This window comes from Takifugu rubripes, chromosome 8 (genome assembly GCF_901000725.2).
Source record: "Takifugu rubripes chromosome 8, fTakRub1.2, whole genome shotgun sequence".
Classification (NCBI taxonomy): Eukaryota; Metazoa; Chordata; class Actinopteri; order Tetraodontiformes; family Tetraodontidae; genus Takifugu; species Takifugu rubripes.
The window spans coordinates 13,194,572-13,332,222 of NC_042292.1; the positions used below are offsets into that span (position 1 = coordinate 13,194,572).

The window sequence follows — 137,651 nt, forward strand, 5'->3', positions numbered from 1 at the left end:
CAGCCCATAATTGTCCCTCCCAAGGTCTTCCTGTAGGCAGCAGATTTAATGAGCCCCTGGGGTAAATGGCCGACTATTTGCCGTTCATCAGATTGAGGCACTGCTTATTATCAGAGTCGGCCACCACTATTACACACTGTTGAGCTCGACGACTGACAGATTGCCACTTTGGAGTGGAGGGGGGTGGGAGATATGACCTTTTTAATGTGCACAATAAACACTTGCATATGTTATAGATGACTGGGTTTTAATCCTCGCTCTGTTTCATGAAGAGCTTGCTAGCTTGTCGCTACCCGTCCTCCTGCACATTTGAAATGTATGATGTGCCTCTTCCTCCTGTGTCGGCCCGAGCCGAGACAGCTGACATTTATGCCCATGCCTGCGATGGCCCCTCCGTTTTAGCAAATCAATACAGAAGTAGGCTAGTGGAAGGACACGGTGTAGCATACACCAAATAGATGTGGTAGTCGTTATTCAGACGTCTGCGCGCTACTTTAGCGTATCCGTGTCGACATTGGCAAGAATTTCTGCAGCATGAAGACGGAATGGATGCATGAGTAGTCGGTGGTTTTCCTATATGTAGGTCTGTCCCAGACACGTTTCTGGCTGAACTGATGTAGCGTAAGAAATCACCATGCTAATTTAAAATGTAAGTGGGACACGATAGGTAAGTGCTGGCTATAGAGCCAAGGGCAAACAGGCTGAGCACTGGGCTCTGGGGATTTTTTCTTTCCCTTTGATAAACTTAAAGTGATTTCAATCTTTTGAAGTATTAATTGAATGACAGATACCAAAAAAACAGAAACAAAGAGCTCTAACTCGAATACCTCAATATTTACTACTTCCGAGAATTCAAAGACGCAGGCTTGTGTGAGGAATGTCTGATCCAGACTTTACTTCTAAAACCTTGAAAATACGTGCGGTGGAGGACTCGAACACGCACGCTCACACACAATGTTGATTTCTGTGAGGAAGCCCTTGATCCAAGTCCTTCCCCCAGCTTCCTCTGTGCAGGATTACATTTAGCTGCTTTAGCTTCTCTCGCTCAACCAGTTTTCCTCATCTCCCCGGTGATTTCAGACCAAACTAATCGCTCTGGGGTGAGCCGCCAGCGGATGGTCAAACATCGCCCACAAGCGTGTCTGTGGAATAGAGAGAAAGAACATTACACAGGCCACATCTAGTGGCTCCCATGTTGCCATGGTGAAAATGAAATCCAAAATGCACAGTTACAACGGAAGCTCAGATTGGCTGCGGACGCATGTATGGGATTGTGATGCGTGCTGCCAGCTGGCCAATGGGCTGCCGGCTGAGCCGGAGCTGTTGCTAAGGGGAGTAGCTTGGAATAGAGTCAGCTGGGTTTTCTCTCTGTCAGTTCCTGACTTGCTCGTTCCCTCTCTCTCTCCTGCCGCTCGCTCTACCTTTGCCCTCATTGACTCCGTCCCCCCCCCCCTCCTCCCTCTCTCCCCCATATATATCTCTACACGTGCAAAAAAAGGGGAAAGAGCACATGCTGAAAAGTTGCCTGAATGTTTCACGCAGCGTGTTGCGCTGGCGGTCGGGCCGGATCCAAAGTGGAGGTTCTCTTCGAGAACGCGCACGTTGAGAACGCGATCGCTCCTCAGCTTTTTACCAGAATACCGTTTGCGCCCGTGCGTAAAATCTCCCATCATTTCACATCAGGGGCTCCCCAGTTGGGGGGGTGGGGGGTCTGAAAATGAGCCAGGCTGTATTGTGTACGAGGCCGGCGTCACGTAGCGTTGATCTCCTGCCACATCCAGCCCCCCCCCCCTTCCCCCCGGTACCCCTCACTCAGCTGCTGGGTCAATGCCACCATTCAGTTCACACCTCTCTGTACTCTGGTCACAGCTGCTGGAACACCAGCAGGTTTGTCCCAGGTTGTGTTTTGCTCCTCGAGCGGCGTGAAAAGACCCTTTAAAGTTCAGAATAGAGCTCGTCGCACCACTGTGGTGGAGTTCTGCAGGTTTTATGCCTCGGCTGAAGCCCGTCGATCAAACCCGGAGCCTTCATGGGGTTCACGAAGTGTGTGTGTGTAACCAGGCCCGAATCTAGCAGAGCTACGAAGACTGACCTCATTGTTCCTTTCGGAAAGGCAGGAATTCACGACGTCACCTCACGAGTGGGCAGACGAAAAAAACAAAGCATCCGCTCTGTCCCCACGTTCTCATTTCCTCCTTCCACACTTCCTGTTTCCTGGCTTTAATTCTCTCTTTGTTCAGACCGGCTCTCACGGTTTAGTCCTCCTTCAGCACCCTTTTTTTACCACGTGTGTGAGTGCGTGTAATGGATCTATTGTGGCGCAGGCTGCCAGGGGAATCACTGACGTGAGCCTTCCTACTTATGAATCAAACTCCACTAATAGAGCCTGGCTTTGACATGACACACACACACACACACACACACACACACACACACACACACACACACACACACACACACACACACACACTGAGAGTACATCCCTCAATCCCCGATCATTCATTCATAATAATCCTTACAAATACTTTTGTGGGGAGTGAGGAATTGGGTGCAGATAGAACGTACTGGTCTCAGGCAAAACAAAGCAATTACAGCCATTATTAAGTGTGTGTGTGTGTGTGTGTGTGTGTGTGTGTGTGTGTGTGAGAGAGTGAGAGAGAGGGGACTCACATAACAGCATAAAGATAAGATCAGCCCCATCTGGGACTGAAGCAGGGCTTTTAGCTCATTTTTCGTGCTCCCTATATTATTGGGGTGTGTGTGTGTGTGTGTGTGTGTGTGTGTGTGTCTGTGTGTGTGTCTGTGTGTGTGTGTGTTTGATCTGTTCAACCCTGACATTTACATAAAAACTAAACTCTAAATGGGAAAACAAATCATCAGAAATGAGAACCTTTCTGTGTGTCTTTTTTTTTGTAAAATGTTTGCATGCTTTCAAGAACACACACACACACACACGTGCACATGGTTTCCAGCTCCGGAACAATGGAAAACATACACGTGCATGGGCACACACACAAAGTTTCCTAGTGCGCAGACAGTGAGACCTATTAAAGAATAAAACAGTCAGCATCTGTGTAGCGGTTTAAAAATAGCCCCACACCCTCAGCTCAGGAATAGAACCAGCACAACTCACCCAGACTATTTCCAGTTTTCCCTCGGCTTTGAACTTAATCTGCCAAATTGCGTCTTTTTGCCTTTTCCATCCATCCTCCTCGCCGTACACTCCGTCCCAGAGAGGGGGGTGGGGGCGATGGCGTAGGAGTAGGAACAGGACGGGGTAAGAGATGACACATTTGCCCCACTCCAGGGGTGTGCACCGCAGCTCGGGTCACAGGCAGATGTGTTTGATCCTCCAGCGCTGCCACATGAAGGGCTTATTTAAAACACCGGTGATGGAAGGCAACTGCTACACCAAAGAATGTGGAATCTTTTCTGTCACTCAGCCTCCCTGGCTGTAGGAAAATCTTCAGAGAACACAATATCTCTGCCAATTCTTTTAGATTTGCATAAAAATGGCTGGCGTGCCTGTTTCCATGCTAACCCTCCGCCGTCCCTGCCGACTGCCCGAGGCTGACAAATGTTATGTCAGGGAGGAAAAGGAACCAATGGAGGCGCTGAAAGATGAACGCCAGGAAGAAATAAAGATGAGTCTGCACTTATACGCTTGACTTGAGGGTGCGACGGGAGGAGAAGAGGGAAAACGGCTCTTATTCCTCAACCTCTCCGGTCTTTGCATCTTCTTCCATTTCCCCTGTTCCTGAACACACTGTGTTCCACAACAAAGGAGGAAACTGGGCCTGGATCATGGGATGTGTCCAGTCTCAGGACCTGGGCCAGGCTGTGCTGGGCCTGCTTGTGGTATTTTTAAATCCTCCTTTCACCTCCAGAGAAGCGACCGATGTTCTTGCTAATGAAAATGTTCACCCTAATGTAAACCCTCCCTTTTTATGGGATCCTCTCTTATATAATGAATGAGTGTTATAGATCCTGGGTGACCTGATCAATATTCATTGATTATGGAAATGTGGATTTCTGTAACGCAGATCAACGTCACTTGACGGCGCCCAGTCAAGTTACCATGGAGATCGAGGCAGACTTGAGAAGCCCGTGCTGCTTTCTCTGTGATGATCCGTGTCGCCGGTGTTCAACAATAATCGGTTCGTTAACATCCCAGTCGTTGGTTTCTGTCTGAAACCGCTGCTCTCGGTCTTCCCTCACTGCAGTTTGACCTCTCAGCCCGTGACCTCATCAATAAGGGCCTTGTTTGGGGGGAGGGCGGGGTCAGGGCCATGTGTGTGCGCCTGTGTGTTTGTGCTTGCATGACCCCAGCGAGGCCCCTAACAAAGTCCAATTGCGGTGGGGGGAGGGGGGGGGGGCACGCGGCGTCTTATGTTTCTGCCGATTGACCACGATGTCTGTCCGGCGTCCCCCCCCGTGCGTCTGTGTCTCCAGCCCGCTCTCCTCATCTCACAGGTGTGCGAGACAATCGCTCATTCTTCATAAAATCTCTGCCCATCAAGGTCCCCCGTCCCCCCCCCCCCCCGTCCCCCCTTTACCCCTTCCTGCCTTTTTATGCCATCCCTCTTCACTGGACAGGTGAGAGACAAGGAGGAGGACCAACAGGAGCAGAGCCTCGCTGTCTGGAGCCAGTAGTAACCTTATATTTCCACAGACAGACCCAGACAGAGGAAGGCTGGCTGGTAACCTGAGCTTTAGTGCTTGTACATTCAACACAGAGGTCATTTTTCTTGATAGCGGATATGAATGCACACACAAACACCCCCCCCCCCCACCCCACTGTCTCCTTCCTGTGCCAGATATTATGAATGCATACATCCAACAGACGTCCTAGCTGTATATATTCTCTGACTGCCATCGGTGATGTAATCCCAGTGCAACGTGTCTGCTGCCACCCTCCAGAAATGCTCGTCCAGGCAGCTGGAAAACGGACCTTAGCCGGCCCGGTGCCCTCCAGGTGCTCTGTGTCCGGACGCCCGAACGTGCACGACACAGTTGGACGAGCCGCCATCGACTTTTGCCACATCAAATGTCCCTCGAAAGCGGCGGCGAGAAAACATTTTCCGAGCATTTCTGATATCGTAATAAATCGTTGCCAAGTCAGCAGGGAGGTGTTTGGTACGGTCGGAGCCTCACCTCCAGGCTGCTTCTGCTCAGGTGAAAGTGCCCCGTGAACGAGGCTTCACATGTGTGGAGTGGCTGTGCTGGGGGGGGGAGGGGAGGGGAGGGGAGGCACGTTGTCACCCTCTCCCGGGGCCTGGTGAAGTGGCAGCAGAGGGGAGCCGGACGCCAGGTTCCCCCCTCAGACATAGTGTGTGGCCTGGCTGTGGGCCAGAACAGCAGCCTGCCTCTGCCACCCCTCCGCCCCAGCCCCACCCCTCCTCGGAGACCAAAGACAAAGCTGGGACCCAGCCAGACGCTCCACGCTCTCGTTTTATCGCTCCTTTATTTTCCTCCTCTCCTCTGTCATCTGGGTCGCTCTGTCCATTTTGGCTTTCTGCGTCTCTTTTTACTCGCGTCTTCCGTTCTGTAAAGGCTTTTATTTAAATGTTTTTTTTTTCTTTTGCATCATTTAACAAAGCACTCGTCAGGAACCCACACACAGCCGTACCACTGCAGTTCCCATATAAACACGCACATAACCCGACTCAACACGTCAGCTTCCCACACCCACGCCCCCCCCCCCTTCTCTCTGTGGTGTGCATGTCTGTCATCTTGTCGCCGTGTGTGGGCTCCACATCAAACCAGCTGCCTAACCAATAACGACTAGCGTTAGCCGGCAGAGTCAGCCCAGCTAGCATGCATCAGTCACCATGGGTGAGTGAGCCTCTACGTGCGCGCTGCCACCCATGTTGCTGCAAAATGATCACATGAACGCTCCGTCGTTCAGAGGGCCTTTTCTTCCTTCTTCTGCCACATCTTAACTGGTTTTCACTGGTTTGCGTGTCGAACTTCTGTGACGTGTGATGACCCCCACACACACCCTAATTATTGCCAGCTTTAGTCATTAACCAGGTCAGGCTTGGTAACATTTTATGGAAAGCCTGTGGTTTCCACGTTATCACACAGATCAGCAATTTTACAGTTTGTGCGTCCAACGTTATACAAGTGAATCAGATTATATGCTTGTAAAAGATCCGGTGACCCGATTTTGAAAGTGACTCCTACCACCTCTTTCAGTCTTGGGCCCAGGTCGTGTTGAAACCAAAGCACGAAACACTGGGATCCATCACCCCTCCGTCAGCTCTGCTTCTCTGTCCTTCTCTCTTCTTTTTGTCTCACTGCCTCTGAGTCTTGGGGAGGTCCTGGAAACAATGGTTAGAAATCCAGACCAGACACAGTTGGTGACAGACCGACGAAGATGGAGGGTTAATAGACCTCCCTGATTCATCAAAACAACTGTATGTTATTAATTAGGCTATTGGACATATTTTAGGACATCTTTAAAAAAAACAACTATGTATTCATCAAGATTTGGTCTGTAGGTCAATAATGAAACTAAGTGCAACATAAAAAATACTGGAAGATGAAGTAGGCAGTTATGAATATAAGGGTGAATTTGAATTGTTAGTCATCACTTTTGTGTAGAGATCTTGTGTGAGTTCAGCACAGTGGACACACGAGTCACTGCACATGTGCCACTTTGGGATTTGCACTGAGGAACACACCATGGTGAAAAAGGGCACCTTAATAACAATGATGTAGTTGCTATGGTATCTCAATTTCCTTTGTGTGTGTGTGTGTGTGTGTGTGTGTGTGTGTGTGTGTGTGTGTGTGTGTGTGTGTGTGTGTGTGTGTGTGTGAGTGTGTGTGAGAGAGAGAGAGAGAGAGACAGAGAGAGGGAGCCAGTAAGAGCCGTGCCTCTCGGGGAGATGCTGAACAGCTGCATGTGGTTTGTGTTTGTGTATCTGACAGGGGCTGGCCCCTCTCTCTCTCAGTCTGGACTCACGCTGAGCCCTCCTCCTCGTTCAACAGCTATCAAAGCAACGACACACACACGCACGCACACACAAACTGCGACACTGCTCCTTTTGTGTCTTTGTCTAAAAGGGCCCGGTTGCAAAGTTGCTGGTGAATCCCCAAAACGGTGTGTGACAGGGATATCCTGCATTTCCTTGGTTGTGTTCTGTCCAGGTTGTCTGTAACTCTGCACTTGTTTGCTAGTGTTGCTGCAGTCGTTTGTGTGAACCTCCAGGTTTCTACGGCTAAGACACACATCCCAGTCGGGCAACCTGTGTGAGTGTGTGCACGTATAGGTCTTGGCATTTGATTCCATTTTAACAGGAGCTTCTTCTTTTTTTGTTTGTAATCATCAAAAGGATTTTCCTGTATCTCTAGGACTTTCTCCCAGTGTGTGTGTGTGTGTGTGTGTGTGTGTGTGCGCGCGCAGCACGCTCAGAATAATGTATTGACCTTGTCTCTCATTGCCGGTTCCCAGAAGGTTGATGAATAAATAAAGGCGTGACGCCTCTCCAGCCAGACCCTGTTGGCTGCTAGCAAGACAGAGTGACACCAACATGCACGCACCAGCCTCCTGTTCTGTTTGCAGGGTTCTATTTACACAGGAGGATAATGTTGGTCTTCTCTGATGTGCTGACCGAGCGTTCTACTCTTTTCTGTGCCCCTGCATTGATAGGCACCTTAAAGAGCGAATGTGAGACGTGCGTGAGCATGGAATGACAAACTTTTACACCCTTTGGCTGTCTCCTCTCTGTAATTTCATTCTGCTGGTTGCCCTCATTAAAGATTCATCTGAAATTGCCCTAAAGAGACACCTTTATTCAGCTCTTAGAGCCGCTTCCTCTCTGATTAATTGTTGTTTTTTTTCCTTTGTGGTTCTTGGTTCTGATCATTTACTGACCTGGTTGCGTCTCCTTTGTCCTGTCTGCATTATTTCACTAACAAAAGACCGACGCCATGAGTACAGACACTCCCTCAGCTCTCGTTAGGGCCTCTATAAGTCATAAAAACAGTAGTCATCAACCCCAGTGAACTGTAGCTGTGTTGCTTTAAGAAACATAAATTAGTTTACACACATCCCATTTAAAAGTACTTTGTATCGATTAAAAATAATACTAATAATTAGCAGCTTCATTGATATGCAACAAGGTGCAAATTGAATCCTTCCTAATGTTGTTTTACCCAATTTCAAGACTGTCTAGAAGTGCAAGTCTTTTGCATTTAGCCAAAAATAGACGTTTGTACGTCGATCCCTCCGAGCATGTGGGATTCATATGTGTCTTTTATTAGAGAGTTTAACCACATGTACTACATAGCAACTTTGATCTGCGCTCGCGAGTTTGAGGTCACAGGGAATTAAGTCGGCAATAAATTCCTTCAGGCCGCGTCTGCGTCCCTCGCTCTCACGATGCCTCGGCCCCTTGGAGGTCAGCGTCGCCGCCAGGTCGGTAGACGGGCTCACGTTTGCACCTCAGCGTGCTGATGCGCTTTACACCAGCCTGGCCTGCGTTTTCTGATGTTAACGTAACGCTGACAGTTCAAAGCAAAACACCTTTTGGCACACACGTCTCACTTCGCTGAAGCAGCACTTTGATGGAATTAATTGTCTTTTTTGTGCACATGGCTCGTTAGAATTAAAGATGTTGGTTTTCATCGGGCTCTTCGGAAATGTCGGTCTTTAAAGGAAGATTTAGGTTTTGATTTTTCTGCCAGTGGTCTACACTTTTATACTCTACACTTTTATGGTACGTATGTGGAATTTAGCTTTATTATTGATTTCTTCCAGCATTTTGACTGTGTGGTGTGGAGTTGGAGTTTTAAGGAGATGGAGCAGAATAAATCAGAGAGACAAGAGCACATGTATTTGTGCAAGGGAGAGGGAAAACAGTAAAATAAGAAAGGGCTGGTTTTATTTGGGATCTGAATACCGTTGGCACATTAATCCCAGGTGTTGCAGGAGATGAGGGGAAATGGAGTCGATGGGAAGGAAGCTGGGTCCCCGCGCACCATATGCTCCCCATCTCTCCGGCTTTCTTCCCACTCACTTTCATCCTTTTTTATTTAAGGCTGCGCACCGGTTGGCTGAGGAAAGTTGTTGGGCTGCATTTCCTCCTGTTCTTCTTCATTGTTTGCCGACTATTGTGCTAAACTCCGGGTTAAATAAGGTGATATAAGTGGGTGTAGAGATGAACAGATTTTCATGTGTATGGCTCAACAACATCCATGATACAGAATACCTTAATGTGCATACGTTTCAACAAAGTCCTTGTTTATGTTGCTTTGTTTAGACGTTGATTTCTACTGTGTTGCTTAGCTTAGCGTGTGCATTGTAGTACGGACACTGGTGTCTAATTCCTTGCACACATACCAGAGCAGGTTGGCAATGACACATCTAAAGATAGAATCCAAACTTGCTCACCCTTCCTCCCCCAGCACCCCCCCACAGCCCCCTGAACCCTCGTGGCTTCCGTTCAACAGAATGAACCCACTCCCCTGTAATTTACAGACCAAGGGGCTGTTCATTGTAACATGTCAAACAAAGGCAGTCAGCAAACACAAGCGGAGCAGCCACCAACAACTGCTTATTTGTGTTTACGTGCCAGGGCCCCGGAGAGAAGCTGCTGCAGTGTTTCAGCGGAGCGGCGTGCCTCTAGGCTCAGTCCCGGGGCCACGCTTTGGTCTTTATTTTCCCTCTCTGGGGCGACTGATGCCTGCGTGTCCTTGTGTGGGCCCTCAGGCTGTTGTCAGACAGGGTCGGCTGTCGGTGTCCTCGTACAACATGCATCCGTTCCGTCCTAGAACAAGGAGGGGGGCTGCACGAGACAGATGAAGAAAGAAACATGTTTCCTGGAGAATACATACCCAAAACGACCCTTAAGGACCCGTTTCTCTCACGTTGATTATGCCTCAACACCTCTTCTCTCTCTTCCCATTGATCTCGCTAATTCCACAGGTTTAAAAAAGACCAAGCGCATCGTACAATATCAATATTTTTCTACAGTTGTCCCAACTGGACTCCTTTGTAAAGATGATTAAATTGCCTTTATAGAGTTGTTAAAATGTTAAAAATGGCTGCTAAAATGCCAACAATGAACACAGACAAGCGACGGTGCTGTGTTTAGATGCTTTTGCATTATCTGTGTTATTGTAAACAAGCTCAGCTCCTCCTGTCCTACTTAACTGGTCGATAAACAGGCTTTAGCTTTAATTACGGTGCCGTCTGATGTTGCACCTTCTTACATCATGCTGCTGTCTTGTTTATGTCTTTTATGCGGCTGTTTGTGTCACATATGTTATTATCGCCGCTATATTTATATATTTATTTTGTAAGAAATGACAATATGTTGACAGTGGGACATCATTAAACTGCTTCTGCTGATTGGTCGGTATTTTGGCTGTCTTGTGTCTGTGACCGTTTTCAGATACGCAAGACGCATTTCATCAGATACAATTTGCATTTTTTTTAAAGGGGGGGTGTGTGTGTGTGTGTTTTGATAGCCGTGTTTTGCTTTTTATACCAGAGAAAGTTTACAAATTTGGAGTAAAATAATCATATAATAGTCCAATCTGTACAGCAGCCAGTGTTACTGTGTATGTTTCCATGTCGGTGATCCCTTATTTCTTTGGTTTTCTTACTTTTCAGATCCAGGTAATGTCTCCCCTACCCAGAACCAGTCAGCATGCATCCAGACGGTGCTGCTCAGTAGCAGCAGGTAAGACAACAGCAATGTGCTCACAGCCTAATAGATCATCTGTGTACTGCTGGGCTGGTTCACTACAGCTGACAGGGGAACCGGGCCTGAAGTCCCCTAAAGAACCCCCACAAACACACACTAGCACAGTGTGACTTCACAGAAATAAAGCTTTTATATGGCGGACTTTAAAGCTGACAGACACACACACTCTCCTGCACATTTGTACACACCACACACACCTGCTGAGTCTTTAGATGAAGGCAGGCTTCATTCCGCCTCTATATGAGGATGAAAGCAGGAGAAGAGGACAGACAGGCAGGAGGGAGAGGAGGAAGAGGAGTTGGTGGACAAGAGGGGCAGGGGGGTAGGACAAAGAAAGAGAGCAGACAAAGAGGAAGAGGAGGAGCGGAGATGAAGAGAGCACGCTCCCACCTCTTCTTTGTGAACAGATGGGTGGAGGTATCAGATTGTGATGAAAGCCAGAGTACAACAGACACACACGCAGTACACACACGTGCACTCACTTCTAAAAGCTGGAATACTTTACATGCCTGGATGCACATTTCCCCTCACTATTACACTGCGATGGAGCGTCTGATGTGAGATCGTGCAGGTTCTCAGTCCGATTCAACGCCGGTGTTGACGTTTCCTTGGGCGTAGTGACAGTCGCTAGGTTTACGTGACACTCCAATCAGAGAATTATTGCCTCAATCTGGCCGTACGTGGACAACCAAAGTGCATGTAAACCCATTCGTCCGACTGATATCGCTGCTCTCCAAATCTGACTAATGCGCACTGATAACGCGATGATAAAATCGACGTATGTATACGCCCTAATCGGTGTTAAAAGGGGCCGCATTAACCTGCGGAAAAGACGCATATCACCACCTAGTGTTGTAGAGGACATTAAACTGGATCTGATTCCGACGAGACGCCAAAGTCCAATTCTGAGCATGTAAACGTACAGACTGGGAGAGAGGTGAAGGACGGGCTCCAGGCACCAGATGAATCAGTGGGAACAACGAGATAAGATGGGATAAGAACGGGAGGATGAGGGAGAGGGAAAAAGGAAAGGCATCAAAGTTGAAATCCCCACGGGTGTCAGAGCCCAGAAGGCGTGGTGGAGAATTCAAATGTCTGAAGTCAGCGGGTTCACCGCTAACCTGCGCTGGTTCCTTAGCGTCTACGTGAGCGTGGTGGATAAGTGTCACGCGCAGGATTTCATCACATTCTTTTCATATCCGACCACCAAAAAACACAGCAGCATCTGTCTTTCTGTCACACACACAATCGGCATTCATTCCCACATCGCTGCAGCGTTTGCCGGCGCTTAAAAGCGTCGGCTTGGTTCGGAAGTGATTGGAGCGCAGCGGGGATGGTAATTATCACATCTGTTTCCAGTGTTTTGTTGTGATGTGGGTTGAAGCTCCAGACATTGATATGTAAATACTGTAGTTCTTTTTTTAAAGCGATCCCTGTTCAAGACGTTCTGTAAAATATTCTAGTGGAGTTGATATTGAAGAGCGTCGACATCGTTGATGGCGAACACCCACACACGGAAAATAACGCCACAAACAACCCATTTTAAAGAGACTTTATGCCAGAATAAATGCAGATTATGCCACAAATAAGATCCAGTCACTAAAGGGAATACAAAGATGCTGTCTGAGCAGTTTTATGCCGTGAAGATGCATAAATAGAGGGAAGGGTCTAGTTAACATCCAAACTAGGCCAGGAAAACTCAAATTAACATTCACATCTCGTCATACATTCAACAGAGCCGCCATATATGCAAATATATTCACATTTCCTTCCCTGCCAACTCAAGTTCAAACCTAAATTTCCAGTAGTTAAAGATCAGTGTTGCTTTTCCACTGATGACATTGAATTGAGGAACAGCGGGAGGGACGGAAGAGCGCACGCGGCTGAATTTGAGCAAGGCAAAGACAACGTGGTCGGGGGTGTGGAGAGACGGCGCCGAAACCAGTGTTAATTGAACACAGCTGTAGATCATTAAACATTAAATGGCAATTAATCAGCTCGCACGTTCCCACCAGCACCCCCAAAACTCAGCCCAAATATATTTTTAAAGCAAGAGCAAAATGAACAAAGTGAATAATTCACAGTAGCACAAGGAAGCGCCTGTTCCAGCTCTGCCTCTTCTTTCTCTCGCTCTCTATCCAGTTCATTATTCTGGTTTTCTGCCTTTATCTCCGCTTCCTTTCCCTCGGCCGTCTGTAGTCCATCCAGAGATGGAAAACAAGGGAGTGAAAGAGAGATGTCACAACAAGTAGGGAGTGAGAGAGAGCACCAGATGTAGCAGGTAGGGACCCTAGCTAGTCCGTTGGCAAAAGTTGTGTATTATTGTAGCAGTAAAACGGCGGCATCACTTCTCTCTATCAGCTGCTATCAACATTATCTTGTCTCTTCCCTGTCTGGGCTCCAGTCTGCATATTGCTAATGCTATCGCTTGTTGGCTTCCAGCCAAATCAGCAAGGCGATAAATCAATACAGCCAAGAGAGTTATGTAACGTGCCACCATATTGACTGGCCTGCTCTTCCTCCCAACCCAGCCAACCCCCGGTGGTTTCCTCCTGAGCTCCTTTCATCGCCGCACCTGTTTTGCTTCCCTTTGTTTGCTCCTTTCATCCCCCTTCATTTACCAAGATCTCGTTTTACGGCTTCAGACCCAAAGGTTCTATTCCAGATTTAGGCGCAATCTCCAACCTGCCGCCATTGGGAGTTAATGAGTAACAGTGTCACTCTGCACAGTTTTATCACACTGCAAGGTGTTACCTTTACAATGTGCTTCGTTGGCGTCTTCCTTGATTTGTGTTTAAAAGGTGCTGCAACTCGGGTGTGAATTTGCCTGTCTAATCTGGAGGATATTTATAGTATTGCAGATGAGTTGCCACGGAGTTGTTGCTAAAGATGCTAATATAAAGGGTCTGTCTCAACTTTTCTTTTCTTTTTTTTTTACCACTATAGTGACATTATTTCCATAGTTTTACCAGACAAACAGCACTGGGCTGTTGACAATGCAGCACTACTCTGGGCTTGACTGGTCCAGGCCACAAATAGTGGATATTTAATCTAAACTGTTGCTAAGATGTCTGGCAGGAATGTGAGCCTGCTGTTCCCACCTATGTGGCCAGTCGGGTTCTGAGAATCCCTGATTTTCCTCAGACCTGGGTGCATAGGAGGAAGAGTTATGTTTACAGCATAACTGGTTGGCCAATGACCATCAGAAGCTCCTATAAGATACTCACACACACACAACCTTGTGAGTTACAGCAGCACCGATAAATTCAGTAACTAAAAATCCTCATGTTGCTTTTATGGAAAATCCCCCCCCCCCCCCGGCCGTTTGTGTTTACCTTGTTGTTACCTTTCTGACTCAGCTGTGCAGCAGTCTGGAGCCGCGACTCCCTGTGCCCTTACCTTTTTTGTGCAGACATGCGAGGGTGGGGGAGCAGTCTATAGGAGTCACTGAGTGCAGTAACACTACCTATATTTTCTCCAGCCTGTGCCCTGGTCAGAGAGTGCAGCCACTCCCGACTGTATTTTCCATACAGTCACCCCCTCCTCTCTCTCTCTCTCTCTCCCTCTCTCTCCCTGCTTCCCGACTGTACTTTTTCCCTTCACTCTGGAATTTCATCCTTCTGCACGTGGCCAGCACTCAAAGCAGTTTGTGTGTGTGTGTGTGTGTGTGTGTGTGTGTGTGTGTGTGTCTGTGTCTGAATGAGACCTTTAGGAAACATCTCCAAGTGGAGAAAAGGAAGCATGAGGCTGGCATCTGTGTGCACGTTTCTGAGCCACATTTCACTGTCACAGCCTGACATCTGCAAGTATATAGAAAAGGCTGCTTCCATGAAATAACAAAAACATTGTGTCAGATATTTTCATCTTCACTAGTACAACAGCTTTATCTTGGAGGAGGGGATGCAGAGATGGAGATAGTACTCGCTACTTAGCCGTTATTACGATCAATTAAGTCAAATTGAGTCGATTTGCAGGGCTAAGAGTACTCAAATGAGCCCATTTTCCTGTCATTTCATAGACAGGTATTTAACGCTCGTCATGTTTAAAGTTGAATTGTACCTAAAAGTTCAAATTCTAAAATGTAGGTTTTTAGTGTGGACATGTACAGAATATATTTCACGTAAGCATGTGTTATAAAAAAGCGAAATCTTCAGCCACTTTGCAGCAGATGGTACATTTGCTCCCACTTAAACGTAGCTGTGCTCTATTGTCTTCTTTTCCTTTGCTAAATGAAACGGTCACATCAGAGACATCAGAAGACCTCATTATGCACTGGCGTAACGCGTCTGCACTTAAAAACCCAAGCATTCTCTGGTGTATGTATGACACCGGAGGACGATAAGTCCCTTTTTATCTGAAATTTGAAACCGAGGCTCATAATGTGAAGGCAGCTTCGCGACCAGAGTTCCAGAATGGTGACATGTCATTTGGGTTATTCAGTATAAACCAAATATGAACCACTCATCCACAAAGAACACGAAACTCATACAGTTCTTTAAAGTTCTCACGGGCCAGTTTGTGCTAAATGATTCGTTTAATGCAATATATTGGCACCACTATTCACGCTAAAGCAGTTAGGCGTCATCTGGAGGAAAGATGCTGACATGGTAACGCTCGCACATCCCACCCGCACTCCTCCATCATTCCAGATGAAGGCCAGCTGCAGCTGCATCGCTTCCTTTGTCCGAAATATCGGCGTAAAAGTCACCACATCAGGTTTTTATCGCGCTTCTGAAGCGGAGAGACGGAGGTGCCGCGCGAACACAGAGGCTCCTTCTGCTCGCCAGTCCCATCTGTTTGACACAGAGGTAGGGAGGGGGAGGAGAGAGAGAGGGAGGGGCGGTAGACGAATGAGAACGAGGCCAGTGCAGGCTTGGGGGGGGGGGGGGGGAGGCAGAGAGTGAAAAAAAAAAAATCAGAGGGAGGCAGGCTGGGGGGTTGGGCTCTGAGGCTATGCATGTGTGTGGAACGAGGAGAGAGAGAAAGCTGCAAGCAAATGTGTGCGGCTGTGTTTGTGCGCGTGTGTGCTATCGCTCAGTTCGTTTCTTTGTTTGAGTACAGAGTGGAAAAAAGCAGACAGAATAAAGAAAGATAAGAGAGGGAGAGGAAGAGCACGAGCAGCAGAGGGGAAGGTTTAAACCAAGTGACTTTTTATTTTTGTGTGAGAAAAGAGCAAGACAAAGGATTTTCGTGGTTCTTTTCAGGGGCTTTTTTTCCCCCCTGTCAATTTGTAAAATAGCAAACTATATATATATAAATCCCAAGGCAGATGACAGAATGCTTTGATGACAGTGTCACATTCAGGAGCGGTGTGTATTTTCTGTGCTGGCTCCGAGCGCATGTGTTTGTGCGCTGAGGAGGTGGGGGAAGGCAGTCTGTGCAATTTAAAGGGAAAATACAAGGCGCACAAAGCTGGGAGGGCAGGCAGCAGGAAAGGCAAGCAAGGAATCTGCTGAGCTGGCTGACGCTTCAACGAACAAGCCTTGGGATTTTACTTCTACCAAGACGACCCCGAGTCTTTCCCCCCCGAGCTGAAGTAGAGCCCCGCCACGGTAAGCCAGCCTTTCGATCCACAGACTGCGCCTCAGCTGTTTGAAGGCTAGCGCTCTGCAGACAAAAGCAGCAGAAAGTTGCCGTGTATGTGCAGATGGAGGGCTAAGCTAAGGGCTGAAGCTAAGGCTAAAAGGCGTGAGGAATGCAGCACAAAGGGAGCTTGTGTGTTCCAGCTGGGGCTGTGCGTGTATGTGTGTGCCTTTGTGTTTATGTCACGGGGCTTCCCAAACTTTTGCATGTGAAGGATGCCCCCAAAATAGAAGAGCTTCGGAATGCAGAGCCCCTTTTTGGGAAAAGAATTGTCCCGTGCCGGCTGAATCCGCACCAGAGGAAGGGAGACGCCAGCTGAAGGAAGAGTCTTTATTTTAAAAAGGGATTAAGCATTGTCATTTACTGTGGAACAAACTGAAATCCAGTGAAGGAGAGTGTGAAAGGTCCCAAACTGTGCTTCATGTCGGAGCCATTTAAATCCCCCTACAGCGCTGTAGTCAGCTGGCTCACCGGCACACAAAACAAAGCACAGAAGTAGTTGGTTGCTACTTTATTTATTTTGTACCTCTTTTCTCCCATGTCAGCACTCTTTTTATCCTCTTGATGATTAAAATTAAAATTTACCATTAATTTCTCCTTCGCCTCCCCTTTTTTTCTATTTTTGAGCATTAGCTTTCCATTAGTTTCTCCAGGAAACAGACAAGTGACAGTTCGTTACACAATTTGGTCTTGTGACTTTTCCTGCTACGGCATTTATCAGCGAATGCCTATCTGTGCTGCACACACACGCACACACACACTCATGCGCGTCCACCCAAAAGCCGGCTTTTATTAGCTTCTCGGACACAAACGCATGGACAGGAAGTGCCTTGCTCGTAAGTTGTAGAATCCAGCATGTTGGTGTTTGGGATATTTTCATGTATTAGTCCAGTCTAGTTCAATGCCTGACATTTGTGTGTGTGCATGCGCACGTGCGTGCGTGTGTGTGTGTGTGTGTGTGTGTGTCTCATGTCCCTCCTCCCTCATCTGAGCTAGTACAAACGTCCCTCGAGTAAAAGCCTCACTAGAAAGACATCTCACATGTACTAGTGTAAACTGATCCCCACAGCGCTCCACACACACACGTGAGCACCCGGGACTATACCAAGAGCGGAAAAAAAAAAACTATTCCATTTTCCGCCCCCACCCTTCCTGTGTCTTCCTACCCCACCCACCCTTGGGGATTTCCTCCTTTCTTTCTTTTTATTAGTTCATTACCAGCAGAAGTAGAGCATCCTCAACTCCATGACGTATCCGTTTTTTTATGTCTTTGAGCACTTCCTGCTCAGCTGCAAATATCCAATAGCAGCTTTCCAGGGCAGTTCAGCCCGGGTCAGCTGCTGTGAGCTCGGATACAGCCAGCCGCTTCCTAAGTGACGTAGCCCCGCTCCGATAAGGAACTACTGTACGCTGGAGATGCCTTTTTCTTTCCAACGCTGCCTCCATCACAGAATGGAAATGGAGAAATTCATTTTGTTGAGTTGTAATATTGTTGTTTATGCAGTTATATAGTCAAATATTCGACTTGATGGCGCTGTAGCACACGTGCAGAGGTACTGCACCGTGTGGGTTTTATTTTTTTTAAAGTTTAGCATTAAGTCATGTGATGCTTCAATCATGCAAAGAAATGAAGTTTTTGTAGACAGTTTAGCACCATTTTGATTAATTTCTGCTGGTTGATGGAGACAAAAGTCAGCAGTTGGAGGTGGGGGGTTGCGGCCGGTGTCAACTTCCAGTTCATTTTTCATCACTGCAGATGTAATATGGGGCTGTGACCCATGATGACAGTTGATTGTGGTGCTGTCGGTGTAGCAACAAGACACTTCCTGCACAGAATGCCTTTAGGGACGCACACACATGTCGCCCATTGTGTTATTCTCATCACACGCACACACACACACACACGTACTGTAGCTAAGAGGTCGGGAGGGGGGGGGGCGTGATTGGATTTGGTATACTGATACTGCTATAGACTTCAGCCCTCCTCTGGGGCAGTGGTGTCCCCCCCAGCGAACGAGGGAGCCTGTGCGTTCATTGGAATGGAGGCTGTGATGACAGGAGGGGGAGGAGGGTGGGTGATTGAGTGTGCTGCCTGGAGAAGCCAAAAGGGAGACAGAAAAAAGGGAGTGAGGCGAGGAGAGGGAGAGGGAGAGGGAGAGGGAGAGGGGGTGGGCCGCCTTGTTTAAAAACAAGAAAAAAGGGGGGGGAGGGGAAAAAAGAGGAGCAGACAGGCAGAGGAGGTTCAGGAGTGGAGGTGAGGGGCGGCTGGCTGGCGCCGTGGCTGGGTCGTGTCTGGAGGGAGGGAGCTGAACCAGGGTGAGACCCTGAAATGCTCCACAGAAATTGGGTTTCACACCAGCTGACGCTGCGCTTTTTCCTCTGGAGTTTAGCAGATCTTTGCTAGCACGCGCCGCTGCACCGGACGCTCTTGTGATTTATGGTTGAAGTTAGTTTGAAATGAGGCTGGAAACCGTTGCCTTGCCTGCAGTGAGCATTAACAGCAGAGCAGACACCTTCACACTGCTTTGCTCCTTCTATTTTGTGTGACGTGCACGGCAGAATCAGGGGGGCTCGAAAGAGAGCCGTCACATCCCTAATTTCAACTTCACGGTGACTGTTGTGCTCAGAGTTTGTCACATTGGCAGGGAGAGAAAACAATTGCACGTTTTACTTATTAAAGGGGGAAAAGGTGTGAATATTTCAGTCATAGTGGAAAACGTGGACTCTACAATTTGGGGATTTGTGTCGGTAATTTGTGGAGATGTTCGGTAGTTTGTGAGCATTATTTAACCCTCCGGAGGTTTCCAGCTGCTCTTGCGTCATCAGTGGACTGTCCTAGTGCGCCCGCTGTAAAACACATTCATAAATGCAGCCATATTGCGTGGGGTAGTTCATTAATGCCCAGAGGCTGAGGTGGTGAATTCTTCCTGTGGGGTCAAAGGGCTCGGCTGATAAGCTTGGCCTTGGAGCTCATAAACACCATACAAACAATCCTGCGCTGGTAGCTGTGTATGATTAACGAAAAGAACAGTGAGAACGAAGAGTCCAGTCCTGGAGGTTAAATCCACATGCTGCCGCTTGACTTCCGCCGTTGCTGGAGTCGGTCCGGATCTAACCCCCAGTCAGACAGATGCACATGAAAGAGAACAGACATTTCAACACACACACAGATCCAGTGGCGGAGGAAGGGTGCTGAAAGCGCACATAGGTTCTTTGTGTGATGGAAGCGGGCAGGGGCTTCTCGTTTTGAGATAATTGTTTCCAGTTGTTGGGGTGAGGAGAGGACTGTCACCGAGGACGGAGGTGATTTCTTTTACATAATGTGTGTTGCTGGTTTGTCAATAAAGGCCGACTGCTGCTGACGTCTGTAACAGGGCTCGTCATCGTCAGGGCAGCTGCTAAATACCCAAACTGGCAACCACATCAAATCCGCGGGAGTTAAGGATACAGACGCAGATATGATTGTCAGCCGCTCCCTTGTGTTTCTACTACGGTCTTTAATTAAGCAGACAGAGCTGCAGCTCCTTTGAGGTTTCTTTGAGGTTTCTGTCATTGTCATGTGTTTGTTTATTTACAGTGTTTGTCATAAGGTAATTGCAGCTCTCTGCTCTGTCCACCAGGCTTTTTTTTTGGGTGTTTTCTCTTTAACTTGGCTGCTGATGAGCCAATACTAAGATTCCACCGCGTGGAACGTCACTAGTCTCACTGGTTTAACGGGCTGTCTGTGAACCTGCAAGGCGTTTTGCAACAAGTCGATCAAATTCTTCAAAATCAAAAACAAATTCACAGTCTCAAATAGTCACAATAGGATTTTGCAAAGCATTCTGGGAAAAAGACGCTTAGCCGATTAGAGCGATACAAATGCACACGAGCATTGGCCCATTTGCCCATGAAAACCCACACGGAGCGCCCCTTGGTGACCCTCGGTGATCAGCTGAGTGACTTACAGTCATCCATTAACCTTATTGGGTTTCTGAGTAGATGCTGCTCAAGTGTTTGTGTCAGAAAGAGTCTGACTTCTGTTTCACCTCTAAAAGACTTCAGCTGTGATGAGAACCAAACTAGAGAAGCCTCCAGGTGAGAGGTGACCTGTCTTTAAACTGGACAGACATCTAGGTGCCCTGGTTAGTTGGTTTTCACCTCTATCCCCATTTCACGTCTTCTTGTTCTACTTTATCCTCCTCACTCGCTCCTTTCTGTCTTGCTCTCCTGTGTGTTACATCACTTGACACTTTAACCCACTTCCACAATGAACCCTGAACCATTTTCCTTGTGTAACTTTTGTGATAACAGAGCTTTATTGTGTGTGTGCGCACGTGTGCGTAACCTGCTTCACTTTATTTCAGCGTGCAAATCAGTACTCACAGGTGAACCACACAGAAATTCAAATTTTTTAAAGATTAAATGAATCTGTTACTTTATTAGCATCCTCATACAGCAGATCTTTAAATGCTTTTATCAAACGGGCTGAGAGAAATCAAAGATGTCTGTCCTGGAGCGTTTACGAGGGTCTTCATTTGCAGGGCAGTGGGTGCACCGTGACCTTTTGCGGTCCGAGTGTGTGTACCCGCCCCCCAGCCCTGAAACATAATCCGTCTCGAGGAGCGGAGCCCGCCTCCCCTCCTCTGTCTGTCTGCCCCCAGCCGCTCCTCCTCGCTCTGCTATACCTTCCTTTACCCTCTCGCCGCCTTCTCTCTTTTCTGTCTGCTGCCCTTCCTGTCATCCATCCCGTCACCTGTCCCCTTCTCCTTCTTAGCAACCATAAATGTTGAATCCCAACTAATTCCTCCGACCACATCCGCCCAGACTTCCAACAAGTCTCTGGTCTCCGCCACGATGCCGCACAGAAACTGTGATCAAATGGATTTGATTGTGTTGTAAATGATGTCCGTGCCTTTGTGTGACTCCTGAGACAGCTGGAAGCTATCTGTCATAGCGGATATCTGCATATAAATAGAAGTCAGTGTATCTACATTGTGCGACGTGTTTATTCAGTCTCCTCCTTCTTTCACCACAGTGATTCAAGTCTGTGCCAAGACATTAAGAACTCCCACACTAATCAGTAGTTGGTCAAAACATTTATAGGTTTCAAAACACTACAGTCCCAAATGAACTGTTTCTACCTCCCAGCATACACTGCTCCAACAGATTCCCTCTCCTGAAGAGTAAAGTGAACTCCTCTGACTCCTCTGTTCAAACTGGCCCTGCTCTCTGTGCTGTTTGGCCAGCGTATTTGCCGTTTCCAGGATTTCTGTGTGCGTGTGTGTGTTCAGTACTCCATTGCCATATGGCACCTGTGTTAGCCTGCCGTGTAAATACAGCTGGCTGCCTCTGGTGGTCACATGCATGAACAGCAGCCTGTGCCCATTCAAAAAGGAGGATGTTTGTGCATTAGTATGTGGTTGGGTTGGATCAGCGTCATTGCACGTTAGGGCCAATAGACAGTGGGTATTAGTCTTCAATAGCTGTTAGAGGGGCTTATCTATTTTTTTAATAGTTGAGACTTTACCAAATGAAAACAAAATCTAGAATGTTGGCAGATAATACGGTATTTTACCATCGGTATCATCGGGACAAGCATTCATCAAAAAGCGATGGTTCTGGCTGCCTGAACCCGAGATAAAAAGAGGGTAATAACAAACAGGGGAGGGCAGATACGGAGCATTTTACATCATAAATAATGTCAGAAACATTAGTGCCTTCTAGCCAGTGCTCAGGGTACCGTGAAATCTGCTCTCCCCTTCCCTTTTTTATCTCCCCTCCCTAACACAGACACGCTCTTTGTCTGTGCACGTGGGTGTGTGTGTGTATGTGTGTGTGTGTGTGTGTAGGGTAATTGAGGTGTGACCTTGCTGTAGGCCTGGCAGGTGTGAACGGAGGAGCAGATGAGATGGATGGAGAGCTCTGCTGTTACATATTGGCAAACCGACAGTCCGCCTTCATGCATGCATATATGTTAATATTTGCATTCTATAGTGAAAGTGTGTGTGTGTGTGTGTGTGTGGGAGGAGAAGAAACCACTTTTTTTTTTCCTGCTGTTCGACACTCAATATGCGAGTTAGAAATGAGACCATGTGTGTAGGTGTGTGTTATTAAGCAGAAAAAATGGCTGTTATACTCCTGTGTACTGTCTGATTTATATTTCATTTTCATTTCATTTGCATTATATTGCAAATTCATTGTATTCTTACTGAGCTGCGCAGTCTCTGATAGATAAAAATGTTACTGCACATCAGCACAGATGTTGAGGTGATAGCTGTCAAAATATTCAGAATTTCAGGTATATTAATATTAATGAGATGTCTGTGAAAGGCATACATGTAGACCATGCAACAAAAACATTATTAGTATTATTATTATTAGTCCGTTTGTAAAACCTGGTGTGGCAGCAGAGTTGAAAGTCAGCATCAGGCGCTCCCTCACCCATCCCCCTCTTCTTCCTCTCCTCTGCTCCCTACCCTCCCATTGGCTCTTTGCACAGTAGCACATTGCATCTGTGTCATGTCACTGGGTTCTGGCGTCCCAGTGTAACCCCCCACCCTCCCATGCTAGTTCTCTGTCTCTCCCTGTCTTCCGCTCCCTCCCCCTCTCTTCCACTCTTTTCCTTGTCTGGCTGGTGAAGTTGTCATATTCCATCTCTTCATATGCTCCTCTCTACCCCATCCCTGGCTCCTGGCTGCTCTCTTATCTGCTCTCCTGTGTCATTTTCTGTTTTTCACATGTTTAAATCTCTTACCCACGTTTGCAGGGTCGTATTCAAACACGCCCTTGGTTTCATACCTGCTAGCATGAAGCACCGGCTCTGCACACATTAATAGATACAAGCTTCTTAGCTGGTTTTTGCATGCATAAGCTATCTATGCTATCCTGGAACGTGTGTGTGTGCATGTGCACATGCATGTGTGTGTGTAAGGCCCCAGGCTCCTCCCCCACGAGAGGGACAAACAGGTGTGGACCAGATTGAGTTCTGCCTCATTTCCTCTGCCCTGTGCAGCTGGTCAAGGACACACGTTTGAACACACAACATATCTTTGACACATGATTACAGACACACACTTCACATACATGTTTCCCACATATTGTGCACAGATGAGACGTTTGCATTAACCCTGCGTGCGAGCATGCACAGAGATGTGCACTTGAAATCCTTTGGAAAAGGATTATCGCCGTGATTACACGGGGCAGAGGATTTCCATGGTAACACTGACAGATTTGCAAATGATAGAAATCCAGCCGCGGAATTAGGTCCCGCCCACTCGCTGGTGTGTCTCTCTTCTTCATGCACACGCACATGCGCACAAGTACGCCCATGTTTCCATAAGTAGCCAACTTTGGCATGATTTTGTATTTGCTGGTGTCAAATGTGTCGACGCTAAAGGAACTTTGGGACTACAGAGAGAGAGAGAGAGAGTCTGTTTTTCCAGGACTGTGGTTCCATCTTTAAAAATGCACCGAGTGATTATAAAGGTCCGTCAGTCCGTTTGGTATGTGACACTTAAATGGCATTGCACAAGGGGGTAGCACAGTTTAGCACCTCTGTGCTGGTATGTGGGCCTGGCACGACTTGTCTGGACACTCAGAGAGTCGGAGCGCATCTCACTTCGCCCCCGGCTCCATGCGCGCTCCTCTTTAGTGTTGCACAAACCCACGGCTCTGTAAAGCCAGAGGTGCGTGCTGATGTTATGACTGTCAGCAGAATCGGACCTCCGTCTGAAAGTGCATTTCTTTATTGTCGCGCATCGTTTTGTTTACTTTTTGAGAGAAAGCCTGGGGGCACCTTTCTCAGATGGCATCTCAGTCTTGTGTGTACGAGCTCAGACACGCCGCCTCCCCGCTTTCATTCTTGTTGTCGCACTTGCAGCATTTTTGATGCACAGCAGCTTCAGGTCTGCCTGTTTGACTTCAGCAATAAATGACGGTTAGCCCATTTTTTCGTTTGACACGAGCATCCAAGCAGCCACATGTGCAGTTTTGTAGCTTCGCAGTTTCCTGTTCAAATCAGAATTTGAAATTTGAATTGAAAGTGTTGCAGGTAGACACTGACTGCTGTGAAGGACGTTGTTCCTTCAGTGTTTCTCAACAAGAGAAAGTTCAGCAGGGACATTTTCACACTTCTAATCCTGCCGTCTCAGCCAGACAGCCTTCATTAGTGTGTGTCTAGACACCCTTGGCTTCTTCCCTTTCTGTCTCACTGTCGTCCTGTTTGTTTACAGCTGGGTTTCCAGACGTCCGCAGCATCCCCGTAGCTGGTGAGCCTGTCTGTCACACTCCTCCTCCAAATCTGTCTGTTGCCACCCACCATCAAAGATGACATTTGCCTCATCTGTCACCTCATCTATCCTTCTGTTTCACGCGTGCGTAGGAGTGACGCGAGGCGCGCAGTGTGTGTGTGAGCCGAGCTTGTTTTTGACCATGACCTTTAGTGAAACCATGTGGCAGGGGTTCAGCCCGTTAGAGTCCTGACCACATCCAAGTCCTCATCGTCTGCAGCTCAGCCAGGCTCGCCCGGGTAAACACATGCCTGTTTGCTGTAAACAGACTCTGCTCTTCCATCAAGCACTCGTGTAGAAATAAAGCGGTCTTCAGTGTGAGTATGGGGATGAGTGTTGCGTTTGGTAATGAAGAACCACAAAGCCTTCTTGCTGACGCATTATTTAAGGATTCAACCTTCACCCCGTGCACCCCCGTGTGCAAGTGCGTGCATGTGAGCAGGTATGAAGCTTGCTGCCTTAACTTGAGGAGACCTACGGGATCGCTGGTGACTAAGGGCAGGAGCAGCCAGAGTATGGCTATTCTGCTCCCGTCATGCAGGCTCACGCATGTTGAGACGTCTGTTAGCCATTAGGTGAATGTGTGCAGCCTTTTTCTTCTCTCTTTACCGCACTGGTGAGTACACAGCAAGCCAGAAAGACAGGAATATGGTGAAAATGTGCACACAGGAGTCTTTTCTGTGCAAACCTACAGCATGTATGATAAACGTCAAGCAGGTGTTCAAAGATTGAGCTCGTACATCTCATGTGTTGGGGGGGGGGGCAGCGTGCAGCCTTTCTATCATGAACCACATCCTTTTAACTCCATTTTGAGTGGAAATGTCAGAGGTTAAAAAAAAATCTGCAAAGTATTCCAGCCTCTCTTCCCTCATCAGTCTCTGTCAGAACAGCACTGCCCTGGTTTCACTCTTTCCTTATCTTTCTCAACACAGCTCACATTTTCTGTTTTCTTTTGTTCGCTCAATGTCTTATTCCCATCCTCCCCTTTCTCCCGCTGCCTCTGCCTCCTCTGCTATTTCTGCCTGGGCATGGTTTCTTCAGCACCAGCCTTCAGTGTGAGCCAGAGAGGCACCTACTGGTAGACTAAATACACAAAATACGTGTTCTGTGTGTTTTTTCTTCCCAGAATTGTTTCTCTTTTCACTCCCTACTTTCTTAGAATCTCTTGTCTGTGTCTACTTCCTTGCTGTCATATTGAAAAATAAAATAATCTGATATGACTCATTTTTCAGAGGGTTTTTAGTGGGTTTAAGTTGCTTTGCATTGCCATAACGTTAACAAATACCTCGTGGCTGCAGGCACGCCTTCATCTAGTTATGCTAGCTCAACAGTTTTTTTCTACTTCAATCCTGTGCAAACACACACTCACAGTCCATCCACTTTCTTTCCTTTACAGTCTGGCCAGCTGCAGCCATTTAGGAGGGGTGACCTTTAACCTTGAGTTTAAAGAGGTTAGGACCTTAAACACCAGGCTGCAAGATCAGTCAAGGCTGAGCCAGCAATCTCTGCCTGTTATTTGCACATCTTCCCCCCTCCCCCCAACACCCCCACAGCAATAGGGCCTGTATTGTCTTGACTACTAGCATAGAAACCCATGTGGAAACTGCCATCGTGTTTCACAATAAGACTGACAACAGAGGAATTAAATTAAGAATGGAAGACAAATATAGAACAAAAACTGTTGGAGCGCAGGTATGTGTGCTCTGAAAGGCTGAGGTGTGGTTTCCTCTGAACTCCGTGTGTGCTGGGAGTTGGAGGCTACACCAGAGTGCCACCTGTTCTGAGTCATTTGGCCCCACGTCGACGGTGCGAGTGACTCAACATGGAGCACACGAACGACACACACTGCTGGTCCAGATCCTGCCGTGCATCTTGGCTGCGGCGCTCGGGAGCGGTTTCATAACCCAAAAGACGCATAAATATTGTGACGCCAACATCGTGACGGGCATGTGTGATAAAACAAGTCGAAGGACTAGCATAGTAGCCCCCACTTATTTTTTGCAGGCAGATCTGCTCTTTGAACCTTTGACTGATAAACTGGTGCCTGCTTCAGCTGACACGGGAATGTCACAGACCTAGCTTTGGTAAACGATGAATCGCGATGCTGCACACCACATTCTCACGATAGATTTGTCAGGAAACTGTCAAAAGTCTGATCAAGAAAAGTTTTTGATGAGTAGAAAGCATCCCCTGAACTTGTGTGCTGCTTGTTCCACCTTATTGTGACAGTTTGACTTCTGTATTGACCCTTTTTTTCTCTTCATGTTGTGGTTTCAGGAGGAGAGACGTGTCATGGTGGCCCACTGACAAGGAGGGACTAGAAATGCCTATGGTCAGGAGGTAAAACATGTTCAATATAATCAAATAACTTAACTTATATGGAGAGACGGTTTGGGGGTTAGTCTGGCTGAGTAACAGATGTGTGTCAAAGGAATGAGTAAGATGGTAGTCGGAGGTCAACAGACGACATCACACACCCATTCATTAGTTAAAAGTAGGTTGTGAAATCATGGGTGTGAGTTGTGTGCTGCTCCTTTAACAATCTCAGTACTCATGAAGAATGTGTTTGTGAAAGTCAGCAGTCATGAACTTCAAGGCCTCTGAGTCACTTTATCTCACTTTCAAAGTCACATTTGAGTAATAAAGAGGGAGCGTTGCTAGGTTTGGTTTTTTCTCTTAAAATAAAGCACTACATTGAGTGACTGGCTTGTTGTTACTTTCATTTTTCCATGTAGTCATGTCAGCCTGATCATTTAATGCTCGTGTGCTTGATATTTTCCATAGAAATACAACTATTTTTGTAACATGACGGTCGTTTAACAGAGTTAAAGGAAGAAGAGTCTTCAGGGGTTCTGAATTTGTTACTGTCCTTCTTGGTGTGTGTAACTTTGACCGTGCGTAAGCTAAGCTAATGTTTAGCATATTGTAGAGGCACACTCTTGATGTGTTAGAAACCCGAGGGAAAGCCTGGCTCCCTGGGTTTCAGTCAGGGCCCTAATTATCATGACTGTAGTGCCCCGTTCAGCCGTGTGGTTGATTCTGTGTGTGTGGGTGTGCTAAGCCAGTCTGTCTGCTTTGCTGCATGACTCTGTCTCCTCGCACTGTGTGAGTGTGTGCGGAGGTGATGATTATCGTGTCTGTCGGCCTCTCGGCGTAACCAAAAAGTTGACGCACGGTACGCTGCATCTGCACACGCAGTCCTACACACAGTCCCACATATCAGAGGCAGTGGAGTACTATCTGTACCAGGGACACGGTCTCCTACGACTGCACACTCATTCAGCTGTGCCCAAACGAAACTTTGGCTCTCTCAACTTCATGCCATTCTCTTGAGAGGCATGGGAAGCTTGTCATCATGTGAAGGTTGCTAAGATTTGATATCTTAGAGGAGGTTGTCCACGTGTGGGGCTGCCTGTGTGGGACACACCGCCCACCACATTAATCAGCAATCTTTTCCCTGTTGACTTTGAAGGGTAATGGCCTCCTCACACGTTTTATTGCAGTCACACACATACTTAACTTTGACGTACCTACAGCTCAACCAAGTCACACACATGGGAGGCAAAAAAAGGAAAATTCAAAACTTCTTCATACAGTAAACACACTGTTTAAAGGAGCGCGACCAGGAGGAGCAATACTATATTTAAAGCCAATAGCTGACGATGTACTTTACAGACGGGTGAATATCCAGAAAGCAGCACTGAAAAGTAATAAAGTACGGCAGAAATCCAGGGTGTAATGGCTACCAGATGATGTTATAAAAAGTCCCTGCTCAACATCACATGCAGCATATGCAGATTAAAACAGGTAATTATACCATTTAAAATATAATCAACTTTGCATTTCACTTTATTAATTTTCTTTATATAAGGAAATCTTCCACTTTGGCTCAACAAGTGTTTCCAGTCAGGCAGCCCAAGTTTGTCCAGTGACACTAAAGCTCACTGTACACTTCTGCATGAGACCAAGTGTTGTCTGCATTCTTGGACAAATGAAGACGGACGTATATAATCACGTGGCGTCTGTGGGAGAAACAGCCCCGCTGTGTTGGGACACTCGGAACACAGCACGTTATTGAACATACTCACTTAACAATAGTGTGTATCTCCCCTGGTGGTACCAGGGAAGCCACACACACCATGCAATTACTTCAACTAGTGGTTAAATATAACACACTGTGAATATATAATATAAACTGTACATCTATGACTGACAGCATCGCAGTTTGAAAAAATGGCATTCATGCTTTAGCTGTGTTTGTGTTGTTTTAAGAGTGCCGTGAGCATAAATTAAGCGTACTCTTATGTAATCACCTCACATAAATAGTGACATCACTAATTTAACCTCCCGTCTTGCTGACTAGGCGCTTTCTAAATATATCTTGGACATATGTGTCTGCTTCAGCGCCTAACACAGCTGGTTCAACCGTACCGAACGAGGGTGTAACGTCACATATTGTTTTTCAAAGCTTTGCCCAGCTCATCCGAGATTCTACCCGATGTCTTAAGAGTTATCAAGAAATGCAGGATTCACTATAGTATAGTATAGTGCAATTTTCACTATTAAATAGTGTCTTAATCACCCTATAAATAATGGGAAATGTACTTTTTTTCTGAGCATTATGATCATTTTTAGTCTCTTTATTGAGGCACATTGTATTCAGATTGTCTGAGTCTTTGTGTAAGTTTATAACACCTAAAACTCCTCATTTTGAACCGTCTGCAGAGCTGTTAAACAGCTTTAAACAGCTTTTCACTCTGAAAAAGACGGTGAGACACTATTAATCGCGTCCACGTCGATTAAAACGCAGCAACCCCCCCCAAATCAGGCAGTCGTGCATGTTTACTGTCAGGGAATTCCGGGGCAGTGCGCTGACGTCAGCCTCGTGTGCGCCTCTGTCTCGTGCGTGGCCGTGTCCCTTTAAAACACAGCCGAGCGCCGCACGAGCCCTGCCCGGCCGCCTCTGTGTGCGCGAGGCGGAGGAGAGAAGCCGAATCCCCAGCGACTACAGCCGTCAGATGGAATAAAAACCCCGGAACATCGCGGAAAATACGCGCGTTTAACCGGATTTCAGCCTGGAAGATCGAGTTTTTTTAACGTTTGTTTGACGAGGAAGCGCCGGAGAGCAGCGAGGATTACCGAGGCGCTCGCCGCTCAGCCAGCTGGTCGGAGTTTCTCTGCTAACTCGAATCCCCTAACTTGCTGGTAAAGTGAGACTGTGAGGACCTTCAAGCCCTGGACCTTTTTATTGGGAAGTAACCCTATTTCTGGAGCTCCCGCACAGATAAGGCAGATAAACGGTGAGTGTGAACAGCGTTACGGTCGGTTTAAACTCGGGTTTGTTTTGGTTTTGTGCTCCGCGGTGCCGAGTAACCCGGTTGTAATGTGTGGCTAAACCATTCACTTTACAGTCATGAAGACGGAAACTTTAATGGGTGGGTGGGGGTGCGTGTGTTGTTAGGTGAATTCATTGTTGGTCTTATTTTTCACACTGATTATATCTGCCGACTGTGTCTAATTCGCGTGTGTGCGCGTGTTCTCACGTTTCAGTCCGATTTCCCCCCGCTGTTGGGTTTTAACTGTAATCGACTTGTGCTCCATCGGTCGGTGCCGTTGGGGACACCGTTGGAGAAGTAGAGGACCGGGAGAGAAATTGCCTGTGTAAGGCGATCTCACGCCATTGTGCGTGTCTGTCTGTAGGAGTGGGGGTGGGCAGGATCACTGAGGTCGGCAGCCGTATAAACTGAATGGCCAGCCATCAAACCCCCACCCCCAGTCAACCCTTACGCACAAACAGCCGGATTGAAAGGAAGCGATTTGCATTACCTCTCGTTTTTGGGGGGGGAGGGGTGGTGTTTTGGTGCTGTCCGTCAGGTCCAGGCTCCTGGAACACTCGGTGCATGAGAGCTCACCAGAACTATTTGGGAGCCGGTATCGGGGAGGCAGACTTTTCCACCGCCAGACATTCCTGATGCGCTTATCTCCCTCCACGCTGCCGCCCCCAGCTCCGCAGAGGTCAGCCGCGGTAAGTTGCGGCCATTCCTGCACATCCGGCGCGCACCCCCGCGGTTTGGGTGCGCTTAGTGTTGCAAAACGAACGGCGTTGTGGTCAGCGGCGTGGCAGATAGTAATTAGTGTTAATTATTCGTTAGTGGTGCTTACTTCCCATATATGTAAAACTCGCGGGGGGGGGGGGGGGGTTGTTTGGCTGCTTATTGCCCGCAATAATCGGGAGTCGGGGCAGAAAGGGAGGAGTGCGCTTGCACGCCGTCGCAACACACCAAAAGTCCCTTTGAAGGTGGATCCTCGGTCAGTTTGATCGGCGCGGGCGCGGGCGCGTCCACGCGTTTACTACGAGCGATGACGAGTATGCAGGAATGCTGAGGAGGGATCCGTGCAACGTTTGAGGCTGACACAACATAATGTTTAAGTGAGACTGCTGACTCAATAGTGATGCGCGCGCATTTTCCCAACACCCCCATCTGCAGGGGGAGGCGGGTGTCCTCAACAAGTCGAGGAATTACTTTGATCTAATTAAGATCTTTCCTTGATTGGGTTGACTGTCCTGAGAAATGGGTCAGTAGGTGAGCTTTAATTGTTCACTCATCTCATTAATGGTTAACAGAAGGGGGACTGGATCTGTGTGTTTGGGCTTTAGGTGACTTTTGGGAACATATGTGGCGTCTCAACGTTTGCGTGTCGGCTTCAGCTGAAAGCTCATTTCCTAACACCTCGTTTAGGGAACATAACAAAACCCCGCTGTGCAACAGGGTTGTTTTGCAATACAAACAGATTTTGCGTGTCAGATTGTCAGTCGAGCAGCGGGAAGGGTGGGTTTGGGTCGGCGAGGTTCGGCTGGCCAGCGTGGAACTGGATCCGGGGGGGCTCCTCGACTGTTTTGTACCTTAAGCGTTATTCTATTCTGAACGTTACCGTTCGTTGGCCTGCTCGATCGGTCCAGCCCGAGTTATCTCTGGCCCTGTGCCGCTGGTGACGGCGCCACGGCCGAGCGCTGCCAGCCGGCCCACTGCGTCTGACTCATGGTTGCGCACGCTTTTGGAAACCTTGGGAGAGAAAAAACCCGTTTTACCTCCCCTCACATCCTGCGCCGGCGCTCCTCCGCCTCAACGACACCGGCCAGCGTGTTTATAGAAACGCTCAAAATAACAGCAGTGTCGGTATTTGCGGAATCCGCGAGAGTGGGGGGTCGGGATCCTCGGGAGCAACCGAACAAATGGCGGCGTCACATTTGTTCAAGAGTACCGGTGCGTAATTACACCCACTCTAAAAACATCGGTCAGGCCATCTGCACACACGCTGTCACGTACTGATGCGTTCAGGGCACAGACGGACAGGTTTGATCTGCCACACACACTCACACACTGCTGATCACACACAATATTCCACTCCAGGGAGGGAGAGGATGGCATGTGAGGTGAGCCTGTCCCACGCCTCCGTAAACATGTTGATCAGAAAGCATGTTTCTCTGTATCTCCCCGCTTTAGTTTAATAACGGAGGACGCGACTGTTGCCAAGGAAGCGGTTAGTAACAGCATTCTGTGTGTGTGTGTGTGTGTGTGTGCGTGTCCTGGATGTGGAAAAGTAGCAGTAGATGACAGGGCACGAGGGAGGGGGATTTTGAATTTCTATTCAGATGCAGTTTTCCCATTAGCGACGTTTTGGTTTAGAGGAACCCGAAACTGTTCGGGGCTTTTAAGGTCACCCAGGAAAGCAAAAGTGCCAGATACGCCGTTATCGCCTGTCAGCACGACGCCCACGCGCGCGCCGACGTTCTAGTTTGTCGGGATTTACACACCCATTCATTCTTTCCTCGCAATCCAGGTGTGGAGCGTCTCGCAGCCAGTTTTTGTACATCACATGTTTGATCCTGGCCTTTAGAAACAACAATGAGTGTGTTTTCCTGGAGTAAACGGCTTTTCACGCCATTTGACTGTCTTGTTTCTGGGGAGAGATGTGGCGTGAGTCATGAGCTGAAGCCGTGTTTGCTCAACATGACTGTGTGGGACATGTTTGAAGGAGCCGTGCCTGGAACAGACCAGCTTTCTGTCTCGTCTCCTTTCACGTCTGCGCTCGTAATCGTGCACAAGTCCCGTGTTGGCGCTCATCTGCCTGCTAACCGTCGGAAGACTTTCACTCTTAAAAACATAGTTTGTATCCCTTCGAGCGGGAAGCTCTGACTTCAAACCCCGCCCACTCGCCCCTTTGTAGTTTTCTGTGACACCCCCCCCCCCCGCCCCTTTGGGAGGCCAACTTCCTCTGGCTCTGACGACAGCTTCCTCTGCCCACCGGTCTCTGTTCCCTTTCTCTTTAACGTCACACACATCCGAACAACGCACCACATTAACCAAGTGGTGCGTCGATGCGCTGGGGTACAGGAAACAGAAACATTTCCCCCCAACAGGTGCAAACACAGGCTCTTTCTCCTCAGTGATAAGGGTCCAGAAAACAACCTTATATTCTTTAAACGTAGGAGGGCCACAAAAAAGCCACCCCTGCCCAAAGCAGCTCACCGCTGCTGCCGTGCCCTCCAGTGACCTCCACCGCACACGGCGTTCCTACCGAGGCAGCTTTTTTGGGCTTCTTGAGGGTGTGAGTAAAGCCGTGGACACAACGTTAGCCTGCGTCACCGTCTTGGAACGGCCTCTGCTTACGTCTGCATACAGGCCAGAATGAGCAACGAGGCCGGTCAGCGGGAGGGGGGGGGGGGGCGGATGCAGGATCTGACTGTTGCTCTGTGGGAGAGCGCATGAGGCAGAAATGTGCAGCATTTCCTCCAGAACACGATGTCTATCTGGCTCTGGTTACGTAACAGAAAAGAGCAGACATGGAGACGGAAGGAGGGAGGCTGGGGGAAGAGCCAATTATGAAATAATTATAAAACATTCAGCAAATGTCAACATTTTTGACTGCTGCTTTGAAACAGCATGTCATGAAATCTCCCGGAATAGATGAGTGACTCGGGTTAGCGAGTGGCGTGGCGTTCTCATGGCCTTCTCGGACGTCTGCCCACCTTTTGGCAGACGTTGTCGAGGAATTGGCAGCTCCTTGTTAGCCTCCTGCTAAACAATGATTTCCTGCTTGTCTCCTCCCTTCCTAGAGTGAGTTCCACTTCTGATTTGAAATGGGGACAGGATTTGTCATTCTGATATAACATTACTGGAATATATGATGTGTTGCAGGTAAACTTCAGCTGCTCTTTCCTGTCAACATTCTGAAGCTTAGAGTTAAAAAAAAAATGATACCAAAACTAGTCACAAAGTCATCAAAGCAGAAGGTTTTTAGAGGTAACGCCTCTGGAGTGAAGTAATTTGTCTCAAAACCCCCCTCCCACACCAAAAATTCACTCCTGCATGTCCATTTAATCAACACATGATCTCGATCGGAAGTAGAAATGAGAGAAATGACGCAACGGAATCCGAGAAATTCTGCCTGTTGTCACATCTGCGATGGTAAACACGGTCACCTGACCGTAAGCGTCGGCGTTCGGGGCAAACCCTTTTCGAATGAGTCACAAAGGCACTATAGCGTCGCTTCGTTTTCTCCTGAACACTATTTAACAGCTGCGTGAGCTATTGTCCACCGGAACCTGAGCTGGAACCCAACACAGTCTGGCGTCGGTAGAGGCTATCTGTTTTCAGCGCCGCGTATCGCTAAACTGGCGGTTTGCAACGCGATAGCAGGGCTCGTGGCTGGATAAGGTGACCGTTAGTCACAACAGGCATAAACACAGCCTCTAAAAAGGGGTAATTACCACCTCTGCGCTATCTCCCCGTTAGCACGTCGCAGCTGGGGCTGCAGGATTCCTCCGTCTCTGAGCGTCCACGTGGCTCGGCCGGGAATTCTGCTTCATCTTGTCTGCTCCTGGGAGGAGCAGAAGAAGGCGAGCCCCCACTGTGGTTCCCATTGTGGAAATTCCCCCCCCCTTGATGATGACCCCCGCGCCTCTTCACCTTCTTTCTTTCCACACTGAAGTTGTGACGCTCTGCTGTCTTGAAAGTCAAAGAAGGGACAAAAGAAGTTGCCAGTCAATATTAGAGAGACACACACACAAAGCTTGGCATGATATTGCACAAGATATGAAGGTTAAAGCTGCTGACAGTCTGGGTCACAGCTGAGAGAATTGTGTTCACTTTCATGATGTCCTGTGTTGTGTGTGCGTCAGGGTCGAGGAGAAACCAGAGTGATGAGTGGCAGCTGAAGCCGAGCATCTCCACAACTGTGAATCACTAACTTGGTGCTAGTTTAAGGGTAAGTACAGCACGGGCATTCCTTCTTTTCCTTCAGAGGGTGAGCCTGTTTTCTAATGACGGCCATGCGTAGCGTAGGGCGACCCCTGGGAGAGCAGAGTGTGCTAGAAATGCTAACGAGAGCGATAGAAAGATCCACTACTGAGCTTTAAATGGAGACAGAAAAGTCCAGAGTTGGTCTGAGGACAAAGGGAGGAGAGGAGGAGCTAGTAGGAGGAGGACTGCTGTAATACCAGAGCTAATTTTGGAAAACTTGGAAAAAGGCCCTGCTGAGCAAGAGGGGTGTGTGTGTGTGTGTGTGTGTGTGTGTGTGTGTGTGTGTGTGTGTGTGTTAATCTGCCACATACTTCGGGCTGTTATCACTGTGCTTTGAACATTTTGAACCGCGGTTCAGAGAAACGAGAATTGTGGCATTGCTGTGACGTGCGTGATGTGTTTTTCTTCCTGAAATCAGATGCTTGTCAAATTAGGGAGGGTTGAGACTCGCATCTGATTTTTATTTTTGCCCTTTAAGACACTTTTCTTTTGTGTGTTCTGTAAAGGTGTGTGGGTGTTTTCATGGCACCGCTCCTCCTCCCATCCTTCCTTCTCCATCTTTTCTTCTTATTCTATCGCTGTCTTGTTCAGACCGTCTGTTGCCATGGACCCCCCCCCATCACGCCTGCCGTAATGAGATTAAACCTCAGTGTATCCACTGGGCATGCACACACACAGTCTCATCCACTTAAGAGCGCACACTATTTTGTCCCGCATGCATGAAATCAACACAAACTTGACTTGATGCTGCAGCTTGCACACTTGGCATTGCTTCAAACAAATAAACACACACACACACACACACACACACAATTGGCACATGGCCAAGGCCTCTCCCTTGGTCTCTCCTTCTGTCTCCTGTTATCAGGAGGCCCATGGTAAGGATTACTGTATGCCCAGGTCTGTCCTCATAGGTGAGGGCCCCACTGAGCCATCTGGGTCTCAGGAATAATCCTCTGGCTCTCTGACTCCTCCTACAGACAGACCGACTCATTGCAAGATGCTACAGGCTGTTAGCACAGCTGAGGGTGTTGTCCTAGCTACAGCGCGCTCATACATACTTTCAGTAGTGAGAAATGAGTTGTAATGTGCTGCCTTTCTCTTCTCAACTTGTCTCTGCAGCCAGTAGGCTTTTGGTTCTTGGTGCTAAAAGCAGAGTAACAAAGTTCCAGATCTTCTCAGTGCTGGACTGAGGCCCTCTCTCTGCTGCAGTGGAGGGCTTCACAGACACAGCTAGTTCGGTGAGTGCATGGACCACTGGCACACCGTGATTTGATGCACATTATTTATTATAAGTAAACATAAATAGCAGTCGCATCGATGAAAGCTTTTTTAAAAGTGTTTAACATCCACAGGCTGGATGCATCACGCAGTAGAGCAGTTTGGTGGGCGTGGCACGCGGGATTCCTTCCCTCTGGATGGACTGAACCGGGGACCATGGGCTCCCGTGGGTGCCCGCGCCTGGCAACCTTCCGCCAGGTCTGTAACCACGACAACACAGGCATAATTACAAACACTTAAATCCATGAAGCGGGACCTGTATTTGGAGCAGTTTATCAGGTCGGACGATCAACGTTGTGTGTTCCTCATCAGGTGTTTGCCTGGAATGAACCAACACCAACTTCTTTCCCATCTACCTCCCGGTCCTATCGGTGGATTGAGCCATCCCAATAAATTTTTTAATAATGGGTATGTTATCACCTAAGTTTGAAGTAAATGAAGCTTCTTGCTTTGGGTTGTGATTGAAACGATTGGTTTTTGGCTGTCCAGACCCATGCGAGGAGGTGACAAGCTGGACCTCCCACAGCCAATATCAGGTCTGCAAAGGGAGCAACAGAGACAACCGCTTCCTCCGCACCATCTTCCTACTCCACCTCCCCACAGAGCATGGGAGCAACAGTGTCAGATGTACGACTCCCACCCTCCGCCTCAAGGACATCCTCTCATGCCCCTGGCTGGAGAACATTCGCTGCGTTTCCATAATGGAGGCTACGGAGGCGCCAGCGGGCCTCTTCCCAACCCCCATCACCTCGCCAACAGACCAAACCACATTCTGAAAGTAAGTCTGACTTGTGAAGGTGATTTCATGGCACCCTTATGTATCGGACAAAGAGGAGCTAAAGAGAGAATTCCTGTTTGTGTTAGTTTGGGGGTGCTCAGGAGCCACACATTCCCCGGGGCCTTCCATTGCCTGGAGATGATAGCTGGGCTCAGGTGCACCAGGTAGGAGCTTCATAATTGGCTGGTCATATTTCACCACCCTAACAGACAGACCCCGTCCCCATTTCTGCTGCTCATTGAGTTTCTCTGTAGTGTTGGATCACAACCTGACTGATCTTTCTGCACATTATAGAGAGGCTACCCAGTGAAGATGCCAGGGGGGCATCTGAAGAGACCAGGACCTCCATTGGGGGAACACTCTGTCATTCAACACACCCCAGTGCCGTCCCTGCACCCTCCTTCTCATCCAGCTGCCGAGGACACTCCCAGCCCGAGCAAGAGGAAAAAGAGTTCTGATCAGGTACGACATTGGAACGCAGCATTTTAGCTTCTAACAAGAGCAAGTTGGATCATTATCTGTCCACTTCAGTATAAATACTGTCTCTTTCTCATTTGTGTGCAGGTATTGCCTCGTGGACTCCAGCACTTTCCTGGCCAGTCTTTATCGCAGCATCACTCTTTGGGGCACCCGATGCCTCCGAAACCGGCTTTCTGGAATCCAATTCACAAGAGTGAAAGCGCTCCCTGGCAGGCTTCGGATCGCAAGAACCTTCAATCACAGGAGTTCCAGGTTCGAAAAGGCGTTATTTTTGGAAATATTAGGACTATCATTAAGTACAGTTCTTTACTCTGGTTTATACTAGTGTCATGATGGTCTGTTCTTGCTTGCCACGCAGGAAATGAATAGGCACGGAATGAGCAGCTATACCCAGAAGTCCCCGCCTGCCCCCTCCACTGTATCAAACCTCTCCCCACCACCAAACTCTTCTCCGGGAAGCTACAAGCAGGGATGTGCTCCACAGTTACAGAAGGACACATTTCAGCCTCGAGCAGTAATCCAGCAGTCCTCTCATTCCCACCCCAGCTCTAAATTGGGATTCCCTCCACATCGTCAGGCCATGGACAATCATGGTCCTTCCATTGGTGGCCAAGGTGGCAGCAAAGCTACTCCAACCAGGGGAGACGGGTGTAGACCACCACATGCCCACTCGTCACCAGCAAATCCTCTCGCTACCAGCAACAACCGCAGCAGCAGTGTGCCTTACAGCCACTTCCAGCCTCACCCGGGCCTGGGTCCCCAGCCTCCACTTCCTCCAGCCAGCAGCACATCAGTACCTCAGCAACAGCAAAGTGGGACCCAGGAAACATGGAAATACCAGGGAAGGCCCACCTGTCAGTCCGCAGGGAGTCCAGGCATCCACAGACCTCCAGGGATGCCACCCCAGCACCAGCAGAGCCACAATCGAAGCTTGGACAGTCGAGTCCCTGATCGGCCACAGCAACACCATCGCGTCAGCCCTCCTCAGCCTCCAGCCAGCTCCACTCCAACATCAGTAATTACTCCCAATCTTCCCATATCCCAGGCCTTCTGCTCCATCGGTGGTTACAGCAGCAGGGGAGCGACCGTGGCTGAGTCCTCGCGAAACACTCCTGCTGCTGGTTGCACTGGGACCAATGGCAGCAGACTGAACAGTTGGCAGAAAGCAAAAGAGCCAGTACCCCAAGTCGCTCGCCCCACCTCTCAGCTCCATGCACCCCTGCAGCCGGCCACTAGTGGCAGCCAGGGGCACCAGCCGGGGCTGCAGAGATCACAGCACGAACCCGGCAAAGGGAAGATGTCACGCTACGAGGCTGAACCGGAGCAGCGCACAGAATTTTCCTCATCTTCTTTCTCCTCAGGGCACCAGAGGGCAGGAGACAGTGTCATTACAAGTAGAATTTCACATCTTCCTCTTCGATCTGTGTCTTCCTACTGCCCCACTCCTCATTCCACCACCGCTCCTCAGCAGACCAGTCCACTTCTGTCCTCTGGGAAAAGTCTGGAGCCAGTTTCATCGCAAATGCTTGCTCGGCCACAGGTTCACCCACCGATGCCAACTCCAGTCCCTCGATCCATTAAAGAGGCTCTGGACAAGCTCGACGCAGAGTTGGAGGGTCACATGAAGGCTGAAGAGAGGAAGAAGAGGGACAGAGAGGAGAAGGAAAGAAAGAGAAGAGAAGAAGAGAGGCAGAGGAAGGAGTTGGAGATCAGACAAAAGCAGGATGAGGAAAGGAGGAAGGAGCTGGAAAAGGCCGAGGACGAAAAGAAAAGGAGGGAACTCGACAGACAGGAGAAGGAGAAAAGGCGAAAGGAATGGGAACGCCAGGAACAGGAGAAAAAAAGGAGGCAGGAGGAAGAAGAAAAGAGGAGAGAATTAGAGAGGCTGGAGAAGAAAAAGAGAGAATGGGAAAAGCAGGAGCGGGAAAGGAAGAGAAAAGAGTGGGAAAGGCAAGAAGAGGAGAGGAGAAAAAAAGAGGCCGAGCGGGAGGAGCACGAGAAAAAGAAGATGGAAGAGAAACGGAAACAAAGAGACCTGAAAAGGAAGGAGGAGAGGAGGAGGATGGAGCAACAGAAAGAGAAGCAACTATGCAGTACAAAGGGCACGGAGCAGACGACAGTGGAGAATCTGAAGTCGGGCAGCAGTCAGCCGACACCCCCACCTCCCCGTCTGTCTGCCGTCTCTGCGCCTCCCTCGGATACATCCCCACCTCGCTCGCAGGCCTCCCCTCCCTACCCCTGGCTGAGCCGTGGCGGTGTTCCCCCCTGTCCAGCAGCTCACACAACAAACGGCCTGACTCCCACGGAAAGGTTGCGGCCGCCGCCGCTCACGCCCCAAACAGAGTACGCCAGAGAGAAGCAGAGGCAGAGGGAGATGTCCAGCAGCGGGGTGACCTTCAGCCCCGCGTCCACACACAATACCTCAGGGACTAATCAGTTAATGTACCCCAACAAACCCCCAGCAATGCAACCTGCACCTGACCAACCCAAAGACGCGGTTAAGGAGAGAGACGGCAGCCAGCACTCTCTCCCCAATATGGCACTTAGGGAGCCCCCCAAACTCTACCAGGCTTTTCCAAGAGAAGCCCTTCCTCCTCCACCCCTGTCCTCCAGCACACACGCAGTCCTGAACAAGCAGATGACGGGGAGCACAGACGACGGCGCCCAGTTCGAAGAGGAGCCTTCCGAGTTGTCCACTTTGCTCCCCGACGGTCTGGCCAACATCATGGCCATGCTGGACGAATCCATCAAAAAGGAGGAGGAGTTGTACAACCGCGAAAAGTCGAGCGCCGCCGCGCTCCTTGACAACTTCCCTCCCGGCATTCAGCCCGTTAAGAGATACCTCTCTGCTCCGGACCTCATCCCAGCCACAAAGCATCAGCCCAGCCAGGAAGAACTCGGATGCAACCCGCACGCCAGTCCGCCTGTGCTCAGCCGCCAAGGTTCGCTAGCTTCCCCCTGCAGCCGCACCTCCTCCCTCACCGAAGAGGAGGAGGACTACATGAAGCCTCTGCCCAACATCGTTTTCAATCCCAAACAGTGCATGGACGCCAGAATCGCCTTGGGGAACACCAATTATCGGCACAGCGACCTGGCCAAACTTTACGGCCTCCCAGAGCAGACTAAGAGTGAGGCCGATGAGGAGTACGACGACGATTCTGAGACACCGTCGTGTTCGCCGCCGCCACAGAGGCCCCACCTCCATCAGACCGGTGTGAACAGCACGTTCAAGTCTTCAACCACTGTGCACGAGACTCAGAAGTACACGTATCGCGGCGGACCCTTCGGTAGACCACCTCCATCGGCGCTCGTCGGGGTTAAATACTCCTCTTCGTTGTCTCTGGGACCGGACATCTGCCGCCAGCAGCAGGGCAGTTCTCCCACATCGGACTCAACCAACCCGTTAGGTCCGGCCGTCCCACCACCTTCATCCCACTACCTTCTGGAGGACAAGAAGCTGAAGCTGGAGGATGACGAGTCGGCCGATTGGAAAGATGAAGAAACGGAGGAGACGTTCCGTGCTCACAAAACGGAGAGTAGTCCTTCCGTAAACTCTGTGAAAGCGATCAAAGAGGAGCAGCTGCTGATGACCATCTCTGAATCTTCTCTGGCAGAGTTGAGCCAGAGCTGTGAAGTCATGCTCAGTCGTCAGTCACTTCCCAGCAAGAATTCCCTGGTTAAATCCGAGGACCGCGACCACTCAGATGACGGTTGCAAAGCCAACAAAGTAAAGGAGCACAGAGAGAAAGATAGAAACGGGGAGAAGAAAAAGCACGGCCATGGTAGCAGCAAGAAACACGAGGAGAGAAAAGAAAAGAAGCATAAAGAAAAGCGAGAGATGGCCTCATCCTCATCTTCCACTCATTCCAGCTCCAACCACAAAAGGCATAAGGGCCACAAAGAGAAGGACCGCCGAATTCTGGGTGACCTGAACCTTCAGAGCAAAGAGAGGACGGAGAAGATCCGGAGCCATCACGGCTCGGACAAAAAGAAGCGCAGGATGGCTTCCACCTCCACCAGCGAAGGGAAGTCTGACTCCGGATCTTCGTTAGGACCCACGGACTTCCTGAAACTGAAGGCGCTGTCAGACGGACCCCCGAAGGAGCTGAAGATCCGTCTGATTAAAGTGGAGAGTGGAGACAGAGAGACGTTCATCGCCTCAGAGGTGGAGGAGAAGAGGATTCCCCTGGAGGAGATCGGCATCAAGCACACGGCCGGTGAAATCATCCGATCCTGCAAGTAAGTGGATTTGATTTCATTAAAAACTGTGCACCTGTCGTCAACAGCTGTGCTCCATTTCCCCTCTTCCTCATGTTTCTCCTGACACGTGCTATACATAACCTGTGTTCTTTTTTAGGGGAGCCAGGGTCAAAGGGAAGTTTAAAGAGTCCTACTTGCTTCCATCGTTCTCGGTGAAACCCGTCATGTCCTCGGAGGAACCGATCCCCAGAGAGAAACTCTACCCCCCCACACCCAGCATCTATGTAAGCACATGTGTCCACTTCCTGTCAAGGGAGGGGAAAGAACCCCACGCAAGAATACTTAATTATACAGAAAAACAACTTTATGTTACCACAGAGCTGATGTGTTTCTTTCCTGCAGCTGGAGAGTAAGAGGGATGCCTTCTCCCCTGTGCTGCTTCAGTTCTGTACCGACTCCAAAAACCCAGTGACGGTCATCAGAGGCCTGGCTGGATCCCTCCGACTCAGTGAGTTTGATTTTAAATGATACTAAAGTTGAAAACACTCCTGCTGCCGGCGCGTTATCATTTCAGCTGGCTGGTGTTTCAGCCTGAAAACGTCACGTAAACGTCCCGTTTATTTTCAGACCTGGGCCTGTTTTCTACAAAATCACTGGTGGAGGCCAATGCAGAGCAGGCAGTGGAGGTCAGGACTCAAGTTCAGCAGCCTGCTGATGAGAACTGGGACCCCAGCGGAACTGGCCAGACGTGGCCCTGCGAGAGCAGCCGCTCCCACACCACCATCGCCAAATACGCACAGTATCAGGCTTCCAGCTTCCAAGAAAGCCTGCAGGTGAATATTACATCCAGAACCAGTTTAAAGGTGTATGCAGGGCAGTGGTTTATTACCTGAATGATCGGGTGTCTTCAGGAGGAGAAGGACAGTGATGAGGATGATGATGAAAAGAAGCCATCCCTCAGTTCTGAAAGTCCCAGCAAGGATGTCCCTAAAGAAGGCAGCAAGTAAATCTGTTTTTATAGGACATTTTTGTAAAATATTTTTGCTTTTAGCAGCAATGCTAAAATGTTCTTCTTTTCTTTAGCGCTGAGCAGAAACCAGCTGGCAAGATCATTAAATTCGGCACCAATATCGATCTGTCAGATCCCAAGAGGTGAGCACGCTACGGCGGACACTGCCACCTAGTGGCCGCGTTTAACAGTGCAGGGAGCCTGACTGAATATCCATTCCTGCTCAGGTGGAAGTCACAACTTCAAGAGCTGCAGAAGCTGCCAGCATTTATGCGTGTAGCCTCCAGCGCTAACATGCTGAGCCACGTGGGACACACCATCCTGGGCATGAACACCGTCCAGCTGTACATGAAAGTCCCAGGGAGTCGGACACCAGGTAAAGTCAGTTCCTGCCTCTTGAAAGTTGACTGCACTTAGCAAGAACTACAGTTAAAGTGCGCCAATCACCTGAGCTGCCATGTACTTGACGAGCAGGGTTGGAACCCTTTATGTGAAGACATTTCATCTTAACCTTTAAGTGGATGAAAGGGATGGAGAAAACGTTTCCAGCAGAAGTTAAAGGTCTTTGGAATGTGTTAAAAGACCTTAAATATTTTGCCTTGAACAGGTCATCAGGAGAACAACAACTTCTGTTCAGTGAACATCAACATTGGTCCTGGAGACTGCGAGTGGTTCTGTGTCCATGAGAACTACTGGCAGGCCATCAGCGATTTCTGTGAAAAGTGAGTGGACGCCAACATCGGCTTATTCAGTAGGCACAGTAGGAGTTTAAACATCACGCTGTATTTTGTGCTCAGGCACGGCGTGGACTACCTGACGGGGTCCTGGTGGCCAGTGCTGGAGGACCTGTACAACAGCAACATTCCGGTGTACCGCTTCATCCAGCGGCCGGGAGATTTGGTGTGGATCAACGCCGGAACCGTTCACTGGGTTCAGGCTGTCGGCTGGTGCAACAATATCGCCTGGAACGTCGGTCCTCTCCATGGTGAGGATGGCGCCCCCTGCTGGTAGAGCACCTCGTTACCGAGTCTGATTTCTAACAAAGGCGTGTGTCTGAAGGTTACCAGTACCAGCTGGCCCTGGAAAGGTACGAATGGAACGAAGTCAAGAAGGTCAAGTCCATCGTCCCCATGATTCACGTGTCCTGGAATGTGGCCCGAACCGTCAAAATTACGGATCCAGACACCTACAAGATGCTAAAGTGAGTACGGACGGTTGACGGGGGGGGGGTCCTTTCGTCATATAACGTCTGACCGCTGAGCGTCTCCTCCGGACAGGCACTGCCTGCTGCAGTCCATGAAGCACATCCAGATCCTGCGGGACCAGCTGGTCGCTGAGGGGAAAAAGATCTGCTACCAGAGTCGGGTCAAAGACGAGCCTGCGTACTACTGCAACGAGTGCGACGTGAGTCCCGCGGCGGCCACGGTGGCGGGCTGCCGTCTGACAGGGAGCGTTTGATTCGTTGTTCATCGCCTCTCCTCTCCTCTCTCCAGGTGGAGGTGTTCAACCTGTTGCTGGTGACCAGTGAGAACAACAGCAGGAAGCTGTACGTGGTGCACTGCGAGGACTGTGCACGTCAGCGCAACCCCAGCCTGACGAACGTGGTGGTGCTGGAGCAGTACCGCACGGAGGAGCTGATGAACATTTACGACTCCTTCAGCCTGGTGAGCGGCGGCCGTTTCGCCCGTCCTGTTTAAAGGCGACGGCGCTATGCTAACCGTCTCTCCCCTCTGTAGGCCGCCCCCTCCCGGTGACGGAGCTCCTCTCCTGCTCCTCCTCAGCCGTAACCAAAACTCCTGCCAGACGGGACAAAGAGACTATTTCACTTTCTTACCTTTCTCATTATTTAATATCACTTCTGCTCGTACTTGCCCAACAGCCGGATGGATAACGTTTACTCATCGTTACTGTTTACAAGCTGACCAGGCGGCCACCAACACACCAGTTTACTCTCAGATGGTGCTTTCAATGTCGGCCCCCGGCCCCACTGACCCAGGAGCAGTCGGTGCTGTCATTGAACAAACTGCGGAAGGTAGATGATGATGATGATGATGATGACCAGAGAACTTTTTTTTTCTTTCCTTATCTCGTTTTGAATACTGAATTTTGTAAATGCTGTTTGCAGTTTTCATGGGGTGCTGTTTTTATTTATTCTTTTGGGTTTTTCCTAAAACTAGATCAGCCTAGATATTATACCACATTGGCCTTGTATTTAGGAAAGAGAGGAAATGGAAATACTAATAGAGATATGAACCTTTTTCTAAAGCATTAAGAATTTTTAAAAAAAACGTACACATGGTCGGAATGCTTCAAATCATACGGGTTTATCGACTTTTGTTCTGTGGGGGGGGGGGGGGCGTTTGTCTGAATTCTGGTTTGTAAATTCAGGTCTCCTTCATCTGGTGTTTGCATTGTCACAGCTGACATTTTGTCCTTGCTACATTGTACATTTAATTTAAAATGTTTTCTCTATTTATTGGGTATAGATATCCTCCCTATCCCGATGGGGTTGTTCAAGTCCCCCCCTCCATTTTTTTTTCTCCATGGTAACCTGAGATGTGGGGGTGTGTGTGGAGCCTCGCCACTCCTCCTGAAATATATATCGACTATAACATCACCTTTCTTGTAGACGATAGGCACACTGCTCACGTAGAGGACGACTAACGGATTGCTGTGTTTGTATGCTCGGTAAAGAAAAACCTTTTTTTTTATGTAGGGGGCTTTTAGATGAGATTAATGATTTTATAAGATGCGTTGAACATAACAGGATAGATGGTGCTAAATGTTCTTTTTGAACAAACGTTCTGTTTCACTTAAGATAAGATTTCTATTTTTCCTGTTGCAATATTTAACCCTTTTTTTTCCTTCTCTTTGTGGTCATTTATTTATAACTGCACTGTTTAGAGAATTCAGACACACACCAAACTGAGCCAGACATGTCTTAAAACACTTGTGAATTTGTGTGACATTGCTATGATGATTAATAAATGCCTTTTGATAAATCCTGCTGACAATTATTGCCCGAGCCACACGAGGTAACTGTTTACCAGCTGTAAGATCAGTAAACAACAGCGGCAGCAGGATGCCAGCACAGCCCGAGACGTGAGCTCGCTCGCCATATCTGCTTACTTATCAAGTTCCTGACGGGTTCATTTGTTCATCACCATCATCAAATCTTAAGTCAACAACAGAAGGAAGGAAGGAAGTGAGTGCACCAGGAGGTGACTTGCCCCTGCACAACAGCAGGTCTTCGGCTACAGCAGCACAAGGATCAAAAGTTCAGCTCCGTTAGTTTCACATGTTTATCATGCGCCGAGTGGAGAAAGCAAACAAATCCTTCCATTGATACGCTGAAAAAAAACCCATCAAAATGCAAACGCTTCATGTATAAATCTAGATTATTGAAATGCAATTACAATGTGTTCCTGCCAGAGTTCCATTAGGGAGCTCCAACTGCGTTTCTATGACACTGCAATAAAGCGCCTATGAACAGTTACCCCGAATCTCCACAAGAGGGCAGCGCTGCGCCATCTGGACACTTCATGTTCATTATTTCTGCCTTATAAAATAGTTTATTAAAATCTAACAGCTTTGACTAAAACAGAATATTGCGAAGTCAGTCATTCCTGTGATTTAAAATAAAATGTGAAATGCTTGTGCTAAATGGAGTTATTACACGTAAAATGAACGCCTCCCCCCAAATTTTGTATATCAAAACAGAACACTGGGGAGAACGTTCAACACCAATCAGCTGACATATTTACAAGATGCACAAGTTTCCTGAGCAATTAAATGGCCAAATCTGCCAATCAACACAAGCTCGAGGAGAGAGAGGAGCAAGCTGAAGCAGAGAGCGCTGGTGGGTCACTGGGGGTCACGGTGGGGCCAGCTTTGCTGGACAGACTGGAGGAAATCCTGCTTTAAACCACAGAGGACGTCCACGTCCGTCCTTCCGTCCACCCTGCTGCCATCAGGTGATCACCACGATAAACGCTTCACAAAGACAAACCCCTTCAACATTTCAATCATCAAAACAAGGATGGAATCGCAGCCGGCCTCTGTTTACGCTGCTGGTTGAGCTTGAGAGCAAAGATTAGCCTGTGATCAGCACCAAGAGGCTTCCCAGAGGAACACTTGTGAGAACTCCGCGCAGCTGTGAGATGAAACTAGCAAATCAAAGCCTGCCTCCCATCCGTGAACCATGAAGACCCTCTAATCAACACCGCCGGGGAGTAAACTGAGCTCAAAGCTGAGGGGGAAAGCTAAATATTCGGATCAGATCAGACTAATTAGTGGGCTCACATTTTAATCTATAACCATCATCAGGTCCCTCTGATTTTCTTTTTCCGGGATCATGTCATGACACCGTGCACATGACGTCATAAACGCTCCACAGTGACCTCATGCTGCTCCTGAAACATCTTTAAATCTTTGACTCCTAATGGTCAATAGTGAGGATTCTTTATAACCCTCGGACCTCTTCTGAAGGGCAGGATGTGATGAGCTAACGCAGCTGAACTATAAGCTCACAGGAGAAGGAAACAGTGTTTCCTGCAGTTTAGAAGTAATGACTCTTGCAGCTGCAAACGTGGACATATATTCACCATAGATCTCCTCTATACATTAGTTACTGTCACAGGACACTCGGGTATTTATCTGTTATCCAGAACATTCATCCAACCTGGGATAGAAATGAAACGACTAAATGGCTGTACACATTTCTAACCAATTCCTAATCAATACATTCACATATTGATCATTTATACACACACACACACACACACACACACACACACACACACACACACACACACACACACACACACACACACACACACACACACACACACACACACACACACACACACGAAAAGGTTCCTGAGCCGTGAACCAATGTGCAACTCATCTCCACATAGATACATTTTTAAAAACACAATTTAGGCTGAGGCTATCCACACCTACACATCTAAACATTCCTGATACCACTGAGCAACAAGTTACCGATGTTTTACACAAGCACAGATCAGTCACAACTGTGTATTTAACACTTTCTTGTCCTCCAGCTCTGAACAAAGTTGATCTCTTCTTCCAAAATCTTGCTCAGACTCTCACTAAAATAGAACTTTGCCTCCCGAATGTCAAACGCTGCATTTCATCACATTTGACCCGCTTGTCTGTCCCTCCCCCCACCCCCCATTTTCTGCTTTCCTGAACCTCAAACTTATCAGACGAGCTGCCTGGCACTGACCCGACACTCCCCACCCCCCGCTGCAGGAGGGACGGGGTTAAAAGGGGAGGGGGGTGGAACATGTCCTGAATATTGGGAGGTGGAATGTGCTGAGAGATGTTGGAGAAAGGCAGGGGGGGGGGGCTGATAAGCCTGGTGGGAGGGTGAAGGGAGAGGGACAGGGAGAGACGAATGTAGGGAGGAGGACAGGGAGAGACAGCGCTGCTGACTCAAATTTGGGGGGTAAAGTTAGGGGGAGGGGCCGAGGGAGCGAGGTTTGACATACTTAAGACAAAAGAAGAGTTGAACCGTTTTCAGGGTCCAGGGCAGAACATCTCAGCTCCAGTGACAGTGGAGACGCAGGACGGAGACGGATAAAAGAAGCAGGACAAAAACCTGCTCTGAAGTTCCCACCAGCACAGAGGGAAAGTACAGAAGAGTCTGAGCGGGAAGCGGAACGTCCAACTGAAGTTTAGGACAGAGCCAGAGAACCTGCGACGACCTGGAGAGCCACCAGCCAGAGGTTCAGCTGGGCCCCCACCCACAGGTGAGTACAGGAGCCCTCACGACAGGACAGGAAGTGTCCGGGGTTGATTTAGGAACGAGCTGGGACAAGTGGGACAGCAAGCAGAGCGTCTCTGATCCGCTCCACATCAGGCTTCACATTTGGCTCAATGCTTAAGGTCCTATTTTATTTGGGCGGTGAATAACAAGGGCGGAGCAGCCGCGGGGATTATCAGCGAGTCCGTTTTCCTGCCGGTCCTTCCTGCGCGACCTGCGACCTTTAATCAAACCTCGAAACAATAATGGCAGACTTACAGACAGACGCAGCTGAGGCTAGCGTGCATTTCCAAAGAAGCTAAACTTTAAGTTAAGACAGTTGAAGACGCATTTAAGCACCTCTGCTTTCCTCACGCACATCTACGAGTTCAGGTGAGTCACTACTGAATCAAAGATAAATTACCTTCTAATCTAATCAGACTAATTTGCAACTTGAGGATTGATGTATTGAGATTTTACTTCTTTTACTTTACTACTCAAAGCCATTTAAAGAGCATCATCCTCTGAAGCAAATAATCCACCACACACCCACACACACACACACACACACACACTTCAACCCCCACCTCGCTCCTCTAAACATGTCCATCACTGTCTTTATAGCCGGTTTAAATCCAATTAGACAAAGTTTTAAAAACTTTGACCCAAACTGTCCTCATGCAGCATTTTAACAGAATCGTAGCCAAAGGGTGAGAAGAGTTGCGCTAACACTCTTGATGATGATGCAGAGCACCGCACAGCCTCCATCCCTCCATTTTTATTAACCAACGCTTCTTCCCGATGAGGTTACATTAAACGCTGGAGCCCCTCCTGGCAGAACCATGATGGAACTTATCATATCCAGGAGAGGCTTAGAACCGGCCCAAATCCAAATCCTCCGCACGAGTGCGTCTGCCAGAAGGAAAGGTCGAACATGACGACTCGCCGGCCAGAAAGCTGCAGATGTCTCCGCTCTGATTCGGGCATCAGCACATCCTGAAACACCATCAGGGAGGAAATCCTGCAGCGGACGGCTGCAGAGCATAAAAACATCCCAAATAAAAGGAATTTGAGCTGGAGAAGTGCAGAAATATCTCCACAGAATATATGATATTGAGATGCTGTTGAGATTTTAATTTAAAGATGATGAGCAGAGATGTTCCAGAGGATCGATGTGCATCGAGACCTCTGCCGCCCTGTAAAAATATCATTAACACAACAGAGATCAGGTCTTGGTCTCATCTACGCCAGCCAGATCCACTAATCAGCCAGATCCACTAATCAGCCAGATCCACTAATCAGATGCTCTCCTCGCCCTCCACGGGCTTCCTGGCTGATGAAGCCCTGATCTCTCCCAGGCCCCAGAGCCTCTGGGCCCTGCTCTGCCATCTTCATTGTCTCACTGACCAGGTTGTGTTTCCTACCACAGCTCGCCATGAGTATGACCGGTACTCTTGAAAAAGGAGCCCACCACCAGGCCTTGGATTTGTCTGAAGAGCTGGCCCCTCACCCCCACCCCCACCCCCACCAACAACAACAACAACAACAACTCAACCACCTCCAGCATCTCCACCACTCCAGCTCTCTGGCCTCAACCACCGCCATCGGCGGAGGCCGGGAAACGCCATCGCGTGTGGTCGTACCTCCACCTTATTCGGCAGCCGAGAGCGGGGGCGGGGCCAGGGGGGGGGCCGGGGGCGGCGAGGCTCCTCTGGAGCTGCGGGGCTCGCTGGACTGCTGGGCCTGCTCGGTGCTGGTGACCGCTCAGAACCTGGTCATCGCTGCCATCAACGCCTGCTTGGCTTCACTGGTTTTCGGCTCCATCCTGACACCGGCGGTCGTCATGGTGACATTTGGCTTCCTCTGCCATTCTACAGTAAGAAGAGAGGGGGGAGACGGGGCTGATGAGCGGGGGGGAGATGTACAGCAGGTCAATAAGTTTGGAGGTTGTAAAGATCAGATGTGAAAAGGTCCAGAATGTGTGAATGAGAGTGACCCCACACGACCCCAGTGCTAATCTGAATACACACCAGTGGCCGACCACCTCTTCATGGCCGAAGACACCCAGATTCTCCCTGTTCTCCAGCCCCCCCACAAATCAGCCCTCATGTGATCGGGGCTTAGAGAGGGATTAGCCCACACCCAGGGGGGGGGGGGTGGAGGAGAACTAGCAAGAGTTGTGAGAGTGAGAGCAAGATATTTTAAGATTTATATATATATATTAAACTCCAAGAGTTCATGAGCAGGAGACCACATCTTCACCAAGTCAGAACGAATCTGGGAGTGGTTCTGTGAAACAGATCCACGACGTCTCAGAGCCTTGAAAGACCCCCCCTCCCTTTTTCTTTTTCTAAATTCCGTGCAGACTCCCTCCTCTCTTATCTGGATTTTAGTTTCCTCACCTCGCAGCGTTGCTGCACCAGAACACATTTAGATGCACGGGTTCTGCACTGGTTCTGACCTGGTTCTGACCCTGTTCTCTCAGAAGCAGGTAGAAACTCATCTGATGTCCTCAGTCGTTCCCCCTACACTCACCACGTAAATGCAACACTGACCTGAGGTCTTAGAATCCAGCACCGATAAAATGAGCAGAGTCACGGCTAAAATAAGAATTTCATACATGAACTTAACACGTTAAATCTAAAAATAACAGAAAATATATAGATTGTTTTTTACATCTGAAGGGGATTAATGTGCATAGTGTTTGAGTGTCCTGACAAGTTTAGCTATGGTACGTATACATTCTAGCACCTTAGAACTTAAGACAATGGCCCACTTGATTGGTTTATTGGAACCATGTGATGCTGTTCATGGCCCATATAAGGAATCACAGTAAAGGCAAAATGGCTCAAATTACAGGAAAGTAACATCATTACAGTTGGACACAAACTTACACAATGACCTCACTCTCCTCAGGTCCGCCCTCATGGAACGACCCCCTACTGCTCGGACCTGCTCAATGACGGGGGCTGCGTGGCCCTGCTGGTGGTGGGCTTCCTCTTGGTCACCCCTCTGCTCGTCTTGGCTCTGGCGGCGTACTGCCGCCTGGCCCGACACCTTCAGCTGGGCCTGTGCTTCATCCCCTACAGCCGGGCTGTATACAAGAACCTTCCAGCCAGGCAGCACCGCGGGCTGGGTGCTGGCTGTTGTGGTGGTGGAAGCAGTAAAGGTGGAGCTGATGGGGGGGGGAAGGGAAAAGTTTGGGTGTGAGATGGAAGTTTTGAAGAAGACATGGGTACAACTACGATAGGAATTAAACTGACGTACAATAGGGTGACTTGCATTTCTATTTTATAATAAAGAAAAGGTGATAGATGTAAATTAGAGAAGCACCATAGATGACAAACGAGCCTTGTTATAGCTCTTAGTTATAAACCACAGCTAAAAAATAGTGATAAGACTATTACTGATATACAATCACCGTGTTTGGATGAAATTGGCCACTTCAAGCTAAAGTGTTGAAAACAGACTGTAGTTCCTTTTTAAATAACTTTTTGGAACTCGTGTACAGAAGATATACATGATAGAGTCTGGGCTGATTATGAAAATGTACAAAGGGTAAAGCAAGAAGGTTTCCATTAAGAGAGTAAACTAGGCTCAGGACCAAAGTGTTGGTATTGAAATACACTTGCGAAAATCCAAACCAACCATTTAACGTGTTCATTATGTTATTTTTTTATAGAAAAAATTGAACCGTCCCAATAAAGTCCATACGTGCGTATTTATGTGTCCCTCAAGTGGTGTAATGTGATAATGCAAAGCATGATGTAACATTTTAGACTACATAACCTGGAGTTACGGGTAAAATGTTGGAGAGATGACATGATTTCCTTTTGTACGTCCTCCACTAAGAGATAATGTGTAGGTAAAACTCCCACATTTGGAGAGTCGGGGAAAGAAAGCGGCACAATTTACGCGTTATTCAAAATGGGCCTAATGCGCCATCTAGTGGCGTGTACTAGTAACTTCATAGTTAAAGGGTTACTTCTATTGATTTTTGTTAAAGTCATATAGTTTAGATATATGTTTGTTTTTCATTAACGAATGAGGAGATCTAATTGACGCATTAACTCGTATTAAACTTAGAGAGACTGTTGGCATCTGGATGTACGCACAGTGTGTGGAACTATTTTACTTACACAATATTCACTATTGTGAAGAAAACACATCCCGGTTTCACATTAATGGATTATTATTCAACTGTTCTATCGACACAACCCCCACCTTCATCAGATCCCTGTGACCAGTTCTGTACCCTTTTCGGGGTCACAGGGAGGGTATACCATGGGCGAAGGTGGAGTGTACACCTGGATGAGTCGCTGGTTCATCGCAGAGCCCAAAATGAGCATTTGTGGGCTCGGTACCTTGCTGAAGGGTACCTGGGCAATGCTCTAAAGGTGTTCTGGCACCATCCTTTACACAAAAATACAATTGTTGAAAACGGCAATTTTAAAAAGGAGAGGGCTATAGATAAATAAGTATTTCATACTTTAACTTTATACACTACATATACTTTTTTTTTTTTTTAAAGCCAAATTTACATGTCAAATAAAAGCCTCATCACAGCTGGTTAAGCCCGCCTTGCTGAGCACATTTAAGGGCAGCAGGAAACTGCGCCCCTGTTCACCGGGTTGACCCAAGTTTTCGGTCTCTCCTGCCTCACCCAGTTCACCCAGTCCCTCACCAGTCTTCCCCAGTTCACCCAACCCGCACAACACTTCAATTTCCACCCCAGTTAACTCCCTTACCTTCCCCGCCTCCCCACTCTCCCCACTCACCTCAGTCACACAAACACACTCACTCCCTTTTCCCTCCGCCTTCGACTCCATCTCCGCTCCGTCCGGGACAGCGGGGGCCCCCCCGCACCGCACCGCACCACCGACGCCTCGCCGCCGGAACGGGCCGCGAGACGTCCCTCCTCGCCGCAGTTGAAACATTTAAGGGCAGAGGAGGTAGCAAATAAAACGTAATCAAAGTCGTCCACACGGACAACAAACCGATAATTAAACTCCTCCGCCCTGTTCAGAATCACGCGCACCTGTCTGCGGGGAGAGACCACGTGACTCAACAATGGCGACCTGCAGCCCGATAGTAGTTTTCTAATGGGGGACACCAGTTTCCCATGTCGGGACAGTTCTCTCTCCAGGAACTCGTCGCTGATGAACGGCGGCACGTTGGACAAAGTAATCCGTGTCTCCGGCTGCGTCAGCGGCGTCACCTGGACGAACGCCCCCCCCCACACACACACACGGGTTGGCGTTCGCCGCCATGACGGCCGCCCCACAAACACACACTCGCCAAACGAAGAAGCAAATAAATAAATACGAAACGCACAATAAAACAAACTATGTTCACAAACATTCACACTCACACAAAAAGGCCAGAAATTGGAAAAACGTGTTTTTTTCAGTCTCCCGCTCACACTCCTTCCACCACCGAAAGAAAGGAAGGAAGTAAGTTACATAGCTGGTGATATTAAAGTTAGAAACTGTTAGGACAGCAATGGCAATGACATTACAAGCACTCATTTTCCTTCTTGCAACTTTGCTCTTTATTCCATCCAACAACTCGTCCTATAAACACCTTACAGCATCTTGACATTCATAAAAACAACATGCTGTATTTCATCCAAACATGTCAGCTTCTCTCGTGCTGTCAGGGCACAAACATAAAATAAATATAAAACATAATACATAAGAATTTCACTGAGGATAAAAGGTGACCCGGCCTCCCCCAAGACACATGGGATCCCGGGTGATCTCTGCCACCATACGTATATTAAACTCCAAGTGTTCATGAGCAGGAGACCCCCATCTTGATCAGGTTAGAGCCCCGCCAATTAAAAACAAATCTGGGCAGAGTTCTGTGAAACAGATCCACTACAGCTCTGCCCCTTCCTATGTCGATAGAACATTTTGAATACCTGTATATATCTGGTACTTGTTTTCTTCACAATTGTAAATATTGTGTAAGTAAAATGGTATCACACACACTGTGCATATGTCCAAAAGTCAACGTTTTAGCTGCTCATTCAATAATGAGAAATAAACCCCAAAAATATATTATATCAATAACACCCCCACAACCACCAAAGAAAATACTGTGCAATTCAGACTCTTGCGGAAAATAAATGTTGCATTGAAAGAATGAAAAATCCAGAGAGCTCCAGGTCCTAGGAACCCCTCTTATCACCCGTTCCTGGGGTGATAAGAGTAGTGGGCCCTGCTGTCTGGTCCTCTCCAACTTTCATCCCTGTGCTGCTGCTCAAAACTGGCAGAAAAGACTCATTTAATACTGATCGTGTTTAGGTGCACATTTAGGTGCAATGGTTATGTACTGGTTCACGTGATGTTATCTTGTAGTCTGTAGTTTGGGTTTAATGGGTGCAAAGAGAATGATAAAGCAAGGTTTCCAGTAGAAGGGAATGGAATTGGCTGATGCAGCGTCAGGCTCAAGTGATGTAAACAGAATGTAATTCCTTTTCATTAAGGTGTTGGGAGCCATAAGTACACAAGAATATACCCGGTGGGGTCGGGCCCAAAGGATAAAAGCAAATCGGTTTCCAGTGTTAGAGAAAATTAAACTAAAGTGGTGACTAAATCCGCTATTGTAACACACTTCACCCCAATCTTTACACATTTGTAAAAGACTGAGATGCGACAAAGTAGAGCGACCAACTCTACATAAACTAGATGCTGTAAACGAGCTGCCTGGTGCCGATCCCCAAATCATTACATATTGTTAAGAGGTTTTAATATTCACATCATATCAGGGGACCGCGCGGACGCAGGACCCCCACTACCAAACATTGTGCAGTCGAGACTCCCACATTTGGGGAGTTCGCAAGAGTCAACGGAACCGACAGTGCAATGGTCCAGTCTCGTCTTGGGAGAACCACCATCCTGACCATGGTATCTCCCCTGCCAGGTAAGTATGAATAATTCCGCCCCGGAGGCGCGACCCCATGAAACGCCCTATGAACCTCGGTGACGGTGCCGGAAATAAACCACCGCTGATTATACGCATATTGTATATTTGTATCTAAACGGGGCCAAGTATCATTCGATATGATTTACAAACAGCTACTCCGAAACTTGAGAAATCAGGAACTTAAACTTTAAAATGAATGTCCCATAATACCCTGCGGTGCACGAAAAGATGCTTCTTGGTTGTTAACGTACCGAGGAACGTATATACGGCGTGGTACGCGTGCTTCCGAGCTCCATGGTGAATTGGGTTTTAACTGTAGCTGCCAAAAGTAGTTGTGTCGTAACGAGAAACGTCCGATCACCGTTGCTCGCTCCAATCATGAAAACTAAACACAAGGTAAAGAATGGTGTGGAGACGGCCCGCTGATATTCAGAAAGGGTCTATTGCACCTTCTAGGGGCGGATACTGGTAACTTAATATCTAAAGGGCTTGTATTAGCTTATAATAGTCCTATAGTTTAGATATACGTTTTGTTTTTCATAAACGAATGATCAGATCCAATCGAAGCATTAACTCATATAAAGCATCCATGCAGTGTCTGAATATTTTACTGACACAATATTTGCTATTGTGAAGAAAACAATTATCATTTATTTACAGGGATTCAAAATGCTCAACACAATTCAACATAACACCTCCACCCGCGCACAGTTTTTAAGTACCGTGTAGTTCAGACTCTGTCCTCCATCTGGATTTTAGTTTCCTTGTTGGTGAAAAAAAAAAAAAAAAAGTGACATTTAAAGAATGAATAATCCAGACAGCTCCAGGTCCGGCCGCGACCTTCATTAATCCCATCCTTCCCTCTTGGTCTCCCCCATTCCTGGAGTGACAAGAATAGTGGGCCCTGCTGTCTAGTCCTCTCCCACTTTCACCTCGCACCGTTGCTGCTCAATACTGGCAGAAAATCATATAAATCTGATCAAAACACATTTAGAGGTACTGGTTTTGTACTGGTTCACATCATGCTATCATGCCACTGTCCACTGGGCCTGTGCTTCATCCCCTACAGCCGGGCTGTATACAAGAACCTTCCAGCCAGGCAGCACCGCGGGCTGGGTGCTGGTTGTTGTGGTGGTAGAAGCAGTAAAGGTGGAGCTGATGGGGGAGGGAAGGGAAAAGTTTGGGTGTGAGATGGAAGTTTTGAAGAAGACATGGGTACAACTACGATAGGAATTAAACTGACATACAATAGGGTGACTTGCATTTCTATTTTATAATAAAGAAAAGGTGATAGATGTAAATTAGAAAAGCACCATAGATGCTAATATGACAAAAGCTAACTACTGGCCAATGAGCACTGTTAAAGCTCTTAGTTATAAAATACAGCTGTGAATTAAAGACACATTTCATGGGAAATAAAAATTTCCCAGCAGTGAAACAGTGATAAAACTATTACTGATACAGAATCACCAGGCGTCTATGAAATTGCCCGATGCTTCCAGCTATAGCACTGTAAACAGACTTTAGGTTCATTTTAAAATAAAGTTTTTGAAGTCATAAGAACCAATAATCGGGGCTGATCATGAAAGAGTGCAAAGGAGAGAATTAAGCAAGGTGGTTTCCAGTATGAGAGCAGATTAACACTTCAGACCTGGCGTCAGGTTTAAAGTGTCGACTGCACCCGCTAAGGAAACACACTGGGAAACCCCAGTATACAGATTTGAATTAAATCTGACTCAATTAGGGTGATAAACTTTAATACTCAAGTGTATCACATAAATTATCTAGAATTTAGTTGTGAGTCATTTCCTTTAACATCAGATCAGGGGACCGCGCGGACGCAGGACCCCCACTACCAAACATTGTGCAGTCGAGACTCCCACATTTGGGGAGTTCGCAAGAGTCAACAGAACCGACAGTGCAATGGTCCAGTCTCGTCTTGGGAGAACCACCATCCTGACCATGGTATCTCCCCTGCCAGGTAAGTATGAATAATTCCGCCCCGGAGGCGCGACCCCATGAAACGCCCTATGAACCTCGGTGACGGTGCCGGAAATAAACCACCGCTGATTATACGTATATTGTATATTTGTATCTAAACGGGGCCAAGTATCATTCGATATGATTTACAAACAGCTACTCCGAAACTTGACAAATAAGGCAATTAAACGTTAAAATGAATGTCCCATGATACCCTGCGGTGCACGTAAAGATGCTTCTTGGTTGTTAACGTACCGAGGAACGTATATACGGCGTTGTACGCGTGCTTCCGAGCTCCATGGTGAATTGGGTTTTAATTGTAGCTGCCAAAAGTAGTTGTGTCGTAACGAGAAACGTCCCATCATCGTTGCTCGCTCCAATCATGAAAACAAAACACAAGGTAAAGAATGGTGTGGAGACGGCCCGCTGATATTCAGAAAGGGTCTATTGCACCTTCTAGGGGCGGATACTGGTAACCTCTCTCCGTATCTCTTTTTTTTTTAAGATGTAACATTGTTTTTTTACCATAAACGACGGAGAAGATGGAATTGAAATACTAATTTTTAAAAAAAGTATAAAGAGTGGCATCTAGGCATATGCACAGTGTGACAGTGTGTGAAACTATTTCACTTACACAATATTTAGCATTGCGAAGAAAGCACGCATCACATATTCACAGGCGTTTAAAATGTTCTACAAACATAAAACAACCCCTGCCTTCATCAGATCAGATCCCCCCCCAACACATACATTTTAAATACGCTGCAGTTTAGAGTTTGCCTGTATTATTGTTTCCTTGTTGCACAAACAATTGTTACATTTAAAGAATGAATAATTCGGAGAGCTCCAGGTCCCAGGAACCCCATTAATCCCGTCCTTCCCTTTTGTTCTTCCCATTCTGGGGTGATATGTGTAGTGGGCCCTGCTGTCTGGTCCTCTCCCACTTTGACCTCGCAGTGTTGCTGCTCAATACTGGCATTGATTGACACAAAAGACTCATTTAATTCTGACCAGAACACATTTAGATGCACTGGTTCTGACCCTGTTCTCTCAGAAGCAGGTAGAAACTCATCTGATGTCCTCAGTCGTTCCCCCTACACTCACCACGTAAATGCAACACTGACCTGAGGTCTTAGAATCCAGCACCGATAAAATAAGTAATTCATACATTAATTATCTGTGTAGTTTCTCAATCATCCATGTCATAATAATCCAAAGTAGTTTTCTGGGTCAATGGGACTGTTTTTCTTCTCTTTGGAAGACGTTTCGAAGATGTTTCTATGCAGAAGGCGAAGAAAAACAGTCCAGTTGACCCAGAAAACTACGTCGGATACATTAACCTAATGCATTACATTTTTAAAAAGCCAAATTTACATGTCAAATCAAAGGCTCATCGCAGCTGGTTAAGGCCGCGGTATTTAAGGGCAGCAGGAAACTGCGCAGTGAAGCCCACAAATAACAGAAAGTGTGTCTGAAAGACTATTTCACTGACAATAGTTTTGTGAAGATCAACACACCTTTATTCAACGACAACATCTCACCTGTAAACGAGCTACTGGCAGCGGCCATTGGACTGAAGTGGACGCCAAATTGCGTTTGTGTGAGGCCGGAAAGTAATCATTTTATGCCCCAAATGCATACCATATACTATAAATATAAAACTAAAAAGGAAACAAAAATGCTACCTTTTTGATTAAGCCAAAGTTAGACTGCTAAAACGCGGTCTTAATCTTCTTCTTGTTTTAATGGCGGTTGGCGACCAGCTTGCAGGTGCATTACCTCCATCTTCTGGACGGCAGTGTGGAGCTGACTTCTCTAAGGTTTAAACCCTACTGTTTATCCCTGTTAACTCTAAAAATAAAAATAAAAAATTGCCCTAAAAGCAAAATCATCTGAATACCTCATCAACAATTCTACGAGATACTTTATTTCTTCACATATTAAGTCTTGCCTGGATTCTGACTGATTATGAAGTTTCTTTTTTCCTTCTCATGACATGATTTCAATATACTCTGAGCTGGTTGGTGTCCTCCATGTTCCCTTAAATGTGCCCAATATACCATTGATGTAATCTAACACAGACCTGATTAGACTGATATATACACTGTTTTTAGTGACGCTCTATATGCTCTCCAGTCTCTACCTTTACCTGATAATATTCACAATCTTTTTACTCTCCCCCGCTACCTTCTCAGTAGATACTTTCCAAAGAGACCTTTAGTCAAACCAAATCCCTAAATTCCTAAAACACTCCACTACTTCTAAATCTTGCTCGTGTAATTTAAGGTTGATTTGACTTAGTTTTATTTTAATTTGTGAAGACAACCACTTTTGTTTTGTTAACTGAAAATCTAAAGCCCATTTGGGTGCCCAAAGCCCCAGCTTTATAGAGCTTAATAGAGCTGCATATAGCCCAATATACTACTAAATATATCATTAATAATAATAATAATAATAATAATAATAATAATAATAATAATAATATCCTCATCCAAACCCTGAGGGGTCCCATTGTCTACTGTGAGGTGTTCACTCAGGTTTTTACCTGTCTTACTGCTATTTTCCTGTTGGTAAGAAGGTTCTTGATTCATCTAAACATTTTGCCTCTTATTCCCACGTGGAATGATTTAATAAGCAGCCCATCAGTCCATCCATCCACATCATTTTATGTGCTTTTTTCATGTCAAAAAACACAGCCACTACACTTTCTTTATTGATTCGGGCTCTTCTTTTCTCCTGCTCTAAACATAAAGCAGGACCTATCGCATTCCTTCCTTTTCTAAACCCACTTTAAACCCATTAAACCCTTTTTAATTCTTCCCTGGTTTCTAAACAAGAGTTCAGCCTTTCATGAATCATGACAATGACAACCAAACATTATTATTTAGTAACATTTAGGTCCCCCAACGGAGCCAAGTCCCAAGGCTTTAGCCAAACTTCCTGCCTTCCTGCCTGAACTACACGGTACTTTAGCCAAACTTCCTGCCCATCTGTCGGTATGCAGTTTGTACCGGCCAAAGTAAAAACTGTTGTGAAAATTGGTTTACATGGTCATCACACACGACAGGAGCCCAGGAAGTAAACAGGCGGGATGTGCAGGTCCTCTTGCAGGTCACCTTCGTTACCCTGCTGCTCTTTGCTCTGCTTTCTAATCGTTGCTACACAATTAGCCTGCTAAGCTTCTGCTGGAAAGAAGTCAGGAGAGGAGACTGGATGTTGTGCCGTCATTCTCTGCACTCAGAAAGCACTAGTGGAGAGGAGCAACTGTGCTGAACTTCTCCTTCTTTTACAAGAAAGAATAAAGGTAAGCAAACTGGTGTAAACCAGATTTAATTCATGTGGAGGTAATAGCTTTGCAGAATGAATTTTTCCTGTAGAAGCATTTGTTTGAAACATGGATTTTTTAAAATTACATTTTTAGATAATGCACAATTTAATGTACAAAAAATGTGTCTTTTTTCCCCCTCACAGCATGTCCAAGACACCAGAGAGGACATCTACAAGTTCTGCAGGCTCAACAAATAGGTAGATTTGGTTTTATGCACAGCATTAAAAACATGTCAAGTGGGTCTTATTGGTCTCTTCTTTATTTTGTCCTGACACATAACTGAGGCAGATGTTTGGCATTTGTGCATTGCGCTGTGGTCGGTTTAATACCCGTGTTTGCTGTTGCAGCAAAGATGTCACCCCCAAGGATTCACCGGCTGGTTCACTTTCTGACACACCCAAGAAATCATCGAAGAAGTCAAAGAAAAGCAAAGACAACATGACCAAAGTCTACACCTCTGTGCTGGACAGCGTCTTTGGTGCAGTAAGCATCTGACCCCCCTCCCCCTTTTTGATGTGCATTTGGACTGTACTGTCAAAAGAAGTACAGGAGCAGTCATTCAGGGCAATCACAAGTGTCCTTGCTGGTCTTTGCTGGCGCAGCCACTAATCCTCCCTCGTCCCCTGTCATTAGTGGCTCATTAGTTAAGGCTTACTGCCAGAGTTCATTAGCATTAGCCAGGTAGCACTCACTGAATGTAGCTTTTTAATTTTACATCAGTCAATTTAGAAAACTGTTATTGTGTTACATATTATGACCTTATTGGTGCTATCAAATACCTTTTTAAAGAGAAAAAAAACACAACTTAATTATCCAAAGTTAGATCTCTGCACTGTAACCTTAGTCCACTACATCTGTTTAAGGATGGTTTCCTTGAGTCCTGTCTTTAAGAACGACTAATGCTAATTAACGCTAATGTTCCAGAAGTGCTATATTTTCAGAAGCCTTCTGGAGAGAAGTTGAAATATCTTCAAGAAAAATCCTAACAAGTCCAGTCAATGCATAGATCAAACTTTGGATAACTATGACCTGGGTGAATGAGAATCTACACAGACACAAGTTAATTATCTTTTCTTTTCTTCCAGGAGAGAGAATTGGCTCAGGCTGAACTGGACGGTAAATGTCTGTGATTTTGCTGTTGTTATCACATATAATATAACTAATTTAATTTTAAAATGATGTCACTGGTGAATAGGTTGGAATGGGAATGCCTTAACTGTAGAATGTAATTTGATAGTAAATCAATATTTAAAAATACAGTATACAATAAAAAACAATACAACAGCTGTTGGAAACAGACTCTGTCCCTGGTGTCCCCTCAAGTCGTATACTGGAACTTCGTCTTCTTAACTGCTTTATCTCTTTCGGGGTCACGAGGAGGGTGCACATATAGGTGCAGGCAGGGTCCACCCCTGGATGAGTCGCCGGTTCATCACAGGGCCCTATGTGAGCATTTGTGGGTTCAGAACCTTGCTCAAGGGTACCTCGGCAGTGCTCTAAAGATGTTCTGGCACCTTCCCCTACTACCAGAACACTTTCCCTGTTCTTTCTGCACTGGGGCTCAAACCAAGAACCCTCCTCTTCTCAGCCCAGTTCCCAACAGTTTATTGTTTTATTATAATGATCTGTGTTCTATCTGGAGTCTTCTCTTTTCTTTAGGTTAAGCGATTGTTGTATTTCCGAATTTTAAGTTTTATAAAAAAGGCTGTTGTAAGACTGCATCATCTCGCACATCCTTGCTCACTCTTGCTTTATCGACGCTTCTTCCAGAGCTACAAGAGGCCTTCAAGGAGTTTGATTATGACCAAGATGGCTACCTGAACTACAAAGATGTGGCAGAGTGCATGAGGACCATGGGTTACATGCCCACAGAAATGGAGCTGTTGGAGATAGTGCAGCAGATCAAGATGAGAAGTGAGCTGGTTCTTCGTCGATAGGAAGTCGTCCTGTTCTAAGCCAAACCTCTAACTTCTCCCTTTCTTGCAGTGGGTGGTTTGATGGATTTTGAAGACTTTGTGGAGCTGATGGGACCCAGGATGCTGGGAGAGACGGCTCAAATGTTGGGACTTAAAGAGCTCCAGTCAGCCTTTGTACAGGTCGGTCGAATGAGAGGGTGATTCTGGCTTTAAAGTCAAGTCCTAACAACTTTTTTTTCTTAAAGTTTGACCTCGATGGCGATGGGAAGATCAACGAGGAAGAGATGAAGGAGGCACTGAAGAGCCTGCTGGGGGAGAAGCTGAAGAAAGGGGAGCTGGAGGAGATCTTAAAGGAGCTCGACATCAACTCAGACGGAACCATTGACTTTGAAGGTGAAGTTCTAAAAGTTGTTAAGAAAACTCTCGCATTAATGGGTTTTTCATGGGATGTTTTGTATCGTGTTACGTACAGTATTAGTATTTCCATTTCTGCTGCTCTGCATGTTAATCTTGTGGGGGAAACCCTTTATTAATCTAATTAGTCAGTTACCCGATTAAGCTGTGGAGATTGGATTTGATTGTAGGAGTTCATGGGATTTAGGTTACATGTGTTCTGCTCATATTTTCAAAAAAATCCATTTCAGCCTTCAAAGTACAGCACTGCATCGTGGACTGGTTGCCCTTCTTAGACAACTAACACTCTATTGTCCTTTTGTCTCTGTCTAGAGTTTGTGATGATGCTCTCCATCCGCTAAACAATGAAAGCACCAGGCCGATTGACTAATGAAGATCACCCTCGAAGTGACCGCTAGAACAGACCCAACAACCCGTTGCAACCCTTATTAAGAATAACTGGCAGTTAACATAAAAATAATAATTCAAATGTTATACCTGTAATGTAGATAGACCTGAAAGACATCACGTGCCTAAGTGTGTAATTATTGTGTGAATAGTGGATTGTTGCAGGGGTCAGAATTATGACTGGCTGGATGCGAAGAATATAGATTGATTCGATTTTAGATGTTGGATTAATTTTTATACACAGACGAAACCTGTTTTATTTTGTAATAAAGAATTTACGTGACGGGAATCGCCTCTTTCTGCTTAAATGTGACGCAACACAAAAACAAAGTGGCCCATTTGAACCGTTCTCAGACTTTATTCCAAAAAAATCCAAACATTGATTCCTCTCTAGATCTTTGTCAAGCAAAACAGAAGTGAAAATCTCATAATCACCCACAGAATATAAGTTAAATATAAATTAAATTCAGCTAAGAAGTTAAATTTCTTTCAGCTAGAATGTCTTCAGAACTGGAGAAGCAAATATGCATCCAAAAACTGCAGTTTAGAGTCAGAATGGTCACATTTCATTAAAAATAAATCTCACAACAGGCCGACGCATGATGGTGCAGAAACTCATCAAGCATCTCTCGTATCCTTATTTAGATTCTATAAAGATAACCACTACCAGTGTATAGTTATATCAGATCTGATGTGTGCAAGGAAAGATGTGCACCATGCTGCACAGGTGAGTCTGCAGGAAATATACTATAGATATTATAAGACAGAATATTAAGTTCTTTAAATATTTTGTCTCTCCGAGAAACCGTCTGTTTTCCCCGACATTAATTCACATTTAACTCATCCACAGATGGCCCCGACTTTACCTTCCATTGGCTGTATTACTTGGCTACACCCAAGAAAATATTAAATTTATGATAACGATAATGTGGGCTTAGGTTAAAAATAACAGCCTTCACTCAGATCAATTTCCATCATGTGTGTCAGTGTGCATCTGCTCAAACTTGTGTATTCTGTTGATGTTTAGGAGGAAAATAAATGTTGCACTGTTTCTTGAAATTCTGTAGATTGCCTATTTATTCTAGGAATATTTGCTGTGTAAACATAACTACAATTAGAGATGCCATCCAAAAAAAACATCTACTGTAAACTGATGTGTGACGATTTGATCGTTTTTCTACTCACAGTTTGGGTTTGGGTGTGATGGAGGACTGCAGGGTGTGCTGGGAATGCATATTTTTAGCCATTTTTGACATCATTATTATTGTGTGTGCAGGCCAAAACACACGTGGGTCTCTTCAGCACCTATACTTTCAGTCTCACTGACAAACTACTCCTTTTCCCTTCTTGCGACCTATTTTTCTCCAGTCCACCTGACAACTCACCTAACGTCTGTCCACAGCTCATAGTGTCTTCACAGAAACAACAACCCTGCATCTTAGATACACTCAGCCTTTGTTGTCTACAGCTCGTTGGTCAGCTCGTCTGCAAACTCGGCCATGATGTCGTGCACCCAGATGTCCTTCTCTTCCTGTGACGTGTCGACCAGGAAAACCGTTAGCTTCCTGTCCCAGGGGTAGGTGGCTTCTTGTGTGGCCTCCAGCTGGGCTACGAGTGGCTTCTTCTCCACGTGGTTCCTGAAAACAATGGAAGCTTCCTCTGACCACTGCCTCGGCTTCAGCCCTGTAACAGAGATCACGTTAGCGTTTAAAGCTACATTGATGCAGAATATCCAGTTAGGCAGTTATTTTCCAAAGCATTAGATACCAAAGACCATTTTGTAAAGGAGATCTGTGCGGGCTCACCTGCCAGCTGTGCAGTGATAGCCTGGAATGGCAGCTGCCTGAACTCTTTGATCAGGGGTCTGAACTGGGTGCAGCTGACCAGCTCGTGTTTACCGTAGTCCAGCTCGTACGCTGACACCAGCCCGTTGTTCAGAACTCCTTTCACTAACACACGATGCCAGCTGGGACAAAGAGGGAAAGAGACTTTTACCCATACAGCTAGATGAGTCAGTTATTCAGGCTGTTTAAGGCCTTCGATTCAATGCATACACATGTGAAATGAGGAACCCACTTGTTTTCCACTTTAGCAGCGTATATTTGGTTCTTCTCTATATTCAGTGGTTTCTCCTCTGTTTTATTGTAGTACAGAATCATCTCTCCCATGAGCACCACTAGTTTGTACATATCCCTCCAGGGCTGTAGCACAAAGTGTCCAGGATGACACGCAACGGATATGTACACATCCATGTTGTTGCCTGAAAAGAAAAACACAGGTGAACATGGTGGCCCAATGTGAGACTGGACTGGACACGAGGTGGATTTTATGTATAACCTGCAGTTGGAAGCTCCATTAAAGGAGGCAGATGTGGCGAGGATGTTGGGGATGATGGTGAGTCCGATGGACTGCTGTTGCTCCTGTTGCCTCCACTGGCGTCTCTGGGCCCTGACAGAGCCCTCCTGATAGTCGGCTTAGCAGAAGAGGAGGAAGAAGAAGAGGAAGAAGACAATGCTGGACTCCCATTGGTAGAGTTAGCGGAGCTGAAAGTCTTGGAGGATGAAGAGGGTGTGGAGATCTTAGCAGGGCTGCAAAGCAAGAGAAACAAGATGATGGTTAGTGATGCATGTGGTTTAATTAGTTGATATCAGTGAATAAAACAGGAACATGAACCTGTGGCTTGTCAGGAAAACATCCGGCTGCTGTTTTAGGAGGTTGGACTGGGCCATCTGACGGTTGAGGCTGCGGGTCGAGTCGTGGAAGTTCTTGTCCGTAAAAAAGTGGACAGAGACGCAACGTCTGGTGTCATCTACTTTAGCAACCTTGGAAAGGGAGATGCCAAGGTCAGTGTGGAGGCTTGTAATTAAAATACAGACAGAAAGAAAAAGAGAGAATCATATCCAGTTTCAAGACTCATTATGAAAAAGAACATTGTGTAGCAGTAGTTTACCTTAATGCTACAGTCTGTGGTGTTGAGCACTTTATCTCGAAGCCACTGGACAGCTTCAGGAGTCCAGGATCCAACGCTGACGGCAAGGTCTGCCAGACAGCACTTCACCGCCTAAACACAGGTTAAACACAGGTCTTAATCTGGCTACAGCCATCACTCCATTCCAAAACCTTCTGAGAAGTGATGAGGACCTGTGGCGGGATGGCCATGAGGTCACGGAGGAAGGGCGATGGGATCTCCCTCAGCTCAAACACCTCCACAGAAGCCTGCACGCCCACATCGATGAACAGAATGTCCAACACCCTGCTGCCATGAAGGTTGGTGATCTAAAACCAAGAATTTTCTTTAGACAAAGATTAGAAAAATTGAATGAAGGCAATATTCATGCTTTCCTCACCTCTACACGAGACCATTTGCCTTTATAACGTGCCAGACATCCCTTCCCACAGAAGGGTCTAGAAACCAGGAACTCGGATGTCACCTGTTTGGCCAAATATACAAGAATATATGGCGTAAATCTGTCATATTATAAGGTGTGAGATATCAATGTAGAATCGTTTCAAACAGATACATCCAGAAGGTGAAATTGTTGATATGTTTTCCAACAATCTTAAAACCAGCATCAAAAAGAAATTATAAAATGCCTTGCTAAACAATCCGTTATATGTCCTGGCTGGGCTGCTAAATTAATTAATTCATTATTAATCCAAATTTAGAAAAATAAATCTCAAAATTACTACCGTTATGATAAAAATGGTAACTCTTTACAATCCCATACATTAATACACCATCTTGTTAACATGAATTTCTGATTAAACTTAAATAAACATTATTTTTGGGGACGCTGTGTTGGTAAAAGCAGAGATTACGTTGGCCATCTGCTCTGTAGGCAGACTGTTTACATTAACCGGGTCTGGACCTTGGCAGGTTTCAGGTAAGAGTTTCTGTCACTAAGCTGCATCTTCATTCTGCCTTTTTTTCCAGGCCTCTTGTCCAAGACTACATGGATCGGTGATTTCAAGCTCACCACAGGAACTGGTAAATTTGCTGTGATGGCTAAAATATCTGAGTATCATCAGGTGCACATAATGCATAGAAGTGAGTAAGGCTGTAATAGGAAAAATGCATAGATGATAAAAGTTCCTGCATAAACTTTATGAATTCCAGGATGCGAGAGTCCTCATGACATGATTACGTTTGCTTAAACTATTTTGTGCTGCAAGTGAGCTCCAATCACGAGCTTTAAAGGACATTAGAAGTGCACCTGGAAAAAACCTCAACTGTGTGACTAACAGATTAAGTTGCTGGGCAACATCTTAGCTCCAGATTATCAAGTTAATCTCAATCTGTCCACAACATGCAGGCTAACAGTAAATTAGTGAAGGTTAGACGTTTAAAAATCACCCCAGAAAGAGCAATATATAAAAAAATAAAAATGTCATTTTTGTTTCTATAATCCACTCAAGAAACCTGTTCAATAATAAAGTTCAGTGCTGCACTCTTCATTTTATCAATTACACTTGTACTGCACAAAAAATATGAAGAATTCACATGCAAAGTCCACAAAAATTTGCATTTATTATTTTAAAGAATACCGAACCTGTGAGTGGAAATAAGTCTCAACTTTCTCAAGTACGTCATTCAGCTTGGCGAGGCCTCTGGAGGGCAGCTGGCAGTAGATGGTTCCATCCGAGCAGACGCTGCTGATTGTCACGTTCATGTAAGCGCTGTTCACCTGAGGAGAACTGCTGATGAGAGTTTTGTACACGTCTGTTGGTTACACACCCACATCCTTGTACCGTACTTCTATCTTTGTGAGGACTTTCCTTTAAAGGGACATGGAGCAGCCAAAATGTGCTCTGTTCCCAAAAATGCCTCGACTTTGAATGAGGATTTTGGTATTCAGTAAGTAGAAGGTACAAGAGGACACACACAAACAACTCTTCTGATACCTGTAATGGGCTGGAAAGTGTCTTATCCTGCAGGGTTTTCATGCAGGCAGCATTGATGTTGAGATCGTCATCCTGTGACGTGTCGTAAAGCACAACAAGCGGTATCTGCCCTCGCTCCAAGATTTCAGCCAACAGGATCTTCCCACTTGCAATTGTTTCAAATTTCTTCAGCACTTCAGGTTCCTGGCAGAACGGCTCCAATCCTGAATGCACAAGCACAAAGCCCGAGGTCAGAAACACCCGTGTGGGTGAATGAGAAAGATAGAAGCTGTTCTTATCCTGTCTTCACCTGCCAGTTTACACTTGGATGCTTGGAAAGGCAGCTGGAAGAACTTCTCGTGCAGCTCAAACACTTTGGTTTTGCTGATGACCTCAGAGAAGCCGTGATCCACATAATGCACCTTCAGAAACAAACATCGCCGTCAAGTCAGAAAGCCCTTCCATGACATTCTGCATCTGAACCCAGTAACCCCCTAAATGTTTTTCTCAGTCTGACTTACACTTTTTTGCTAAAGCCTAAAAAAGACACACAACAATGGTGTTCCTTTTGTTTCTTGACTGCTTTATCCCTTTTGTTGTAAACAGGAAGGTAAACAGGTTCCTACTCCCAGAACACCCTCCACATTTCTCAGCTCCCTACAGACCGAGATAGCACTGCCCTGTTTGTAATTGTATGTACAATTACTAGTGTAAAAACGTCTGTACAAGCAAACGTGGTAGCAGGTGAACCATATTTGTGTCTGCTGGGTAAGATACATTCCATGCATGACCTCTAATAGGTTTAGGGCTGATGGTCATGTTATACCATTAAGGTGGACACATTTGACTTATCCCTGTGTAAAATCAGACTTTAAACCATGTCGTTTGAAAACCCACTGCTACCTGACCATCTATTCCTGTTATGAATTATCTTCTCACCTTGACTTTTTCATCCATGACTTCGCAAACCTGCGCCCTCAGGATCTCCTCCTCCTCCTCGGCCCTTATGGCGACGAGCTGACCTGAGGATGGAGACATCAGAGGAGGATTGCTGCGGCCTGAGCCGTAAAACTCCCTCATTTCATCCTCCATGGACTCCTGTGCCCGGGAGTACCCTTCACCAATGTACCTGCCAGAGGAGGAGAGACAGGTGGTTAAGGATTTAATCCCTAAATATCTGAATTACACATCTTTTTATACTACCTCAGTACAACTGCATTGGTGTTGGTGGCTTCCACCACCAGCACAGAGGGGTACTCTTCTTTGGGAATTTGCAAAGCAGGCACCGCATGGTTGCTGAGCCTCCTCCCCAGCTCCTGTCGCACTCTCAGCTCCTCCTCGCTGATCGAGGAGTTCCTTCTGTTGCAGTTCTCGTCTTCTCCTCCTCCACCTCCTGTGCTGCTGCTCCTCCGGTACAGGATGGCCCTCTTGGGGTTGTCGGGCATCGGGTAATCAACTGTGCAGAAGTCGTTGAGGAGGTGAAGGTTCTCCAGGACATGTTTTGGCAGTTTGGTCTTGAAAATATAAAAAAAACAAAAACGTGATACTATATACTTCTATACAAGTTACAACTGAAAAATATTAACATTTTGTGACATACTGACTTTGTAAGTGTCCTGGAAGAGTTTGGGCAGTGCATGTGCCCACAGGCCATTGGAATATTTCTCCAACAGCTCCTCCAGTTTGAGTTTTAGGTCAGAGCTGAGGGTGGCAGGGGAGGAAGGAGGACTAGGTGAAGAGGAGGATGAAGGTGGGGACCGGGAGGAACGAGAGCCAGAGCGAGTCAGCTGCATGCTCGGGGTTTTCTGCTGGGTCGGGGAGTTCGAGGACTTGTCTGCTGTGACGTGCGATGTTGAGATAACAGCTGAGGAGGAGCCAGGAGGTAAAGGGGACAGGGGGGCGCTCTGGTCCCTGGCGGGGTAAAGCAGCAGCTCTGATGGGTTACTGTTGCAGGTTTTCTCTACCTGCAATAATCAAAAAAACCCACACAGCTTGTGTTAGTCCCATCACAAATTACTAACCTATGTGGACAAAAAAAGTACTTACAATGCATATGTGGGTCCAGGTCTCCAGGTCTTTGATGGCTTCTGTGGGTAAATCCTGTTTATAAAGTTCTCTGTAAATCTGGGGCAGCTTTGACACCCAGAACCCATTGCTGTACTTTCCCAGGATCTCTCTGATGCGACCCTGGACCTGCTGCCGGTTGTAGGGCCTTCCTTTATCTGAGCTGTGGCTCTCATTCAGATTCGGGAGAGCTGGGGAAAAAAAACAGAAAAGAGAGATCACAAATACATAATTTTGTTTTTGATCATCTGCCACAACGTTTTTCTTTTTTCAATAATAAAAACCTTATCGAAGGACGTGATTTGAATTTAAAAGGGAAAGACACACAGGAGACTTATAAAAATGTTTTAAAAATGTAGATATTGTTCACTTGAATGGGAGCTGAAAATAATCAAAGGAAATTTAATTAAGTGTCTCACATTCTCTTATAATGACTCCCTTCATGCTGAGGGGGTGTCTGCTACATACAGGAAGAACTAATGTGTAAACCAGGGAGCACCGCATTTAAGAATCTCTTCTGACTGCAGAGGCCTGAAATAAACACAGCTGAAAAAAACACACGTTTCTGGAAGAAATGGAGTTTATTGCATTCCACCCATTCCCCTCGGGCCTTACAGGCCACGTTCCTCAAGTACAAAAACAAAAACAACAGTGAAACATTTAAATTAAGTGAGGAGCAATGAAGAATGTGAGATGCAGCACAGGCACATGAGCAAAGCTTACAGAAAACAGCTTGTGTTGATATTCATGATACAACTGAGCCAGGCTGCTGTTCATTATGAAATATACGCATTTGTGGTGTTTTAAAAAGAAATGTTTTAATAGGGGGAGCCGTTATTCATATAGAACCCATCAAAAATGTCAAAAAACAGAGCAGCCTGTTGTACTTACAACTGGTTGGTTGGGCGTTTCTGGAAAGGTGAGCATGCACCTCCTTCTGAAACCGTGATGGGAGAGTCATCCTCTTTTCTGGCCTCAACACAAGAAAAGACAACAAGGACGATGACAATCTATTAGTCTGTCATTGGTCAAGACTAATTCAAACATTCACTTTGATTTGCTGTGACCCTGCTGCAGATGTGATCCTTTACGTCCTATTGCAACACAGACGTAGGTGACATGTCAAAGTTTAACCAGATAACCTGCTTTAGTCTTTTCTGGTTTGTTCTCCAAAGCCCTTCATTCAAACTGTTATCACCAGATGAGACCAAACATTTGTCATCAATCTCTGTCCTTTGACGACTTAATCACGACCACAAAACTGGGTCAACTATTCATGGAAAAAAGCAAGTCGAGTCACGCGTGGAGGTGGTGCAGTGAAGAGTAAAATAGGCTGGAAAAACAAATGATGCTGCTTTGAATTCAGAATTGCCTCCATTGCTTTGCTTAACTTATCAGTGACACTGGCAGACATCACACACACACACACGCACACACACAGACAAACAAATGATGATTGTCCAGTGGACGCTCTACAGGGACACAGAGATATGCTGATTCACTCTGTGTTGGTTTAGAAGAGTTAATCTACCGCAGAATAGAAGAGGGATTAGTAGGGATCACATCCCCCTTGGTCTGAGACCGTTTCTCCTGCCAGTACATGTACATGCTTACCACCCTGTTGCCCACTGGACACTCACAGAGAACTGATGTCAGTTGTTTTTACAGCGCATGGACTAACAGAGGCGTGATGGATGGAAGAGGGAGGACCGGTCGATGAAATGATTAAGCTCTGACTCGAACACGCAATAGCCAGCACTGTTTTACGTGACTTGGCTGAATCTGATTTTAGCTCAACTGGCTTCGTGGAGACACTTTTGTTAGCCCATATGATTAGTGAGCGAGGAGAGTGTGACAGGAGGCCAGTGCAGTTGTGTTAATAATACAGGAGTGGGATGGTGATGTGAGGAAAAAAACTGAATGAGCAGAGAGAGAGAACTAGAATTATCTATCAAGCACCTCATCAGTGCTGTGCTGAATAAGCAGGAGTGGCACGGGGGGGTGGAGGTGTTAACTGAGCTAAAAAAAACTGTTTAACCACAGTTCCTATTCAGCAGGACTCAATTCTGAGTCAGCTCCAATCACACAGAGAAAGAAAACAAAATGTGTGTATTTGTGTGTCTACACACTCCTCTGCCCTTCAGTGCTCAGAATTGTGGTTTGTTAACTCCAACGTCGAATTGTATCATAAAATTTTGTCTTTATTTTGTCAGAAAAAAAGGTAACGATTATTACTTGTCAGCGGGCGGGTTTCCTTTCCTGTTGGCTGTGTTGGGAGTCTTGTTAAGGTGCAGCCCAGCCTTGCCCTCTGACGGTGCATCTCTTATGTCTCGGGTCTGTCTGAATTCTCCATGGCCCGCTGCTCGGCCTCCCCCCCTGCCTCCGCCTCGCCCGCGGTAGTTCGGTTGCCTCAGGAAAGTTTGTGGCTTGGCTGCAGATGGTGAGAGAAAGCAAACAAAGGCAGGTTAAAACACAGACAGGCGCTGACTCAGCTTAACCCGATGCTCAGGCAGGACAGCGTGGCGGTCTGAAGGACACATTAAAAGCCAATGATGGACATTATCGCTCCAGGGAACAGCAAAAAAACAATAATGTAATAACATAATTCGCTTCATCCTTCTTTATGGTTGCACAGAGCCACAGTCAGGCGGTAAGCCCATCAGTCAGTGGCTGGCGAAGACCAAACTGATGCAGGTCACACAACTACATGACATGAGAGGACAATTATAGTATTGTAATTATTACATAATTACTTATACTTCTATAAAATGCCAAGTATGACAAGTATGCTGTTAAACCTGAGGATAGCTAAAAAGTTATGATGAGAGATACTTGAAGGCTGGTCTGAAAGAGGAGCGAAGAGGGTAATAAATATGTGTGTTTGTGCGTGTGTGTGTGTATGTATATAAAGATGCTGTACAAGTTTGTATTTTCATAGCTCATATGAAAAAGATGATGCTAAAAACAAAAATGAACATAATTAGAGTAAAAAAGACATTCATATATTTGTGTTAAAAACACAATTAAAAATTAAAATAAAAATCTGGCGATGCCTCATCCTCTGACATCAGTGCGATATTGCATCATTTCAGCATAGCATTCCATCACATTACTGCTGAGGGATATCATTGTAAGCTTTAAGTCATTTCAATCTCCCACAATCCTTAATTTTTCTCTTCATTTCCTGCCACTCAATTGATTTATTTTTTTCCCCTGCAGAATCTGGAGCTTTCTGCTGCATTCCCAGTCTTTCCACTAACAAAAACACAACATCATCTAACACCTTTTCTCCCTAGAGGATCTTTAATAATCCCCTTTATTCATTTCTCTGCTGCTTGTACAACCTGTGAGCTAATGGCCAGTCAACTGATTAATCAAAGACAGGATTAATCAGTAAACCTCACAAACATGCATCCATTCCAGAAACAAAGACAAGCCTAGAACATACATGCACACATGGGCAGACAAGGACACACAACCGGAGCAGATGCTGCGTCACCTCACCAGCATGGACACACAGTCCCTGGTCTGCCTCTGCCTGAATAGCAATATCCTGGTGAGGTGGCGGAGAAGGAGAGACAGAGAAAGAGAGGGAGGGAGAGACACGGCAAGAGAGAAGGGGGTTGTGAATCAGCTGCTCTTCGCCTACAGCTGAGTCTCAGCTGCTATAGGCTGAAATAGCCTCTAATCTCAACACCCCGCCCGATTTCCTCCCTTGCTATCTCTCTTTAAGACTTCCTCTTTTTCTGTCATCCGTCATCATCATGCCATCATTCCTGCCTATTCCACGACATTCTACCCTCTGTTTTACTCCGGCTCTGCCACTGCTGCTGCTCCTTCCCGCTCCTGATCGTGTGACAACTAAAACCATTGTTTTATTGCTTTCTCTCTAGCATACAGATACGCTTTGCCACAAATAGATTCAGTTTGTAAAAATAGTTTTTATATAAACAGTTGGTCTGGCTATAATTTAATGCTCATGCAATACATTATGGAAATAAGTTACATAAACATGAATTAAACATAATTTAAAAAAAATTGTATTTATTTTTTTGGTGCACAATTCCAAAGCTCACCATTAAGGACCAGCGGGGTAACTGGTTTGACCCTCATCTGTGTGTTAACCAGGTGAGGTCGGCCCGTTTTCTTGGAGCTGCGTTGCCGAGCCACCACTTTAGCCACGTGGGCTCTCTCGTTGGTTGAGGAGAGAAAACACACCGTCTGTACAGAAAATTAACCACAAGCTCAGGTTAAACCCACTCTTGCTTTATGATCCCCCAAAATAAATACTATATATCACCTTGTGATACAACATAATCCTGAGATTTTTCTTACAGCTTCCGTAAAATAACAACCCATAGAAATAAGTCGCACTCACCTCTCCTGAGCGGTTGCGCTCCATATGTACTAAAGAGGGCATGCTGGCCAGCAGGGCATCCAGTTGGTTGTACCCCATCTGCTTGTGAGGTATCTGCTCCCCGGTCAGCTCCTTGTACTCTGACTGCAGGCGGGGGAGTGAAATTCTGCCCTTGTTGGTCTGGAGGACAGCCCGCAGCATCTTCTTCACCAGCTCTACATCAGCCATCTAAAAGACCACCAGAAATAAAATAATTGTGTCAAAAGGAAGGCAAACAAAAACAAGAAAAGGGAATCTTAATGGAACCGTCCACAGATTCCATTGAGGTTAAGGTTAATGTTTAACACAATTTTAAATTAGGTTTCAGTTTTGTTTTCCCTGAAACACTAGAGGCAGAAATTAGGTAAAGAAAACTCAACACTTCACTTCAACTAAGGTTCATTCACAAAACTTGTTAGACAAGTTTGATTCCAGCAGTATTACAAGTATATGATGGCAAATGCTACAACCCAAGTAATTGTTTCTAGAATTGTCTTTGGCAGGTGAGATTGATATCAAACAGTCCTTGCAATTGTATTTGCAAAGATATACAAGTACCTATTTAAGGACTGACCGGATCAAATGGTGCATTCAACAATACAGGAAGGAAAAAAACACGGCACCAGCACAATTAAATACCGACATTCAACCATTGCCACACCAGCTCATTTTCATTTTATAACCACAAGTTTCACTTACTGGGAATGATTAGACTCCACCATGAAGACACACCCTCAGTTTCACAACTGCTCTTTAATGGGACAACCTGCACTACTCAGATCAATATACTTTACATTGTAGATGTAACTTTGTGTGTGTGTGTGTGCTTTAAAGAATGCAGGTCAATTTTGTGTTTGTGGGTCTTGGTAAGGGAGTGTCAACCCAGATATTTAGACATAGGTGCGGTATGTTTTTAGATGAATGAAAACATGATGATATTGTCCGACTGATCAGAAAAATAGAAAGTTTAGACTTAAGAATCCGGGCCCCTTGTTTATATCTATTTTCTAAAGCGCTGACAACAGACCACGAATGACGTAACGCGTCACACTTCAGCTCCACACCCTCCGCCGGGACTAAACTATTTGGCTGAAGTTTTTATGTCGTCTGGACAAATTCGTTATTGGACGACACTGTCACTTGCAAACACATTGATAGAATACACGAGAGACAATAGTTCACCCCCTTGGACAATCATAGAGCGCGTAACATCGAATTAAATCCTTCAGAATAGCGACTCGTCAAGTTGAACGCAAAGAGTTAACCCACTGCCGGAAGCACTAAAATGCCCTCTTCATAGTTAAACTCCACGGGCGCCACACAGTTCCTGTAACATAAACTGCACAAGTTAACTACTCTGAAAAGACGTGCAGGAAGTAATATTGGCATTGTGACTTACTTGGCAACTTTAGAACATCCAAACCGAAAGAGGCAAAAGAAACTCTGCAAACCTTCTCAAAGATGAGTCTAATGTACGTTCAAGTTGAATGGAATAACAAGTACATAAACATGTCACCTTGCTCTAAACAGACACAGATGTGAGAAGGAGACCCGGTCCAGTTTGCGCTGTCACCGCCACAAGGCTGAAGCTGCGGCCGGAGCTCTGCCCCCGGAGTGTCTGCCAGCCGGTCCAGGCACAGCCTATCCTCCGTCACCTGATTGGTCTGATGCGTATTGGCCACTTTTTAATTACGCGTCAATATGCATCCAAAGGAAGCAGTGAAAGACGGAAATACATCCCTACCGCAAAAACTATAACGGCGCGCCGTTCGTTTTATGTATAAGGAAATTATGTTTATTCAAAGGGGCCTTAAAATCCCTCACTTTCCATAGTTAAAATATGAAATGCAAAAGGGCTCTCTCAAAACATAGAAGACATGTGACTTCATACACGTCTCACGTTTAAAATGTACTTTTTAGAGTCCAGAGATTAGATTCTGCATACGCATCCGAGCCACTAGGGGCGCTACATCCTTATTTTACATCTTTCGGATTAACGGAAGTGAGTTGTCAAAAACCGGAAACGCCTACCGGTTTTCCAATTTGGACAATTAGCAAACACAAGAGTGATATTTTTCATGAAAACCTGATTCTAACAGGCGACCTAAAGACGCGACTCTCTGTTTTTGCTAGGTAAGCTAATTCTCACCGTATACGTACATTAACACCATCGCTATTTTTCTCTGACACCAGTTAAGCCGATTTGATGTGTTTTATTGATTGCTTTAAAGCTAATCTTGCTAATCGGTTAAGGTAAATCTTGCTTGGTTTTAGGTCGCGTATTAAAACCAAAGGTAAACATCTTACCAAGTAGCCTTTTTTTTTTTTTTTTTAAAACTTCCACACTTTTTTAAAACCAATAAAACTCAGGGGTGTTCGTTGTCGCATTGTCCATTCACATCCTTCCTAACATTCACATCCTGCGTCATATTGTTATTTGAGGACATCATGGAGGACTAAAAAACTCCACATTCACACCATCGGTCAATATTGTGGTGGAATGATGCCAGTTGTTATCTTGCATTTGTCAGTTTATATTTTTAATCTAAGTATTGCATAGTTCAAAGCGCTGTTTACAATGAGTAAGACAAACAGGGTGAGCTCCATTCAGACCCTCTATTAGTTAAAATATGCTGTGACGTGCTCATCCCACCCCTCCCTGAAATCAGGAGCTTGTGTCGCCCTCATCCAGTAACAAACACAGGAATGTGATGGTGGAGGAAAACAGTGGCACTTGAGCCTTTTTATCTGGTTAATTTGATATTATCAGTTTGCTATAATGGCTTTGGGCAGGCGGCATTCTTACACTCCTCGGGTAAGTTCTACTCAATATTGGACAATATTTAATTAAGTACGTCGTAGTTAGTTTTGGTTGGAACAACAAACCTACATAAAGTTACTCGAACAGTCTGTGACAGACACTTACCATGCGGTAGATGTAGGAGTCAGGTTGTTCCATATTGTGTCCTCATCAGAACAGCTATAAGAATAATAATAATAGTTTGGGATAGAAAGTCCAATAAAATCAACATAAGACATTAGAGACAATTTGACTGTATCAATACACTTTCTTTCAGTTGATATTTAGTATTAGTTCTCAAAAAGCCTGCAAATTCCTATTTCTGCTTACCTGAAAATACCCAAATCCTGGTTTATAGCGTCTGTCTCCAGCCCTGTGGTTCAAAATGTTGAGACAACATGAATTCACATGTCCTTGCAGCTCCATAAAAGGACTAAAATTTACCTCAGCCCTAGTTTATACTGAATGAAAATCTTTGTGTGAGCAAATCAGGGTTAGGGCTTATTTATCAGGAAGCCTATTGTAGCTCAAGACATATGACTGGTTCCAGGAATTCATCTGTTCTCGTGGCTCTTAAGAATTTGTCATTGAAATTTTATTTTATTTTTTTAGTTCTTAAATTTTGTTTAATAGCCGGAAAATCTATCTTAATCTATATTATGTTTTTATGCATATTCTTATGCATCTTGTGTGTCTGTCTTTTTTTATTTTACATGAGTCTGTTGTCCTTTACACTCACACCAATCCATCACCAAAGAATTGTTGGAAAGAATTCTCATGCTGTGAATCAACCCACAGATCTGCAACTTTAGAGGACAGATTTTTATCCAGGATGCTTGAAAAGACTGTCCCTTTTTTAATGTATATTAAACATTTTGAAGAAACTTGTGACATTGGGGTTTATTCAAGTTGAGGAAAGAAAAATGCAAAAAAAAAAACCCCCAAAAAACCCATTATTATTAAAAATACAATTTTCAGTAGTTTTAGGCTGTGATCGTGAATATCTTTGTCATATTTCTTTGCATCTTTTCCCAAATCCTCCAGCTGACCAGCCCACTGATCAGCAAAATGAGCAGTGCAGGAACAGTGGAGAGTGGAAAGGCTCCAAAAGTACGTCTAACTTTTTTCATCGCTAACAAAAGAGAAACATAAGAACATATCCACTGTACAGTGACCTGCATCCTCTTTTCCTAACTAGATTGGCTCTGTGGTGGAGGTGATAGGGAAAGGCCAGCGGGGCACTGTCGCCTATATCGGCGCCACTCTCTTTGCGTCTGGGAAATGGGTGGGCGTCATTCTGAATGAGCCCAAAGGCAAGAACGATGGTACTGTGCAAGGGAAACGCTACTTCACCTGTGAGGAGAATCACGGGATTTTTGTTAGACAGTCACAGGTTAGTAACTTCATTGGTTGCAAATTAGAAGAGCTTGGACGATCCTTAACTGGCTCTCTGCCACAGATTCAGGTGGTTGACGACGGCTCCGGTACTACCTCACCTGATATACCAGAGTCAGGCCTGGCAAAGATACTCAAACAAAAAGGTGAGTGTGTTTCAAGCACTGTGTGTGTGTGTCTGTGTGTGTGTACATCTGTCTTAAAAGTTCTAAATTGCTAATAATATGTATTTTTTTTTTTCCAATTCAGAAATTCCAGAGGTTCCAAAAACACTTAAGCAGGTAGACCTTAACGACCCTTTATCTCACTGTTTTATATTGGCAAAAATAAAATGTCTTTTTCATGAATGAGGTTAAGGCTAAATCGTATGTTAAGGTTATGGTATGGCTTTATAAAAATATCATGTTTTGTTTGTTTCAGACACCTTCAAATATTAAAAAGGTAGAAATCCTTAACCTCTCTAAATGCTTTGTGCCTTGGTCACTTTCAACTCACATTACATGTTACAACAGCTTATGTGTAGACTTTTGCACGAACGATGCCATTGGTTATTCCTTCGCTGTCATTTTCACTCTTGGTGGACTCATGATTTTCTGCTCTTTTGCATTTGTATTCTAAATGTTTCCTCCATTTTTTTCCCCCTGTGGTTAAGGTTTCCAGTGTGCACAATTAGACATTCGACATCACTAATATATATATTTTTTTTAGCTCATCACAGAAGTGTTGTTGCCTCTAAACTCACTCTAACCATGTTGCATGACTTGATTAACCATATTTTCAAATGCTGCATGCAGTTGGCAGAAGCAATAAGTGAAGATGTTAACAATGGTCCCAGTGTGCTGCTAACCTCTTATCTTGCTTCACTGTTGGATGTGTCTGTGTGAATATCCTTGTGTGTGTGTGTGTGTGTTTGTGTGCGCGTGTGTGTCCATCTCACCCCTACTCTCCAGCCTTCTAGCCGCCGCTCTACCAAGGTGAGCACGTCTACAGCAGAAAGGGGGAGGTCATCAACACACAGCTATTTCAAATAGTTCACCCTGAAATATTTTGCTATTTGAGCAAAATTAAGGGCACAACTTGGAGCATGTGACACATTTTCAGAGCTGAAGCATTTCTGGATGAGTACAGTACAAAAGCATGAAGGTCACTGTTTGTGGGACTATTTGCATGAAATTGCCAGTTATTTATTATATTTTAATCACCTATTCATATATTTTCCAAAACTATGCTGAAAATGTTGACTAATGACTAAAATGTGACTGATTTTTTTTACTTGCCTTATTTTTTCCCCCAATTTTATTTGAAAACTGTTATTTTTTGAGATGTCATGGTATGAGGATAAACAGACATTGTTTAGGTTAAATAGGGTTTGATATAACACTGCACATCAAGTTTTGCTACCTGTGTAGCACAGTCGGGCTAACCCTACAGCACAGTCTTTCATCTCTCTGTGCTCTAACGTGGTCTTTATGATTACACTGTGGCAGTGGAGCACACCAAGTCGTCTGATGCCCGCCACCTCTCTCCCCTCCCTATTGCTACGACCCTCTGGGCGCAAGAGCCTCACGGTACGGTCTGTTATATCAGGGTCTGCTGTCAGAGGGACTGGTGCTTTGGTGTTTCCCACTCGGAACTCTCTTATGCCCTTTGGTACTCTGGTGCAGGTCTCGCATTAGGGTCTTGGAGGGTTGTAGAGGAACACCAGGTTCCCCCCCCCCTCATTGTTTATACATTTCACTTGAGTAATCACAAGATATTTCCTCCGTTTTTCACAGAACTTCTATCTTCTCTCAAGAAACAAAGCATGCTCTTTACTTTTTTGGGGTCCCGTGGGGCTAATATTTTATTCGGATTATTGGAGAATTTACTTGTTTGTTCTCACCACATCAATGTAGGCATCTCGTGAGAGCCTGCCTTCGGCCCTGTCTGATGTCAGTGAGACGGTTGTGCCCCCTACCCAGGCAGCACTGGCGGCTCCCGTTGTGCCTCAGCCCAGTGGCACACCTGCACCAGCGGCAGTCCCGGCTACTCCGAGCAAGGTGGGATGCTGAAAAAGATGTTTTAATGAAAGCTAGAGCAAACCTGGGGAAAAAATTAGAGCCCATTCGGTTGCAAATTTCATGTTTCACTTGCATCCTGGTTCATGTCACCCATTTCATTTGTGTTGTTACTGTTTGTCCAGGTGGAGTCTGCCATTTCCAAACAGGTAGTTTACTAATGGCATGCTGATGACTTTACAGAGTCGGTGTTACAATATACAGGACAGAATTAACTATTATATTTGATGGGATAGGATTAATTGCTTTTTGTTTTTCCCAAACCACTTTTTGTAAAATGGTCCAATGGTTGCATGAATTTCATTTTTAATTGGTCAAATTTCATTTTAGATGGTGAGGCTTCATCTTTTTTTGTTGTTTCTTTACTAGCATAATAAACAGAAGCCATACATGAAATCTAGTTCAACCTGACTGCTCACCCACATCCATCCTTAACAGGAGGAAGAATCACTGAAAGCTCAGGTAAAAGATCTGGAAGAGAAGCTGGAGACATTGAAGATGAAGCGAAATGAGGACAAGGCCAAGCTGAAGGAGTTGGAGAAATACAAAATCCAACTGGAGCAGCTCCAGGAGTGGAAGAATAAGATGCAGGAGCAGCAGGCGGAGCTCCAAAAACAACTCAAAGAGGCCAAGAAGGTAAACAAAAATCAGACAACTAAAAGAACTATTTGTGCTAAAACAGATATACAGCTTGATTGTCCTGATTTTTCCAACCTCAGGAAGCTCGCGAGGCACACGAGGCCAAAGATCGCTACATGGAAGAGATGTCCGACACAGCAGATGCAATAGAGATGGCCACACTGGACAAGGAGATGGCGGAGGAGCGGGCAGAGTCGCTGCAGGTGGAAGTGGACTCGCTCAAAGAGAAAGTGGAAGAGCTCTCAATGGACCTGGAGATTCTTAGACATGAGATTTCAGAGAAAGGTTTGCTTTGGTTTCAGAGAAAGGTTTTGACTTCCTCTTTATATACTCTTCATATTATATGGCAACGTTCTCGTTTTGTACAGGTTCAGATGGAGCTGCCTCCAGTTACCACGTCAAACAGCTGGAGGAGCAAAATAGCAGGCTAAAGGAAGCTTTAGTTCGGTCAGTCACACGCAAGAATAGGAAGTAGTCTTCTAAACGAGGGTGTTGCACAGGGAAAAGAAAACAATTGTGTTGTCTGCCATTTCCTCAGCATGCGTGACCTATCCTCATCAGAGAAGCAGGAGCATATGAAGCTGCAGAAACAGATGGAGAAGAAGAATACTGAGCTGGAGACTTTCAGGACTCAGAAAGAAAAACTGCAGGAGGAGCTGAAGCAGGCTGAGGCTACTATTGATGAACTGAAGGAGCAGGTAAAGGAAAGAGGCTCAATGAGCACAGTCAAAGCCTGGTGGCCCGATCAAGAACACATACTTCAGTGTTTTAATGAATGTTACATTCTGTGACTTGTTCCAGGTGGATGCTGCCCTGGGATCAGAGGAAATGGTGGAGACCCTGACCGAAAGAAATCTAGATCTGGAGGAGAAAGTCAGAGAGCTGAGAGAAACAGTCACTGATTTGGTCAGCACATCTACATTTGTGACGCTTCCTCTGATTTTTATCATTGCTTAGTTTGAAACGTCCGCAAATGTTTCCCTCCGACAACAGGAGGCCATCAACGAGATGAATGACGAGCTCCAGGAGAATGCACGAGAGACGGAAATGGAGCTGAGGGAGCAGCTGGATCTGAGTGTCGCGAAGGTCAGAGAGGCTGACAAAAGGGTGGAGGCGGCGCAGGAGACCGTAGCCGATTACCAACAGACCATCACCAAGTACAGAGACCTTACTAATAGACTACAGGTGGGTGGAGATGAGAAAATAAATAATGTAAATATGCTGCAGTGGGTTTACGTCTTCAACTTTTCTTGCTGTGGATCAGGAGGCCAACAAGGACCTGGTCAGCCAGCAGAACGCGAATGCCGAGCAGGTGCAGCAGCCACCCGCGGAACTCTTTGACTTCAAGATTAAGTTCGCAGAGACGAGAGCTTATGCCAAGGTACTGACACTGCTCGTGAATTATGTCACAAACGCTGGATCCGAGGATTTTTGGGAAGAATTTAAGGCATTGTTGTGTGTGCAGGCCATCGAGATGGAGCTGAGGAAAATGGAAGTGGCTCAGTTAAACAAACAGGTGTCGCTCCTCACCTCGTTCATGCCGGACTCCTTCCTGCGTCACGGCGGAGATCATGACTGCATCCTGGTCCTTCTGCTCATCCCCAGACTCATCTGCAAGGTGTGCAGCTGAAAACTGTGCAGCTGCGCACATATTTGAAGAGTTCTGCTCATGACAGTTTAAATGTATGCTTGGGTTTGCATGTACCTGATAGGCTGAGCTGATCAGCAAACAAGCTCAGGAGAAGTTTGACTTGAACGGAACCTTGGCCCAGCTGAAGGGGCTCCGAGGACCTCCGGGAGAACAGCGCAGCTTTGCCTCAGGACTGGTGTACTCCCTCAACCTACTGCAGGCCACTCTGCACAAATACGAACAGTAAATAGTTCCTCTTCCTCAAGAATTAGAAGAATCTTAGAAATTTTAAAGGCTGAATAACTTCTGATGCGAGTTGGGTAACAAAGGCTTCTCTGTTGACAGGGCTCTGAATAGCTGCGGGGTGGACGTCTTTAAGCGCATGGGTACCCTGTACTCTGAGATGAGCTTCCACGAACGCTCTCTGGATTATTTCATCGACCTGCTGCACAAAGATCAGCTAGATGAGACTGTGCAGGTGGAACCTCTGACTAAAGCCATCAAGTATTACCAGGTATGAAAATGAGTATCTGAGAACCAGAGTTACATAGTTTCCACTGACTTCAACGTGCTTAATTTTATCCCTTTCAGCAACTCTACAGCGTCCACCTGGCGGAGCACACCGAAGAATGCACAGTTCAGCTGGCCGACCACATTAAGGTAAAAATTGCTAGTTTCTGGTTTTTGGTACAGAACTGACAGTCACGTAAAAACTAAACAAGAGTTGTCATCGGATGTCGTGACAAATGTCCCCGTCTGGTGTCCAGTTTTCCCAAAGTGCTCTGGAGTGCATGGCAGTGGAGGTGGCTCGTCTGCGGGCATTCCTGGCTGCAGGTCAGGAAACATCTAGCCTGGCTGTCCTTCTGAAGGACCTGGACACGTCCTGCTCTGACATCAGACAGTTCTGCAAAAAGATCCGCCGCCGGATGCCTGGAACGGATGTTGTCGGGGTTCCTGCTGCTCTCAATTTTGCATCACAGGTAGAAGATGCATAAGGATAATGGGGACAATCTTTCTACAAAGTAGATATAGGTCATTCTCTCTTTCTGCATATATAAATACATACATTGTGCCCGGTATAAAAGGTGTCGGAAACGCTGACCGAGTGCCGGCGCCAGCTGACCCGAGTGGTGGCCGTGCTGCAGGAGGTGGCTGCAGCTGGAGCTCAGATGATCGCGCCGCTGGCAGAGCAGGAAGGGCTCAATGCTCTCAAACTGGAAGATATCGCCTGCAAAGTTGTGGAGCAGGTACTTCAGTCAATCGCACAACATTTGGCTGGAGTAAATATGTTCTTTTGATATTCCGACGGTTTTGTTTCTGTACCAGGTTTACGGTGCTCTCGGCCAAAGTGGTCCAGAATGTCTGCGGCAGTCCTGCGGTTCCATCATCACCACCATGAACAAGATGGCCACGGCCATGCAGGAAGGAGAGTACGATGCCGACAAACCACAAATGAAGGTGTGTTTTTGATATCCAAATAGAATTCCAAGCACGTCCTTGGCATTTGATCACACGTCGCATGTTTCCAGAGTCCTCCAGTGGAGATGAGAGCATCCACGGTCAGGGCTGAAATGACCGACGCTGAAGGTCTTGGAGTGAAGCTGGAAGACAGAGAGACGGTTATCAAGGAGCTTAAGAAGTCACTCAAGATTAAGGTGACACAAGACTAATGACATGCCTAGAAAGAGTTTAGATAAAGCTGCCGTCAATAAACATGGCGGTTCTCACAGGGAGAGGAACTGAGTGAGGCCAGCGTCCGCCTGAGTCTGCTGGAGAAGAAGCTGGACACCTCCACCAGAGATGCAGATGAGCGGGTGGAGAAAATCCAGACCAAACTGGACGAGAACCTCGCCCTGCTGAAGAAGAAAGAAAAGTGAGAAAGAATTTGGGTGTCGGGTCTGCCTTGACTTACTTGCTCATTTGCTATCAACTCTTTAAACCCATTCGCTTTCAACCTCCAGAGAGTTTGAGGAGACCATGGATGCGCTGCAGGCCGACATCGACCAGCTGGAGGCAGAGAAGGCGGAGCTGAAGCAGCGTATCAGCAACCAGTCGAAGATGACCATTGAAGGCCTGGTGTCGAGAGGTGTGCCGGCCTCTGGGATTGCTTCTGTTGTTCAGGGATCTGCAGGAGGTAAATTGCTGAGACTGTTACTGAGTTGATGCATGTGCAAATGGCGTAACGGTCCACATTTTCTGCAGGTATTCCTCCATCCTTGGCTGGATCCTTGCAGGTGGTTGACTCTCCTCTCCTCAGACAGCAGGTTGAAGCCCAGAGACTGGGCATAAAACACCTCAAGAACGAAAACAACAGACTCAAGGTACACTTTCCCATCAATCTTATTACAGTCTCATACTTGTTGACACCAACTAAGGCTAAATTTGACTCCCAGGCTGAGAAGATGAGGGCCCAGCTGGCATCTCTGCCTCCACTCCGTCCTGCCAAACTGCCACAGGTGCCCAAAGACGGCTCCACGTCATCAGGCGGACTGAACACCGGCATCTATCGCAGGACCGACCAGCTTCTGGCCACTCTGCTCAAACTAAGCGCTGACGTTAGAGTGGTGGATGTAACTGGAAAGACAGCGGGTGCTGATTGACACACACACTTTAAAGACTGTTATTTTAAGTATCCGACACTGTTTTTGGACTTTTCTGTAACCACATTTCTTTTTTTCCCCAGTTAGTGCCGGTGCACAGCTGCTGGAGCAGACAGCACGACTACAGAACCTCAGTGATGCTCTGGACAAACTCAAGGCAACACATTTTTACTTTATTCTACTGTCTATGGAAGCCAACAGCAGTTAAAAGTTACTCACCATTTGCTCCTCAGGGTGAAGTGGCCGAGCACGTAGTGTCCCACCAGCCCGGAGCTAAAGCTTCATCAGATTTTGCAACCTTCCCCGTCTCCTCCTATATTAAGGTAAATCTGGTTCACATGTTCTTTTAATGAGTTTAGATTAGATTAGATTCAACTTTATTGTCATTACACATGTCACAAGTACAAGGCAACGAAATGCCTTTAAATCGGTATAATGATACATTTTCTTTTATAGGCCAAGGAAGAAAAGCAGGGAGGAACCACGTTTGTTGGCCGTGTTGCCATCCCATGTTCCCCTGGACAGGAGCAAGTGCACCGGCTCGTGCTCTCCCAGCAGCAGCTTCAGCAAGTGCACCACCTCCTCATGGCCTGAGGCTGACTGACCGCTTTGAGCTCACAACAAAAGTTCCCTTTCTTCTCATTCCATCTTCTCATCTTCATTCGTCCCTATTATCACCTTTGCTTTTCACTACTCAGGAGTGGATCTAATATGTATCGCTTTAGCACTAATACAGCCACATGAAATTGAGGTTTTGATTGTCTTTGACGTAAAGATGAAGTTATAAAGTCACATATTCATTAATATAATTTATAGCTTGTGGGGGAGAGCAACACATTTTACTGTTCTTATCTTATCTTTGTATCTTTTCTATTTGTAGACAACCAATTAAAGCAAGTTTCTCTTCAAAGCATTGAAATGTTGTCCTTTGGTTAAATACAGGCATTTTAATAACCTGCACTTAATATACCTTAACATAACGACAAAGTAATTTAATGACGGATTTTTTTTATTTTATTTTTTAGTTACCTGACAAATCCAAACTGACTAAATGTGGTGTTAAAGATGAATCACATATCCCACTGTTTAAATCGAACAGTCAACTTTTAATAGAAGAAAATCCTTGAACAGCAACATTAAAGATAGAATTAGAAAAATACACCGCAAAGAAAAAAAAAAATAGGCCAGAGGTGCACTGAACAGCTAAATCAGTGTGTTATTTTAAAATCTAAACAGGATTCCTAGAGGTTACAAGGAAGTTGTATAAAAGAGAAGATGAATAAAAAGGCAAACTTTCTTTCTGTAAACCCATCCTGTGTCAGTAGTGGTGATAGTAACAGTCGTACCTCCTATAGGGGGGGTATGGAGTCTGGTAGGGGGTGTATGGAGTCTGGTAGGGGGGGTATGGAGTCTGGTGGGGTCTGATGTGGTGGGGTCTGATGTGGCGGGGCCTAAACACACGTGATTGACGGTCATGGTGCTGGTGCTCCATGTAGGGGTCAATGTGGAAGGGGGGCCAGTAGCTGAAATCTACAGGACATTTGAATTTCTTTAGCAAAATGACAAAACAAAAACTGTCCCGTCATAACGGTGTCAAACTTACTGCTTCCATGCTGCCTCCTGAACGACGGCTGAGACAGAGCAGGTCCTCGGTATCTGTTCTGAGAGGGATATTTCCGTCGCTTCCGTTTGTTGCCACCTCCTTCAGACCGTGGAGTATCTGAACGGGAAACACACCAGGGTGGGAAAATAGCAGCGTCAAGACTAGTATGGCAGCGATGGGGTCGAGAATAACAGCTGTAAAGGACGTTTCCAGAAAACGTATTCACCAGACAAATAAAAATGTTTTCATTTGATTGGCACCATTTAAGACGTTATCTTTACTCAATTCACTACTACTTGCTACGAATAACTAGTTGGTTATTCCCAACTCGCTTTTGAAATCAAATTTGATTATTCTTAAAAAACCAGGAGGACACGTTTACCGGGCAACGGTTTGGTTTCCTCCAGGGGCAGAGAGACACCCCAGGCCTCTGCGATGTGCTTTATCAGCAGAGAGGTGATCCACCGATGAGCGAGGGCATTCCAGTGGACTCCGTCATTGGTGCGGTGTTGCAGGGAGAAGCGAAAGTGGTAGTGGAGGTCCAACACATCCATCCCATAAGAGTTGGCCAGAGTGGCACTGTAGAAATTGGCTTCAATCACATCATCACGCAGCAGAGGAGCCTTGTGCTCAATCTGGGAAGAAAACAAGGGATATATCATGAGAGGAAATGAGTCGGTTTGAAGACACCAAACGTGTATGTTTGGGTTGTAACAGTGTACCTGAGGCACCAGGAATCCACCTCTAATCCTCTCTCCTACAGGCATGGTGAGGTTCCAAACAATAAGAGTTTGCTCAGGCAGAATCTCCTTTAGCTCACTGAAGAACTTTTGCAGGTGGTCCTTGTAGTCATTCATCCAACGGCAACTGTATCTACAGACAAAAAAGAAAGAGAGAGAACAGGTCCTATATATCCACTACTATTCCTCAAGTACAGCATTGATAAGATGTGTAATTAGTAGTTTAGGGAGAAGCTATTAAAACAAATGGGCACGATGTGCTGCTGTATAAAAACATAAACCAGATGCGTCCAACATCTACGGTCTGTGGAGACACCAAAACAGGCAATATTACCTGGAAATGTCCCAAACACAGCTGTTGACGACGACTACATCAGGTTTCAACCCTGAGCGGAAATCCTCCAAGACACTCCGCATATAGCAGGAGTAGATCCGTGTCACGAAATAGAAGCGGACCAGATGGTGATCGGACCGGAACTGCCTGACCTCCCGGTACTCGGTTCCATTGTGCATTTCTTTCAGACGACCTCCTTCTACAATGCTGTCCTGCTCAAAGCTCATCTCCCCCTGTATGGTCGTTATATTGCAAAGAGGACAACGGCAATGATGAGGAGACTTGATGGAAAAAGAAACCCAACAAGACTATTAAAACATACACTTACTTTGTTTTTGAGCTGTTTTGCTGTGAGATATTTTTCTTTCTGCAACAGTAAAACAATGTCCTTGTACACGGCACGCTGAACTAAGGATCGAGCATACATAATTTAAAAAAAAATCACCATTGCAAACCGCTGAAACAGAATTAATATCTTTCATGCGTTGTTGCAGAGTTAATTTAATTGCAAGGATTGATTTAAATGCTTTCGTTCCATTACTTACTGGAATCTCCCAGTACCACAACAAACTTGTTGTGCAGCAACTGGCTAGCATGGTGGCGACTTACATGCTTCTTTACCTCCTGTTATTAATAAAGGTTTAAAAACAATTAATCACGCTGCGGTAAAAGAAGTCGTCCTCGTAAAGATCAAACCAAATCGCGGATTTTTCTAACAGGAATGGCGAGTAACTCGGAGCGGCTAACGGATGAATTAATTGTTATCATTGACAACATAAAGCCATACATTCCAAGTTTCAACATATTAGGAACGCATACTTACCATTTTATATCTTTAAAAATTGAATTGCTGCTTTTAGCTCATAAAAAGCCACCTACTGCAGCTAAAACTTAAAAATACATAATTTTATTTTGTTACTTCTTAATAAAACATGGGTGAAACTTTAATGCGCCCTTTTTTTTAGACCGACACAGGTGTTCCACTAATTGCTGACGCAGATACGAGCTTTTGAATTCCTAATCTCGCGAGATCACAGAACAAACGCCTTCGAGAGAGATTCGATATTTTAATTACCCTACTTTTGTCGTCATAAACTGACCAAATCTCACCTGTGCAAATAAAACTTTTGCGATCAAAACAACTTCCCAGTTATATTCTACCAAGAATTCCATGGCAACACATTCTTTAGGCACAACTCTATTCCCTGATGGTCCCTCGGTGTTTCAGCATGTTGGTTTAATATCAGTGATCACACGAACACGAAGTTCAGAACCTCTCACTCCTAATTTTGTGGTTTGAGAATGTGACAAAGGGTGTACAAAGCAAACAGCGAAAGCCTCACTTGCATTTAAAATAGTTTTATTTAATGCCTTGTAAATAAATAGTAAAAGCAAAACATGCCTGTTATTTTCTATACAATTTGCTCTCACTAGAGGTCGCTGTCATCATCGTAATCTATCAGCTGCATGACTTCTTTCATCTTTTGTTTCTCCTCTTCCTCCTCTCTTTCGTCACTTGTGTCCTCTTCCTCCTGGTTCTCACTTTTCTGATGGAACTCCTGATAAATCCCGGTGAGAGCTTTAGCAGCTTCCAGAGAGACCTTCAGATTTCCGATCACCTCTTTGTCTTCGTCCAGGCTCACAACTGGGAGAGACAAAAATCATCAACCCAAACGTTCTCACATTTGTATAAATTTAATTTGAATCTATATTCACAAGATTCTTCAGATCTACTGGCACGAGTCAATCAGGTGTTGGCATCCTTTTATTTGCAAAAAATCCTCTCAAGTTGGTGTAAAAGACCTACTGTCAATCTGCTGCTCGATGACATCATTTCCGGTGAGGAGTAGGTCTTTTAGGTCCAGAAAAGCGTGTCCAACATCAACGCACTCTTCATCCTCATCCATCGGTTCACTGACTACGGTGAACTTTAATCTTGGGGCACATAACACAAAGGCATGACTACAATACACATAATGGACCTAAATATCCAGGTCTAAATATCTAAGGATGGGCTCTAATAATTTAATGGCATACCTGCCCTGGTTAGGGTCACTGCCCTCCAGCATGGTGTAAAGGTACCGTCTGAGTGAAGTGGACTGTGAGCCATCCACATAAATCACTGAGAGACACATATGAAGATTGTCTCAGAAAGGAAAATTTGAGACATAAATATTGATAAGATTCACCCATTCTCACCACGCGTGAAGTTGTAGTGAATCTCCTCCCCTTTTGTGGGTTTGCGGAGGGACATAGGCGTTTCGGTTGTCTCCATGGGGACGCCCAGGAGGCGATATTCCACGTAAACCCTCTGCACCGATTTGTCCAACGCGACACGAGAGGATGGCTCAAACGTCAGGGACAGAATCTCCACTCTGAGCTTGTCTCCCTAAAACACAGCAACCGTGTGTTGACTTCCTTCACAATAAATGACAACTGAACAAAGGCCCTAAAAATTAGATCTTACCTGTCTCATTTGTTTTGATGGAATGACAATGTCACTTGAGTCTGAGGTCTCTGGAGCATCACTGTTTGCTTCAGAAATAAAAATCCACAATATAATTGCATAACAATGAACAGAGCTGATTCCTTTCAAATCAAACAATGTATGAGGCAACTAACAATCACTGTAAACTACAAAACAATCATCTATTGAGTGTAAATGAATAGGTACCACTCTCGCTCCTCTCCTCTTTCCCCTCCTCTTCATCCTGTGACACCTGATCCCCAGAAGGGAGATCCTGAGAAAGAGAAATGAGATATGAGCCTGTTTGTTGGCCACAGAACAACTTTTCAATAGGTCTTTGTCAGATCTCCTGCCTGTGTCGTGACACCGCTGGCAGAGCTTCTCCTGGACAGCGTGACAGGGGACTGTCTGGAGGAAGTTACCTCTGAGGGTCTAAAACACAAGAAGCCTTTCTTAAAACTCAGTAATCAAGGTTTTTGAGGACTTTGTGAGCCAAATCTGTAGCTTACTTCCGTGTTAGCGGACGAGAGGGTGCGGCCGATCTCTTCTTGGTTGCAGGCTGCTCTGGTTGTATACTTGGCAAGCTTTTCTGTTTGACCGGCGGAGGCTGGCGCAGCAAACGCACAAGTAAAGAAGTAAAATTAATCAAAATCCATGCAAAAGCAGAATTACTCATCGGTGATGCGTTTTAAATCATACCGCAGGTTTACTCCCTTTACGCCCCTCTCTGCTTTCTCTCTTGAGCGTCTGTGTCTATTGTAAAATATAAACAGACATATAAACATCTCTTCTCTTTAAAACTTGGTTTTTAAACTTTTTGACACTTTGACCACCTTAACTCGCGGTTTGGCCACTGGCTTATGCGATGCTTCTCTCTCTCTTCTCTCCTCCCTCTCGGAGCTGTCCATCACTCCATCTTCTTTGCCTAAGACTGCATCCACTGAGGGCTGGAAGGGGTATTTCCATCTCATGGTGACCCTGACCACACCCCGGGGACTCCCCGCTGGATCCCTAAGCACATAGTCCCCTGTGGGGGCAGAGATTGTGTGTTTCATCTCAGATCTGATTGTTTCGTAGATTAAAGAAGCCAGAAACGGCCCTCACCTTTGACCTCCCTGCCTGTTGCCAGGGCGCCCAGTGGGATGGGGGTCTTGGCCAGATAAGGAGGTGGAATTTGTTCATCGCTCTCGTCGAACACATACACCCACAAGCTGCTGGATCTGTTTGCGAGGCAAGTTGAAGATTTAAACCAAGTTGAAGATTTTTGAGTGCCTCTCCATCGTACCTCAGGTAGCGCAACACGTCGGCCGTTACTGCCAGCGAGTAGGAGGCGCTGTCATTGAAGACCGGATCAGCACTGCACCGAGCTGTCTGGGAGACGTGAGGTGGGAGGTCGTAGAACCTGTATGTCAGGTAGGCGTCGGGGAACAGCCCCGGCCAGCGCGTGCTGAGACCCACACAATGCTCCAACATGATCACCAGCTCATTGGGGATCCCTCCGCCGTAGTCGTACAATTCCTGTGAAAATGACCAGCGACCAGTGTTTAATACGCTGACATGACACACACGTATGTTATTTGGGACACTACCCCACTCTCACCTTATGTCCTGTGTCTTGCCAGCCGAGACATCCTGGCTCAGCACGTCTCTGGACGGCCGTCCCGCCAGCTGTTTTTACCACTGCATCTATCGGCACCGCGGGGCTAAACAGCCGCACCCAGTAATCCACAACCCCAACAGATTCCCCCTCAGAACCTTATATCAAATAATGATATGACAAATAATTTAATACTAGAAGTCAACAGGTGTGACATCACTGACAGACAAAATCGTAAAAGCTCACCTGAAATGCTGACACGTCCACTGATGCGCTCCCCTGGTCTTTCCATGGTACCCATTAAGGAGATTTGCCCACTTCCGTGTGTGACGAAACGAACCCCTCCTAAGCCCTGGTGGAGTTCCAGTCTCATCCTGAAGCCTTGGCCTTCCAGCCTGCACAGGTCCCGGGTTGTGAGAGCGTAGCGGGATGTGAAGCTGTAGCTGGGTTGTCCTCCTGACACCACAGGAGTGGAATGCATCTCGAAGTCCAAGAAGCTGTAGGTGCAGAAGGTCAGAATGTCGTCGCCCTCATTTCCTCCCGGGTGGATGCTTCTCATGACCCGGAGCCCTGCCGGGGTGAAGGTGGCAGCCTCGGGGGTGGACAAATGAAAAAAAGATGTTAACTTTTAAAAAGACTTAAGTGAGCCAAAATGTTTGAGCGTTTCTACACCTTGAGGTGGATCTCCAGCAGTGACTCGCCAGCTCTCAGCTGAGTAAAAGGCGTCTCGTCTTCGCTCGGCATCACGTCCTGTTCTTCAGCTGGCCAAGTGTACTGGATTGGCACGGTTGGTCGCGATTTCCTGGGGTTGTACGCCATTTCTTTTAATTGAGCTTTTCAGAGAACGAGAAATGATTTGAAAATTCTGGATAGGCGTTGATCGAACAGCGACAGACGAAGATGGGTCACTTAAAATTAAAGGACTTTAGGTTTTTTGTCAAACTGTTGCTGAAACCTTGCAAAGTGTTGATGTGAAGAGCTCTTTTGGATAAGAGTTTGTCTTTCGCCGCCACTTTCCTCTGGCTCTCCTCCCTCTCTTTCTCCATCTTCTGCGTCACTATCTTCAACTCTTCCTTCAGCCAGAAAATATTAATAAAAAAATAAATAATTTGCAATTACCTTCCAAGCTGAAGAAATAGAGTTCCAATAAGAGAATAGAGAGCACAGACTCAGAGAGATGTGTCGCTACGGTTCACTCTGATGTCAATGAAATAGTAATGATAAAAATGGCGCCTTCACTTTGGTGCTGGTTACTACTCGAGTACGATCAGATTTGCGTGTTTCCCTGCCTGCAGGTCTTGACTGATATGGTGCTCCAGCAGGAGGAGTTGTCTGGTTTTCTGCAATTCCAGCACAGTTTCCGCATGGGACGCACGGATGGTGGCCAGGTCCCACAGCGAGTCCTCCGTGTTTCCTTCAGTGCAGAGGAAAGAGAGCCCCGCCTGGCTCTCCTGCTGCATCCTAAAGGCCTGAAGAGGGACACCAAACAAACGATAAGGGTCCAAATCCATGTTCCAGTCCTACAAAACTTGCGCAAACCTTGATCTGCAAGAGGGTTTCACTGAGGTCCTCAACGCTCATGTCAAACTCCTGGATAAATAAAAGAGTCACATACATACAACGTTGAATATATATGTAAATATATTGAAGCGCCTGATGTGTGGAGCACATGTATCATCCAGCTCTCAAACCTTGGTGACAGCGTCCAGCCTGTCCTGCAGAGACGAGACCTGCTGCTTGTACCGGACAAGCTCCATCTCCATCTCTTGTTTGTTTCGTGCCATCGCAGAAACCTCTGCATTACACCAGCACAGTCATATAAGGAACGTAAGGGAACTTTGTATCTGACGATCGTGCCTTTATTGACTGACTGGACCACCTGTGTCCTTCTGCTCCTCTAATAGTTCCCTCTCCCGTCTCAGTTTCTGTATTTCTTGCTCCAACGTGTTGCGCTCTTCCCGCTCTGTCTGCAGCCTCTCCTCCAGCCTGTACAGCTCCATCCTATCCCTTTTCTGATCCTCTTCTTTGGATTTTTCCATCTGGACATCATGTTTGCTTTGCACTGACAGAGTACTAGGAAATAAAGCATAACTGACGACTGCATATTGACTGCTTAATGGCATCATCAGGGCCTGTAGGCCTCTGTTACCTTTCTAGTAGAGTATTATAGTTTTCTTTTATTAGATCCCGTTCTCCTTCCAGGTCTGAGATCCTTTCTTGTAGCTGAAAGGAGGAAAGTTAAAATAATAAAAATAATGTTAGCAGTTCCTTATTAGTCTGGACTAGAGAGGCACCTTGTCCAGGTTTTGGAGGGAGAGGTTAGAGGTCGTTAGATGTCCCTCCAGTTCCAGAGCTCTTTGGCGCTCCTGTTTCAACTGCTCCGTCACCTCGTCCACCCGCTGCAGCAGAGCCGCCTGAGTCTCCTTCAGTGACCTCTGAGTCTGTGGTGAAACCCTGATAATTAACTTTACACAAAAGAATTGGTCAAGTCTCCCTCAGGCCTCCAGGATAGTGAGATGTTTACCTCTTCCAGCTGATTCTCATATGTCTGGCAGCAAGAAACAGAACAGATACATTTACAATAAGTAACAAGACAGTACTGGATTTATCAGATAATGAGACACCACAAAAAGAAAAATGACCTCATGCAAGTTGTTAAACTTCTCCTGCAAGACGGCGAGTGAAACATTCTTCTCCGAAAGCTGTTTCTGCAGTCGGATCGAGTCAATGTTCTCTTTAATGGATATCCTAATGGGGGGGGGGACTCAATTTACCTTATTTATTGACACAAGAGTATTGCTAACGTGGCGTTAGTGTTACTTGTATTCTCCCATTTACCGGAGTTTGTCAGTTTGTTGCTTCCTGACCTCCCTCGCCGTCCCCTCCATCTCCTTTTCTTTATCTCTTAATGTATCTCTGAGCGCCTGAGCAGCCTGCACCAACTCTGCAATCCTCAGCTGCTCCACCACGCTGGACCGTCTGTGGGTTCTAAACCATAAAATGCTGTTCAGATTCGATACAACGATTTACTTTTTTTCAGACAACAAATCAGAATAAATACTTTTCCAGCTCTGTCCTGGGGTCTTCTAGCATGGGACCATATCGTGGTGGAGCAGTGTGAGTCGCCCTCCTGATTCCGCCTTCCAATTCTGCACTCTTACCTGACAGGGAAAAGAATAAAAAAGCTTATTGTTAATGTACAATTCTAGAGAACTTAGACCAAAATAATACCTTTATTAGACTTGTATGGTGTGCGCCCCCCAAGGTCCATGATGTGTTGTTTGGCCAGACCGAGCTTGTTCTGTAGAGCCCCTTTCTGGGTCTCCAGCAAGTCCACACGGGCCTCTAGCTCCTGGATGGTGTCCTCCATGTCTCTCTCCTTCAAGCCATTGGACCCTTGCTGACGAAGACGCATAAACCTGGTGGACATTCTGGCACAAGGACACCATGTTGAGCACCCGTGTCTCTCTAAATCTGCTAAGAAAACTGCTATGTCACAGCAGTGATGCTGTTCACGCACCAATATTTCTTGACTGAACGTTACCTGCGTAGCTTCTGCTCCTGTGTGCGTGCATGTTGTCTCAGGATGCTGTTTTCATCGCGCAGTTTGACACACAGGTCTTCCAGATGCTCTTTGGGAAGCCGAAACAGGCTCTGTGGATCTGTGGGCCAAAAAGATGAAGTGCACGAGTTGAAATCTAAAAAGATGAGTTTTGATTTTACCTTTTGTCTTCATGAGATGTCTCTTCCAGGCTTTCACATCGTGCAGATGATCTGAAATACACACATGTAAGTAATTAACGTAATTTCACATTTTATTTATACCTCACCCCGAGTCAATTTCCAGCTATATTGTCTGTCACTTTCCCCTAATTTGGCTGAATGAATTCGTTAAAATATGCACGTATTAAGGAAACACAAACCTGGAACAGCAGGCATCAGCCCCCCTCTCATCAGGCCCACGTCTCTAACTGGGAGATCCCCGGCAGTCTCATCCACCAGCAGAGACATCACACCTCACCAGTCAACACCCCGTCTTGCAGAGGCACGTTTGCAGATATTTATGTCCACCTCTCCATCTAAAATGCAAACTAAATTGTTTAAATGACAGTAATGTTGCACAACAGGTAAAATAAAGTTTGTTTTTCATGATGGTGACCGATTTAGTGTCTAAGCTAGTGCACAGTAATAAACACTGCGGCGTCTCACAACCCATAATACCAGTAAAAAGCAGTTTTCTTACCTTAGTCTGTGACTGATCTGCTGGCATTTTAGTTCTGACAGAATAAAAAGAAGTGTCCTGGTTCTATGATGTCCACTCACGCGTCTCCCTTCATGCATGTCTCCGCCCTGTGCTTGGATGATATCAGATTTAATCCCTACTTATCCGTTTGTCCATCTTCTATGTTTACTTTCTGTGCTCTGTCTATGCGGTTTAATGCAATGAAATTCCTTCATAAAATAGCTAAGAATTTCACCATCATTTGGTGTCTTATCCCATTTGTGTACATTTATTTTTGGGACTAAACTGGATGAGTGTGCACTACATGTGTCAGGATTGCAAGCCTTCAGCTTTGCTCCATCTGTCTCTGAGGCTAATCCCATCTCTGGGCTGAGCTGATTAGCATCTCATAGTTAGTGCAACATGAGGTGTGCCCTGAAGTCAGTTTTGTGGAGAGTTTGACAGCTAAGTATTATTATTACTGGAGGTATGCAGTAACTACAGGAGGAGGACATGAAGCAGTTCAGGGGTGGAGGGTGTGTATTTTCATGGTATTCCACACATGGTTCATGTGTAAAATGATCATCAGTTTAGAAATCACACAAGAAAAAAAAAATCAAGACAGTCTAGGTTTGGTAGTGGAGTGCATTTAATGTGTTAGCAGGTGACGTGAACAGAACGGCAGGTGATGTGAAACTATCACCAGGCTCCCGACTGCAATTTAGAAAATGATGTGAAATCTTGACAGAAAACCACCCTCAGACGCTCGGAACTCTAAGAAACTTGGCTAGTGCACATCTTAAACTTCCCATTATATTGTAAAATCATCTAGATTCTCGTCTCCACTGACAGCGCGGATGGTAAGCGGCGATTTGTTTGTGCCGCTTTCGCTTATGTCTGGATTGAAAAATGGAAACATGGCTTCCCTGAATTGGTAATCTGTGAAAGAATACATGTGTGACTTGGCATCGGCGTCATAAAAGGACACTGTTCCGTCCTCAAAATCGAGAAACACTCCAATAATCTTTGGCTTCCGAGGAAGACGCAGCAGCTCCGCCTCTCCTGCACATGCTCGGTACTCACTGCCATTCCTCAAACAGACAGTCCAATACCCATCCTCTGGACTCAACGTGACCACACCCTTCCTGTCCACTGACTGGCTAGCCACGCCCAAGTCCCATGAGGTTTTCTCTCCCACGTCTACTTCCCAATAGTGCCTCCCTGTGGTGAAACCCTGTATAACAAGAGCCATAAGTTACTGGGAAGACACTTAAGGGAAAAAAAGTCCATGGAATTTTTTCACCTTGGTGCCTAGAACACACGGTGCCATGTTAAAACGCTCCGGTATGTCCACCAAAATTTGTTTAAGGTTTCCATCCCACACTTGTTTCCCATCCTCTGACAGAACCAGCCATGGGTTGGCTGTCCTTGGGTCCAGGTGAACATCCGCTGGTTGTTTAAAGTTTGGAGACATAAATGTCATTATCGATATGGTCATAAAACACAAATCATTCATTCAGACAAAGGTAGAATCAGATTGTTAACGTCATTCTGGTCTGAAGTATCCCGGTACATCGTCTTAGCTTTAATGCTTGAAGCGTATTGATTAGAAGACCCCTAAAAAAGTCACCCGATAATATCTGAATAATTTAGGCTGTTTTGATAATAGGTAACAATGCTTTTCCAAAATGTTCTGGCATCTTTTCACTGATTATATGTCTCCTTTACTTGAAGAATTTTGATTTAAAATAAAAGCAGACTGTTATTTAAATCAGTTTATGAGGACACTCTTACTGTACCTGCATACAGCTGCACCTGCTCATGTTCTGCAAAGCAATAAAAACATCCAAATTAAAAGATGCGCTGATGAAAGGATGCTCTACATTCTATGATATAAGCCACCACATTAAAACCACAATTGTTGACCGAGTGGAACTTGCAAGAATCCCATGCTTTGACTCCTGTTGAGCACAATAATCACTCCTCTGGCTCGGGAAAGAAACTGTTTAACCAGTTCAACCAGTTTACAATTCACTTGCCCTCAATGGGACTCAGGTCAACCAACGTGGTTTTGATGTTGCGATCAGCTTGTCTATGTAACTTCTGTCACAAACGATGTGACGTGACAACTGACCTTGAAATGAGAACCTTTGTAAGGATGCCTGAAGCTGATGTTCAAGGTCAGCCACCGCTCTCCTGACGGCTCCCAGGCTCGTGTCAGCATGGACGACGAGGTCAGAGCAGGACGTCGTGACCGACGTGGAACAAAGAGCCGGAAACCTCTGATCCCAAGAAAAATGGGGATTCAAGAGGGGCGATTTAACATAAGGACCATGTGTTTGTTATGAATGCTGCTTCTGTGACGACTCCTGACCTGTAAGAGATGAAGGTGGTCCTCTGTGTCAGAAAGCTGCTCCATCTCGCATCGTTTCCTCTCCAGCTCAGTAATTTCCAGCTCCAGCTCTGCAATGAGCCGCTCTGCCCTCTGCTCCGCCGCCGCCTGCTTCCTCTGGATCATCTGCACCAACTCCGTCTCAATTCTCTCCATGGAACGCATCAGAGCAGCAAAGACCTCCAGACTCTCCATTGTATCCCTTCTGGAATTTTCCTATAGATCACATGTCAAATTTGCATCTATTTTATCAAATGTTCTTGTACATGTACTGTGCTTGTAAAGGTATTGAGAAGGCCTTTATTATAAGGTGAAACTCACTTTGCTGAGCTCCACACAGTGTTTGATTTCTCTCACTTTCTGCATCCTCTCCTGGATCATCTGCTGAACATCATCCTGGATTCTTTTCATCTGAATCTGGACATCAAAACACAAATCAAAGCCAGCCGCCAGACTTTTCGAAAGAACCGTGATGTGGGCTCCTGGACTTCACCTTTTTCTCCTGACTCTCTCGCTCCACTGGGACAGTATGGTGACCGCGGTGCTCGCTCTCCGTGCACAGCAGGCACACACACTTTTGGTCGCTCCTGCAGAACAGCTCCAGGAGCCGTTGGTGCCGTTTACACATTCGCTTCTCCAGCATCGCTACAGGTTTGGTCAGCTTGTGGATCTTCAAGGTTGCAACTCGCAGGTGTGGCTCCAGGTGACTTTCGCAATATGAGGCCAGGCACACGAGGCAGGATTTCACAGCCTTTGATCGCTTCCCTGTGCACACGTCACAATATACGAAGCTTTTCGTCAGGGACAAGGACGCATTCTGCCTCCTCAGGCGGATCTTCTCCGACATTTCCTTAGCAAAGGAGTTCTCGCAAAGCTCCGGGCGGCCGTCAAAGACAGTCTGACACTTGGGGCAGCTGACGCCGGCGTTCTCCCAGTGAGATGTGATGCAGCTAAAGCAGAAGCTGTGACCGCAGGGGATGGAGACGGGCTCACAGAAAACATTCTGACAGATGAAACACTGAAACTGCACCTCTGACAGCAGAACTGCGGAGGACATGACCTGAGAAATACAGACAAAGCATTATTAACTCAGGTTGCAGAAAAAAAACATTGTTCACTTGAGAAAAACACGAGAAAAAATGAAGAGACTGAAACCTAAAGAGCCACCAGTTCCACTTCTTTATCATGAACTTGAAGCAGTTCCGAGGCCTCTGTGCAAAATCCAGAGGAATAATCACACAATTTAGCCTCTTTAAAATCTTATAATAAAACTGAAACAAAATGTGACAAAATGTTTATTAACATGTGGATACATACCCTGTCTATGAGCCAGCCCTACCTCCTTGCTGAATGCGAAATGTGACCTGCACAGGTTGCACAGACAAATATTGGCAGTGCAGTTGTGAAGCCAAAGTCCTTCCCACATTTCCACTCCCCTCGGACTTTTGATCCTCTGCTGATTTTATGACTGTAGAATAACACGTTCATACAATGTAATAAAATTGTATTGTCTGGTTGTGGGCTGTGGCATTAGCAGATGTTGAAATGGCCAATGTTATATAACATTAATTTATTTACAAAATATCAAAAGCATATTAAAAGGTACAGCATATCAGGTTATCAAACATTTTCAACATTAAAACAGCTTTTTGCTTTGTAAAACTCGCACTATATGGTAAAGAAGAGGCTATAGTAAAAAATAAAAATAACAAAAACAAAATATAAGTATTGGACATTAACAATGACAATGTTCAGCATGAATAGTAAAAACTAACTAACTCACAAGTGTCTTGCCTTGTATTGGTAGATATGTTTTTCAGCACAGCAACTGAATATTCACACAGTATAACAAATCCCAAAACATCGGTGAAGACAAACACACGAAAACGCCTCAATATTAAGTTAGTTAATCAGCACCACCTAGAGGTCAGAGCGTGTATACCATACATAAATAAGGTTAAACCAAAGAGAAGTAATTATGAAGTGCAGATTCATTTCAAACATAGACAATCGTAAACATTGTATAATGTTTGTAATAATATTCGGTTTTGTAGACATACAATGATCTCAGTGATCAAATCACAAAAAATCTCAGTGAATTTAATTTATTCCTCCATTGCCTTCAGCAGATGTAACCTTCAGGGACACCCCCTGGGACGGTAATCCATTGGTCCTCAAGAACTATATTGAAAAGAAAAACAGGCATAAAAAGGGTTAACAGAAACAAATTCATTGAATGAAGCAAATAAAATGAAGCAAACTAACAAGAACTCAAGTGAGTCTCACCTTCTCCAAAATATTTTCAATGTCAGTGTTTGACAGCTGCACCAAAGACTTAAGTCTGACGTTTAATCCGACAACATAACCTGTCCACATAGATAAAAAATTATATGGAAATGTGACCGTTTATACAGCAATTTCAACTTTTATGACAAATCTTACATTAACTAAAAAAAACTGCACATTTCTGAGTCTTTCTCAAACAGCAATTTTGCATTTGACTGCATTTTTGAAACAACCATAATTTCCACAGCTTTCAGAGTATTTTTGAGTATAGCAAATAAATACTTACGTTGAGCTTTAATGAGAAGGGGCAGAGTTGGAGATTTATATGTGGAAGAATATATTGACACAAGATAAGTCAGACAGACATCAAAACAAAATGAAAGACTAAAAAGAAATAAAAACACTGAAAATAAGTTCATATAATGAGATGAAAACATTTCCAAAAGAAATGAGTGTATAAATTTGAAGTTCCGATGCTATCCACGTTTTTTGGTGACTTCATGTGAAAATAAAAAGCATATAAGAAAATGATCATCAGATTTTAGTAAAGAATAATTACTTAAAACAAAGATGTCAATATCAGGCTGCAAGAAAAAGGTTTAAAGATTTCAGAAAAATCTCAAGATCACATTGAGAAAGTTGGTGTAGCCTAGGATTAAACTCTTGATCGAGTGAACCAAAGGAAAATAAATAAATAAAATCAAATATCTCACCAGTGCTGACTCTCAAAACCGCTCCCCTGCTTCTGACCCCGTTAACCACAGTGATGAGCGTGAATATGTACTCAGTTCCAGCTCTGAGACCAGAGACTGTGTAATTCACTGGTCCAGGTCCATCAGGTGGAAGAACGTTTATCACTGAACCATTAAACTGCAGAATAAAACTGTGGTTGTTGACTTTATTCCACTGCAGACTGATGCTGGTCTCATTTTGTCCAGTTAGACTGAAGCTGTCTGTGTTTGCTGGAGCTGAAAACAGACATGAAATCAGGCGATAAATTGGACTTTTTCCACAAAACTCTTTAAAATTAGGTTTCATTTTCCATCTGTGTATCAATAAAATTTAATTTAATTTGTATAAATCTGTCTGTATTTGCTGGAGCTGAAAACAGACAAGAAATCAGGTGATAAATTGAACTTTTTCCACAAAACTCTTTGAAATTGGGTTGTGTTTTCCATCTGTGTATCAATATAATTCAATTTTATGTGTATAAAAGCTGTCTGTGTTCGCTGGAGCTGAAAACAGACATGAAATCAGGTGATGAATTGAACTTTTTCCACAAAGCTCTTTAAAATTGGGTTGTGTTTTCCATCTTTTTTTCAATATAATTCAATTTTATGTGTATAAAAGGCTTGTCAAGTCATTATCCTTATTTATACATGATAAACTTTGAAGAAAATGTTTATAATTGAATAAAAAACTGTATCTGACCTGTGACAGCAGTCAGATTGACCCCTGTGCTGTTGACCCCATTAACCTCAGTGAAGAGCGTGAATATGTACTCAGTTCCAGCTCTGAGACCAGAGACTGTGTAATTCACTGGTCCAGGTCCATCAGGTGGAAGAACCTTTATCTGTGTACCATTAAACTGCAGAATAAAACTGTGGTTGTTGACTTTATTCCACTGCAGACTGATGCTGGTCTCATTTTGTCCAGTTAGACTGAAGCTGTCTGTGTTTGCTGGAGCTGAAAACAGACATGAAATCAGGTGATAAATTGGACTTTTTCCACAAAACTCTTTAAAATTAGGTTTCATTTTCCATCTGTGTATCAATATAATTCAATTTTATGTGTATAAAAGGCTAGTCAAGTCATTATCCTTATTTATACATGATACATTTTGAAGAAAATGTTTATAATTGAATAAAAAACTGTATCTGACCTGTGACAGCAGTCAGATTGACCCCTGTGCTGTTGACCCCATTAACCTCAGTGAAGAGCATGAATATGTACTCAGTTCCAGCTCTGAGACCAGAGACTGTGTAATTCACTGGTCCAGGTCCATCAGGTGGAAGAACGTTTATCACTGAACCATTAAACTGCAGAATAAAACTGTGGTTGTTGACTTTATTCCACTGCAGACTGATGCTGGTCTCATTTTGTCCAGTTAGACTGAAGCTGTCTGTGTTTGCTGGAGCTGAAAACAGACATGAAATCAGGTGATGAATTGAACTTTTTCCACAAAACTCTTTGAAATTGGGTTGTGTTTTCCATCTGTGTATCAATATAATTCAATTTTATGTGTATAAAAGGCTAGTCAAGTCATTATCCTTATTTTTACATGACAAAATTTGAAGAAAATGCTTATAATTGAATAAAAAACTGTATCTGACCTGTGACAGCAGTCAGATTGACCCCTGTGCTGTTGACCCCATTAACCTCAGTGAAGAGCATGAATATGTACTCAGTTCCAGCTCTGAGACCAGAGACTGTGTAATTCACTGGTCCAGGTCCATCAGGTGGAAGAACCTTTATCTGTGTACCATTAAACTGCAGAATAAAACTGTGGTTGTTGACTTTATTCCACTGCAGACTGATGCTGGTCTCATTTTGTCCAGTTAGACTGAAGCTGTCTGTGTTTGCTGGAGCTGAAAACAGACATGAAATCAGGTGATAAATTGAACTTTTTCCACAAAACTCTTTGAAATTGGGTTTAATTTTCCATCTGTGTATCAATATAATTTAATTTTATGTGTATAAAAGCTGTCTGTGTTCAGGGGAGCTGAAAACAGACATGAAATCAGGTGATAAACTGGACTTTTTCCACAAAGCTCTTTAAAATTAGGTTTCATTTTCCATCTGTGTATCAATATAATTCGCTTTTATGTGTATAAAAGCTGTCTGTGTTTGCTGGAGCTGAAAACAGACATGAAATCAGGCGATAAATTGGACTTTTTCCACAAAACTCTTTAAAATTAGGTTTCATTTTCCATCTGTGTATCAATAAAATTTAATTTTATTTGTATAAATCTGTCTGTATTTGCTGGAGCTGAAAACAGACATGAAATCAGGTGATAAATTGGACTTTTTCCACAAAACTCTTTAAACTTAGGTTTCATTTTCCATCTGTGTATCAATATAATTCACTTTTATGTGTATAAAAGCTGTCTGTATTTGCTGGAGCTGAAAACAGACAAGAAATCAGGTGATAAATTGAACTTTTTCCACAAAACTCTTTGAAATTGGGTTGTGTTTTCCATCTGTGTATCAATATAATTCAATTTTATGTGTGTAAAAGCTGTCTGTGTTCGCTGGAGCTGAAAACAGACATGAAATCAGGTGATGAATTGAACTTTTTCCACAAAACTCTTTGAAATTGGGTTGTGTTTTCCATCTGTGTATCAATATAATTCAATTTTATGTGTATAAAAGCTGTCTGTGTCCGCTGGAGCTGAAAACAGACATGAAATCAGGTGATGAATTGAACTTTTTCCACAAAGCTCTTTAAAATTGGGTTGTGTTTTCCATCTTTTTTTCAATATGATTCAATTTTATGTGTATAAAAGGCTAGTCAAGTCATTATCCTTATTTATACATGATAAAATTTGAAGAAAATGTTTATAATTGAATAAAAAACTGTATCTGACCTGTGACAGCAGTCAGATTGACCCCTGTGCTGTTGACCCCATTAACCTCAGTGAAGAGCGTGAATATGTACTCAGTTCCAGCTCTGAGACCAGAGACTGTGTAATTCACTGGTCCAGGTCCATCAGGTGGAAGAACCTTTATCTGTGTACCATTAAACTGCAGAATAAAACTGTGGTTGTTGAATTTATTCCACTGCAGACTGATGCTGGTCTCATTTTGTCCAGTTAGACTGAAGCTGTCTGTGTTTGCTGGAGCTGAAAACAGACATGAAATGAGGTGATAAATTGGACTTTTTCCACAAAACTCTTTAAAATTAGGTTTCATTTTCCATCTATGTATCAATATAATTCAATTTTATGTGTATAAAAGCTGTCTGTGTTTGCTGGAGCTGAAAACAGACATGAAATCAGGTGATGAATTGAACTTTTTCCACAAAACTCTTTGAAATTGGGTTGTGTTTTCCATCTGTGTATCAATATAATTCAATTTTATGTGTATAAAAGGCTAGTCAAGTCATTATCCTTATTTATACATGATAAATTTTGAAGAAAATGTTTATAATTGAATAAAAAACTGTATCTGACCTGTGACAGCAGTCAGATTGACCCCTGTGCTGTTGACCCCATTAACCACAGTGAAGAGCGTGAATATGTACTCAGTTCCAGCTCTGAGACCAGAGACTGTGTAATTCACTGGTCCAGGTCCATCAGGTGGAAGAACGTTTATCACTGAACCATTAAACTGCAGAATAAAACTGTGGTTGTTGACTTTATTCCACTGCAGACTGATGCTGGTCTCATTTTGTCCAGTTAGACTGAAGCTGTCTGTGTTTGCTGGAGCTGAAAACAGACAAGAAATCAGGTGATAAATTGGACTTTTTCCACAAAACTCTTTAAAATTAGGTTTCATTTTCCATCTGTGTATCAATATAATTCACTTTTATGTGTATAAAAGCTGTCTGTATTTGCTTGAGCTGAAAACAGACAAGAAATCAGGTGATAAATTGAACTTTTTCCACAAAACTCTTTGAAATTGGTTTTAATTTTCCATCTGTGTATCAATATAATTCAATTTTATGTGTATAAAAGCTGTCTGTGTTCGCTGGAGCTGAAAACAGACATGAAATCAGGTGATGAATTGAACTTTTTCCACAAAATTCTTTGAAATTGGGTTGTGTTTTCCATCTGTGTATCAATATAATTCAATTTTATGTGTATAAAAGCTGTCTGTGTTCGCTGGAGCTGAAAACAGACATGAAATCAGGTGATGAATTGAACTTTTTCCACAAAGCTCTTTAAAATTGGGTTGTGTTTTCCATCTTTTTTTCAATATAATTCAATTTTATGTGTATAAAAGGCTAGTCAAGTCATTATCCTTATTTATACATGATAAAATTTGAAGAAAATGTTTATAATTGAATAAAAAACTGTATCTGACCTGTGACAGCAGTCAGATTGACCCCTGTGCTGTTGACCCCATTAACCTCAGTGAAGAGCGTGAATATGTACTCAGTTCCAGCTCTGAGACCAGAGACTGTGTAATTCACTGGTCCAGGTCCATCAGGTGGAAGAACCTTTATCTGTGTACCATTAAACTGCAGAATAAAACTGTGGTTGTTGACTTTATTCCACTGCAGACTGATGCTGGTCTCATTTTGTCCAGTTAGACTGAAGCTGTCTGTGTTTGCTGGAGCTGAAAACAGACATGAAATCAGGTGATAAATTGGACTTTTTCCACAAAACTCTTTAAAATTAGGTTTCATTTTCCATCTGTGTATCAATATAATTCAATTTTATGTGTATAAAAGGCTAGTCAAGTCATTATCCTTATTTATACATGATACATTTTGAAGAAAATGTTTATAATTGAATAAAAAACTGTATCTGACCTGTGACAGCAGTCAGATTGACCCCTGTGCTGTTGACCCCATTAACCTCAGTGAAGAGCATGAATATGTACTCAGTTCCAGCTCTGAGACCAGAGACTGTGTAATTCACTGGTCCAGGTCCATCAGGTGGAAGAACGTTTATCACTGAACCATTAAACTGCAGAATAAAACTGTGGTTGTTGACTTTATTCCACTGCAGACTGATGCTGGTCTCATTTTGTCCAGTTAGACTGAAGCTGTCTGTGTTTGCTGGAGCTGAAAACAGACATGAAATCAGGTGATGAATTGAACTTTTTCCACAAAACTCTTTGAAATTGGGTTGTGTTTTCCATCTGTGTATCAATATAATTCAATTTTATGTGTATAAAAGGCTAGTCAAGTCATTATCCTTATTTTTACATGACAAAATTTGAAGAAAATGCTTATAATTGAATAAAAAACTGTATCTGACCTGTGACAGCAGTCAGATTGACCCCTGTGCTGTTGACCCCATTAACCTCAGTGAAGAGCATGAATATGTACTCAGTTCCAGCTCTGAGACCAGAGACTGTGTAATTCACTGGTCCAGGTCCATCAGGTGGAAGAACCTTTATCTGTGTACCATTAAACTGCAGAATAAAACTGTGGTTGTTGACTTTATTCCACTGCAGACTGATGCTGGTCTCATTTTGTCCAGTTAGACTGAAGCTGTCTGTGTTTGCTGGAGCTGAAAACAGACATGAAATCAGGTGATAAATTGAACTTTTTCCACAAAACTCTTTGAAATTGGGTTTAATTTTCCATCTGTGTATCAATATAATTTAATTTTATGTGTATAAAAGCTGTCTGTGTTCAGGGGAGCTGAAAACAGACATGAAATCAGGTGATAAACTGGACTTTTTCCACAAAGCTCTTTAAAATTAGGTTTCATTTTCCATCTGTGTATCAATATAATTCGCTTTTATGTGTATAAAAGCTGTCTGTGTTTGCTGGAGCTGAAAACAGACATGAAATCAGGCGATAAATTGGACTTTTTCCACAAAACTCTTTAAAATTAGGTTTCATTTTCCATCTGTGTATCAATAAAATTTAATTTTATTTGTATAAATCTGTCTGTATTTGCTGGAGCTGAAAACAGACATGAAATCAGGTGATAAATTGGACTTTTTCCACAAAACTCTTTAAACTTAGGTTTCATTTTCCATCTGTGTATCAATATAATTCACTTTTATGTGTATAAAAGCTGTCTGTATTTGCTGGAGCTGAAAACAGACAAGAAATCAGGTGATAAATTGAACTTTTTCCACAAAACTCTTTGAAATTGGGTTGTGTTTTCCATCTGTGTATCAATATAATTCAATTTTATGTGTGTAAAAGCTGTCTGTGTTCGCTGGAGCTGAAAACAGACATGAAATCAGGTGATGAATTGAACTTTTTCCACAAAACTCTTTGAAATTGGGTTGTGTTTTCCATCTGTGTATCAATATAATTCAATTTTATGTGTATAAAAGCTGTCTGTGTCCGCTGGAGCTGAAAACAGACATGAAATCAGGTGATGAATTGAACTTTTTCCACAAAGCTCTTTAAAATTGGGTTGTGTTTTCCATCTTTTTTTCAATATGATTCAATTTTATGTGTATAAAAGGCTAGTCAAGTCATTATCCTTATTTATACATGATAAAATTTGAAGAAAATGTTTATAATTGAATAAAAAACTGTATCTGACCTGTGACAGCAGTCAGATTGACCCCTGTGCTGTTGACCCCATTAACCTCAGTGAAGAGCGTGAATATGTACTCAGTTCCAGCTCTGAGACCAGAGACTGTGTAATTCACTGGTCCAGGTCCATCAGGTGGAAGAACCTTTATCTGTGTACCATTAAACTGCAGAATAAAACTGTGGTTGTTGAATTTATTCCACTGCAGACTGATGCTGGTCTCATTTTGTCCAGTTAGACTGAAGCTGTCTGTGTTTGCTGGAGCTGAAAACAGACATGAAATGAGGTGATAAATTGGACTTTTTCCACAAAACTCTTTAAAATTAGGTTTCATTTTCCATCTATGTATCAATATAATTCAATTTTATGTGTATAAAAGCTGTCTGTGTTTGCTGGAGCTGAAAACAGACATGAAATCAGGTGATGAATTGAACTTTTTCCACAAAACTCTTTGAAATTGGGTTGTGTTTTCCATCTGTGTATCAATATAATTCAATTTTATGTGTATAAAAGGCTAGTCAAGTCATTATCCTTATTTATACATGATAAATTTTGAAGAAAATGTTTATAATTGAATAAAAAACTGTATCTGACCTGTGACAGCAGTCAGATTGACCCCTGTGCTGTTGACCCCATTAACCACAGTGAAGAGCGTGAATATGTACTCAGTTCCAGCTCTGAGACCAGAGACTGTGTAATTCACTGGTCCAGGTCCATCAGGTGGAAGAACGTTTATCACTGAACCATTAAACTGCAGAATAAAACTGTGGTTGTTGACTTTATTCCACTGCAGACTGATGCTGGTCTCATTTTGTCCAGTTAGACTGAAGCTGTCTGTGTTTGCTGGAGCTGAAAACAGACAAGAAATCAGGTGATAAATTGGACTTTTTCCACAAAACTCTTTAAAATTAGGTTTCATTTTCCATCTGTGTATCAATATAATTCAATTTTATGTGTATAAAAGGCTAGTCAAGTCATTATCCTTATTTTTACATGACAAAATTTGAAGAAAATGCTTATAATTGAATAAAAAACTGTATCTGACCTGTGACAGCAGTCAGATTGACCCCTGTGCTGTTGACCCCATTAACCTCAGTGAAGAGCATGAATATGTACTCAGTTCCAGCTCTGAGACCAGAGACTGTGTAATTCACTGGTCCAGGTCCATCAGGTGGAAGAACCTTTATCTGTGTACCATTAAACTGCAGAATAAAACTGTGGTTGTTGACTTTACTCCACTGCAGACTGATGCTGGTCTCATTTTGTCCAGTTAGACTGAAGCTGTCTGTGTTTGCTGGAGCTGAAAACAGACATGAAATCAGGTGATGAATTGAACTTTTTCCACAAAGCTCTTTAAAATTGGGTTGTGTTTTCCATCTTTTTTTCAATATAATTCAATTTTATGTGTATAAAAGGCTAGTCAAGTCATTATCCTTATTTTTACATGACAAAATTTGAAGAAAATGCTTATAATTGAATAAAAAACTGTATCTGACCTGTGACAGCAGTCAGATTGACCCCTGTGCTGTTGACCCCATTAACCTCAGTGAAGAGCGTGAATATGTACTCAGTTCCAGCTCTGAGACCAGAGACTGTGTAATTCACTGGTCCAGGTCCATCAGGTGGAAGAACGTTTATCACTGAACCATTAAACTGCAGAATAAAACTGTGGTTGTTGACTTTATTCCACTGCAGACTGATGCTGGTCTCATTTTGTCCAGTTAGACTGAAGCTGTCTGTGTTTGCTGGAGCTGAAAACAGACATGAAATCAGGTGATGAATTGAACTTTTTCCACAAAACTCTTTGAAATTGGGTTGTGTTTTCCATCTGTGTATCAATATAATTCAATTTTATGTGTATAAAAGGCTAGTCAAGTCATTATCCTTATTTTTACATGACAAAATTTGAAGAAAATGCTTATAATTGAATAAAAAACTGTATCTGACCTGTGACAGCAGTCAGATTGACCCCTGTGCTGTTGACCCCATTAACCTCAGTGAAGAGCATGAATATGTACTCAGTTCCAGCTCTGAGACCAGAGACTGTGTAATTCACTGGTCCAGGTCCATCAGGTGGAAGAACCTTTATCTGTGTACCATTAAACTGCAGAATAAAACTGTGGTTGTTGACTTTATTCCACTGCAGACTGATGCTGGTCTCATTTTGTCCAGTTAGACTGAAGCTGTCTGTGTTTGCTGGAGCTGAAAACAGACATGAAATCAGGTGATAAATTGAACTTTTTCCACAAAACTCTTTGAAATTGGGTTTAATTTTCCATCTGTGTATCAATATAATTTAATTTTATGTGTATAAAAGCTGTCTGTGTTCAGGGGAGCTGAAAACAGACATGAAATCAGGTGATAAACTGGACTTTTTCCACAAAGCTCTTTAAAATTAGGTTTCATTTTCCATCTGTGTATCAATATAATTCGCTTTTATGTGTATAAAAGCTGTCTGTGTTTGCTGGAGCTGAAAACAGACATGAAATCAGGCGATAAATTGGACTTTTTCCACAAAACTCTTTAAAATTAGGTTTCATTTTCCATCTGTGTATCAATAAAATTTAATTTTATTTGTATAAATCTGTCTGTATTTGCTGGAGCTGAAAACAGACATGAAATCAGGTGATAAATTGGACTTTTTCCACAAAACTCTTTAAACTTAGGTTTCATTTTCCATCTGTGTATCAATATAATTCACTTTTATGTGTATAAAAGCTGTCTGTATTTGCTGGAGCTGAAAACAGACAAGAAATCAGGTGATAAATTGAACTTTTTCCACAAAACTCTTTGAAATTGGGTTGTGTTTTCCATCTGTGTATCAATATAATTCAATTTTATGTGTGTAAAAGCTGTCTGTGTTCGCTGGAGCTGAAAACAGACATGAAATCAGGTGATGAATTGAACTTTTTCCACAAAACTCTTTGAAATTGGGTTGTGTTTTCCATCTGTGTATCAATATAATTCAATTTTATGTGTATAAAAGCTGTCTGTGTCCGCTGGAGCTGAAAACAGACATGAAATCAGGTGATGAATTGAACTTTTTCCACAAAGCTCTTTAAAATTGGGTTGTGTTTTCCATCTTTTTTTCAATATGATTCAATTTTATGTGTATAAAAGGCTAGTCAAGTCATTATCCTTATTTATACATGATAAAATTTGAAGAAAATGTTTATAATTGAATAAAAAACTGTATCTGACCTGTGACAGCAGTCAGATTGACCCCTGTGCTGTTGACCCCATTAACCTCAGTGAAGAGCGTGAATATGTACTCAGTTCCAGCTCTGAGACCAGAGACTGTGTAATTCACTGGTCCAGGTCCATCAGGTGGAAGAACCTTTATCTGTGTACCATTAAACTGCAGAATAAAACTGTGGTTGTTGAATTTATTCCACTGCAGACTGATGCTGGTCTCATTTTGTCCAGTTAGACTGAAGCTGTCTGTGTTTGCTGGAGCTGAAAACAGACATGAAATGAGGTGATAAATTGGACTTTTTCCACAAAACTCTTTAAAATTAGGTTTCATTTTCCATCTATGTATCAATATAATTCAATTTTATGTGTATAAAAGCTGTCTGTGTTTGCTGGAGCTGAAAACAGACATGAAATCAGGTGATGAATTGAACTTTTTCCACAAAACTCTTTGAAATTGGGTTGTGTTTTCCATCTGTGTATCAATATAATTCAATTTTATGTGTATAAAAGGCTAGTCAAGTCATTATCCTTATTTATACATGATAAATTTTGAAGAAAATGTTTATAATTGAATAAAAAACTGTATCTGACCTGTGACAGCAGTCAGATTGACCCCTGTGCTGTTGACCCCATTAACCACAGTGAAGAGCGTGAATATGTACTCAGTTCCAGCTCTGAGACCAGAGACTGTGTAATTCACTGGTCCAGGTCCATCAGGTGGAAGAACGTTTATCACTGAACCATTAAACTGCAGAATAAAACTGTGGTTGTTGACTTTATTCCACTGCAGACTGATGCTGGTCTCATTTTGTCCAGTTAGACTGAAGCTGTCTGTGTTTGCTGGAGCTGAAAACAGACAAGAAATCAGGTGATAAATTGGACTTTTTCCACAAAACTCTTTAAAATTAGGTTTCATTTTCCATCTGTGTATCAATATAATTCAATTTTATGTGTATAAAAGGCTAGTCAAGTCATTATCCTTATTTTTACATGACAAAATTTGAAGAAAATGCTTATAATTGAATAAAAAACTGTATCTGACCTGTGACAGCAGTCAGATTGACCCCTGTGCTGTTGACCCCATTAACCACAGTGAAGAGCGTGAATATGTACTCAGTTCCAGCTCTGAGACCAGAGACTGTGTAATTCACTGGTCCAGGTCCATCAGGTGGAAGAACGTTTATCACTGAACCATTAAACTGCAGAATAAAACTGTGGTTGTTGACTTTATTCCACTGCAGACTGATGCTGGTCTCATTTTGTCCAGTTAGACTGAAGCTGTCTGTGTTTGCTGGAGCTGAAAACAGACAAGAAATCAGGTGATAAATTGAACTTTTTCCACAAAACTCTTTGAAATTGGGTTGTGTTTTCCATCTGTGTATCAATATAATTCAATTTTATGTGTATAAAAGCTGTCTGTGTTTGCTGGAGCTGAAAACAGACATGAAATCAGGTGATGAATTGAACTTTTTCCACAAAACTCTTTGAAATTGGGTTGTGTTTTCCATCTGTGTATCAATATAATTCAATTTTATGTGTATAAAAGGCTAGTCAAGTCATTATCCTTATTTTTACATGACAAAATTTGAAGAAAATGCTTATAATTGAATAAAAAACTGTATCTGACCTGTGACAGCAGTCAGATTGACCCCTGTGCTGTTGACCCCATTAACCTCAGTGAAGAGCATGAATATGTACTCAGTTCCAGCTCTGAGACCAGAGACTGTGTAATTCACTGGTCCAGGTCCATCAGGTGGAAGAACCTTTATCTGTGTACCATTAAACTGCAGAATAAAACTGTGGTTGTTGACTTTACTCCACTGCAGACTGATGCTGGTCTCATTTTGTCCAGTTAGACTGAAGCTGTCTGTGTTTGCTGGAGCTGAAAACAGACATGAAATCAGGTGATGAATTGAACTTTTTCCACAAAGCTCTTTAAAATTGGGTTGTGTTTTCCATCTTTTTTTCAATATAATTCAATTTTATGTGTATAAAAGGCTAGTCAAGTCATTATCCTTATTTTTACATGACAAAATTTGAAGAAAATGCTTATAATTGAATAAAAAACTGTATCTGACCTGTGACAGCAGTCAGATTGACCCCTGTGCTGTTGACCCCATTAACCTCAGTGAAGAGCGTGAATATGTACTCAGTTCCAGCTCTGAGACCAGAGACTGTGTAATTCACTGGTCCAGGTCCATCAGGTGGAAGAACGTTTATCACTGAACCATTAAACTGCAGAATAAAACTGTGGTTGTTGACTTTATTCCACTGCAGACTGATGCTGGTCTCATTTTGTCCAGTTAGACTGAAGCTGTCTGTGTTTGCTGGAGCTGAAAACAGACAAGAAATCAGGTGATAAATTGGACTTTTTCCACAAAACTCTTTGAAATTGGGTTGTGTTTTCCATCTGTGTATCAATATAATTCAATTTTATGTGTATAAAAGCTGTCTGTGTTCGCTGGAGCTGAAAACAGACATGAAATCAGGTGATGAATTGAACTTTTTCCACAAAATTCTTTGAAATTGGGTTGTGTTTTCCATCTGTGTATCAATATAATTCAATTTTATGTGTATAAAAGCTGTCTGTGTTCGCTGGAGCTGAAAACAGACATGAAATCAGGTGATGAATTGAACTTTTTCCACAAAGCTCTTTAAAATTGGGTTGTGTTTTCCATCTTTTTTTCAATATAATTCAATTTTATGTGTATAAAAGGCTAGTCAAGTCATTATCCTTATTTATACATGATAAAATTTGAAGAAAATGTTTATAATTGAATAAAAAACTGTATCTGACCTGTGACAGCAGTCAGATTGACCCCTGTGCTGTTGACCCCATTAACCTCAGTGAAGAGCGTGAATATGTACTCAGTTCCAGCTCTGAGACCAGAGACTGTGTAATTCACTGGTCCAGGTCCATCAGGTGGAAGAACCTTTATCTGTGTACCATTAAACTGCAGAATAAAACTGTGGTTGTTGACTTTATTCCACTGCAGACTGATGCTGGTCTCATTTTGTCCAGTTAGACTGAAGCTGTCTGTGTTTGCTGGAGCTGAAAACAGACATGAAATCAGGTGATAAATTGGACTTTTTCCACAAAACTCTTTAAAATTAGGTTTCATTTTCCATCTATGTATCAATATAATTCAATTTTATGTGTATAAAAGGCTAGTCAAGTCATTATCCTTATTTTTACATGACAAAATTTGAAGAAAATGCTTATAATTGAATAAAAAACTGTATCTGACCTGTGACAGCAGTCAGATTGACCCCTGTGCTGTTGACCCCATTAACCACAGTGAAGAGCGTGAATATGTACTCAGTTCCAGCTCTGAGACCAGAGACTGTGTAATTCACTGGTCCAGGTCCATCAGGTGGAAGAACGTTTATCACTGAACCATTAAACTGCAGAATAAAACTGTGGTTGTTGACTTTATTCCACTGCAGACTGATGCTGGTCTCATTTTGTCCAGTTAGACTGAAGCTGTCTGTGTTTGCTGGAGCTGAAAACAGACAAGAAATCAGGTGATAAATTGAACTTTTTCCACAAAACTCTTTGAAATTGGGTTGTGTTTTCCATCTGTGTATCAATATAATTCAATTTTATGTGTATAAAAGCTGTCTGTGTTTGCTGGAGCTGAAAACAGACATGAAATCAGGTGATGAATTGAACTTTTTCCACAAAACTCTTTGAAATTGGGTTGTGTTTTCCATCTGTGTATCAATATAATTCAATTTTATGTGTATAAAAGGCTAGTCAAGTCATTATCCTTATTTTTACATGACAAAATTTGAAGAAAATGCTTATAATTGAATAAAAAACTGTATCTGACCTGTGACAGCAGTCAGATTGACCCCTGTGCTGTTGACCCCATTAACCTCAGTGAAGAGCATGAATATGTACTCAGTTCCAGCTCTGAGACCAGAGACTGTGTAATTCACTGGTCCAGGTCCATCAGGTGGAAGAACCTTTATCTGTGTACCATTAAACTGCAGAATAAAACTGTGGTTGTTGACTTTACTCCACTGCAGACTGATGCTGGTCTCATTTTGTCCAGTTAGACTGAAGCTGTCTGTGTTTGCTGGAGCTGAAAACAGACATGAAATCAGGTGATGAATTGAACTTTTTCCACAAAGCTCTTTAAAATTGGGTTGTGTTTTCCATCTTTTTTTCAATATAATTCAATTTTATGTGTATAAAAGGCTAGTCAAGTCATTATCCTTATTTTTACATGACAAAATTTGAAGAAAATGCTTATAATTGAATAAAAAACTGTATCTGACCTGTGACAGCAGTCAGATTGACCCCTGTGCTGTTGACCCCATTAACCTCAGTGAAGAGCGTGAATATGTACTCAGTTCCAGCTCTGAGACCAGAGACTGTGTAATTCACTGGTCCAGGTCCATCAGGTGGAAGAACGTTTATCACTGAACCATTAAACTGCAGAATAAAACTGTGGTTGTTGACTTTATTCCACTGCAGACTGATGCTGGTCTCATTTTGTCCAGTTAGACTGAAGCTGTCTGTGTTTGCTGGAGCTGAAAACAGACAAGAAATCAGGTGATAAATTGAACTTTTTCCACAAAACTCTTTGAAATTGGGTTGTGTTTTCCATCTGTGTATCAATATAATTCAATTTTATGTGTATAAAAGCTGTCTGTGTTTGCTGGAGCTGAAAACAGACATGAAATCAGGTGATGAATTGAACTTTTTCCACAAAACTCTTTGAAATTGGGTTGTGTTTTCCATCTGTGTATCAATATAATTCAATTTTATGTGTATAAAAGGCTAGTCAAGTCATTATCCTTATTTTTACATGACAAAATTTGAAGAAAATGCTTATAATTGAATAAAAAACTGTATCTGACCTGTGACAGCAGTCAGATTGACCCCTGTGCTGTTGACCCCATTAACCTCAGTGAAGAGCATGAATATGTACTCAGTTCCAGCTCTGAGACCAGAGACTGTGTAATTCACTGGTCCAGGTCCATCAGGTGGAAGAACCTTTATCTGTGTACCATTAAACTGCAGAATAAAACTGTGGTTGTTGACTTTACTCCACTGCAGACTGATGCTGGTCTCATTTTGTCCAGTTAGACTGAAGCTGTCTGTGTTTGCTGGAGCTGAAAACAGACATGAAATCAGGTGATGAATTGAACTTTTTCCACAAAGCTCTTTAAAATTGGGTTGTGTTTTCCATCTTTTTTTCAATATAATTCAATTTTATGTGTATAAAAGGCTAGTCAAGTCATTATCCTTATTTTTACATGACAAAATTTGAAGAAAATGCTTATAATTGAATAAAAAACTGTATCTGACCTGTGACAGCAGTCAGATTGACCCCTGTGCTGTTGACCCCATTAACCTCAGTGAAGAGCGTGAATATGTACTCAGTTCCAGCTCTGAGACCAGAGACTGTGTAATTCACTGGTCCAGGTCCATCAGGTGGAAGAACGTTTATCACTGAACCATTAAACTGCAGAATAAAACTGTGGTTGTTGACTTTATTCCACTGCAGACTGATGCTGGTCTCATTTTGTCCAGTTAGACTGAAGCTGTCTGTGTTTGCTGGAGCTGAAAACAGACAAGAAATCAGGTGATAAATTGGACTTTTTCCACAAAACTCTTTGAAATTGGGTTGTGTTTTCCATCTGTGTATCAATATAATTCAATTTTATGTGTATAAAAGGCTAGTCAAGTCATTATCCTTATTTTTACATGACAAAATTTGAAGAAAATGCTTATAATTGAATAAAAAACTGTATCTGACCTGTGACAGCAGTCAGATTGACCCCTGTGCTGTTGACCCCATTAACCACAGTGAGGAGCGTGAATATGTACTCAGTTCCAGCTCTGAGACCAGAGACTGTGTAATTCACTGGTCCAGGTCCATCAGGTGGAAGAACGTTTATCACTGAACCATTAAACTGCAGAATAAAACTGTGGTTGTTGACTTTATTCCACTGCAGACTGATGCTGGTCTCATTTTGTCCAGTTAGACTGAAGCTGTCTGTGTTTGCTGGAGCTGAAAACAGACATGAAATGAGGTGATAAATTGGACTTTTTCCACAAAACTCTTTAAAATTAGGTTTCATTTTCCATCTATGTATCAATATAATTCAATTTTATGTGTATAAAAGCTGTCTGTGTTTGCTGGAGCTGAAAACAGACATGAAATCAGGTGATGAATTGAACTTTTTCCACAAAACTCTTTGAAATTGGGTTGTGTTTTCCATCTGTGTATCAATATAATTCAATTTTATGTGTATAAAAGGCTAGTCAAGTCATTATCCTTATTTTTACATGACAAAATTTGAAGAAAATGCTTATAATTGAATAAAAAACTGTATCTGACCTGTGACAGCAGTCAGATTGACCCCTGTGCTGTTGACCCCATTAACCTCAGTGAAGAGCATGAATATGTACTCAGTTCCAGCTCTGAGACCAGAGACTGTGTAATTCACTGGTCCAGGTCCATCAGGTGGAAGAACCTTTATCTGTGTACCATTAAACTGCAGAATAAAACTGTGGTTGTTGACTTTATTCCACTGCAGACTGATGCTGGTCTCATTTTGTCCAGTTAGACTGAAGCTGTCTGTGTTTGCTGGAGCTGAAAACAGACATGAAATCAGGTGATAAATTGAACTTTTTCCACAAAACTCTTTGAAATTGGGTTTAATTTTCCATCTGTGTATCAATATAATTTAATTTTATGTGTATAAAAGCTGTCTGTGTTCAGGGGAGCTGAAAACAGACATGAAATCAGGTGATAAACTGGACTTTTTCCACAAAGCTCTTTAAAATTAGGTTTCATTTTCCATCTGTGTATCAATATAATTCGCTTTTATGTGTATAAAAGCTGTCTGTGTTTGCTGGAGCTGAAAACAGACATGAAATCAGGCGATAAATTGGACTTTTTCCACAAAACTCTTTAAAATTAGGTTTCATTTTCCATCTGTGTATCAATAAAATTTAATTTTATTTGTATAAATCTGTCTGTATTTGCTGGAGCTGAAAACAGACATGAAATCAGGTGATAAATTGGACTTTTTCCACAAAACTCTTTAAACTTAGGTTTCATTTTCCATCTGTGTATCAATATAATTCACTTTTATGTGTATAAAAGCTGTCTGTGTTTGCTGGAGCTGAAAACAGACATGAAATCAGGCGATAAATTGGACTTTTTCCACAAAACTCTTTAAAATTAGGTTTCATTTTCCATCTGTGTATCAATAAAATTTAATTTTATTTGTATAAATCTGTCTGTATTTGCTGGAGCTGAAAACAGACATGAAATCAGGTGATAAATTGGACTTTTTCCACAAAACTCTTTAAACTTAGGTTTCATTTTCCATCTGTGTATCAATATAATTCACTTTTATGTGTATAAAAGCTGTCTGTGTTTGCTGGAGCTGAAAACAGACATGAAATCAGGTGATAAATTGGACTTTTTCCACAAAACTCTTTAAACTTAGGTTTCATTTTCCATCTGTGTATCAATATAATTCACTTTTATGTGTATAAAAGCTGTCTGTATTTGCTGGAGCTGAAAACAGACAAGAAATCAGGTGATAAATTGAACTTTTTCCACAAAACTCTTTGAAATTGGGTTGTGTTTTCCATCTGTGTATCAATATAATTCAATTTTATGTGTATAAAAGCTGTCTGTGTTCACTGGAGCTGAAAACAGACATGAAATCAGGTGATGAATTGAACTTTTTCCACAAAACTCTTTGAAATTGGGTTGTGTTTTCCATCTGTGTATCAATATAATTCAATTTTATGTGTATAAAAGCTGTCTGTGTCCGCTGGAGCTGAAAACAGACATGAAATCAGGTGATGAATTGAACTTTTTCCACAAAGCTCTTTAAAATTGGGTTGTGTTTTCCATCTTTTTTTCAATATAATTCAATTTTATGTGTATAAAAGGCTAGTCAAGTCATTATCCTTATTTATACATGATAAAATTTGAAGAAAATGTTTATAATTGAATAAAAAACTGTATCTGACCTGTGACAGCAGTCAGATTGACCCCTGTGCTGTTGACCCCATTAACCTCAGTGAAGAGCGTGAATATGTACTCAGTTCCAGCTCTGAGACCAGAGACTGTGTAATTCACTGGTCCAGGTCCATCAGGTGGAAGAACCTTTATCTGTGTACCATTAAACTGCAGAATAAAACTGTGGTTGTTGACTTTATTCCACTGCAGACTGATGCTGGTCTCATTTTGTCCAGTTAGACTGAAGCTGTCTGTGTTTGCTGGAGCTGAAAACAGACATGAAATGAGGTGATAAATTGGACTTTTTCCACAAAACTCTTTAAAATTAGGTTTCATTTTCCATCTATGTATCAATATAATTCAATTTTATGTGTATAAAAGCTGTCTGTGTTTGCTGGAGCTGAAAACAGACATGAAATCAGGTGATGAATTGAACTTTTTCCACAAAACTCTTTGAAATTGGGTTGTGTTTTCCATCTGTGTATCAATATAATTCAATTTTATGTGTATAAAAGGCTAGTCAAGTCATTATCCTTATTTATACATGATAAATTTTGAAGAAAATGTTTATAATTGAATAAAAAACTGTATCTGACCTGTGACAGCAGTCAGATTGACCCCTGTGCTGTTGACCCCATTAACCACAGTGAAGAGCGTGAATATGTACTCAGTTCCAGCTCTGAGACCAGAGACTGTGTAATTCACTGGTCCAGGTCCATCAGGTGGAAGAACCTTTATCTGTGTACCATTAAACTGCAGAATAAAACTGTGGTTGTTGACTTTATTCCACTGCAGACTGATGCTGGTCTCATTTTGTCCAGTTAGACTGAAGCTGTCTGTGTTTGCTGGAGCTGAAAACAGACAAGAAATCAGGTGATAAATTGGACTTTTTCCACAAAACTCTTTAAAATTAGGTTTCATTTTCCATCTGTGTATCAATATAATTCACTTTTATGTGTATAAAAGCTGTCTGTATTTGCTTGAGCTGAAAACAGACAAGAAATCAGGTGATGAATTGAACTTTTTCCACAAAACTCTTTGAAATTGGGTTGTGTTTTCCATCTGTGTATCAATATAATTCAATTTTATGTGTATAAAAGCTGTCTGTGTTTGCTGGAGCTGAAAACAGACATGAAATCAGGTGATGAATTGAACTTTTTCCACAAAGCTCTTTAAAATTGGGTTGTGTTTTCCATCTTTTTTTCAATATAATTCAATTTTATGTGTATAAAAGGCTAGTCAAGTCATTATCCTTATTTTTACATGACAAAATTTGAAGAAAATGCTTATAATTGAATAAAAAACTGTATCTGACCTGTGACAGCAGTCAGATTGACCCCTGTGCTGTTGACCCCATTAACCTCAGTGAAGAGCGTGAATATGTACTCAGTTCCAGCTCTGAGACCAGAGACTGTGTAATTCACTGGTCCAGGTCCATCAGGTGGAAGAACGTTTATCACTGAACCATTAAACTGCAGAATAAAACTGTGGTTGTTGACTTTATTCCACTGCAGACTGATGCTGGTCTCATTTTGTCCAGTTAGACTGAAGCTGTCTGTGTTTGCTGGAGCTGAAAACAGACAAGAAATCAGGTGATAAATTGGACTTTTTCCACAAAACTCTTTAAAATTAGGTTTCATTTTCCATCTGTGTATCAATATAATTCACTTTTATGTGTATAAAAGCTGTCTGTATTTGCTTGAGCTGAAAACAGACAAGAAATCAGGTGATGAATTGAACTTTTTCCACAAAACTCTTTGAAATTGGGTTGTGTTTTCCATCTGTGTATCAATATAATTCAATTTTATGTGTATAAAAGCTGTCTGTGTTTGCTGGAGCTGAAAACAGACATGAAATCAGGTGATGAATTGAACTTTTTCCACAAAGCTCTTTAAAATTGGGTTGTGTTTTCCATCTTTTTTTCAATATAATTCAATTTTATGTGTATAAAAGGCTAGTCAAGTCATTATCCTTATTTTTACATGACAAAATTTGAAGAAAATGCTTATAATTGAATAAAAAACTGTATCTGACCTGTGACAGCAGTCAGATTGACCCCTGTGCTGTTGACCCCATTAACCTCAGTGAAGAGCGTGAATATGTACTCAGTTCCAGCTCTGAGACCAGAGACTGTGTAATTCACTGGTCCAGGTCCATCAGGTGGAAGAACGTTTATCACTGAACCATTAAACTGCAGAATAAAACTGTGGTTGTTGACTTTATTCCACTGCAGACTGATGCTGGTCTCATTTTGTCCAGTTAGACTGAAGCTGTCTGTGTTTGCTGGAGCTGAAAACAGACAAGAAATCAGGTGATAAATTGGACTTTTTCCACAAAACTCTTTAAAATTAGGTTTCATTTTCCATCTGTGTATCAATATAATTCACTTTTATGTGTATAAAAGCTGTCTGTATTTGCTTGAGCTGAAAACAGACAAGAAATCAGGTGATGAATTGAACTTTTTCCACAAAACTCTTTGAAATTGGGTTGTGTTTTCCATCTGTGTATCAATATAATTCAATTTTATGTGTATAAAAGCTGTCTGTGTTTGCTGGAGCTGAAAACAGACATGAAATCAGGTGATGAATTGAACTTTTTCCACAAAACTCTTTGAAATTGGGTTGTGTTTTCCATCTGTGTATCAATATAATTCAATTTTATGTGTATAAAAGGCTAGTCAAGTCATTATCCTTATTTATACATGATAAATTTTGAAGAAAATGTTTATAATTGAATAAAAAACTGTATCTGACCTGTGACAGCAGTCAGATTGACCCCTGTGCTGTTGACCCTATTAACCACAGTGAAGATCGTGAATATGTACTCAGTTCCAGCTCTGAGACCAGAGACTGTGTAATTCACTGGTCCAGGTCCATCAGGTGGAAGAACCTTTATCTGTGTACCATTAAACTGCAGAATAAAACTGTGGTTGTTGACTTTATTCCACTGCAGACTGATGCTGGTCTCATTTTGTCCAGTTAGACTGAAGCTGTCTGTGTTTGCTGGAGCTGAAAACAGACATGAAATCAGGTGATAAATTGGACTTTTTCCACAAAACTCTTTAAAATTAGGTTTCATTTTCCATCTGTGTATCAATATAATTTAATTTTATGTGTATAAAAGTTGTCTGTGTTCAGGGGAGCTGAAAACAGACATGAAATCAGGTGATAAACTGGACTTTTTCCACAAAGCTCTTTAAAATTAGGTTTCATTTTCCATCTGTGTATCAATATAATTCGCTTTTATGTGTATAAAAGCTGTCTGTGTTAGCTGGAGCTGAAAACAGACATGAAATCAGGCGATAAATTGGACTTTTTCCACAAAACTCTTTAAAATTAGGTTTCATTTTCCATCTGTGTATCAATAAAATTTAATTTTATTTGTATAAATCTGTCTGTATTTGCTGGAGCTGAAAACAGACATGAAATCAGGTGATAAATTGGACTTTTTCCACAAAACTCTTTAAAATTAGGTTTCATTTTCCATCTGTGTATCAATATAATTCAATTTTATTTGTATAAAAGCTGTCTGTGTTTGCTTGAGCTGAAAACAGACAAGAAATCAGGTGATAAATTGAACTTTTTCCACAAAACTCTTTGAAATTGGTTTTAATTTTCCATCCGTGTATCAATATAATTCAATTTTATGTGTATAAAAGGCTAGTCAAGTCATTATCCTTATTTTTACGTGACAAAATCTGAAGAAAATATTAATAATTGAATAAAAAACTGTATCTGACCTGTGACAGCAGTCAGAGTGACCCCACTGGTTGTGTATAGGGGAGCTGGAAAAGAGAGCAGGCCAAGTAAAAATAGAGTAAAAATATGTCACAGTGTTTGTTGCTGTTATTTTGTTTTTGCCTTTTTTTTTACATGTTTGTGATTGTAATTGTAACAGAAGTAATATGTAATCTAATTTCTGCAATACAGAGCATAATAAAAGACACTTGATTCAAGATAATAGAGTTCTTATATATTCTGAAATGGCTAAATTCAAGTTTATTTTTACATTTTATCTACATCAGAATACAAAATTTCAACATCAGCACAAATAAGATGCTCAAAAGATTCCATTGAATCCAAAAGAAGTCCATTATAACCTAAAAAATCTGTATTTATCCCACCTGTAGTTGTAGTGAAGCTGACTGTTTAAAGGTGGTGAAAACAAAGGATAAAATTATATTGTGTTTGCAACGTCAGGCTGACAGAAAAAGCTTGATTGATGTTGATGGGTAATTTTTACTTTATGTGAATAAAGGATTCCCCCCCCCAAAAAAAAATACCATATAAAAAAATGAAAAAATAAACAGTGAAGTTATGTTTTCTTTATTGGTGTTTAATGATTCTGTCAGTAAAGTTCAGAAAGATGAATTTTTATTTTTTTTTCAATTTAAAAATGGGACAGAAAAATTCATTTGCATTTCAGAAATATGCTTCATTTAGAATATCTGCAACAGACTCAGCCACCTAAACACATTCTATAAATTATGTTCAAAAAAATCAGATACCGAAAGTACCGAAGTTAACCATCCTACCTGTGCTTGCTCTCAAAGTGGCTCCTCTGCTGGTGACCCCGTTAAACACAGTGACGAGCGTGAATGTGTACTCAGTTCCAGCAATGAGACCAGAGACTGTGTAATTCACTGGTCCAGGTCCATCAGGTTGAAGAACGGTTATATGTGCACCATAAAGTGCAGCATAAAAGTACAGATGAAAACTGTGGTTGTTGACTTTATTCCACTGCAGACTGATGCTGGTCTCATTTTGTCCAGTTAGACTGAAGCTGTCTGTGTTCAGGGGAGCTGGAAAGAAAGAAAACACAGTTAACCAGATTACTGTCCCACTACCAAATTAATCATGAAAAATCTTGGATCTTGGATTATTATATCCATACATCCTTTTTTATTTATTTTCTATTCTTATTTCAAGATTTTTCTGCATGCTTTTGCTGCTGTTGCGCTGTTAATTTCCCCGTGTGGGACAAATAAAGGAATCTGAATCTAAAAAAAGTAAACTGGTAAAGAGTTTTCTTACCAGTTACTGCAGTAATGTTTACTCCACTGCTTGTGATATTGTCAAGAACAGAGAAGAGAATGAAGGTGTATTGAGTTCCGGGAGTCAGAGACGAGACCGTGTAGGATATGGGTCCATTTCCATATGGGACCAGGATGGTCATCTTTCTACTGCCAGACTGCAGAATGAAGCTGACGTTAAATTTCACTCGATCCCATTGTAGAGTTAGAGCCGTCTCATTTCTTTGGACTAATTTCAGGTTTGCTGCATTTGGCAGAACTGAAAGATGAAGGACAAAATCGGACAGAAGCTTAATGCAGCGGTGGATTGCTTTAGGGACAGTCTATGTAATGTAATTTACCTGTGACCTATTATATCTGCGTGTTTTTGTGTTTAGTTCCTGTGTAATAAGGATCATTATAACCCTCAGCATGACAAAAGGTAACTTCAAAGTATAATTACTTCTTTCAATTAAACTCCTCACCTCCTGACTGGGCGGGTAGCTTGGATTATTTTACACCATTGCCTATGTGCCACGTCTGACGAGTGTAGTGTGTGAGCAGAAATACACAATAGACGGTACATTACTTGTTTTGTAACAGATGAAAGGAAAACTGAGCGAGCAGTTATCGTCAGACCACAGGCCTGAGTTATTGAACGCCGTTGTCACACACTCCTCGTCACCAGAGTCTGGCTGTCCAGGGGCCCAGTAGCGAAACTTTGAGGGGCTGCCGTCTGACCACTGTTTGTCCCGGTGCAGCCCGATCCACACAATGTCAGCACCCGCCAGGGATGTAATGACTGCATTTTCTGTATGATTCCGTATGCTTTGAAAAAAATATTGGGTCTTAGTAAGAGGAAAACAAGCATACCCACTGCTTATTAATATTTACCTACAACCCAGTTCAATCTAATTTTCGCTAAAAAGGAACGACTCTCTAAATCCTTCTTTCACTTTTGTTCTTTTCCCTCTGAAATGTAGTTGCCATCTGTCCTTGAAAAAAACTGTAAAGTTCCTGCCCCTATTCTCTTGTAGGTTAAACCTCCAAACCCTCTTGGTGTTAAATAACATTGTTATCATGGTCTCATGAGACACACACATACAAAAAAGCTTGTTTTCACAATGATTACAATCATACAATGGTGATTATCAGGAAGGACAAAAAATACTTTTATAACCTTTTAAGTCATAAAAAAAATGTACAAGTGTGTGTTGTACCTTGCCAGGTCATCATAGTTCTCCCTGCAGTATGTCTGAGCATCATACCAACTAAGGTATTGATATATTTTGATGAAGGACGGGGTTACATTATGTAAACCTGAAAAGATATTGATGATTTGTTAACTGGAATGTCAGACTAGATTTTTTGGTGGTTCCAGGACTAGTGAAAGAGTAGAGAAGCATCTAAACATAAATACTTTTTGATCACTACCTAAACCTTCTAATTCGCGATCCATTTTCAGACTGTAACAGAACTCACCGCGGTAACAGATAAAACGGTAGCGGACAGTGCAGTTGACATCTCCCCAAGTGCCAAAGTTTGGACTTCCGCCAAACAGCGCCACGCAATACTCCTGGCCATTAAAATTGTCGGGCTCTGAAATATTCCAGTTTCTGAAGTTTGCTTCTCCAGCGCCATAGAAGTTGCTGTTCTCCAGGGACCAACTCCAGCTGTTTATCAACTCGTCGTGTAGACCTATCCAAGCTTTGCCTGTTCAAAGAGGATTCGTTAAAGTGCTTTAATCCAAACTGAAACACGTCTTCAGGTTGGACTGTAAGTGGCTGTGTGGAAGCGTGCATGCTCGACATATATCAATGAAGGAATTTAAAAACTCACCATTATGCGCTGTGGTGTTGAGAACGGCACCGACGTCGGCTGTGTTTTCTATTGTTGCCAGGTCGGTGAAGTTGTTTCTACAGAACGTCTGGGCTTCGGTCCAGATCAGCTCAGTGCTGACAAAAAGGTACTGTCGAGTCTGAGCGGCAGCGCTCACCAGTGTTCCTACAAAATAAAAAAGGAAAGATTATTAATGCAGAGGGAGTGATGACTGTTTGGTCATTATTCCGCTTTACTTCCCTGCAGGTGTTCACTGAACCTGAATAGCCGTCTCATTTAACTGTCAAATACATGAACAATCTCAACCCTATCAAGTTTCAGTCTGTCTCACAACCTATTCTAAAGAACATAAAGGAATATAAATAGACACGGTCACAATTTATGAATTAAACTGTTACGACAGAGCTGTCTTCGACGACTTAACAAATATAACATAAGCAGTGGAGATTACAGGTGGTGTGGAAAGACATATAAAGAGACTATTTAAAAATGGCACCAACCAGCGAGGACAAAGGTGACCAGTCCATAATCCATGAGTCAAATCTTTGAAAATAAAAATGAAAATACACATTTCTTTCTGAATACTTAAACTTTTATCATTGAATGTACATAGATATTACACAAAATGTTATTACTCACCCTCTCAGTGTTTCCTCAGTAAGAAATAAAGACCACCGCTGACCAGTACTGATCCCTCAGTACATGGTATTAATGCTGTTTGTCCTCTTCAAGTCACTTTCAATTGACTTTGAAATCTCTGGTAAGAAAAACAAGTTGTTGTGCAGGAATCAGGAAGGGTAAGCTTGACTTGTCACCTTAGTGGCTTCAATTCCCACTCTGAATGAAAAGAATGCAGGTGAAGTTAAACCCAACCTGTTTAACATGCTACCTGTTTTACCTTGGAAAAGACACCAGAAGCATCTCTTACCCGATCTCTAACATTACATTTCTCGAATTTTCAACTCAGTTAATTTAACATGTTTACTGTCTTGTAGATTTTTTTTACTATAGAAAACTACGGAACAACATTCTTTTCTTACCTCACAGAGTAGCACTGTAATTATACAGCTCTTCCCGTCTCTAAGAAGTGCTCAGGTTTAAGGAAGCAGATGTTAAAGCGTCTATGGGATTTTCCCTTTGCTGTTAGTTTTTTGACACTATGTAACTTACACTGCCCTGTTCCTTATCTTTGCAGCTTATTTGGATTATGTGATTCTATTAATAATAAATCAACCATTACTTCAACAATAATGAAACTGTATTCACAGTTCACGGATGGTTTACAGAAGATAGAGTCGCAGTAGTCTGAAGGTTACCATGGAAAGTCGGAGCTACGGTCTGAGTTAGCTGATATAATGTATATTAGGATTCAAATTTACGAAAAGGTTAATATACAATAAGTTGTTTATTTCTTTTTTTAATTATAGGCTGTCGTGTACAGTATAGGCATGAGGGGGTTTTCATTCTAATTAGAGGTCAGGTTATGATATTTAATGATAACTTCTAACAGCCTTTCACAAAATGACACACTCTATGACAAATTTAAATCAATCTAAAAGCTGAATTGCCTCATTCATTGGTGCTGTTGATTTTCTGTCCCTTGTGGTTAGAAGTGCAACATGACCACAAAGGGGACACAAACTTGTCATTCTACCCATGTACTCATCCAGTTGTTGTAGACCAGACAAAAATACCTAATGTATTCTCACAAACAGCACACCATATCAATAATTATATCAAAAAAATCAAACAACACATCCAAGACATGTGAACACCTGCAGCGACATAGTATTTAAGTACACCCAGAGATATAAGTACAGTCAAAACCCAGTCACACCACTTCATCCTGTAAGTTACTTCCTTAGTTACCTAACACCCATACCTTGGTGCTGAACATACCTTTTCCCCATGCACTAAAACCTTGTTGTCTTTCAGGTTTTACAGAGGAGAAATAGTGTAGTTCAAGGAGAGTATAGAACTTTTCTTATTTGAGCAACAACATACAGAGCGGATTTCTAAATATATATGTACATTTTAGTTTCACCAACACATTTTACTTAACAGTCCGGTTCAACTGCATATAAAACTTAATAAGATTAATTTTAAATGGTCTTGTAACTGGAGGGTTTCCGGTTGGAATCCCAACCCAACAAGTAAAGTGCTGCCCACTGCTCCTGTGCCTGGCTCTTGTGTGTTTACACACACAAGTAAAGAAACAAGCTGGAGCAGCAGCAAAAGCCAACAAGCAGAGTTAGGTTCAGCTGAAAACTCAGCAGGCCCGTCTAAAAAGAGGAAACACCACGATGGTCATGCTGGAGGATGTTACTGGCAGCAGAATGTTCTCCACAGCATCTCCAGACTCACTGTGAACAGGGCATCAGTGATGATTTTGCCATTTCTGATGTTTATGGCCCACAACCTTGTGAAGAGTGTTTTTGAAAATTGAAAGGTGTGAGAGGTTCGCACGCACCTGCTACCTTGACTTGGCGGCGCCAGTAGAACAGCATGGAATCGGAGGCAGATGCTCCCTTCACGGTTAGCGGAAAAATCGCTTTTGTGAAACACAACAAAAGTAAATGCTTTAGATATAAGTAAACTAGTAGCGTTAAAGTGTAAGTTAAGACATTTATCTAAGTTTATTGACCATATATTTTGATTTGTGACAACGATATCAACATATAGCTACTATATTCTATTTTTGTCCTAAAATAAGCGGAAGAATGCTCTTACAAAGTTAGCTGAGCCACGTCGTAAGTATTTCTTCTAAATAATAAAACACGAAAGCGCAACTAATGACGTTAGCTGCCTTCAGCTTTAGGTCTCGTTAACAAAATTGGGGAAAAGGTAACTACTGTTTAAACTCAAAACCACATTCGCTTGCCACGTTAAATATAATGTAAGATAATTAACAGAATTCCACTTAAGATACCAAACAGTACGTGCTTTTGAAAACGCAATGCATATTTTCTAAGAGCGTATTTAGCTTCTTTGGTTTAAGGAGGGCTGGGGGTACAGCGCTTTCGCTGGGCACGTGAATGCACCACGAGAATTCAGTGATGTGCAGAGGGAAGCGAAGAGGGGGTGGCGGTGGTGGAGGCAGATCGAGGAAAGCATGAAGACTCTCGCAGCCATCTGAACCAGGAGCCGGGGAGAGCATCTTATTTCCCCTCGCCTGTGCGGGGAGCGACTGGAGCCGGAGGGAGGCAGCGGTGCCGCGGCGGGGATGGAAGAGAAGAAGCGGTTTCTTTGTGGGGTGGTGGAAGGTAAGCTCGGCCGTCTGCGATACTGGATCACGTAGATAATAATTTTATTATTATTTGCTTCTGGAGGAGGATGTTGGATACTCCAGTAATTGACCTATATATTGCAGTGCGCCATTTTCGTAGGTGTGGGGGCACGGGGGAGTGGTAGGGTGTATTTGAACTTGAGGTTGCAAAGATAAAAGGAGGTGAAGATGCTAATCAGTCATGCTTGAAATGGAGATGTGAAGATTCTGACAGTAATGTCTGCTTCAAAAGCTGAAGCCCAAGGATGTGGAAAAAATAGGGCAGTGACTGACACTGAAGATAATGAGAGAGCCAATAAAGGTGAATGTGAGGATGGCAGGCCTACGTGTGCACAGAGAAGCTGTGGCAGTGTTTTTCTAATTAATGACAGTAGTAATGATGGAAAATGCTGTTGCACTTTTGCATTATTAATGACGAAAACAAGATCATAACAGTGAGGACAGTTGTTAGGCTGCCACCAAGAGCACCTGTGATGCTGGGTTAAAGGTGATAAACGCCGGCTTACGGCCGCTGTTCACGACAATGACATAGAAGGATCCAGAATTGATGATGACAAGGCATACACACGTCTTTCAGGGAAAACATCGTAATCATACTCGTGTAAACAGATGCACAAATGATTTTGCCGATGGTGATGGACGCGCTCTGACTTCTGATCTGTGTTTACAGCCCCTTTGAATTATGATATCTCATGATGAGAGACCAGATGTTGTACAAACATACACACACCATGTTACTAATTACAGGCGTTACCTCGGCCCCATGTAGTGGCATCCAGAGGTAGTAATTGGCTATTGCCTAGCAGGTGTGTGTGTGTGTGTGTGTGTGTGTGTGAGGGCGGGGAAGGGGCTGCCTGACACACATCCTCACAGATGCATACATCAACAGACAGTAGATGAACATTAGCCTCCCTGCTGGGCATGTTGGCGAAAGCGGTTTAGCCGATCTGATGTACTTAATGTACACACACACACATTGCATGCATCCAGCCACATTGCAGCGATACTACTGTATTAAAAAACAGGACGCAGGACACTGACAATGCTCTCATTTCTAAAAATAGAAAATGTGATGGAGGGGGTAGCTGGAGATGAATAATGCCTCTGCCTTACGCAGAGGAAATGTGACCATGTCTCTGGCAGAAGAGCTCCTGTCTCTGTTCAGAACCGTGACTACGTCCGCCAACAGTGTCGAACAGTGGTGGTGGCGGTGTATAAAAACGCCCCAACGACACGAAATGCTGAGGATTACCTGTGACATCGGATCAAAGTCACTGTGATTCTGTGAATTTATATCATCTTTAGAAGGCATAGATGTCAGTTTGTAGATGAATACTGCATTTGTAGTTGTCAAATAGCCAATTTGACCTTGCAGGATCAGCTTTTAGGGCCAATCAAAGGCCTCTCATGTGTACACTCATTCATTTTTCCCTTTTCTCCTCCAGGTTTCTATGGGAGGCCTTGGTCTATGGATCAGAGGAAGGTTCTCTTCCAATGGTAAGCAGGTCTCCCCTCTCTTGCGTATTCACTGTGTCATGCTTAACTAGGGGAATGTTGTACCACGACTTTTTGCCTCATCAGTATTGTGACGCTTCCGGCCTGACGCCTGTGGGCTGAACCCAGCTGCTCGCCTCCATTTCAGTGGGAGAAATGAGTGACGCAGGATGACTCTACGGTAAAGGGCAGACTCGTGCGCCCTGCTGAGGTGGAGCCATGTGTGACAGGAAGGGGAGCGAGTGGGCAGCCATCGCATGGCTGTCGTGCTTTAAGTGGACGGGGAGAGAAAGAGAATTAAAGATTAAAATGGCTCTATAGTTCATTGAGATCAATAATGGCAGGAGATTAAAGGGATATTATCATAACTAAGGCAATTAAATGAAGCATTTGACGTTGCTAAATTATAATAAGGCTGAAAAAAATGTAAACTGATCACGTGTTATAGTCAGCTCATTTTCTTGCCAATATTTGCTCTATTAATCTTGATTATTTTATTGCCTCTTGAACACATTCAAATTTCGGGAGAGTGAAAGAGTCTTTTAGTAAGAATAATGTCTTATCTCATTCACGGAGTTTATTTCCTTGTCCCTGTGACATTTCCAATTGGACAAATCAATCACTCACACATAGATAAATCGCACCTTTCCTGCCAGTACATGCGGTTGATAACCAGTCGGCAATACATACTTTAGGTGGACCTACTGATAAGAGTGCTGATACACATCTGGCTACAGAAGGAATATATGGATGTGAACAGACTTAATTAGGCAGCATATGACATCAGATGATATGTACATTAAGTTTAAGATCACCCCCACACATGGCTGGTGACAGCTGCTTCCTACAGTAGCAGCCAGAGATAATCCGCGCCTATTTTATCCAGTGTTTGTGTCTCCACTGGCGGCGTCCCATTGCGTGCTGGGTCATCACACAAAAGGCTCGGCACTCTGCTGAGAATACAGAGGCGTCTAAGGGGAAACTTGGCTTGTTTGTAGAGATTTAGAGCACCCTGACACTCTAGCTGTTCTGTAAGTACCTGTGATAAAGAGGGATTCTTGAGTCATCAAAATAAAAAGCCCCCTTTTCCTCAGCTTTTGTTACATGAACACTGATTGTTTGGGACTCAAAGCAACCGACTCTAGATAAGAACGTCATAAAGGGCCACAGAGAACCATGACACAGTTTTACAGAGCAACAGATAATAGCAACAGCAAATGTCCCAGGGGAACTTTTGTTCCCTCTGCTCTCTGCCTAGATGTTACATATACGACAGTTTTTATCCTAGAACCATCAAACTCTCTCTCTCTTTCTCTCTGTACATTATAATTCATGTATGTGAGCATCAGTTTAGCTTATTAAGACTTGAAGATGAATATTATTTCCAAAAACCTGTGCCGAACCTGCGTGTGTGGGCTCAGGATTTATAAATATCCATCCGACGTTTTCAGACTCGGAGGGTGGCACGCAGGCAAAATTCATACGCTAAATGTTGTGCTGCTCTGGCAGAGTGAAGCTGAGTGTGTGTGTGTGAGGGTGCGCGTGTGTGCATTTTAAGTGAGGTAGGTAGCAGCCTGGTGGAGGCGACTTTTAGACCATCTGTCCAGGAAATGAAAGAGGGATAACAACACCCGCCCACAAATGAGAAGGAAGATGTGAACTGGTTTGTGTTCAGAGAGGTGTTGCGTGTGTGTGTGTGTGTGTGTGTGTGTCAGAGTGATTGTTTCACTCCTAGTCCCGTCCTCTCTTTATGTGGGTACTTGAAGGCCATTTCCTGTAACTGAAGCAGTCACAGAGCTTCTCGATCAATACAGTTGTGTCTATTTTCTCTTGTTCTTTTCTATTTATTTTTCGCTATTTCTGTTTGAGATATAAATATGACAGCAACAGTTGCTATACCTATAAAAACTATATCTGAGCATAACATCATGAGTAGCTGCACAATATTTATCCTTTAGAATGCTGTGTTGACCTTTTAGCTGTTAAATCTTTCTGTACGATAGATTTATTGAAGAAATAATTGCAGTAACATAACAACAGTACTGATAAAGGCCCTCTGTCTGTTTTTCTATATATCAGGATGCAGAATTGGGGCTTGAACACATACCTGTACGGCCCAAAAGATGACCTGAAACACAGACTTTTGTGGAGAGAAGCCTATTCTCCAGATGAGGAGGGTAAGAACATTGGAATTAAACATTTAGCTCTCAGTACTTCTGGGGACACAAAGATCGTCAGCACCAATATGAACGTGGACAGTTAGCCAGCTCAAGCATGAAACATACAGGAAGACAGACGTACCACATGTTGATGATCAAGAGTCCCGCAGTTAAAAAAGTGTTCTCTTTTTCTCAGGTCAGCTACGTACGCTCATTGCCGAGGCCCAGTCCCGAGGCCTGAGGTTCGTTTACGCTCTGTCACCGGGTCAGGACATCGTCTTCTCGTCCTCCTCTGACGTGACCCTGCTCAAACGCAAGTTGAGACAGGTACAGGCCCACCGGGGTGGCGGGAACCTGATGTTCTCCCTTTCTCACCCTCAAATACATGACACCCTCTCTGCAGGTGTCAGACCTGGGTTGCCAGGCATTCGCCATCCTGTTCGATGACATCGATCACTCCTTGTGCCAGGCCGACAGCGAGGCCTTCTCTTCATTCGCCCACGCTCAGGTCTTTGTAACCAACGAGGTCTATCGGTTCTTGGGTGAACCACCTGTCTTCCTATTCTGCCCCACAGGTAAGAATTTGCAGGAGTCAAGCTGCACAGTTTTTATCAGCTTTACATGTAAATTTACTGTAGTTCTCACTTCTTTTTTCCTTCAGAATATTGTGATTCACTGTGTTCTCCCAGTGTTTCAAAGTCTCCATATCTGCAGACAGTAGGAGAAGACCTGCTGCCCAGTATAACAGTGGTGTGGACAGGTGAGATACTTGACCACATTGTTGCCTGTGTTCTTTGTTCCTGTTGCTTGTCGGACACTTTTTTGGTACAAAGATCTTAAATATTCATAATGAATTGTGGTTAAACCTCAAATACACTGAGATGGTTACTTCTTAAACAAGAAATGCTTGTAGAGGGAGGGTTTAGAATCAAACTCTTACTCCCAATTATGTGCCACTTATTGATTTTTTCAGTATTCTGTCTCCTCTCTTCCAACTCTCCAATGTCATTCTTTTGGTCCCGCTGCTCCCTGCAGGCAGTAAGGTCATTTCCAGGAAACTGTCTTTAGACAATCTGGCCGAGGTGGAGTCCGTCCTCCAACGCCCCCCGCTCATCTGGGACAACCTGCATGCCAACGACTACGATTCCAGACGCCTCTTCCTGGGGCCCTTCAAGGGCCGAGAACCTCAGCTCAGGGGCCACCTAAGCGGCCTGCTCCTCAACCCCAACTGCGAATTTGAAGCCAATTACATCCCTTTACATTCACTGGGAAGCTGGTTCAGAACTGGTAACGATGAGAACAAAGGTGAGGGAAAAGGAAGTCGAGTTAATAAATGAATGTTCTTTCTTTCTAAAACACTGTACAGTTGATTTCTAATGAAAAATGTTTTTGGTGATATTTATTACATTACGGCTAGTGAGTAAAAAGCAATGGTAATAACAGATAAAACACCAGATCAAGGAGAAGGAGTAGAATAGTGAAAAGAGAGGGGTAGGTGATTTTGTGGAGCAGCAATGGGCTTGAAAGCTGGGAATGAGAGGGGTGGATTCGAGCCCTTTAATGCATAGACCAAGTGGTTGATAAGAGCTGGAATATGAGCTGTATAACCACATGTAACAGCACATCTTTTGTGTGTTGTAGATGACATGTGCGAGTATTGTCCTGAAAGAGCTCTGTCTGCTGCGTTACGCGACTGGATGGAGGAACTCAACCAACCGCTACAAGCAGGTAATTTTAGATTCTTGATATTGGACAGTGACTGTAAAATGGATTGTAGAAGCATTTTCAATACGACCGGCTTCTAAATGCGTTTGTTTCTGCTCCAGGTCGTCAGAGTGCTCAAACAGAGCAGCGTTCCTCTGCTCCTCCATCTCGCTGCAAAACGGCCGACAGGGTTGAGTGCCCTTCTGCCTTGAGAGGAACATCTGCCACGGCCAGGCTCCCCGTTTTCCCCCTGAACTCCAGCTCGCCTCCCTCCTCACCCAAGGAGGAGAGACCAGGACAAGAAGGGGAGAAGAAGCGGTTAAACCAGTCTGGTCAGTGCCATCAACCCCCTCCAGGATCCAGGTCTGGAGGTGGAAGTAGGGACCAGAAGGGCCAAGGTCGAGGGCTCTGCAGTGGGAAGGGCCTTCTGAGTGAATCCCAGGTGCGGCTGTTGGTTGGTCTTCATTATCTTCCCCACGAGCATGGCCCATCTGCCCAGAAATTACTGCAAGACCTGACCTGGCTGAAAAGTAACTGCCATTTGGTTAGCACCAACAACAAGAAGTCGCCACCTCAGGTCTCTACACATCTCCTGTTCAATCCTCGTGGCTGAGCGTTCCAGGATTAAATTTTCACGCTGTGTTTCTTTGAAAATGTCTCAGGTTGAGGAGTGGCGTGGTCGGGCTTCCAGGTTCCAGTCCTTGTGTGAGGACATAGCACAACTCCACTGTAGCGTGGTGGGTGGGGCCAACAGGGCAGTGCTTTATGACCTTTACCCTTATGTTTGGGACCTGAGGAACATGGCTCTGGTGGCCAAGGCTTTCGTATGCTGGTTGGGTGAGTAACAACACAGATAGAGATGGTAGGATGGTGTAGTGTACAACAGCTTTGGGCCAATATAAACAGAACAAGTGTACTCTCTGTCTTATACCACATCACTGACATTCTCAACTTACCTGTCTCCTTCAGATGGACGAATGTTGAGTGACAGCTCCACCCTGGGCAGCTGGAAGACCTGCCTCCATTGTGAGTAAAGCCGCCCTCTGAACTCTCTGCCCCTTATCTGTGCTTTAAAATATATATAACATTGAAGTCATTTAGTGGCATTTCATTCGTCACCGGACTGATATTTGGTCCTTGTCTGTTAGGGTGTGGGAAGTCCACAGGGGTTGACGTGTTGGGGATGGAGTCAGAACCGTGGGTGTTCAAAGGGGGTGTGTCTGGGGAGGTGCAGGTGTGCATTTTGTGACTATCGTCTACTTCTTACATATTCTTACACTCACGTTAACACGCACCCATGATCAGTTTTTGTGTGTGTGTGTGGTCCGTAGATGCTCCTCCCGATAGGCAACAGCAGTGAACTCTTCACCCATCCGCCTCCTCTTTTCCCTACCTCTCGTCTGTACAACATCAGGCCCTACCACGGGAAAGACAAGGTGAGAGGCACCAGTGGACACGCAACGCAAGGAAAATTCCGGCATAATTCTAAAATGAACAATCAGGATTGAGCATTTTGGACAGATTAGACTGACAAAAGAATTTAGTGGGTTGAGGAAAGGCGCGTTGTGATGGGGCATTGTTTTGTGTGTGGAGGTGGAGTTGTATCGGATGGTACGGCAGTTCCATCTGAGGACTCAGGGTGGTCACGAGACCAGCACGTCTCACCCTGACATCATAGGAGACAGGTGGGTGGTAAGTCAATACCAATTTAAAAAAACACAACCTTGATGGATTTTTATTCTCCTGTCTTTAGATGTCTCGGCCCGTGTCTGGCGTTATGTCCCGAGTACGGCTTCATTCTGGAGGACGAGCTGGGCGTGTGTGGCTGTGTGTTGGGCGTCTTGGACGTCCGCTCCTTTGCCAAGCGATGCCAGGCCAGCTGGATACCTGCCATGAGAGATAAATATCCTCTGAAATCTGGGAACACGCAGGTGAGAATGTCCTGCATTTGCAAGCAGGGTTAATGGATGGAGCTGTCATTTCAAAGACTCTGGTAAAAACAATCACACCCAAACACAGCAAATACCAGAAAAGGTTGACATGAGAATTCTGACCTTTTCCACCCCAAAGGTTCCTAGAATGTGTCTGATTTGAATTTGGCATTTGAGGACAAACCTGTCGCGTAATTGGCATGGAAAATCTGCCATGTACATGATCGATGTAGCTCGGTAGCACAAAAACGTTGCATTATTTAATCCCTTATTTATTTATTTTTATCACCTTACTATTATTTTACGTGCAGAAAATTCACCCATTCAACGACTGTTTTACTACGAGCAGCAGCTGTTTGGAACTGTGCCAACATTAAAGCTAAAAAATGTCTGCCAAATTATGCTGTATCTCATA

At 44.0% G+C, this 137,651-nt stretch overlaps 10 protein-coding genes, 2 long non-coding RNA genes and 2 other non-coding genes across 33 annotated transcripts in view; 5 read left to right on the forward strand and 9 right to left on the reverse strand.

The window, feature by feature from the left end:
* Positions 1-15,650: 15,650 nt before the first annotated feature.
* kdm6ba (lysine (K)-specific demethylase 6B, a) lies at positions 15,651-45,622 on the forward strand. Of its 3 annotated transcripts, XM_029839812.1 has the most exons (23): positions 15,651-16,267; positions 26,846-26,908; positions 34,752-34,837; positions 35,995-36,113; positions 36,228-36,351; positions 36,466-36,561; positions 36,643-36,931; positions 37,018-37,095; positions 37,226-37,393; positions 37,496-37,663; positions 37,770-41,650; positions 41,769-41,895; positions 42,014-42,119; positions 42,239-42,444; positions 42,523-42,614; positions 42,695-42,763; positions 42,848-42,996; positions 43,228-43,342; positions 43,418-43,605; positions 43,680-43,821; positions 43,898-44,024; positions 44,114-44,284; positions 44,357-45,622. In XM_029839812.1, the coding sequence occupies exons 5-23, from the start codon at positions 36,233-36,235 to the stop codon at positions 44,372-44,374; spliced, it is 6,309 nt and encodes a 2,102-aa protein (XP_029695672.1). In that variant the 5' UTR covers positions 15,651-16,267; positions 26,846-26,908; positions 34,752-34,837; positions 35,995-36,113; positions 36,228-36,232; the 3' UTR covers positions 44,375-45,622. The 3 variants fall into 3 exon arrangements, with proteins under 3 accessions (XP_029695672.1, XP_011604893.2, XP_029695673.1); XM_011606591.2 differs by lacking the exon at positions 34,752-34,837; XM_029839813.1 differs by lacking the exons at positions 15,651-16,267; positions 26,846-26,908 and adding an exon at positions 29,139-29,868.
* Positions 45,623-48,051: 2,429 nt separating this feature from the next.
* Positions 48,052-52,108, forward strand: tmem88b (transmembrane protein 88 b). Its single transcript, XM_011606592.2, has 3 exons — positions 48,052-48,394; positions 49,817-50,263; positions 51,304-52,108. Exons 2-3 carry the CDS (start codon positions 49,823-49,825, stop codon positions 51,595-51,597), a joined length of 735 nt encoding a protein of 244 aa, XP_011604894.2. The 5' UTR covers positions 48,052-48,394; positions 49,817-49,822; the 3' UTR covers positions 51,598-52,108.
* On the reverse strand, positions 51,453-59,091 carry LOC105416828 (uncharacterized). Of its 3 annotated transcripts, none has more exons than XR_964743.2 (4): positions 58,839-59,091; positions 57,553-57,671; positions 55,569-56,472; positions 51,453-51,562 (listed from the first exon to the last, which is right to left on the reverse strand). It is a non-coding gene; the product is annotated as an uncharacterized lncRNA (long non-coding RNA). The 3 variants fall into 3 exon arrangements; XR_003889200.1 differs by having other exon boundaries at positions 58,815-59,091; XR_003889199.1 differs by lacking the exon at positions 57,553-57,671.
* On the reverse strand, positions 55,157-55,322 carry LOC115250875 (U1 spliceosomal RNA). The gene has a single exon (XR_003889438.1). It is a non-coding gene; the product is annotated as a U1 spliceosomal RNA (small nuclear RNA).
* On the reverse strand, positions 57,141-57,306 carry LOC115250864 (U1 spliceosomal RNA). Its single transcript, XR_003889426.1, has one exon. It is a non-coding gene; the product is annotated as a U1 spliceosomal RNA (small nuclear RNA).
* LOC101066197 (calcium-binding protein 2-like) lies at positions 57,745-63,400 on the forward strand. Of its 2 annotated transcripts, XM_011606594.2 has the most exons (9): positions 57,745-57,769; positions 60,468-60,601; positions 60,769-60,822; positions 60,973-61,108; positions 61,711-61,741; positions 62,396-62,539; positions 62,612-62,721; positions 62,787-62,934; positions 63,268-63,400. In XM_011606594.2, the coding sequence occupies exons 3-9, from the start codon at positions 60,770-60,772 to the stop codon at positions 63,294-63,296; spliced, it is 651 nt and encodes a 216-aa protein (XP_011604896.1). In that variant the 5' UTR covers positions 57,745-57,769; positions 60,468-60,601; position 60,769; the 3' UTR covers positions 63,297-63,400. The 2 variants fall into 2 exon arrangements, with proteins under 2 accessions (XP_011604896.1, XP_029695686.1); XM_029839826.1 differs by lacking the exon at positions 57,745-57,769 and having other exon boundaries at positions 60,375-60,601.
* Positions 63,401-63,684: 284 nt separating this feature from the next.
* tdrd7b (tudor domain containing 7 b) lies at positions 63,685-77,833 on the reverse strand. Of its 6 annotated transcripts, XM_029839819.1 has the most exons (21): positions 77,814-77,833; positions 77,610-77,663; positions 74,666-74,872; positions 74,364-74,508; positions 72,523-72,718; positions 71,179-71,261; positions 70,270-70,478; positions 69,828-70,187; positions 69,427-69,737; positions 69,163-69,352; positions 68,534-68,645; positions 68,245-68,447; positions 67,893-68,027; positions 66,690-66,773; positions 66,484-66,618; positions 66,293-66,403; positions 66,016-66,164; positions 65,680-65,930; positions 65,419-65,602; positions 65,148-65,308; positions 63,685-65,025 (listed from the first exon to the last, which is right to left on the reverse strand). In XM_029839819.1, the coding sequence occupies exons 2-21, from the start codon at positions 77,640-77,642 to the stop codon at positions 64,805-64,807; spliced, it is 3,480 nt and encodes a 1,159-aa protein (XP_029695679.1). In that variant the 5' UTR covers positions 77,643-77,663; positions 77,814-77,833; the 3' UTR covers positions 63,685-64,804. The 6 variants fall into 6 exon arrangements, with proteins under 6 accessions (XP_029695679.1, XP_011604897.1, XP_011604899.1 ...); XM_011606595.2 differs by lacking the exons at positions 77,610-77,663; positions 77,814-77,833 and adding an exon at positions 76,200-76,551; XM_011606597.2 differs by lacking the exons at positions 77,610-77,663; positions 77,814-77,833 and adding an exon at positions 76,083-76,551.
* Positions 76,690-86,718, forward strand: LOC101066651 (dynactin subunit 1-like). Of its 8 annotated transcripts, XM_011606598.2 has the most exons (32): positions 76,690-76,816; positions 78,528-78,593; positions 78,682-78,876; positions 78,943-79,024; positions 79,128-79,159; positions 79,299-79,319; positions 79,829-79,852; positions 80,366-80,446; positions 80,774-80,917; positions 81,061-81,084; positions 81,374-81,571; positions 81,655-81,859; positions 81,943-82,021; positions 82,113-82,272; positions 82,376-82,480; positions 82,568-82,759; positions 82,839-82,955; positions 83,040-83,192; positions 83,287-83,447; positions 83,550-83,718; positions 83,796-83,864; positions 83,972-84,184; positions 84,290-84,451; positions 84,531-84,662; positions 84,734-84,859; positions 84,935-85,077; positions 85,166-85,338; positions 85,407-85,525; positions 85,598-85,793; positions 85,888-85,961; positions 86,038-86,127; positions 86,261-86,717. In XM_011606598.2, exons 2-32 carry the CDS (start codon positions 78,552-78,554, stop codon positions 86,396-86,398), a joined length of 3,819 nt encoding a protein of 1,272 aa, XP_011604900.1. In that variant the 5' UTR covers positions 76,690-76,816; positions 78,528-78,551; the 3' UTR covers positions 86,399-86,717. The 8 variants fall into 8 exon arrangements, with proteins under 8 accessions (XP_011604900.1, XP_011604902.1, XP_029695675.1 ...); XM_011606600.2 differs by lacking the exon at positions 81,061-81,084; XM_029839815.1 differs by lacking the exon at positions 80,366-80,446.
* Positions 86,719-86,895: 177 nt separating this feature from the next.
* fam113 (family with sequence similarity 113) lies at positions 86,896-89,500 on the reverse strand. Of its 2 annotated transcripts, none has more exons than XM_011606603.2 (8): positions 89,305-89,500; positions 89,027-89,105; positions 88,810-88,848; positions 88,482-88,714; positions 88,130-88,280; positions 87,790-88,042; positions 87,408-87,524; positions 86,896-87,334 (listed from the first exon to the last, which is right to left on the reverse strand). In XM_011606603.2, the coding sequence occupies exons 2-8, from the start codon at positions 89,075-89,077 to the stop codon at positions 87,123-87,125; spliced, it is 1,056 nt and encodes a 351-aa protein (XP_011604905.2). In that variant the 5' UTR covers positions 89,078-89,105; positions 89,305-89,500; the 3' UTR covers positions 86,896-87,122. The 2 variants fall into 2 exon arrangements, with proteins under 2 accessions (XP_011604905.2, XP_011604904.2); XM_011606602.2 differs by having other exon boundaries at positions 88,810-88,889; positions 89,305-89,499.
* A 324-nt stretch (positions 89,501-89,824) lies between these two features.
* On the reverse strand, positions 89,825-97,289 carry rpgrip1 (RPGR interacting protein 1). The gene is made up of 31 exons (XM_029839814.1): positions 96,789-97,289; positions 96,469-96,624; positions 96,269-96,319; positions 96,090-96,207; positions 95,777-95,976; positions 95,607-95,706; positions 95,384-95,533; positions 95,188-95,293; positions 95,070-95,093; positions 94,840-94,986; positions 94,695-94,768; positions 94,425-94,618; positions 94,237-94,340; positions 94,085-94,135; positions 93,835-94,014; positions 93,501-93,618; positions 93,218-93,378; positions 92,792-93,137; positions 92,549-92,703; positions 92,234-92,466; positions 92,053-92,168; positions 91,782-91,975; positions 91,648-91,701; positions 91,458-91,555; positions 91,302-91,380; positions 91,156-91,222; positions 90,949-91,016; positions 90,681-90,870; positions 90,519-90,603; positions 90,289-90,416; positions 89,825-90,126 (listed from the first exon to the last, which is right to left on the reverse strand). Exons 2-31 carry the CDS (start codon positions 96,554-96,556, stop codon positions 89,912-89,914), a joined length of 3,894 nt encoding a protein of 1,297 aa, XP_029695674.1. The 5' UTR covers positions 96,557-96,624; positions 96,789-97,289; the 3' UTR covers positions 89,825-89,911.
* A 109-nt stretch (positions 97,290-97,398) lies between these two features.
* Positions 97,399-102,330, reverse strand: LOC115250628 (E3 ubiquitin-protein ligase TRIM39-like). Its single transcript, XM_029839822.1, has 12 exons — positions 102,159-102,330; positions 101,732-101,737; positions 101,446-101,525; positions 100,477-101,340; positions 100,315-100,370; positions 99,653-100,219; positions 99,481-99,576; positions 99,142-99,375; positions 98,902-99,049; positions 98,567-98,593; positions 98,071-98,216; positions 97,399-98,001 (listed from the first exon to the last, which is right to left on the reverse strand). The coding sequence occupies exons 6-12, from the start codon at positions 100,214-100,216 to the stop codon at positions 97,579-97,581; spliced, it is 1,638 nt and encodes a 545-aa protein (XP_029695682.1). The 5' UTR covers positions 100,217-100,219; positions 100,315-100,370; positions 100,477-101,340; positions 101,446-101,525; positions 101,732-101,737; positions 102,159-102,330; the 3' UTR covers positions 97,399-97,578.
* Positions 102,331-122,776: 20,446 nt separating this feature from the next.
* LOC105416830 (uncharacterized) lies at positions 122,777-127,700 on the reverse strand (the record flags this gene model as incomplete). The annotated part of the gene is made up of 10 exons (XM_029840543.1): positions 127,302-127,700; positions 127,163-127,205; positions 126,663-126,827; positions 126,306-126,536; positions 126,044-126,143; positions 125,413-125,651; positions 124,846-125,103; positions 124,347-124,613; positions 123,552-123,596; positions 122,777-122,820 (listed from the first exon to the last, which is right to left on the reverse strand). Coding segments are annotated over exons 2-10 (1,383 nt in total), but the record flags the coding sequence as incomplete, so codon positions are not given.
* Positions 127,701-128,899: 1,199 nt separating this feature from the next.
* LOC115250744 (uncharacterized) lies at positions 128,900-129,607 on the reverse strand. Its single transcript, XR_003889322.1, has 3 exons — positions 129,393-129,607; positions 129,133-129,213; positions 128,900-129,025 (listed from the first exon to the last, which is right to left on the reverse strand). It is a non-coding gene; the product is annotated as an uncharacterized lncRNA (long non-coding RNA).
* Positions 129,608-129,733: 126 nt separating this feature from the next.
* LOC101067324 (protein O-GlcNAcase) overlaps positions 129,734-137,651 on the forward strand; it is a 9,142-nt gene continuing 1,224 nt past the window's right edge. For both annotated transcript variants that reach the window (XM_003966837.2, XM_029840542.1), the window contains exons 1-15: positions 129,734-129,925; positions 131,394-131,445; positions 133,522-133,619; positions 133,798-133,928; positions 134,005-134,176; positions 134,263-134,361; positions 134,637-134,906; positions 135,243-135,329; positions 135,428-135,882; positions 135,968-136,142; positions 136,275-136,331; positions 136,454-136,539; positions 136,637-136,741; positions 136,899-136,990; positions 137,059-137,236. In XM_003966837.2, coding sequence (XP_003966886.2) covers positions 129,886-129,925; positions 131,394-131,445; positions 133,522-133,619; positions 133,798-133,928; positions 134,005-134,176; positions 134,263-134,361; positions 134,637-134,906; positions 135,243-135,329; positions 135,428-135,882; positions 135,968-136,142; positions 136,275-136,331; positions 136,454-136,539; positions 136,637-136,741; positions 136,899-136,990; positions 137,059-137,236 — 2,097 coding nt within the window. In that variant the 5' untranslated portion in view covers positions 129,734-129,885. The remainder of the gene's footprint in view (positions 129,926-131,393; positions 131,446-133,521; positions 133,620-133,797; positions 133,929-134,004; positions 134,177-134,262; positions 134,362-134,636; positions 134,907-135,242; positions 135,330-135,427; positions 135,883-135,967; positions 136,143-136,274; positions 136,332-136,453; positions 136,540-136,636; positions 136,742-136,898; positions 136,991-137,058; positions 137,237-137,651) is intronic.

Excerpts from the sequence above, each read along its gene's own strand:
- tmem88b (XM_011606592.2), top strand. The coding sequence starts at position 49,823 with ATGAGTATGACCGGTACTCTTGAAAAAGGAGCCCACCACCAGGCCTTG. Across the intron at positions 50,264-51,303 it reads GCTTCCTCTGCCATTCTACA|GTCCGCCCTCATGGAACGAC; the intron begins GTAAGAAGAGAG and ends CACTCTCCTCAG.
- LOC115250628 (XM_029839822.1), bottom strand. The coding sequence starts at position 100,216 with ATGTCCTCCGCAGTTCTGCTGTCAGAGGTGCAGTTTCAGTGTTTCATC. Across the intron at positions 99,577-99,652 it reads GAGAGAGTCAGGAGAAAAAG|ATTCAGATGAAAAGAATCCA; the intron begins GTGAAGTCCAGG and ends TTTGATGTCCAG. Across the intron at positions 98,217-98,566 it reads GCAGGTGCAGCTGTATGCAG|CGGATGTTCACCTGGACCCA; the intron begins GTACAGTAAGAG and ends TTAAACAACCAG.
- LOC101066197 (XM_011606594.2), top strand. The coding sequence starts at position 60,770 with ATGTCCAAGACACCAGAGAGGACATCTACAAGTTCTGCAGGCTCAACA. Across the intron at positions 62,540-62,611 it reads GCAGCAGATCAAGATGAGAA|TGGGTGGTTTGATGGATTTT; the intron begins GTGAGCTGGTTC and ends CCTTTCTTGCAG. Across the intron at positions 62,722-62,786 it reads TCCAGTCAGCCTTTGTACAG|TTTGACCTCGATGGCGATGG; the intron begins GTCGGTCGAATG and ends TTTTTCTTAAAG.
- fam113 (XM_011606602.2), bottom strand. Across the intron at positions 88,281-88,481 it reads TGTGTTTGGGACATTTCCAG|ATACAGTTGCCGTTGGATGA; the intron begins GTAATATTGCCT and ends TTTTGTCTGTAG. Across the intron at positions 88,043-88,129 it reads GTGGATTCCTGGTGCCTCAG|ATTGAGCACAAGGCTCCTCT; the intron begins GTACACTGTTAC and ends TTTTCTTCCCAG.
- LOC101066651 (XM_011606598.2), top strand. The coding sequence starts at position 78,552 with ATGAGCAGTGCAGGAACAGTGGAGAGTGGAAAGGCTCCAAAA. Across the intron at positions 82,481-82,567 it reads GAGAAACAGTCACTGATTTG|GAGGCCATCAACGAGATGAA; the intron begins GTCAGCACATCT and ends CTCCGACAACAG. Across the intron at positions 83,448-83,549 it reads ACTCTGCACAAATACGAACA|GGCTCTGAATAGCTGCGGGG; the intron begins GTAAATAGTTCC and ends CTCTGTTGACAG.
- kdm6ba (XM_029839812.1), top strand. The coding sequence starts at position 36,233 with ATGCATCACGCAGTAGAGCAGTTTGGTGGGCGTGGCACGCGGGATTCC. Across the intron at positions 42,445-42,522 it reads GCTTCCAAGAAAGCCTGCAG|GAGGAGAAGGACAGTGATGA; the intron begins GTGAATATTACA and ends GGGTGTCTTCAG. Across the intron at positions 44,025-44,113 it reads ACTACTGCAACGAGTGCGAC|GTGGAGGTGTTCAACCTGTT; the intron begins GTGAGTCCCGCG and ends TCCTCTCTCCAG.
- tdrd7b (XM_029839819.1), bottom strand. The coding sequence starts at position 77,642 with ATGGAACAACCTGACTCCTACATCTACCGCATG. Across the intron at positions 74,509-74,665 it reads AGCGCAACCGCTCAGGAGAG|ACGGTGTGTTTTCTCTCCTC; the intron begins GTGAGTGCGACT and ends TTTTCTGTACAG. Across the intron at positions 69,353-69,426 it reads ACCAATGCAGTTGTACTGAG|GTACATTGGTGAAGGGTACT; the intron begins GTAGTATAAAAA and ends CTCCTCTGGCAG.
- rpgrip1 (XM_029839814.1), bottom strand. The coding sequence starts at position 96,556 with ATGTCTCTGCTGGTGGATGAGACTGCCGGGGATCTCCCAGTTAGAGAC. Across the intron at positions 96,320-96,468 it reads GCTGATGCCTGCTGTTCCAG|ATCATCTGCACGATGTGAAA; the intron begins GTTTGTGTTTCC and ends TGTGTATTTCAG. Across the intron at positions 91,223-91,301 it reads CCAGCGGTGTCACGACACAG|GATCTCCCTTCTGGGGATCA; the intron begins GCAGGAGATCTG and ends TCTCTTTCTCAG.